Below are 122,531 nucleotides of genomic sequence, written 5' to 3'. Positions count from 1 at the left end.
TCGTTTTTGTATTTGAAGTTGAGTACGATCTACATATTTGTATTCCAAATGTTTGTTTCTGTGAAGACCTCAGCAGCAGGGTGTAGCTGCCCTGTTGTGAAAGGATGGCTTGTCAGGGAAATAGTTATGCTTGAGTAACAAATGGTCTTGATGGGTGCCAATCCACATCTGAGGATCTTGGCTGTAGATGTTCATATCAGCAAACAGGCAATGGCTGTTTGCCTAAAAGAGACGTGGACAGGTGACTTCCTTTGGCAACAGTGTCCTTTGTGAAGTATACTTGTACACACAGGCTATGTCTACATTAGAGCAATCTTTCAGAAGTTCTTCTGGAACATCTCTTCTGAAAAAAGATTCTTTCAAAAGAGTGTGCCCACACACAAAAATGCAGACCAAAAGATCCATCCACTATATCAATAGAGCACATCCACACAGCCCCCACTCTTTTCAAAACCTAGGCCAGGGATCGAAAAATCTGGCACCATGAGTCTTGCTCTTTTGAAAAAAGGGCCCATGGAGCGTCTACACACACTTTCTTTTGAAAGAGGCTTTCTAAAGGAAGCCCTGTTTCTGATCCGGGAGCGGAAGATGGCTTCCAGAAGAAGAACCGCGTTCTTTCAATTTCAGATCAGAAGAGCTTATTTTCTATGTGGACATGCCGCATGTGCTTTCAAAAAAGGGGCTGATTTTGCAAAAGAACTTGCTAGTGTAGACGTGGCCAAAGAGAACAAAGGAATTCCTTCCAGAGGGGAAGATATAAAGAGGGCCATGAGGGCACCTCCATCTTTGTTTTCATCCTGCCTTTGAAATTGTCTGTCACACCCTAAGAGGGAGAAGGAGCTCTACAGTGTACTGGAGATCCAGGTCAGGATAGGATCTTTTCTGACCTGAAGCTTTCACCTGATATAAAACAGTCATTTAGGGTAAGAACTCACATGTAACTAGATTCTTAATGAAGTAGAACTAGCCGTGCATTTTCCTTTATTTTAATTTGTATCTATCTCACTTTGATCTGCCTCTTTTTCTTATAGCCACTTCCCAACCCCCAAAGGGACCAGCCACATTTCCAGGTGTATACTTAGATCTTACCCAAAACAGCAAGCTGTGCGAATTCTTTAGAATCTAAAATCTAAAGATTTGTTGATAAAGAATGAAAGAATAGGTTGAGAGAGGAAATTGTTAAAGTGGTCAGATTACATACATCAGATATAAATCTTTTGATGCAGGCTGCAGCAGAGGGTAAAGGCTGCTATCTTAAAAGTCTCTGAAAATACATCCTTTGGTCGGATGGGTCCCCAGTGCACTCAGGCTTAATTCATAGCAGAGATGCTCTTGCAAACTGCTGATAAGATGGAGGCTGAGGACTGAGAACTAAGGACTAAATGGTGAGTGCCAGGGTTCCTTTTATAGACTCTTGCCCATGTGGGGAGAAGTTCCCTGCTTCTGGTCATGTACTCAATGGTGAACAACCTGACTAGGTCACCTGTCCTTCCCTTGTTGGGGCATTCTTCCACTGGCTGCATGGTTAGACAGCACATCCCAATAACATGCCTGGGATGTGGATTGGAATCCACTCTGCTTTACCTGGGTGGGCATTCTTTAACAGTAGATTGCCCCACCTCCTATTGTATTCTTCTGGAACTAACTGCTTTAACTACAAATGTGAGGCAACATTTATAACTTTATGTACAAACGTGATACAGACATGTCAGCCACATAAACAGATTCAGTGAATCACCAGCTTCCATTAGACACTTGGCACAAGATCTGGTGCAAACTTAGTACAGTGGTTACAGAAATGGTTCTCATCATATTTATTTTAAAAATCCAGTAATGTCATAATAGTCATATTGGTAAGCCAATTTTCCTAAAGCTTGGGAGGCCCTATGACACCACAGTTAAAAGGGACAAGTATAGTACTAATATAGAATTTTGCCCATAACTCTAAGAGATAAATAAAGGTTTTATAAAGCCTCATGGCTAGATGCATTTTCATTATCTAAAAAATATTTAATGGAAACAGATTTTCGTATTTGCAGAACAAATTAAAGCTAAGGGTTATTTTTAATACTTAATTTTTCTTGAAGGAGTGTTTATATGTAGAGTGTTTGCAGCTCAAGGGTGCATACTTTATCCAAAAATTTTGGATCCTATACTGTTATCATTACTAATACTAAGTTGAAATTGATGAATCTCTTGTTACTGCCTAGGAAGTACCATAGTCTAGCTGTAAAGTCATACCTGCTCAAAAGTGGGCTGTCCAACTGCCAAAATTCAATCCTAATCTAAAGGACAGAACTCTTATCTTGTCAATTGTCCAACTGAAATACTTCATGCCTTAAGAATGTTTTCCCTTAAACGGGACTTGGCCTGTGTTTTGAATTGAGGTTGTCTCCCCTTATGTTGAAGTGGAGTGACCATCCATCCCGTTTTGCTGGGACAGCCCTGTATTTGGGGTGACAGAAAGGTGTCCCAACTTATTTTAACAAATGGGCTAATTGCCCATATTCGGCACACTGCTGACGCGCAGGTGCAGCTGCTGGCCAGAGAGCACGTGGAGAGTGCATGCTCGTGAGTTCTCCAGCCACACCAGAGGGAGCCAGCCGGGGCCCTGCAGAGGGAGAGGTATGTCAGGGGGGTGGCTTCCTCCTCCTTCCTGGCTCCCTGAGACACAGGGAGCAGGGAGCCCACCTCCATAGCTGACACAGTCTACTTCGAAGTAGCTGGCTAGTGTAGACACACCCGTAGTGTGTGATGGAGGGAGGGAAAAATGATTGCTGTGTTGCTTGAAATACATGTTTCATGTTTAAAGTTTGTAATCGTGGTTTTGTGTATGGAGTTTTCGTATGCTGTAGGCTGTGGATACAACTGTTAGACTTAGTTTACCCTAGTCAGGGAAGTCAATTGCAGATATGCAATTCTAGCTATGGCAATTGCATAGCTAGAATTGACGTACCAGCAGTTGACTTACCTGGCCATCTTCACGGGGGCTACACCTACACTGCATTCTGCTTTCGGAAGCAGAATGCAAATAAGTGAGATTGAAAATGAAATCATGCAAATGAAGCATGAATTTACATGTCTCACACCTCATATGCGTATTCTCACACGATCACACTTCTAGAAGAGGCCTTTCTGGAAGCAAAAACAGCATTGCAGATGGGGTTTCTTCAAAACAAACCCGTTTTCAAAAAAAGTCTTCTTGAAACAAAATAGGAAGTAAGGTTCTTTCAAAAATGGAGTTAGTTTTCGAAGGAACCCTGTCTACATGTCTACTTTTGCTTCCAGAAAAGCCTCTTCTAGAAGTGCGAGCATGTGAGAATATGTAAATGATGTGTGAGATACATAAACCTGCACTTAATTTGCATTTTTGATCTTACTCATTTGCATTCTGCTTCTGAAAGTGGAATGCAGTGTAAATGTAGCTAGAGGGAGGTCAACAGAAGAGTTTCTCACATCGACCTCTCTTACTGCTCTTGATATTGAGGAGTACAGGGCTCGACTGCTGATCCCAGACAGTTTGATTTTGTGCATCTCCACCGTGTGCATGAAAGTGAACTCCGGAAGATTGACCCTGATCGGGTCAATCTTCTGTGTAGTCTAGATGTACCCTTAGACTGATGAGGCTTCCAGAAGTGAAAACCCAGGCTATCTGTCCTTGGTGGCAGAAAGATTGCACAAAGCGGGGTACTGAAGAGGTGGTAAACATAGACACAGAGGACATGAAACTTTTTTGACAAAGCATAAAATAAGCAACCAACTATGTGTTAGGAATAGGCCTAATATTGCCATTTCTGAAACTCCTCTGGTCAAATATTTTACTGCACATACTGTAAATACACCAGAGGGTATATTTATATGCAGCTATAATATGAGATCAGGCCTCAAAATAAAACCAAATAAAAGTTGCAGTTTGTGTAAGACCAATGTACAGGATCTATTCACCTGGGAACCAAAGATCTGAAATTAGAGGGTAATTAGAATTCTGTCACTACATTTGTTTGGAAGCAAATTGTTAGACTATGTGGTTCACAAAGGACTGGACAAAGTTTTGCTTGTATTTAGAAACAAAAAAACAAAAAAACAAAAACAAAAAAAAACCAGGGTTACTGCAGTTAAAGAGTTTGGAAGAAATAACCAAGCCAACTTTTAGAAAGATGGTCCATGTGCTGGGACACATTAAAGGTAAGGTTGTATAAAGCAGATAAAACCATGGTTATCCAAAGATACAGTAGTATTTGTTTCATATAGACAGAGTTTGAAATGTTATCCATTGCCATTCTTCTGTCTCAGAGCCAAATGTTTACCTTTTGAAGTCAATGTTAAAATTCCAACTGACTTCAATCAATGGGACCAGTATTTGACCATTAGGCCTTTGTAAAACAGCTGCTGTTGTGGTCTCTCCTTTTAAGCCAAGGGACATATCAAATATGCTCTATGCATGAAGAAAAAAGAAAACACAAGAAAAACAAAATCGAGAGCATTTCAGTTTATTGCCAACACTACTGACACCTTCAACTCAAGATATATTTAGTTAATAAAATAATTTGCTGATGATCACAGAAAGATTTTCTAATAAAAGGGATAAAATTCAAACAACACAAAAGATTCCTCTCCCCCACCCCCGCTCTCAAACAGTGTTCTATTGATTTTAAGTTTTAGCACACATTTTCAAAGAACAAAAGAGCAAACAGAAGGAGCAAAACATACTGGAGACATGATTATACCGCCACCCAATAGATGAGGCCAAAAGTTTGGGTGCCCAAAATTGGTCACTTAAATCCATATTTATGCAATTGCATAAGTCAGTGGGAACTGCTTGTAATCAACACTTCCATAAGACAGAACACTTATTTATGTGCCTATATTTAGGCTCCCAAGCTCACTAACTGAAGACAGAATTTAAATAGTTTCTCTGCCCAGCGTGTCACAAACCAAAGCAATGGGATTCATAATAAAAACAAGATATAATGCATCATTCAACAAAAGAACACACATTTCACGCAAGCAAATTCAGTACCTCCTGCAACCTTCTAGATTAGATCCTTCTGCCCCAGCTGTCATCTACTGCATGTTGGGAACAAGAGCAGCTGGTCTATTGAGTCAAACATTTCTGTTCCATTATCAGAAGAGACAAATACAGAATATGGAAAATTTGCATTTCATGCACTTGTCTTGGATTTTAAAATGGTGTGAATTTATTTAAAAATGAAGTGCACTGTTTCAGTTGCTGGCTAGATACCATTGTGGTGCTCAGAGAGCCAAAGTTTGCTCATCCATGAGTTAAACAGTAAGCACAAACTTTCACTCCGTTGTGCTGATGCTCAAGAGGGTGGGAGTTTTGGGAGGTAGGTCTGGGGAGGGGTTATGTTGGTTGAAAGGACAAGCCCGCTAACAGATCACAGCATGAGTGTCTAACAGCCTAAACTGCCAAGCACATTTTATTATTTTACATACTTCTAAGGTACCCTCCCCCAGGCATTGAAATGTACATCAGTTCCCGTAAGGAAGAGGAAGACTGTACCCTCCCTCTCTCATCTCTCAAATCAATTTGGTTTCCCCCCAGACAACACAGTTAATAGTAAGCTCTTGCTGGCAGCGATTAAAGAATTTCTTTCTCCTACTCGTAGGAATAACAAAGTAGTCCCTGACCCACCGAGGATTCCTGTTGTGGCCAGCAAAATTCTTCTTACAGACAATCCAAATCTTGTCATCCTCACACCTCTGAGTTCAGTGATGCCCAAACTTCTCCGTTCACACCCCCTTCCCCTTACCAGTAATGGAATCTGTCTGTACCCCCCACTACTGCACTGTTGGCCCAGCAGAGGAACCGGGGCTGAATGTGGGGCTTTTCTGAGGGTTAGAGAAGAAATGAAGACAGAGCTGGGAGTGCAGTGGAGCTGGGCTGGGGTCACTCCCTCCACACCTGCTGTGGAGCTGGCCTGAATCCCCTGGCATGCCCCACTGAATGTGCCTCTCCACCCCCAAGGGTGGAGGTGGTTTCCCACAATTTGGGAACCACTGTTTTGGTTTTTAATGGGTGTAGTGGGACTGGAAACGATCTATAGTTCAGATCCATCATGTCTCTCACAATATGGACTTACTCTACAACAGATCTAGTGACACCACCAAAGACAAATGAATATATGCAATAAAAATACAAGAAACCCATCAGAAGTAAGTGCAGAATCTTCATGATACTTGCCAAAATAGGATTAGTCCAATCTCACCATTTTTGAAATTAGCTTATTTAATGAAATTCTAGCACTTTCAAACATTTTAATACAAGCCAGATACAAAGTCTGAAATGAGGTGCTAAAAGTGCCCCAGTTCTTTGTAATATAAGGAAAAGTTGGTTAGAATGGGGGTGCAATATTATCTGGTAATCATATGCTCTAAAAGTCTGATAAAGAGTCTACTAAACTTAATGAAAAGAGCATGGCTTAAAAGGGCATGTGAAAGTAAAGCATCTCTCATTCACAGTTTGTGAGGCGAAATAAGGATAAAGGAAAATAAGAGGTACCTCTGTCTACCTTACAAAGCATTTACAGTTATATCAAAACTGCTGCCACTGTCAAGCTATTTAATAATGCAAAACCTCTTTTAGCAGCAGAGAACCCCAACAAAGTTCAGTGAAGACCCCAACTAAAGTAATATTGTAATTTCCTATTTAAGTATACCAATGTATCTTCAGCTGAAGCAATCAGAACCAGTGACAAGGCTCAGACACGTTGTCTTGGATAAAACATGAGCTAACCCAAATCTTTTTAACATTGGAAAAAATGGGGTTCTTCTACTCCATCCCCTCTCATTCACATTTACACTTGGTTCTGGTTGTGTCTGGAAGCAGGCATGCAAATATTTAATTAAAAAGACCACCCAGAAGCACAAAGTCCCAGAAATCTCACGAAGGTCTGTCTTTCTATGATGCGCAATTGAGTTTGCAGAGCTGCAAACATGTTCATGTTTTTGACCAGATAATTGCCTAGACTTTTGAGCCATTGTAAGTTCTGACCATCAAAGCAACAACATACATCACTACCTATATGCATGTGCAGAAGCCTGCCTTTTATACCAGTATCCTTAGACAGCTAGGGCCTGGAAATGCAAGCACGCTGTATCTATAGTGATAAGGTTAGTGTAAGAGCCTATAAAGAGTAGTATAAGAATTCATACAAGTATGGCACACAGAAAAATGTGTAACAAGCTAATGTGTAAATGTGGCCAAATCTTAAGACACATCCTTTGTTATAAATTTTAGAACTTTTCAAAATGAAGTTAGTGTTTTTGAAGAAATGGTGCACAAGGGAAATCAGACCACCAGAAAATATTTCTATAAAGAAAATTGATGGCCCAGAGAATATAAGCTTTCAGCCACTGCACTTCCATCGTGTTTTAACTCTTCAAATGGGCCCACCTCTAGTAATGAGCTAGTGTGTCCTTTCAGTCATCGGTCTCCTATAAATAAGAGTTTTCATGGTGATTTTTCTAATGTGAAGGAACTACCCTTTAACCACCCAACTCATTTCAAACTGGACATTGAACAATGATTATTAGTACTTTGTCACTAGAGACCTAAACTGGATTAAAATAACCTTGAGGTGAAAGGTTCTACTGCCAGTTGTCAGTCCCTGGAGCTAGACCATCTTCCTTCTGATAGAATTATTGAAAATTGCTGCTTCTTTCTCATGAGATTCTTTCACTTTATCAATAAAACATTGTGTACGGTAGACTTCAATCGAAATAACCAAGTCATTCCCTGCTTCTCAATTGACCTAGGCTCTTTCATTATCTAACAGAAGACAATTGCTCCTTTTATGCAAAATACAGAGTAGTAACAATCATATAATAGTTTAGAAAAAATGCCAGGTCATTTGGTTGAGGTCTCTTTGTCTGGGTGTTGTGCACAGGTGGTCATTCACACATATTCAGAAGTCAGAATTAATGAGCACATGTCAAAGACAGTACAGCATGTCCATAAAAATAACATTCCACACAAAAATCATTGCAGGAAAAAAACAAAAACCAAAACCAGACATGCAGCTGATAAAAAAGACAAAACAACAACATAACGACTTTTTAAAATCTGAAGTGGAGTGAAATTAGTAAGAATGCAAAACAATTCAGCTGGCAGTGTATACTTTAATTGAATGATCACCGCTGTCTAAGACAATCAGAGAATTGTTTGCTGTGTAAGTCAATGCCACAGGATAAGAAAGCCCTTGGGTAATTATGGGCCTTAAGACAGGAAATTCCTCAGGTTTTCCTAAGCACAATACAGCTTGGTTATAGGCATCTGCTACTGTTATGTGTCCCTCTCCACTGAAGGCCACAGCAGTGGCACATATTGTAGAGGGAAACACTAGGTTTAGACCAAAGCTATCCATCTGGCCAATGACTTTCATGTCAGCACTGAATATCTTCACTCTTGTGCTGCAGTATTTTGGCCCCTTAGCTATCAGGTGCTCTATCACAGCAATAATACCAGAAGTCTGAGAAACTGCCACCTCTCTTGGGTTGCATAAGTTAGACTGGATCTTCTGAGCCTTCTTCAGTTCTCCTTTTTTAAAATTGGCTGTCAAGCGATAAAGAGCACCTGCCTCTGAATCAGACAGGATAATTTCATTTTGAGGGCTAGTATCCAAACCCCATGGCAAACAAAAGGACTCTGTGATAACTAACTTGCCTCTACCATTAAAATCAAACACTTTGACAGAGCGATCTCCACTGTCTGTGACAACCACGTAGCCGTCCAATGTGACTGTCACGTCAAGTGAATATTTAATGTCATTGCCGGCATCTCCTCTTTCCCCAAACTGTTGTATGCAGCTTCCACTCAAGCCAAACATCTTAATTCTTTTCTTTCCATCATGTGCCACTACGACACACTCAGAGCGCCGACACATTGCAATCCCAGTCGGATTGACCAGAGTCCCCCAGCCTCCGAAAGAAAGGTTGAACTTTAAGCTTAGGGATGCTGATACAGCTGCTTCATCGCTTGTCCCAGTTGTTGTTCCTGAAGTTAAAGGAATATTAGCCACCGGGCTTAAGATCTCTATCAGGTGCAGCAATGGTAAGCAGTCACTTGACTCAGAGGATTTGCAGGTTCTTCTACAGAAAGGGCACTCCAACCTAAAATTCCTCGGGTGTGCTAGAGAGAATACGCACTCGAAGCATATAACATGTCCACAGGGCAAGTTCCTCGGCCGATGTTTCTTCTTCTGGCTATATTTTTCAAAGCACACTTTGCATTCAAGCAGACTGACCTCAGTTTCGTTCACCAGTTCTGTCATAATCTGCATTTTATCAGGGGCCGCGGCAGACATAGTTGCAGCTTTAAGAGGATTGTCGATCATACCGTGCTAGCAATGTGACGCTACCATCTGGTCACATTGGACAGTCACAAGACTGTGTTGCATCAGAGACCTTTCCATAAATGCTGATGGTGTCTTTTGTTTCAAAGCATTTGCTGTAGTTTCCTGCCATCTAAAGGAAATTTGTGAAAATGCGATGGGCTCACTAAAATGTATGTGAATGTTTTCTTGTTATCTTCACTTTTTCCTCAAACACTTTATTTCATTTGGCATGAAAATATATCTAAAATGTAAATATAAAGCCAGTCTCATATCAGTTAAACCACAGTAATTTGGCATAACAAGTGTGGTTTCATAGTACACATCAGTTATCAAGAATCAATATAAGATTCAAGTCCTATAAGCCACACAGAAGCAGGTGGCAAGGGGTAGTGAGCAATTTGTATGGTAATTATTCAGGATGCAGTAACGAACAGGGTTGTGTTTATCATTTTCAGGAATCCTGGCAAGAGCAGGAACTTAATCTGTTAGAGAAGTGGTTCACGGCACTGATTTCTTTCACCTCTTAATCCTGCTACTAGAGAGAGGCTGGGAACGTCAGACTAGGTCACAAAGGCTTCCTGTTCTGATCTCCTGCTGTTAACATTCCTACCAGACCAACATTGTCCACCCAGGGAGGCCCTACTCCACATGGTCAAAGTTAAAAGAGCCTTGGCGTTCTGTGGGAAGAGGACTAAGTCTACCTACCTGTTCCTTTGAACAGCAGTTTACTGAATAATGCTCTGACCAAAAGGACAATAGGATGTCTGATTGCATTTCTCACTGCTGTGATCTGGGACCTTGGACTAAAGGCCCAGTCAAGATTCATTCAGGAGCCACACAGCCACTGCTCTCTGCCTCAGGGATGTTTCTATCACATATGTACGTGAAGTAGCTACATCATGCTGCTGTAGAGCTTTATTAAAGTTTCATTGCTTGGATTCAGCCTCCAGGAAATGCTGTTTCACACTCAACATGTTCCAAACTTGTTTCCAAGGTAGATGGGATCAAAATGACCCTCCACACAAAGTGCTGATTTTTCTTTAGAGAGTCTCTCACATCAGACAGCCAATTGTTGCATTGATTTTTGTCTCTGATTACTGTCTTTTTTGGCAAACTTGAATGTTATGTCAAACCCTGGATTTTAGGGGAGTATCTTGCTTTGTTTTTGTATGAATATTTTTTACAATTTCCCTGTTTATACTGTTGGTCTTGGTCTTAATATGGCTGTGCACTTCAGCTTTATGTTTTTACTTTTGAATATTCCTTGAGCATCTTACAGCCCAGGAGTGAGGATTGCACAGATGGTGTCACTGGAGAAAAGAAAGAACTTTCAACTTCTCTGAAAATCTCACACTTGCCTGCTTCACTCAGGAGGGCATTTTCTGAGATTTGCTTTTCTTTTGATCTTTTTTTCCACCCCTCCAGGTACCTTGTTCATGCTCTGTAGCTGGCTTATCTTTCTGAAAAGATAGATTCCAGTGCAAGCAAAGGAACTGCCTGTGATTCTAGGAGAGCAGTACAGATTTTACATCCCTCAGCCAGCACCCTCTGGACCTGACTGATCCTGGATGAGGGAATTTGCTGGATGAAGGGAGGTCCACTGCTCTGGCCACCCAGTCTGCTGCTGGCTTCTTTTGTCCTCCCTCCACCCCAAATGTAACCCTAGGGCCCCCCTTACCTCCTGCCTGGACCTTGGCCCCTGCTGGACCGACACTGACCTGGCCACATCGAGCTACTGGTGTCAGAGATCACTGGCTCTGGCTGGCCTGCCAGACATGGCCCAGGCCCCTGAGGTGCCAGCTCCTGACGTGGCCATGGGGTGCCTGCTCAGCCCCAAATGGACTGCTGCCATGGCCCCCAAGGCTGGCAGCTGGCTGTGGCATGGGCCGGGCTGCCAGCATGGTCCCAGTGCTACAGAGACTGGTGCAGCCTAAGCCAGGCTGTCAGTGCAGCTCCAGCTCTGCAAGCACTGGGTGCAGCCCTGGCCCACGGAGGCTTGCTCTGGTTGGCTGTGCATCTACCAGGGACACACGCCTTCCTGGGCTCCCCTGCCCAACGCCACCAGGCTAAATTCCCACCCCGGCATCTCTGGTACAGTAACATCTGTGGTACTGATGGACGACCAATGTCACCAGAGAAAAATATGCCGGTTTTGGGAGCTAAAACCTGTATTTATATATTCAGTAAGGAGAGGTTCTGAATTTCTCTCTACCCCATCAATACCAACTTCAAGGGTTAAAAAAAACAACAAAACCCCTTAAAGTTTAACTGAAAAGGGGTCACTCCTGTTGGCTACAACTACAAATATCCCCAAAGCATCAGATTTGCCAACTCTCTGCATACAATGGTTGCAATGAACATCAAAAGCTTGCCAAAAGCCGACACAGCGGGAGCGAGCGACACACACGCTTGACACAAGACACTGCTTCTATTTCCAATTCTAATGTCTGTAACCCATGCATGAAGGGTCACACACCATCCCAGTTAGCAGAAGGCTAATAAGCAATGCTGGGTTCAGTCCCTACCAGGTGGACATAGCTGCAGATCCCAGTCTAGCCGGAGGAAGCCCAGATAAAAAGGAGAGCTGCTTGCATGAGCAAAACTGCTGTGTCTCATGAGTTGACTAATTCTATGGAGTAGGTGAGAGGAAACATCTGATGTGACTTCTGCACCTGAAGACTGACCAAAAGGCCCGGGAAAAGGGCTTTGAAGCTGCCCAGTTGGGACCCCTGAAGAAGACCTTCTCCTTCACATCCTTTGAATCATGTTGCAATACCATAAATCAGCCAACATTAGAATGAGTCATCATCAATGTTCCCTCTAATTTTTTCCATCCAGGTGCAGAATAATTTTATGTGCACCAAGGCATGTGAGAATGTGCACCACCTGGTGAAACAAACAAACAAAAAAACTCCCTAGGAAACTCACGTAGTCAGATGGCAGCATTTGAATCTCTCTTAAGTGGCTACACAAGCACATGGCTTACACATAACGCTTGTGAATTTCACGTTATTTTAAATGTGAATCTATTATTAGGGACTCAAAACAAAAAATCCATTTTGCAAAGTTGCAGTAGTGTCTCTGAACTAGTGATGACAGATCGACAAAGTTTTAAGTTCATCTCATATGCTTATCCAAACTGCAGAAGGGTTTCCATGAGGGCCCACAATCCACATTCCCCATACAGCTCTGCTTCCTATGACCAGACTCCTGTGCTCATAATTGCTGTATTGAGGGGAAACAATATCACAGTTATGGACAACTTCAGAGGTGTGTTCTGCTCCCCTCGTAGGGCTGAGGAATTAAATTACCCTTTTAATGAGTTATAGCGACCAATATAAGGGTGAAGCCAGAGGAAACTCTGGTGAAGGTCTGTAGCGGTCCTGATATGCAAATTGGTCATCCAACCTGGGTACAGGGGTGAAAGACTAATCAAACCCTCTCATAGCTGATTCCCTCCGAAGTTTGCCTTAGGATAGGTGGCGCTCGTCCGTCTCCACAATTTTATCTGGTAAGGCGAATGATTAGCGGTCTTGGAGCCGAAACGATCTCAATATAACATTACATAACCTCAGGAGTTGTGGACCAATTTTTTTTTTAATTAATGGGGTTTTATAAATGAATCAGTGTTAACTACTTTTGAATGAAAGTGTTAGCAAACTATTAAGAATTGCCTGTGAAAAATCTGTTAGTGTAACATTTTAATACATACATTGTAACTGAACTCCAATTTTAAACTGTTAATACATTGTAACTGAAACAACTCCCCTGTTGCAGTGGTTCTCCAACTTTTTGGCCCATGGACCACCCTGCTCAACCCAAACCTTTCCCTGAACCACCAGCCAACCACCCCGATGACAAAATTCTTTTGTTTATCTCTAAATACCTTAAATACTAAATTATTTATGTTAGGCTTCTGGAGCCATAACATAAAGCGGCATCTGGTACCAGTAAGAAAGGAAATATTAATAATCAAAATCACATTAATTAAGCAGATTAAGTGCTTTAACTTTATCATGTTGGTTTACAAAACTTTATTTTAAATAAAATAAAATATTAATTTATGTTTTAAAAAGTTTCAATGTTGTCTTTATAGCAAGGATAGGGAATCTTTCTTGGGTTAGGGGCCACTGATCTATAGAAAAATCAGTCAGGGGGCGCACAAGTGAGAGGTGACCACCACAAAATAAAAAACGCTCAACCTTGACTGATGTGGCCACCAACTGAGCTACCTCACTCCCCTATTACTCCAACCCAGGACGTCGGTGTGAGGTGAGAAGAAAGCAAAAAGAGGCAGGAGGAGCAAGTTTTAGGGCTTCCCACTTACTAGATTAATTCTTTTGGGGTCCTGGGGTTAGTAGATTTTGTGAGACCCCTCCCTGGGCTCTGGGGTGAAGCCAAAATGAAGGGTTTCCTGTGTGTGGTGGGGTGGTGCCAGAGAGTGGGAAGAGGGTGAAGGGTAGGAGGTAGGGGGCTGGAGGTAGGACCAGGAGGAGGGTGGAGGTAGGGGAAGCAGAGAAGATGCAGCAGTGGGCTGGTGGTGAGGAGTCCAGCCAGGTGGGAAGGTGCAGGCTGTCCATAGTCTGAGATGGGGCATCCCCCCGGTCCCCGCACTCAGGGAAGCAGGGAGGGGCTAATGCCTGCCATAGGGATTCCCTCCCCACCATCCCCGCAATTTATTTCTGCTCATATGCACCCCTGGGGCCTGAGCCACTCAGCAGCAGTTTGTTCTTCTGATAGGTCAGTGGGCTGAGCATTAGTCTGTTTAAACCCAGCGCTGTGAGCTCAGCCCTTGCAGGGGCCAGTTAGGGATCTGGGGCAAATAGATTAAAACATAAAACAAGTGGGGGTGCTTGGTCCTGGCAAGAGGGCAGGGGACTGGACTTGATGACCTCCTCTGGTCCCTTCCAGCTCTACAAGATGTGATGTGTATCTTCTGCTGCTGGCTGCCACTGGGTCCTAGTGCTCCTGGGCTTCAGGAGTGTTGTGCGACTGCAACAAGCAGGCTCAGTAGGGCAGTCTAAGCTGACTGGCTTCTACCCTTCCAGGCTTCTGCCCTGGAGGCACAGACCCTTCCCCTTTCCTGCAGTGGGACCCTCAACCAGTCCAGATGGCCCCACTCCTAACTCAGGGGAGTCCCAGCAGCCAGTCTGCATCAGGAGGGGCCTCTCTCCCACGGCCAAAGTTTGGTGTTCCCCAGCACCCCACACCTCCCCCTTCCACTGCCCTTTCTGTACTCTCCCAGCACCCTCCAGGCTCTGAGCCGGGAGAACAAACTTTATCATCCCCCAGCCTCAGGGTCCTCCACGCCCTTTCAGCTCTCCAGCAGCAGATTCCAGGTGCATCAGCTTCCCACTGCAGGCCGGAGGACAGCCCTGAAAGCAGAATCTGGTGTTCAGGGACTGTGTGGAGGGGTTTGTGGGAGAAGAACCATGGCTCCACATCCTCCCCTCCCGCCACCCAGGGCAACATGGTGCGAGAAACCACTTGTGGGAGGCTTTCCCCCTCTGCTCCCATTGGCCAGACTTCATCCAATGGGAGTAGTGGAGGGCAGTACCTGGGGAGTGATGGGGAGCACAGAGTCAGGTAAGCACCCTCGTCAAAGCCCTCATGGCCATCCCCTGGCACACCATCTCCTCATGTTGACACCATGTGGCCAGTGGACTAGCATAAACAACTGAGGCTGGTAATTATATCCCAGCTGTAGAACTATGTGTATTAGTGTGTACATGTGTGGTGCATTATTTTAGTAGCTAGGGACAGTAAATGAATTCTGCGTTCACAATAAATGTGGCATATTGCTTTATCCCCCAAGTAAGATTCTGCTAGTTCTATTTCTCTATGTCTAACAACATCTCAGCTGATCTGCTTTCCTTACCACTCTTGTACAAACATCTCTAGGTGACTGGGTCCCCCTCATACAGTCATGGCTACTGTTGAATATTCTGCTTTGCTCTCTTCCAGCCAGTTTTCAATCTGCATAGCACAGAGCAACATAGATAGGGAGAAAAAGACAGCATCCACCAAACAGCCTCTTGCCTCTTTTAGCCAGCAGTGGCCAGAGCCCAGAATTATAAAAACAAGCAAAAACATTCCAAGCTGCAGCTTGTAACTGCATATTTCTGTTTGGGACTGTGAGCGCCTGACATGGGATTGGAAAGCTCCAGACAGACAATATAAGTAGCTATGGGGAATGGCCATTTATATATACAACTTTTTAATTTTAATTATTTGAAATAATACAGAAGACAAAAGTACAAAGGTTAAATGATTGTTTATAAAAAGTTTCAATGTAGGTTAAGCACAACAAATCTTAAAATAGATACTGTATGTCAAATCAGATGCACAGTGTAATTGACTTTGAAAACATAAAGATTGCAAATGACAAAAGATGCTTCATAGCCCAGTTTTCATATGCTGAGGAGTTTCAGAATTCCCAAATATCCAGCTAATTGTAAAGAAAGTGAGATCAATATAATTCTTCCCATCTTTCTAATAAAATTGTGTGTTTCTTCTTTCCTCAGGGAACAGACTTTAATGTAAGCAGATATATTACTTCCAGGAAATAATCAAGTCCCCAGGCTTTGTGACTATCTGAAAAGACATCAACTTTTTCAAGATACTTAATTTCACAGAATTTTCCTGAAAAAGAAGAATAGAACGGTACAGGTGTGATGAAAGATGATCATAATTTTTTTGGCTTTTTTTCAAATATGAATCTTTACACAACTTGGAAAAATCTTGCTGACCCATCTCATTTGTAGGCTACTAAAGTGTATAGGATTTAGCCCTCTTTAACAATTTTTTTAAGAATAATGTATGATGTTGAGACACTGAAGAGGTTTTAGAAGGTTGTAAACTACAGGAATTGTGTACTAAAACTAAATTTAAGGCATTTAAGATGAAATGTCAACCTTTACTCAATTTTCCTACTTCAGTAGATCTTTAATTTCAATCTTTACTTCCTTTAATGTGATGTTTTATTACCATCATACTTTTTTTCTTGCAGGTTAACTTTGGTTTCAGAATTATATCAGAAAGCACACAGGTGGTGGGGAAGGTCCTTGCTTTAAATCTGAGTAAAATGAGCAAACAATAGGGGTTGGGGGTTGGGACAACCAACCGAAATGTTAGAAGAGAAAGGCCATGAGAAAGTTACTACAGGACCAGGAGAAAGGAGCTGTGAGAACAACAATGAACACTGGTATGTAAGTTGAATTATTGGAGCTTCAGCAGGGAAAGTAACCTTGGGCCAAAAGGACTGGACATATCTTACTGGAAGCACAGGTTCAAATTCCCTTTACAAAGTGTTTTTCAAACAGTGAGCCTGTATATATTCTAGAGAAGTAATGTTTTTTTCCTGATATCAATAACCCAGGAGAGAAAAGCATATTGCCTTTCAAATTGTATGTCTCTCCAGATTTTGTACAAGTAGTACATATCTTTACTGGCTTTCCTAATACTTGCCTCAGGATAAGTCAAAACACAGTAACATAAACACATTTATCAGACTCATAATATGAGGAAAAACATAACTGCAGAGGAGTTAACCTACCAAATAAACTTTTAATTTGAGAATCAGGAACATAAAATGGTGGACCTGTGGGGGAAAAAGGGGAAAACTGAATCAGCAAAAGTCACAAAGACCCTTCTAATATTATAATGAAGCAAACACTAGCTAAATATAACAGAAAATGTCAAATTATATTTAAAAAAGAATTATTATAGACTATTAGCGATAAGATTTTTTTTCCAACAATAATTACTTGGAGTAGTTCAAAAAGCAGTGGAAAACCTATCTGTATTAAGTTCATAATTACCAAGGAAAACTTAAGGCACTTCTGGGCTTAATAAAAAAAATTAATCAGCCTGGTGTAATGAAACTTAAAGCTTACATAGAGCTTTACATCTTAAAAGCATTTTACAAAGTTCATTACTGAATGATCATACCACCTGTGAGGTAGCCATGCTGCAGTAAGTTAGGCAATAATTCCTGTTTATAGGTCATGAGGTAGTAAAACTCCTGTCTTTGGAGTCCATCAGAAATAATAATAATAAAGGTGCAAATAAGTGATCATGGTTAGGGTAGGGGAAGTGTGCCAAGGAGGTAGACAAAGCAGAAGTGGATAAACAGGACATGCTTTATAAAAATAGTGAAGGCAACGTTGCTTTGTGTTTTGTTTCCCTCCTCCCTTTCTCACTACTCCCAATATTTTTTTGCATTGAAATCAAGCATGAAAACTTTCTGCCCTGTAGGAATTTTATTCCAAAACTGAGAAGCAAACGGAAACAGGATTATAAAGAAATTACATATAAACGCACAAATAAAAAGTCTGCTCAAAACCCCAAAGTTTTGCTACAATGAATGACAAAATATAAACAGAAAAACATACTGTATCTGAGAACCAAATGTGTTGATGCCAACAACTGACAAAAATTACACACACACATACGCACACATTGGTACAAAGGTAAAAATGGCTTTATTTGGCATCTATGCAAAATGATTCAAAGCTCTCACCTTTATGTTTATTTGCATCATACAAAACAGTAACCAAGAGATAACAACAGCTTCTCTCCATCACAGAAAACATCAAGTTGGCATAGCTATTATGAAAAAATAAATATTTGAAGTTGTGATTATTGTGTAACTATATGGTGCATAGAGTATTCAAAATGTTCAGCAAAAAGATACATACTATACACCTGTGCAGAACTGTTCAAATGTCCCCTTGAAATGCACAAAAACTAATTTAACTGAGGTGCCTCTAGTGTAAAATTTCATGTGGTATAGATAAAATATAAGAAACCTTAATTAAAATTTTTTAAATTCTGCTTTCAACACCTGCACACATGCACACACAAACACGCCATTTTTGCATGATGAACTAAAAAAAAGTAAAGCTGACACACTATGGCCATGTCTATACTAGCAAGTACATTGGAAATCAAGGTCAGATGACGGCTTTCTTTTGAAATAACCCGCGAAGCATCTACACACACCCTGCTATCTTTCAAAAGTAACATTGAAAGAACAGGGGAGTTCCATCCAAGTTGGTTCTCCGTTCCCGTGGTGGGAAGAGCAGCCCACTTGGAAAGATTATTTTGAAAGAGAGCAAGTGCAGATGCTCTGCAGGTGGCCATTTTGAAAGAGGGAATTTGCCATTGTGGCGATCAACTGGCAGGCGGCGGTGCCACTCTCAACATAAGTGGAGCTCTATGGCTCCAGCATCCAGCTACATTTAAAGACAGAGGCTACGTCTACACGTGCACCCAACTTCGAAATAGCTTATTTCGATGTTGCGACATCGAAATAGGCTATTTCGATGAATAACGTCTACACGTCCTCCAGGGCTGGCAACGTCGATGTTCAACTTCGACGTTGCTCAGCCCAACATCGAAATAGGCACAGCGAGGGAACGTCTACACGCCAAAGTAGCACACATCGAAATAAGGGAGCCATGCACAGCTGCAGACAGGGTCACGGGGCGGACTCAACAGCAAGTCGCTCCCTTAAAGGGCCCCTCCCAGACACACTTTCATTAAACAGTGCAAGATACACAGAGCCAACAACTAGTTGCAGACCCTGTATATGCAGCACGGACCCCCAGCTGCAGCAGCAGCAGCCAGAAGCCCTGGGCTAAGGGCTGCTGCCCACGGTGACCACAGAGCCCCGCAAGGGCTGGAGAGAGAGTATCTCTCAACCCCCCAGCTGACGGCCGCCATGGAGGACCCCTCTATTTCGATGTTGCGGGACGCGGATCGTCTACACGTCCCTACTTCGATGTTGAACGTCGAAGTAGGGCGCTATTCCCATCCCCTCATGGGGTTAGCGACTTCGACGTCTCGCCGCCTAACGTCGATTTCAACTTCGAAATAGCGCCCAACACGTGTAGACGTGACGGGCGCTATTTCGAAGTTACTGCCGCTACTTCGAAGTAGCGTGCACGTGTAGACGCAGCTAGAGGCTCCTACAAATGTCAGGCAGGAAGCTGAGAGCATGCAGGCAGCAGGAAGCCCAAGCTGCTCTCCAGCACACGAGCTCCTGCAATGCCCAGCCAACCTGTCGCCCTCTCTGCTCCATGGCCAGACCCCCAGACCCCCACCCACCCCAGGGCCCCCCCAATGACAGTGGAGAGCCCTCCCAGGAGGCAAGACACGCCCTGAAGTGCTGTCCCCCTCCTGGATGGAGGCTGAGCTTCAGGACCTCCTCTCCCTGTGGGAGGATGAGGAGGTCTTCCACCACACCGTGGTCCGGCACCGTAACACCATGGCGTCTGGGCAGCTGTTGAAGGGTCTGATCGGCTGCAGCCATTCCACCCACACCCTGGATCACGTCCAATCAAAGGTGAAGGAACTCCGGTAGGGACACTGCAAGGCCTGGGACGAAGCCGGGCGGTCAGGGGCAGTGGCCACAAGCTGTCCCTACTTTAAGGAGCTCCTCTGCTTCCTGTGGCCCAAGGAGGCCTGACCCTCCCCCCCGCCCCCGGTCATCTTGCTGGATACAACCGAGCCTGACACTGAGCCGGAGATGACCATGGAAGGTGAGGAGCACCTGGGACCAGCAGCTAGCACCAGGCACCGCAGACGACAGGGAGACTCAACCCCACCAGCGACGATGAGGGCTCAAGAGAGGGGGCCCTTGCCATCAACATCCTGTCTGGGCTGTCCAGCTAGGCCCTATCCATCTGAGCTCGCCTGACTTCCCAGGGGGGGCCACAGGTAGGTGGTGTGCACCCCAGCTGCTGCAGGGCTTGCAAGGGGGTGGTGTTTGTTGGGTCCTGCCTGGGGTGGCTGCAGGCCTCCCACATGGCTGCCAGCCCTGGTGCCTGTGGACCCCAGATGGCTACGCTCCCTGGGCCCTGGGGGCCGACGTACAGCACAGCATCGACTGGGGGGCAGCAGGGAGGAGCCTGTGCCCTTGGCACCCACACAGGGAACCCCAGGACGTGGGCATCACAGAGCCCCCAGGACGGTGGGGTGGGGGTGGGGGTGGGGACAGGGGTCCTGCACCAAGGACTAATGGCTCATTTCCCACTCCGGTTCTGCCCCCACAGCTCCTGCTGCCAGCCGACAGACCAGCCCGACAACCAAGGGTGAGGGGGAGCGGCCCGGACCCTGAGCAGAGACTGTGTGGGGCTGCTGCTGGGCCATCCGCCAGCACCACCAGGGCAGAGTGGAGGAGGAAGGGGACACTGCCCACACCCCACCACTGCAGGACCTTACCGGTGTGCTGCAGGAGTGGCTTGCCATGGAGTGGTGGTGACCCTGGATGCCCTGACCCAGGCCATGGTGGGCCGCCTGGCCCGGGCTGCTGCCCCCTCATGAGCCACTCCCACACCCACCCATCCTGCCCCCTCCCACCCCCCCCATCACTTGGCTGCCCTGCCACCTCCCTCCTCCAACTTCCTCCCCTGCCACAGACCCCTGGTCAACCTCCCCGCTTCCGACCTCCCACTCTTCCAACCTCCCCACCTCCCACTCCTGCAGCAGACCCCCATGAGCCTGACCTTGCCACCCTGGTCTTGAGCAGCTGCCCCCTGCTGGCCTTGTATAGCTGGCCCGTAAGTTGCCAGCCAGGAGGAGGCTGTGCAGCCCACAGGGTCCTAACCCCAGCTGTGCCCCTACCTCCCCATGCTGCCAGCCACAGCCCAGCCCTGATGGGGCCCCCAGACATGGGGCAGAAGGGGCAGGCATGGGGGATCCCGGCCCTTAATCCCCATTGATGGGTAGAGCCCCCTGCCATCCTGACCCTCAGTGGGTGCCTGCCTGGGGCTGCAAAGCCCCTGTATATAATTCCCCCTAATTCCTCATTCTCAGTCCACCCCCACAGATAGTTTTTCTCAGCCCCCATTCACAGGTTCCCTGCTGTATATAGTTCTTCCCAGTCCATCTATAGTTCCCTGCAGTTGGCACAGGCTGCTGTCAGGTGACATTAAAGGGTTTATTGTGTAGTTTTAACCCAGGTCCCCTGTGCATGTGTGCAGGTGCGTGTGCAGGGTGGGGGAGTTACTGCAGTCCCTGCTTGAAGGCCTGGTGCAGGGCCTCACATACCCGCACCCCATCCTGCTCGGGCTGGCAGCATGGGGTGGCAGGGGGCTGCTCATACCCACACCCTGCCTCAATGACCCACCCCTGCACGAATGGCTCATGCTTCACCTCCACAAAGTTGTGCAGGATGCAGCAGGCCCTGACCACCGCTGGGATGCTGTAGAGGCCCACCTCCAGCCTGGTGAGGAGGCATTGGAAGTGCCCCTTCAAGCAGCCGAATGCCCGCTCAACAGTATTGCGGGCCCAGTTCAGCCACTCATTGTAAACATCCTGGCTAGGCTGCATTTGTCCCACGTACGGCCACATCAGCCAGGCCTGCATGGGGTAGGGTGTGTCCACCACAATGCTGGGTGGCACTGTGGTGTCCCTGACTGGGAGTTCCCACCGGGGGATGAAGGTCCCCTCGGTCACGTCACTGCCCATCCCAGAGTTCCGGAAACCCCCTGGCATCATGGGTGCAGCCACACCAGCCCACGCAGATGTCTTGGAACTGACCGTTGGTGTCAACAAGCACCTGCAGGACCATGGAGGTACAGCCCTTGTGGTTTACATAGGCCCCACCCCTGTGCTCCCGGGCCCAGATGGTGATGTGTGTTGCCGCCCAAGTCCCCAAAACGGTTTGGGAAGCCCAACTCGCTGAACCCCCGGATGGCGTCATCCAGGTCCCTGACGCGGATCAGCTGCTGCAGGAGGACCTTGTTGATGGCCCAGACAACCTGCAGGGCGTGTAGGGATGTGCTTGTGACTGTGGGGCGGGGTGCAGCGTGCCCACCTGTCCCCATTCCTTGGGGGAGGCTGCCCCCCCCAGTCCTCCTTGCCCCTGCCATCTGCCCCCCACATGTGGGGGTGTGACACAGGCATGGCTTCCCTCACTGAGGACAGCCCTGACAGTGGCCCTGCCCACCCCGAACTGGTGGCTGACAGATCGGTGACTGTCCAGGGTGGCCAGTTTCCAGAGGGCACTGGCCACCCTTTTCTGGAGCAGGAGCGCTGGACTCATGCGGGTGTCCCGGTGCTGGAGGGCTGGGGCGAGCCAGTGGCACAGCTCCAGAAATGTCCCCTCCGTCATCCTGAAGTTCTGTAGCCACCGGTCATCACCCCAGTCCTCCAGCACCAGCTGGTCCCACCGGTCGCTGCTTGTGGGGAAGCTCCACAAGCGGTGGGTGACCCGGGGGACCAGGTGGGGATGTCGTGCCCTGAGGATGGCCACCACCAGGAGGGTGGCTAGTAGGGTGGCCACTTGGAATTGCTGGTGCATGGTGGCCAGAACCGTGGCCACTGCGCCTGCTACAGCTTCGATTGGGGGGGGGTGGGGGCTGCCTGTGGTCCATGCGAGCCTGGGATGCCTCTCTGGTCTCTGTTGGTCTGCGTGCCTGGGGACAGTTGCTGGCCCTCAGCATGTGCAGGCTGAGGCTTGATGTAGGGGGCCCTTTAAAGGGACAGCAGGTGGTGACCCCGGAAGGGCCCGTCTGCCGTGCGACCCTGCCTGCGGTGCTTCTTGCCCCTGTACTGTTGAAAAAGTGCCCTGGGAGGTGCGGAGGCTCTCTTTCGAAAGTGGGGTGGGGGCCGTTTGAAAAGGCGGGTGGAACATTCACTCCCCATTTGCATGTGTGGACGCTCCACTTCGAAAAGCCGTCTTTCAATGTTCAGTTTCGAAAGCCTTCCTTTCGAAAGGGACCTGTAGCGTAGACACACCCTATAAGTCTTTAGTAGTCTATGGTGACTTTTGAGTATCTATACAGTACTGATTTTGTTAACTCGGGCCATTTCTTTCTTTTTCTTTTTTTTTTTTTTTTTTATACAAAGTCAGGACCAAGTATTTAATGGGGATGGGGATAATGTAATGGGGAAGACAGATAATGTAAAGGTGAAGACAGAGATTCCTGGGTAAGATTGGAGAAAGGAAAAAAAGGGGGAAAGACAAGAATAAAGAGGATGAAGTGAGGCAGAAGATGGGAGGGAGAGAACAGTGGAGACCAAAACAAACATACACATGGGAAGCAAAGAGTAAAGATAAAATTCAGATGAGCATCCTGCATCTACCACTAAATGGGAACAGCAACTTTGTTACTCCTGGTATAGAACACAATAAGCAACACACATTAAAACCTTGAAGTTAGACACAAACACCTCAGGAACTGTAGTTGTTTGTAAATCTGAAATGTTTGTAATTTTCAACAAAATATTTATACCTGATCAGTGACTTCATACAGCTTTGAAATTTTATTGTGCAGAAGAGAAAAGCTGCTGTTAACCACCTTAACTTAAACAAGCACTGAAACAGTTTCCTTACTGGATTTTATTAAGCTTTCCATTTTTTCAGTAGTTGACATTTAAGACAGTACTGTACTTGCTTTGTGATTTTTTGCGCTGTCACTGTATAATTGCAAACATCTGTTCCATGTGAAGTGTATGGTTGACTGGTCAATTTGTAACTCTGATTCTGCTGTACTATCCTCATGCCCAAATAGTGTTGCTTGCTTGGCTACACCATTTCTTGAAGGAAACTCTCTGTTTCAAAACACAGTGTTCAATGACTCTAGTTGCCAAATGTGGCAAAGGATTGGCTTGGATTACTCAGGGTTTAAGCTTATTGAGGGATGGCTAATTAACCAGTTGCAAGAATACAGGCCAGACCTTTCACAATATACAGGAATACCCCAGTTATCCAACCCCCTGATCATCCAACAGTGCACTCTGTTTTATCTGACACCGCCTGAGGCAGTGTGGGATGAAATGGAATGTTGGATAACTGGGGGGATGGATAATCCCTCCCCAGCACTGCACAATTGGCTGCCTGGCCCAGGCCAGCTGGGGCTCCCCCTGGGTCCCATTGGTGCTCTGTGCGCTGGGCTGGTGGCGGGGATGGCGGCTTGCTTGGGGCATCAGGGGCTGTCTGCTCTGGGATCCAGCCCATGAACAGCCAGCAGTCTGCATGCCTGCCAGAGCTGCACGCCCCAGGACGGCGACAGCTCCATGCCCCAGCCACTGGGGCTCTGCCCATGGGGCCGGCGATGGCGTTGGCCCTGGGATAAGCTAGGGCTCTGCATCCCAGGGTCAGAGGGGGCTGCCTGCCTGAGTCAACTGCAGCTCCATACCCCAGCCACCAGGGCTTTCTGCCCTGGGGCCAGCTGGGGCTCTGACCTGGGACCAGACAGTTCTCAGTGCCTGAAGACCAGTGGGGGCTACCTGCCAGGGAGCCAGCCCTGGGGAGCTGCTCTGTGACAGCCAGCATCCTGCAGCCCACCCCAGGGAGCCTGCCACCAGCACTTCAGAAGGAGCCCAGGCAGCTCCAGCCTCCTCCTCCCCAACCCCCTACCCCACCTCTGAGTATTGGACATTTTTGGGTATCCGACCATTGGTCAGCCCTGATTATGTTGGATAACCAGGGTTTTACTGCACTGCAAAATACACCAAAAAGAAAACACTCATAAAATAAACACATTACTTACTGTTCTCTATCACATGGGTTAATGGCTACTAGAGATCCTCTGTCCCAAATCCCATCAAACTTGCCAACAATGGTACTACAAACAGCAGGTAAAAAAAAAATATTAAAAACTAAAATTACCTTATTTTTCATCATTTGACTGAGATACCTTTGCAAAAGAGGAGAAACACCTCTAACAGGCTGTACACGTACATAGAGGGCTGATGCACTACTATGGTCTGGCCCCTTTATGTTATAAAACATTTTGAAATGGGCCTCAAGGAATATTACTGTTCCAAAGGCCTTCACTGGGTGTCAAAGAAATAGCGGACTGATTCTGCTCCCCTTTGGCAAGGGTGTGCTGTGGTGGGCAAGAGGAGACCTAGTTTGAGCACAGCTGTTCTTACTTACGAGGCTGTTTCAGGCAATTTTAATTTATGGAAACCTCAGGGACACCACTCATTTATGCCAAGGACTGCAACAGTCCTTGGACACCTCCAGATCCAAGACCACCACAAAAATCAGCTCAGAGCAGCTCTCTCCATCTCCTCAATGTGCACTGAGCTCAGCTCACTTACGACTCAGAATCAAGAACCAAACAAACGCACAACAAACAGGCTCGTGTTATGAGATGCTCTTTCACTTGAGAAAAGCTGAGACTCCTTGCTGCTTGCTTTAGTCCAGCAAGTGAATCAGGACTATTTTTATTCAGAGCTACGTTGGCGATGTGGCACTGGCAGTCAAATTGAGTCTGATAAAGTCTACAGAAAAGAGAACTGTCCTCACTAGCTGCTGGTGAGAATTAGCAGAGTAACATTCAGTTTTCCTTCAGGTAAATGTGAAAACTGTGACTTAGGCTATGTCTACACTAGAAACGTCTGTCAACAGAGTTGTGTTGACAGAAACGCTGTGCACAGAGTGTATCTACACACAAAAGCAGATCGACAGAGCAATCTGCTCTGTTGACAGAGAGCAGCCAGACTGCCCTGCCCTCTGTCAACAGAACAGCTGACTGGAAGCTCTGCAAACAGGGCTGCCCGGTGAACCAGAAGCCCTCTCTGTTGACACAAGTGTCTCCACTGTGCTTCTGTTGACAGAATTCTGTCAACAGTAGTGTTAGTCCTCAAACTTTCAAGGGATAACACTGTTGAGACAAATGCAGAGTTCTGCTGAGATTCTGTCGACAGAACGCTTTGTGTGTGCAGAAGGTCCCGAGTTATGTCAACAGAAGGAGCCTTAGTGTGCTGTGTAACAATGGAGTAAGTGACATAATTCCAGAAATAAGAGTTTAAAATAAATTTGCCTTAGAACAAGAAATGTGTGATACCCTGAAACTAGAAAACAGCTTTCCACCTGATTCTGGTTTCATTTCAGAGTCCAACAACATCAAAAATCATGCTTTCTTCTGTTCTTTTCTTAATCACAATGTCATCCACAAGTTTTTGGTTCCTGAGCTGTCACCGTCCTGTACTCTTCTGTCCAATGCAATGAGACTTGTAACATTTTAAAAGAAAATTTTGTTTTCTTTCAAAGGTTGGCAAGGAGAGGCAATCACATCATTATTTGCTTTCTTTCTACGTGCACATACAACTTGGCTTTTAAATAGAACATCTCAGAAGCAAGCCACAATATTTCACAGCCAATTTAAGGGGATGAAGGGGAAGGATAGCACAGCCCAGTGAACAGTGCCTTCAGTTTGGATTCATGAAATTTAGTTTCCATTTCCACCCCTGCCACTGGCCTGTTGTGTAGCCTTGGGGAAGCCACCTCATTTCTTTGTGTTTCTGTTTTGCCTTCCACCTCTTATCTGTACTCTCTGCTCAAAGTAGACAGTAAATTCTCTGGGGCAGGATCGGGCACTGTGTTTGTACAGCATCTAGCTGTTCAAGAGCCCTGATCTTGGTTGAGAATTCTAGGCGCTAGTGTAACCTACATGATCACAATAAGTACAACAATTATAGCAGGGTTGGGCACCTTTCAGGCAGCAGCAGGCTACCCAAAAGACTAAAACCCTTTGGGCGGCAGGGTACGTGACACACATGTATGTGTCATGTTCTGCCCCATCCCTGGAAGCATGTGACAGATGGGTCTTGACAGGCAGGAGAGCAAGGCCCTGGCCCTGTGTGGTGAGATGCCCCAGGCAGATGGGTTGAAGAATGAGCCTGCCCTCCACTTACTCTGGCAGAGGTGGCTCCTGCCTTCCCATAGGCTCGGTGCAGCTCCACCCTCCAGCTTGTTGCTCTTGCCACTATGTTATGTTATGGATTCCTCCTCTGTGATGCCTTGCCTCCTTCCTGCCCTTGACACTGCTGAAGGTGGAGCTGTGCTGGGGTGGGTTAAATAAAATGATGTGGCAGGCCAGATATGACTCCAGGGCTAACAGCTGCCCATCCCTCATTTAAATAACGTCTCTAGGCCCAATCCTAAAGGTCAAACAGAAATTGCATTGATTTATGGCAATACTTGCCTGTATCAGGGCTCAGGAGTGGGCCCCATGGGTGCATCTAGTTAGTACACAGATTATAAAAGTTTTACAATCCAGCATTCAGAATTGCTATGAGCCACAACTGATTGCTTAATTTAACTGCATTCTACACAACACAGCAATTCTGCAAAGAGTAATAATTCTTGTTGCTCATTAACTAGCAGGGGAAATGCCCAAACTGTCTCTTTTGAGCACAGGTCCAAATCACGTTCTGAATTTTGAACAAAAGTGACTGATCACAAGCTAGCTGAGGCAAGAACCAAGTAAGCTTTTAACTCCCAGTATGACCAACACCCATGTTGCGTGTGGACAGAAGCGGCAATCGTATTGATGTATTTCTACACACAAAGGAGTCTTCCAGTTGTTGTATTGAAAGAAAGACGTTCACATTTTCCCCATTCTTTTAGAAAATTGCAATAGAGCATCTTATTTAACAGTACTAGAAAACAAAAAAGTAGAAAAGAATTTACAAACACGTGCGTGTTTGTTTATTTTGTTCTCTGTAGATAACAGACAATATTTTCACACAACTGGTCTAAGTGATTCACATTGCAAGTGTTGCTAACATGTTACATACTTGGTTTTACTTTGAAACATCATTACACATGGGAATGATTGAGGTTTTAAAGTTCGCCTTAATACTTGCAACTATGTTTTAAAATCAATCACTTTTTTAAAAAAGTTGCTGACACTAATCTTGAACATGTCCTGACTGTGTCTCAGATTAGAGTTAGGAAGGGCTGTGGTGGTTTAATGGGTTTTAAAGGTGCCTGTTGTTCAAGTAGCAACCTTATGGATACCACTAGAGTCGTCTTCTACAGTGCCAGTTTAGATGGAACACACAATTAAAAAAAAAAATCTATTAAAGCATCTATTTTTGCAAGGCCAGCTTAATTACACAAACAATAGAGAACCAGCTAAGTCAGCAAAAGGTTTAGTCACCATCTGTTAGGTTAATAACTTTATGTATTAGGAGTGAATACTTCCCCGTTCACCCAAAATATAAAATATCTTAGTGCCAGTACCACATTCCAATCTGCCAATTATGCCTTCTCTCTCACAGCTCTGACATGCTGATTGTTTACAAAGATAAATGATTTATTTCCTAAAAGTACTGCAATGTTATGGGTCAATACAGCCCATATTAACAGCCTCCTCCTTGGTTCATCTTGAGGCCAAACTAGTCAACACTACAGGGAGTTTTACCTAACTAAAAACTGCAAGACTGGGACTCTACTGCAGTTGCTGAGCACCCATAACTGCCTAGGGGATATATTTTCTGGTCTGGCTGAACTGTATTTGACAATGAAAGTGAATTTAAGATTATTTTGTATTCCTCCCTATGCTGGAGTGTGCAAAATAGCATAGGTGGCTTTGTAACACCCAGTGATTCGCTCTCATAAAGGACAGCCTCCCATGGCTGGACCTGGCAGCTTCGAGCCAGAAATCAGGTGCGAAACCCCCTTAATGGACTGGCACGTCTAGCCCATTGCTCTGCGTACTGAGAGAGAGTTCAGCATTATCAAGGACTGAGCCCACGCAGCAGTGGAGCAGGCAGAGCTTGATTGGAGAGATACTAAACAAGGGCATCACCCACACAGTATTGTGGTGGGGCAGATGAGAAGTCTCATGCCCAAAGACCAGCCAAAACTAAGGAACTCCTGGGGTCACAATCAGCCCCAGTCCCTCAGACCTGTGACTTTGTCCTCCCTACAAGCAGGCCCTTAAAAGGGAGGAAATAAGCGCAGAAATCGGAGGTGGCAAGCAGAGCCAAGATTCAGAGCTTTCAGAAAGGGAGTCCTACAACACTCTTGGATCTAAAACTTGCAGATGCAGCCTGCCTGAGCCCTCTGGGTAAGCCGATGGCCTGCGTGTTTTTTTTTTTTAAATCACAATTCCAGCATGATTATGCCCTAATTCTCACTCACCTTAAGGAACTGAGAATGCCTGTAAGGCCTGACAGACCTTCCTTCCTCCTTCAACAATGAAGGGTTAAAAAAAGAGGCAATAGGCAGGGAAGTATTTTCCTTTGGTATGGGCTGCTTTGGAGCCCCCGAAAGGGAGTATATTCTTACAAGGCAAAAATGCAGGGCTGTGCCCCGCACCCCAGAAACAGACTACTGGGTTGTTTGTGGCTGCTTGTAGAACGCAGGAGGTCAGCAAAGTGCCTGCTCTCACCCTCCATGGGGCAACCTGGAGATGGGAGCCTATGACAGGTATCAGGAAGAGTTGCAGAAGCCCCTGTGCTGCTTATGATTTGGTCCTCACTTCTCAATTGTTTTCGACTAGTTCAGACAAAACATAACCTAAAAGTATTTGTTAAAAATTTGAATGTGGAAAAGTGTGTTTCACTCCTACCTGGACAAATCATGGATACTGCAACAGTACAGAGAAATGCTCCCAGAGGCACTCTACAATGAAAAGCAGGGAAACAGATTTTAGCTAGCCATGCTTTTTTTAGTATGAAAATAAGAAACCTAAGAGGGGGAGAAATTAAGAGAACATTCTTTCATTTTTTTCCTTATTGATGTATCTCAAGGCCCTGTAACTGCTGCTTCATTCCTGTTATGTGGCATGGGCTTAAAGCAGGGCTGTGGGAACCTACAGCCTGGGTCCAGGCACAAGGCTCAGCATTTGGCTCCTTTCAGCAGCATGAGCGGGTGCTGGTGCTCCAGCCATGCAGGGGACATGGTGGCTAGAGTACCAACAGCAGCTGTGCCCTGCAGGGCGGGGTGGGGAGAGAAGACTGAGAGAGCGAGCAAGCAAGAGAGAGGAGGCTTGGAAACCTGATTAAGGCAAGCTTGGTATGGGGAGGAAGCAGCTTCGGTTCACCTCCTCTGGGGCACCTGGCATTGGCTACTGACGGCAGACAGGATACTGGGCTAGATGGACCTTTGGTCTGACCCAGTATGGCCGTTCTTATGGTCTTATGTTCACCCCCACTGGCTGAAAATTGCAGACAATGGGAACTATGTGGGGCAGTGCCTGCAGAGAGCCCTGCAGACACCTGGGGCTCCTCCCAATCTGTGCCTGGTAGGTGCCCCAATTCCCTGCCCCCTCCCTACTAACCCGCAAGCTCCCAGCCCACTCCTGCACCCCCACCCTGCTCCGGCACCCCCCTTCACCCAGAGCCTGCAACACCACCTTCACCTCGCTCCTGCACCTCCTCCCTGGCAGACTCCGCACTCCCACCCACACCTGCTCCTGCACCCTCCTCCTTCCCACCCTGCCACTCAGCAGCCCCCTGCCACACACTGAACCCCACACATCCGGCTCCATCTCAGCACCTTGGGGCCCACAACATCTGCTAGCCCCAGACACTCAGAGGAGTTCATGCGGCCAGAAGGGTAAACCCTGAGCCTCTGCACCCCTCCCCTGAGCCCACAGGGCTGGAGCTTGAGGCAAGTAAAGGAAGTGTCTTTTTTTCCTACTTTTCAACTGAGGGCCACAATGGTGACTTTTCGTTTCTCCTTCTCATTTGGGGGCCAGGTCAGTGGCATGGAATTTTCTGCTTTTTTGTGTGTAGACACCAACTGGCTCTTCTGTGGGTTGATGCTCCCCCTTCCACCCCCAAAAAAAGGTTCCCCACCCCTGGCTTAAAGGCTCTGATTCAATAAAACACATTACCTCATCCTCCTTTTCTGTTACACATCACACACCTCATAGATCTGGAAGGGACCTTGGACTCGATGACCTCCCAAGGTCCCTTCCAGCTCTATGAGATGTGTGAGGTGTAACAGAAAAAGAGGGTGTGGTAATGTGTTTTACTGGCCTGCCTACTCTTGTGGAAAAAGACAAGCTTTCCAGTTACTCAGACATCTTCAGGTCTGGGAAAGACACTCCCAGCACCACAGCTAAATACAAGGCCAAACACAGAGTTCAGCAGAAGTATTTAGCACATAAGGGACCCGCTAAGGTTAAGTGGCCTGTTAACAACCCTGTAGTCCTAGGAAAGAGAAGGGGTTGGGGTAGGAGTTACAGATTGTTAATAAGCCATAAATGCAGTGTCTTTATTAAGGGCAGTTCTGTACGTAAAACACTGCATCAGTGCAGCTATCCTGCTGTTGTGCATACATAAAAACAGTCCTCCAGTGATGGGAGAGCTTCTCCTGGTCAGTTGTACCAAATCCACCTCCACGAGGGGAGGCAGCTGTGCAGACTGGAGAAGCTTCCCCAGTGACATGGCACTATCTACACAGAGATTAGGTCACTATAATTACCTCACTCCAGGATGTGGATTTTTCACACCCCTCAGTGGCGTAGTTATACCCATATTGGTCCACAGTTGAGACATGGCCTTCGACCATGAATGACCGTGTATGTATACACCACCAAGCTTTGTCACCAAAGCTGCTGTTTGGCAGCAAAACAGTGAGAATGTTCACACTTCAGTACGACTTTGGTCAGGGTGGGGGAGGTGGGGAGACACCCATCTTTGGCAACAAAAAACTTCCACCCCTAGGAGAGACTTTTTCCTTTTCACCTCCCTCTACTGTCGACAAGAGCCAATGTAAACACTGTTGTTTGTGCCTTGATGGCTCTTCTCAGTGCTCTGATCTCTGTTGCCCTGCACCTACCTACCTCTCCCCTTTCCAAGCTCTGGGAGGTATCTGGGGAACAAACAAAGAAGGAATCATTGGAATGCTCCCAGGCCCAGGCAGAGTGGGAGCGGGACAGACTGCAATGCTGTTCTGATGTTCCTCAGCAGAGCACGCTCACAGAGCTACTCATGATGCTGTGCCCAGCAGCTGAGGAGGTTGTGGGAGAACTCGGAAGGAAACCCAAGATGCGCAGGGATTAGCTCTGCCTTCCCACAATGCTGCACTGTAGGATATATACACACAATGCATTGCTTACACTGGTGATGATGGTGCCCCCAACATGGACAGAATCTGTCAGAGGCAGCAAATCTGAACACCTCTAGTGATTTTTCTTTTGCTAACTTTTAAGCGTCGACGTAAGTTTTGTCAACAAAACCTGTTAATGTCGACATACCCTTAGTGTCTAGCAAAGTTACAAAGTTAAGTTCCCAGGCTTATTTTTTTGAAAGTGGGGTATAGGTTTCCTTTGAGGATGAGGTCTGCTGGGTCAGAGACAGAGTGGTGACTTGGTAAAAAGCGTTCACCTGCAGGTGATAGGTGTTTCTGTTTTATCATTTTTCTGAGTTAATTTCTTTCAAGCCTACTGTCTGATTTAAGTCACATAGCTGTTATTAGGCCATTCAGCCCATCGTATCACATGTTGTGAGAAGCATGTGTAAGGACCCGTTGATTTTATTCAAACAAACTCACACAGAAATAAAAAGACAAAAACACCACATCACTTGCAGGTGACCACTTTTTGCACTGTAATCACTCGTTATCTGACCTGTTAGTCCTCATAGTCAAAGGAAACCTGCAAACAGCTTTAAAAGATGACCCTGGGGAACTAAAATTCATAACTTTGCTAGACACTAAAAATCATGATCTTAATAAAGACACTGGATTTATGGCTTATTACAACGAACTGTAACACATTAAGCTCCCTTTATGTTCTATGACCTGGGAGACGTTAACGGGTCACTTCAACTTGCATGGCCCCTTAGACTAAATTTAACCTAAGTAGTCAACACAAGCTTTTCCACCTTGCATTTAGCTGTGACATTGGGAGTATTTTTCCTAAACCAACAGAAAGAGTTTTGAGTGGCTCTAAAGCTCGTCTGGCTCAGCTGGTTCAAGAAAAGATATTGCCTCAATCACCTCTCTCTAATCTCCAGGGACCAGCAGGGCTACACCACTACTACATATAACGTGAGGGTATTCAGGCATGTATCAAATTTTAAACAGTGCAAAGCTAGGCACTTAAATATTGCTGAATGAAGGACAAACTAAACAAGACCGGGAGGATAATTACCCAGTACAAAATTCATCTCTAATGCTTCTCTTCTATACAGCACAGTTATTTTGAAATAACTAGCCTAGCGTCTACACAACATGACTACTATTTCAAAATAGAAGATGCCCCCCCCGACCCTGCAAAAATATCCCGCTGTCACCACTGGAACTGCTGTCACTGGAGGAGCCACCGGAGCTCACTGAAGCAGCTGGGGGCTCCGCCGTGGTTGGAGACTCCACCACGGCTGAGGGCTCTGCCATTTATGGCAGCAAGGGCCCCACTGTGGCCCTTAAGAGGCGCTGCTGCCACTGGAGCCACCACGCGCTCCTCTCAGTGGAGGTGGGGCACATACATGACTGCAGTCTGCCCATGTACGTGCCCCACTCCTGGTGCTAGGAGCACATGGCAGCTCTGGCAGAGGCTCCTCCAGGCTGCAGGGGTAAGTCCCTGACATACATTTTTTGAGGGTGGGAGGGATTTAGGATTTTACGGGCTCCAGTTAAGCAGACTTCGGGAACAATAGGCCCATAAAATCAAAGGTTTACTGTATTCTGTGGCGGATTTGAAACATTAATTCATTTGATCATTGTTTAGCTTGCTGCATGCACAACTATGTTGCAAACCTCTCTCGTAAGATCATAGCCGTAATAAACATAAGTAAATGTGAGGTTTATGAGCAATCGATTCAGCTGAAAAAGAGTGGGCATAACATGGAACTGTTTGTCTCATTGAAGTGTGCCATGTAACTGAAAAAGTTGGGAACCACTCATGTAGATGCTCTGTTTTGAGATAGCTAAGTGCACCTTTAAAATGCATTTTTGTGTGTAGCAGCATTATTTGGAAATAAATTATTCTGGAATATCTATTTTGCAATAACTTATTTCAAAATAAGGTGGCTGTGTAGACATACTCTTACACTCCTATTTAGAATAGGTGAAAGATGAAAGACAAGACAGACATTCTAAATAGCTAAAGAATGGCTTGGCTTGCTCAGCTATCCCAGAACCGCGTCATTAAGTATGCAAAAAGATTTGATTATGCAAGCAGAAAACCAACCTTAAACACTTTGGCTCCAGAAATCCCTGGGATTGGCTCTTCAGAATAAGAAAGATTCTGTTCTGCGAAAAATTCCTTCAGGGCACATTCGCTGAATTCCACACCAATTACAGAGTGTCCCATATCAGCTAACCTATGCATAACAATAAAAACATTTTGTTTACGTGTGATTTATTGTTCTTATTGCATAATTTTAATACTCATGCATTCTATGCCTCAAGATGGGGCTTTGGGTACATGCGTATCTCCCACAGAAGAGTGGCTTCTTACAGCAATTTTTTCAGAATCCAGGCTCTGCGAGATAGGGTTTATTTGGGTATTTTTAATTTTGGAGCTTTCACATTTTATTGAAAAAAATATCTAATTTTAATGTAATTTTACATGGTTATAGGAGTATATCTTGATATGAACTAAGGAACGCACTCTGCATGAACCCGATAAGCTTTGCATGCAATTGATTATTCACGTTTACTATATTCCTGGAAAATAGGGGGGGGTGGGGACACAAAAATGACCAATAATATTTCCTTCCCATGGTGGATGACCAAACGATTTGTCACCTGGTGGATAAAGTGTTTGTTTTGATATTTTGGATTCTGTTAAATTTATTCCAACATCAATGTTTGTAAATGCTCCAATGCTGTTGAATAATAAGAAATTTTCTCTGGCAAGCATGAGGAGCGTGACCATCCCTTTTCCAAGCACAGAAGCTTCATTACATGGTTATGATGAAAAGTTTCCAAATTTATATTAAAGATGGATAAGATGGACCCATGCAAGTGATAGAAGCACATTATTTGATATATATTATTAGCCATCTTATACCGCATGCCTGAATGACTCAGCATTACTATACTTCACTTATTACTAATACTATACTGATTTCTTGTGTCTCAAGACATGCAGCTCAAGGCCTATGCTACTTCCTGGATTTGCCAAACAGCAGCAGCATGAAATTAACACCACCCTCGTCAGAGTCTCTGCACAGAACTCTGTGCAGCTGCTAATCTATCAAGAATCACATTTCTTTCTGGCTACAGCTGCTTGAAAAAAAGTGTGAGCTAACCAGGACGCTGCTTTGATACAGAGCGGTAGCAGAAAGCCCTTCCCTGCCTTTTTGGATTGGATAGGGGGTGGGTTGGAATGATGGAAGGAAACAGACAGAACTTCTCTTCCCTCCTAGTGTCCAGCAATTGAAAAGCTTAAACAGACATCTACCAGTCAGCAGACCATACACACCCTTGAAATATGCTCCCAGGAAAGCACCAGCACGCACCTACTTCCTTGCAGTCAGGAGGATGTAGGGTGATGGATTTCCTACCAGGTTATTTGCCTTGGAGCACCTTGTGCTCACTCTCCCTACTTGCAACTAAGGGTCCTGTGGCACCTTATAGACTAACAGAAAAGTTTTGAGCATGAGCTTTCGTGAGCACAGACTCACTTGTACATGGCAAAGTTTTCTAGCACTCAATCAAGTTACCACTCCGCTCCCAGATTTAGAACTTGTGTGTTTTTAGAAAAGGGGCAATCTTATACTGCATGCCAGAATGACCACTGAATGACTATATGCAACAGTGAGGTTCACTTTCAGAGTAACCACAATTGGCCTAGTCTACACTACAGGAAAGACTGTTAAGAAACAGATTTAAACAAAACAATGAATTTCACTTAATGTGGTTCTGTTGCCAAAGGAGGCAGAGCAAGCATGAGTTAAAATGTTGTGGAAGGGTGTTATTTCTTTTTCTCTTTTTTTAAGACTAGCTAAAGGCTGAGTCTTGAGAAAAGTTTTCAAAAAACACTATTAATAATGCCTCTTCCACAAAAGAGGCAAAATGTGTTATTAACTGAAATTGCATATCAAGTCTATTTTTAAAGACTGCCTCATATCATCAATTGTAACACAGATTTTTTGGAAGCACAGATATAGCATAATATCAGCTGATGCTGGATACTTCACAGGAAGGCACAAACTCCCCATAATAGGAACACAGCACTCACCAAACCAGAAACCTTAAACAGCTTACTCTTTCATAACCTAGATGCTTTTGTTGACATCACATTTTTAAACAGCTGAACTAGTCTTTTTGCTATATGAATGTTTGCAATCAGTATGTTACTAATGTCTAATGAGTAGAAGATATGGACCATGTCTACACTAGCCAAAAACTTCGAAATGGCCACGCAAATGGCCATTTCGAAGTTTACTAATGAAGTGCTGAAATACATATTCAGCGCCTCATTAGCATGCGGGCAGCCGCGGCACTTTGAAATTGACGCAGCTCTCCGCCGTGCAGCTTGTCCAGACGGGGCTCCTTTTCTAAAGGACCCTGGCTACTTCGAAGTCCCCTTATTCCCATCTGCTCATAGGAATAAGGGGACTTCGAAGTAGCTGGGGTCCTTTCAAAACGGAGCCTCGTCTGGACGAGCCACGTCAATTTTGAAGTGCCACAGCCGCCCACATGCTAATGAGGCACTGAATATGTATTTACATGGCCATTTCGAAGTTTTTGGCTAGTGTATACGTAGCCGTGGAAGAATTAAATGCTGCCTTCTTTTAAAATCTCTACGTTACATCTACATTAGAGCCCTCTTTCAAAAGGGTGCCATTCAAAAGAGAGTAGCCAAAAGACACACTTGGAGGGGGGGCCCTGGGGCTTCTCTCCTCACTGGTGCTAGCCATGTTGTGCCGCAGCCGCTGTGGGTCTGGCTGAGGCGTGCAGGGGCGCCATGTGTGGTGGCTGCTGCTTGCACACTTTCAGCTTCCTGCAGTGGGGTTTCCGGGGGCGTGAGGCTTTAAGGGCTGCTGCACGCACAGAACATAGAGCCCCGCAGGTGCTGGACAGCACGTCTCTGCCTAACAGCTCTGCCAGGGCGGACCCCACTCTTTTGAAAGAGCGGATTGCAGAATGTCTACACACGCTTGCTTTCGAAATAAGCTTTTGAAAGGGGCAACTTTTCCTACTGCACGTTTGGAAGAGCGATTTCTGATGCTGGGGTGCGTTCCTTTGATTTCATTTTCGAAAGAGTGTGTAGCATGCGTAGACGCGATGTGCACTCTTTCGAAAGAGGGCTGAGGGTTTCGGAAATAACGCCTAGTGTAGATGCAGCTTAGTGAGCATGCAAAGGCAAAGGAACAACATTTTATTGTGAGAATAGAGGAAAGACTATTATACTGACTTATTTGAAGATACCCAGAGTGGATAATATATTTTCGAAAAAAACAAGTTAGAAGATTTCTGCTCCTGAGGGCTTTGTTTTACCATTTCATCTCTACTGCTTTGCCACAAAGTGGAAAAAATATTCTGCATCCACTCTTCCCATTAAGAATGACATCCAGATACTTCTTAAAAATCCTGCAGAAGAGAAGTAAATAATCATTTAATATGGGAACTGTTTCATATTCATAGCTGAAAAGCCAACGTAGCCAAGGAAGGATAAAATGTATGAGGTGTATCTATAGGATATAACAGTAAAATATATACATTTATTAATGATGTAAACACAGAGCTTTCAGCTGCAAAATACTTAGTTTAGGCAAATTAGGATTTGGCATTTAGGATAAATTATTCTAATTTGTTTTAGTAATGTAGCTGAGTTAATAATAAAGTCACTGAGCTTGTCTCTGTGTTGTGATATGCAGATTTTTAAAACAAGTGTAGTTTGGACAAAAATATCTGTGAGGGCTCAGCAGACACTACAAGATGACCACTGGCAGCTGTGTGAAATTTTAAAGATCTTCTGTTACTATGGCAATAAGGTGACACACATCATAATGAATATTCAGGCAACTAACAAGTTAGCCTATGGAAAACAGGACAGCCCAGAATTAGTGAGGTGTCGAAAATAAAATAAGGAGAAGATGCTAAAGCCATCAGAAATATGTATGAACTCTAGTGGGCATTGGCACAACTGATTATAAAAGCTGTATTGTGGCCTATGAGCCTTGGTTGGAGGGGAGAAACCAGGATGATGACCACTGGTCGTGGTGATAATGGGGAGGATGACCAGCACTTCATGTTTTCCCATGAGGCATGGAGTTAGTACTGCAAATACCCTGCATTTTGTGTTGCCCATGCACTCTCCTGTTCCAGATTACAGTGGGTGGTTTGTTATTTGATTGCTAATAAAAATAATTAATATAGAAAGGCGGCAAGGCAGCCCCTATTATTCACCTTGGGGTTGACCTTCTATTAATGGCCTCTCTACTGTAGTCATTCTTGGAGACTGAGCTTTTAAAGTATAGATGTAAACACTTCCCCTGGGGTGCAACAGCCTGCATAAAAATAACCTCCTACCCAGGTCCATACTTCAGCGTTCAAACTGTCTGCATTAATTCACAACATACTATCCAGTTTTTAACAGAAACTTAATTAAAATAAAAATGTAAATTCCATTCCCATTATAAACGGGCTTAGGAGAAAGAATTCCCCACCTCCGACAGAGTGAATTTAAGTTATTAAAACCGAACACACCTAAAACACCCGATCTTTCATGTACACTACTTATGTCTTATATTTAATTCAGTCTGGGCAGCGAAACCAGAATACCGTAGTCAGTTTTGTTTGCTAAGGTCCCGCACCTGTAACATGCGGAGTGTTGGTAAACTGCTGTACATATGCATTACGTATTGCAGAACTGGCATCTGAAACAATTCATAAACACTGTAGAAGTGTTACACCTCAGAAAATCTGCACCATACATAGTAACAGAGAGTAAGCCGTGCTAGTCTATACACTAGCAAAACAAAAAGCAGTCAAGTAGCACTTTAAAGACTAGCAAAATAGTTTATTAGGTGAGCTTTCGTGGGACCCACAAAAGCTCACCTAATAAACTATTTTGCTAGTCTTTAAAGTGCTACTTGACTGCTTTTTGTTTTGATTTTGCACCATACATAGGTTTCACTGTCAGAAGATCTCACTCAAGATGAAGAAGTTTGATAAGATGATCTTTCCATTATCTTTTTGATGCAGCTTAAACAGCCGTAACTATAGACGCTTTGAAAAAGGCTAGTATGAGATACACTTTGATGTTTGCACCCAGACAGCATTTTTATGACAGGCCTTATGAAAGTCAAATTATTTCATTATTGTTTATTGTACGTTGTACCTTAAAACAGCTTAGACAAAAGGAAGAATTACATACGGATGTCCTTGTTCCTTATGAAATCCAATATTTCGTGTTGCCCATTTCTTCAGCCATTCCTCTTCAGTCACTACTGTGTCTTGTTGTTGCCCAATATCAGAGCCTTCTTTTATTCTTGGTACATCCGTAAAACTGTCCATGGTACCAAATACTTATGTTACCTGTGCAAAGGGTAAAAATATATATATGTCTCAACCAATATTATGTACCATGCACAGAATTCCTGATCCTTCAATAAGGGAGAACTTTCATTAATTGCTATTATTAGCTTCAACTGCAATTTTGTCTGAATAAAAACCTCTATTAAAAACAACTAATATTTGAAAAGACTGTGCCACAAAAATATTTTCTTCATATCAGGTTTTTTAAAAACCTTGAATTTATTAACAGAATATAAAGGTGGATCCTAACAGGGTAATGACATTACTCAATGCAAAGGTAAAAACAACAACCAAAAACGTGGTAATGTCAGAGCTGATTAATGAATTCTTTATTTCGGTTTCCACCTTGGCCCCTTCTGGGAGCAGCGTGGAGATGGGGTGGGCAAGGAGCCCTTCTTAGCCTCGCTATGCTGCCAATCAGGAGTCACCTGCAGTAACTGCCATCTGACAGGAGATATCCTCCGGTAGCCAGCACCCCAAAACCTCTTCCTGAATCCAAAGCCCTGGGCTCCCTTCCAGAGCCAGCATTCCAAACCCCCTCTTGCATCCCAACCTTCTGCTCCAGGCTCAGCCTGGAACAGCCTCCTAAAATACCACACCCAAGGTCTTAGCCTGGAGCCTGCATCCCATGCCCAAACCCCAACACCCTCCCCCAACCCACTCAAAGTGAGCGAAAGTAGGGGAGAACAAACAACTGAGGAGGGAAGTGAGGGAGAGATATGGAGTGGGGCAGGTGCCGGGTTGCCCTTAAATTGAAAAAGTGATCTTGGGCATCAAAAGATTGGAAGTCACTGGTTAGATGGTGCTTGGTCTGGTCATCAGAACAGGTGACTGGACTTAATGACCTCTCAAGGTCTCTTCCAGTCCTACAGTTCTACTGACAGTATTTCTGTCACCTCAAATCACTTTACTCTGAGCAGCTATCCTCTATGGGACAACTGAGAATTCCTGCATATTGAAGGAACTGTGTTCTATATTCTTAAATCTTTACATATGCTCTTATGAATTACTCTTAGGTTCCATTCAGGCACAGCAGAACAGTAGCAATGAGATTCCAAAGCAATACATAAGGTTGATTGTAACGTTTGAAGGTGAATTCTCACTGCTCATTTTTAAATTGGCTTTTCACAACTCATGAGCCGCGTCTCCACTACAGTGCTCTTTTGAAAGATGATCTGCCGGAAGATCTTGTCTGAAAGATGTTCTTTCAAAAGAGCATGTCCACACACAAAAAAGTGGATCAAACGAGCAATCTGTATCCACACAGCCCCCGCTCTTTTGAAAGAACGGGCCAGGGATCGAAAAATCCGGCACTATGAGGACCGCTCTTTTGAACAAAGGGACCCCTGGAGCATCTACACACACTTTTTTCCAAAAGAATCTTTCAGAAAAGGGAGGGCTTCCTCATTTGGGAGAGGAAGAGGGCCTCCGGAAGAAGTGCCACATTCTTTCTAAAGGAATCAGAAAGAGAGGATTTTGTGTGTGGACTCTCCTCTTGCTCTTTCAGAAGGGGGCCTGATTTTCCAAAAGGGCTTGCTAGTGTAGATGTGGCCATGGTGGGTCTGAAGGGTAGCACGAATAGCTTCCATCCTCAAGAAAGGAGATTCAGCTTTAAGAAACATGTAAACCACAAGGAATTAAGGGAATTCATTTTCAAGAATAGAAAGCATTGTCCCAGGACTGTGTTTGTCAAGTTTTTCTCCTTCTTTCCCAGGTGTGGGGCCAGAGATTTCTCAGACTGCACTTAATTCCAATTTGCAGAACAAGACTCTGGAAGAATGGAGTGTGTGTGGGGGGGTGGGTGCATGGACATTAATATTTCCCTCATTTTCCCCCATTGGGAAGGAGGAGGAGATATTTTCATACTGGTGGCCTTCCCTTCAAAGCTCAGATATGTGATGACCTTCTTCTGGAGCGACCATATTTCCATTTCCCAAATATGGGACAGCGAAATTTGGGTAGAGGGAGCAGCTTCTCCTGGCTCCACTAACCCCTGGGGAGCTGGGAAGGAAGCGGCAGTCCCCAGTGCTCTCTGGGAGCCCTTGGGAAGCAGCAGCCACTGGCTCTCCCCGGGAACCTTGGGGAAGTGGCAGGGACATGGCAGATGCCCACGCTCTCCCAAGGCTCGATGAAGTGACCTACATGCTCTCCAGCCAGCAGCTGGAGAAGGTCAGTGGGTGGGGGAGGGCCCAAATATGGGACAATTAGTTCCTTTTAAAAAAATAAGTAAGGACCAACTTGCCAACTATGGGACGGATGGTCACCCTACCTTCTTCCCCTCTGTTCCCTGTAACTGAGATCTGACATCTTGCTGGTATCAAATACCAAATAAATTAACAGGCAAAATTATTTTTAATGCAGTATTAATATTGGAAGCTTAAAATATACAAATGTTATGAAATTAATACCATGAAGTTTCAGAGAAAGATAACTTGTCGTTTTAAATTATTTTTAGTGAGAAGAAAACTCATTTTTTCCTTAAAAAAGATACTGAAAGCCAAATGATAAATCCAGATTGTATCAATTTCATAAACAAGAAATGAATTGCCCAAAGATTAAACTAAAATACCACATGTGAGCAAGTGACCATCTCACGAGAAGAAAGTTCCTAGTCATTTTTCTCGCCTTTTATCACAGTCAGCAATTTCATTAATGTACTCTTCCCCTCAGGAGGAGGGGGCAGCCGAGAAAATAAAGCACAAAAAGAACAAAACCAAACCAGCTGGAGACGCCGAAGAGACTCTGCCGTGTAACCGGGCATTGCACAACGACTCAACTCTGAGATTACCAAAGGATGAGGTTACCCCAGCAGCTAACTTCCTCCCCTGGGCCAGGCCCAGTCTCAGTAAAGAGCTGTGCCATGCAAGCACCGCCCCCTCGCCGCCTGGTAGGCCTTACACAACGCACAGGCTCCACATCCCTCCCGGGCCCTGCTGCTGCCCATGCTCGGGCTTAACTTGAGCCCAAGGAGTGCTGGGGTGCAGGCAGGGGGTTTACTCGCCTCGGCAATGAAGCATTAACCGGTCCTATCGGGGCAGGGGCAGGGGCAGGGACCCCGCCCATACACACCCTGGATTCTGTACCCCCCGCCCCCACAGCCAGCGGGGCAGTGGCTCGCCCCACAGACGCCCCCCACCTAACCCATCTGTCACGCTGCCCCGTGCCCCGGCGCCGCTCCCGGGTTGCAGCACGCGGCGGCTGCAGGGGCTCAGCCCTGTGCCAGCGCCGGGGGGGTGGAGGCCGCACAGCAGAGAGGGGGAGGGGGACCCCCCGCGCCTGACCTTGCTCAGGACCGCCGCTGCTGCCGCCGCCTGTGCGCTCCACGGGCCACTCCCGCCCCAGCCCGCCCGACAGGGGGCGGACCCCGCTGTCCCCTCCCCCTGCCCCGCACGCTACGCCGGGCCGAGCGGAAGCGGCAGCGACAGCGCTGGGAGGCGAGCGGCAGCCGCCCCGAGAGGAGGATGGTGGGAGTGGCGGCGCCCTGCGGTGAGCGGCCGCGGCCCCGGCCCCGGGGGAGGGCCCTGGCACTGAGCTGCCCCAGCTGCCGCGCCCGGGTCTGTCCTCGGGGGTGCGTGGGAGCCGCGGCTCGCCCGTGGAACGGGGGTCCCTGGGCTCGCTGCGCTCCCGGGGGCGGCGGCGGGGCGGGTCTCCGGGGGGTCGTGTGCGCCTGGGAGGTCAGTGCCTTGCGCCCCGGGAGGCGGGGAGTCCCCGGGGACGCCCCAGCGGAGGGGGGAGCAGGTGGCCGGGGTGCCGGGGTCGTTTCCAGGGAGGGGCTGTTGCTTGACCGCACCGCGGGTTCTCTTTATTGCAGCTCTGGGTGGAAGTGCTCTGGACACGGTGGTTTAATAGGCAGCTCCTGGGTGATCTGGATCCAAGGTGAGCAGATTTCTGGCCCGTCGCCCCTGCTTTGCGCTGTGGCTTAGGGATTGTTTTGAAGTGGGGGCGGGGGCTGTGTGTGAATAGTCTGTCAGACGGCTTTGCTGACGTGTTTTAATTAAAGCTTCGTTTGAATTTTTTCTGACTTGATTTTAAAAGTGATTTTTTTTTTCAGACGGGGTACCTGGAAGTGTTGGCATGTATCTCCGATTTTTATCATCCGAATCTTGTTTCTCATATTAATGTCGTGTCCCTAATGTCACTCAGATGAATTAGCCGTTAGTGTATGTTTAAATTCAGAAATATTCTCTCATAGTAGTATGTAACATTTTGTTATATCATGACGTTTTTATGTATCACAAATGTTTCCTTTTCAGAGCCACTGTAGCAGCCCATGGCTACTACTAATACTAATACTAATAAGATAAACGCAAAGCCTAGCATAGCACTGTAGAATAATTTGCTTCTGGAAAGGAAGGTTTTTGTGGGTGAGGAGTTATTCTCCCACAGGGATTCAGTAGTGTAGGTGACGATAAATAGGGCCAAACTGAGTTTATTCACGTCTTGCTTGTGGAATATGGAGCATGTGTTAGTTTACCCTGTTCACCACTGGCAGGAGCTGGTAAGCAGAACATACAATCAGATATGACAGTTCTTTGTACATCTAAACAGATATGCTTTTTCCCCCTCTTCCTCTCTAAGTTAACACAAACTTGTCTGTCAACATCTGTGGTCCAGCATAATTTTAGCTAGCCAGGTGACCACTTATCAAAAGTGTGGACAAGTTTTCCACGGTCCCATAAAGTTTGTTTACAGCCTTTGGTCCTGGCTGTTAGTGTTCTGTGCTGTTATTTAGGTCTAATTCACTCCTAAATGTCTTCTAAGAGCCCTGTATTCAGTAGACGTGGTGCTAATGTGGCTAGACAATATTGACCTCTCGTGGTTCGGTAAATTTTCTCGTTTGGCACAAGTCAAGGCCAAAGGGTGCTGAACTAGAGAGGTTCAACCTGTATAAATACACCAGCCACTTTGTAAGTGACCTTGTATTGTTCAGGTGTGAGGAGTTATCTGTGCCCTAAATGGTCTTCCCAAACGGTTTCGCAAAAGATGACTACAGCCTTATCTATGACCCTATATACAGAAAGAATTACCTTTTCTCCATCTCTTCTGTAAGTAGTCTTTCAAGCAGCAGTAGTCAGCTACCTAATTCAGGTCAGGTTCACCAAACTCAGTATATATTGGTAATTTTATTTCTGGATGGTATATTTTTTAAAAAGATAATGCATAACTGTGTGTATATATAGCAAAAGCTTCAGTGTTCTGGAATTACACTTTGTTGCCATATAAATCTGTACAATGGATATACAAGTTATACTCCACTCCTAAAAGCAGATTGCAGGCAAAAGCAACACCATATCACGGGGTGGGGGGTGCACCTAGGAAAAGTCTTGGAAAATGCAGTCTGGTTTTCTGTATGCGGGTAAGATGTAACCTATCTTGGTGCACCTATGGGGTGGTGACGTTCTTTATTCAATACACTGAAGCTCACCATGCTTTTAATTATTTTTTTTTGATTGATTAGGTTAGACTACGTTTCTGTGTACACAGAGGAGGGTAGTATGTTAAGTTGTCCAAATGCTCTTCCCTACATGCATATGTTTTATTCTCCCACTTGAGTCTAATCTTTTCACCGCTGTCTGAGGCTAGAGTGTTGGTTCAGTTGATCATATCAAGTTTGGTAATAAACAAATCTCATAGTATGAACCCATTATCTCTTCGTGTTGTCTAACTACACTTTAATGCCTTCTCAAAGGGAAATTGCTATGAGTATTTCAGTGGCAATTGGCTCCTCATAATAAGATACAACAATGATAGATGTAAACATGGCAGCGACTGATGGTTGGAAAGGCTCATAAGTATAGAAATTATGAACTGCATAGGGTAATAGTTGATTTATAGCTCAATAATGCAGAATGAATTCTCATTCTAATATAGATAGCTTTCTGTAGTATCACTTCTCTTTTGTGTCTTTTTCTTTTTCAGTTTGTTCTCTGTTCTCTCGGTTGTACTTCATTCATTGTAGAAAAGAACTTACGGGATAGTAGCATGTTTTAAAATCTTCTGCAGCATGTTTTTATGCACTAAGATCTTTGCACCTTATAGCTTGTGCAATCAATGGTGATTTTTTTTCTCCACTTCTGAACAAACATTTAATCATGGAGAATTATTATGCAGCCTTGAATTACTAGGACTTTATTTGTATGATGTATGTGACAGTGCATGTACTGGTGAACTAAGAAATATAACTGCATATAGTTACAACTACAATTGTCTAGAAACTCTAAATGAACAAGTAAGTTCATAGGAAGCTGGGCAAGTCTCAAAATACATTGCTTGTCCTTCACTTTGCATTAAATAACAGTTCAAATATATTGTGTTAAAAGGAGCTATGCAATTTAAATTCCTCAGTTCCCTCACCCCCAGTAATTCAGCAGGTAGGAGCAATGTCATGGAGAGTAACAGTATAAGGCTCACCTTGTGTGCTTATGCTTATTCACTTTCTGAACTATAATTATCAGTTAAGCCTTCAGGTGGGGCAAATCAGCTTAAGTGCAATGAAATCAATACAGCTATAGAAATGAGGGGCTGGAAGGGGCTCTAACAGGTCAATTGCCCTGTATAGATGTAGGATTAAGTATTGCCTAAGTAAGACCATCCTTGTGCTGATTTGCACTATATGAGAAATCTGCTCTTATGTTCACACTGACCTCAGTTTAAAATAAAATGAGTGTTTCTCTCTTCTGCCTATCTCCTTTATTTTTTTTTTTTCATTAATGGGTATGAAGAAGCTTAGCCTAACTGATCAGCTTAAGGTGGTGGTGAACATTCATGTAATATCTAACTAGCATATTTACTTGGTGTTGCTTAGGCCCTTAATTCAACTAATGCTTTTTTTTGAAAACTAAAAGTAAATTGTACATGCTTTATTTAAACAACGCTGTTTTCAAAAAATAGTGTTACTTTTATGAAGTTAATTTTTATTTGAGATGTCTTAAAAAAGGATTATTTTTTCTCTTTAGTTCTTTTAGTTAGCCTTTTTTAAAGGGAATTCCATCAAGTGTGTTTTTTTTTTCATCTGTAAAATTAACTTTCATTGTGCTTTAATGAAAAAGGATTCTAGTCAATTTGGTTTCCAATAAGCTGCGACAAAACAGAACACTTCTCCAAATTTCTGCATTTTATTTCCTTACTCTAGGGTTTTATTGAAAAGCAGTCCTATTCCAGGTTCATCCTATTTTTCCAATTCACTGTGGTTCAGTCTCTTCCAACATTTGCTGATTCGGTCAGTTATGTCAGTTTTAAGGACTGTACTTGCTTTTGTGATTCTGTCTTTTTTTCTATTTGGTTTAATGGGAAGCAACCCCAGTCCACACACATGCCATTTTCCAGGTTCAGCCAAACCCTTATGCTGCTTTAAGTTTTGGTAAGAGGAAGCTGTGTACCAAATGTGGTGGTCCTATCTCTTACTTAGGAGGAGTTCTTGATTAAACAGACACTCTCTCTAAAATGTGTTAGTCTGCTCTCTCAAACCAAACCATTTTTTAATACTATTTAACCATTTTCTGACTTGCAGTTCCTATAAGACAATGTCAAGTGGAAGGGTACGAACAAAAAAAAAGTCATCCTCTTTGGACCAGTCTCCAGATAACCTTCCTTTGCGGAGTTCTGGGAGACAGGTATTGAAGTGCTACGTATATATACATTTATATATATTCTACTGCCAAGTAGAAATAATTATTGGGGTACACATTCGTTTAACATTTATGACAAAAAGACTTCCCCTGTGTGTAAATGGACTTACTATGAACTTCCTCTATGTAATCCTTTTGGACAGTACCACAAACAGAGAAGTATTTGGAACTGTCCAAAGACAATATAAGAACAGTTTATAACTCGGTGGCGGGGGGAGAACAAGAAGAAGAAACTTATAAAGTATTGGACAAGCCAAAGGTGTACATTTAGGCAAAGGCCCTGACCTTGCAATAGGCTTCACCTTGGTGCAGTGGTTTGTGTGTGCTTGTCTGGGGTCGGGGAATGGAGGAGGCAGACAACGTGGTGTTCCTCCACTTTTACTAAAGCTGTTTTGAATAATTATTGCCTGTATTTTGAAAATAAAGCCAGTGGGGCACTGGGGATCCATCCTTAGAGAACAGTTGGCAGGACTGCGGCCTAGCGGGGCTGTAGAAAATGGGCACACAATGTCCAGTATGACCAGGAGGCTGGTTCTGGATTGGAGTTTGATTTATTTTAAAAAATATACATTTTAGGAGCAGACGACCATATCTTTGTTGATACAGGTTAACATTGTTTGGCTTGTGCGATTAAAAATTTTAATGGGAGTTTGGAATGAGGGTTCTAGAAACTCTGGGATCCAAAGGAGGGTAAGCAGTGCCTTTTGTTTTGTGCCAGTACTTGCTGGTACTGAGTACTGGCAGCCCCTGCACTGGGATTGGCTGAGGGGGAGTGGGGAGCCAGCTGAGTACCAAGAGTATTAGATCTTTAAAACTGACCTTTTTTGAGAGCTGTCAAGTTGTCCCTCACTACGGTTATTTTTTACTATGGGTTCCAAAGATCCGGTTGATATTAGTTTAACCAATCCTTGCTGTGCTCTGAATCATGAACTAAAGTAATCTTTGGGTGTTGCATTGAAGAAAATTTGGCACCATTGTTATGTCCAGTCGCAGAGCCTCTGTGAGATCAATTCTGACTATACTTTATCAGGTGAAGAAGAAGGCAGCTGAAGCAGCAGAGGATGATGATGAGGCATCGGAGAAGAAATACAGAAAATGTGAAAAAGCTGGGTGCACTGCAACATGTCCTGTTTGCTTTGCAAGTGCTGCTGAAAGGTTTGTCTTTACTTATGTATCTACCTTGTGACAAAATCTCTTAAATCCACAGGCAAAACTGAGAAGTATAAATGTAGTGTTGGTTGTAGACTTAACGTGCCAGAGAAACATCCCAAACAGCATCTCTTGCAGATGACTTTTTGCCCATCTTGAATTAACATTTCTCAAGGATAAGGGTTATCAGTGCAACATCTGCTGTTTTCTAGCACAAATCTTGTGTTTGTTTAATTAAGGGCCTGTTTATGAAACATACACAGAAGAATTTCCCTATCAAAACATACAACGAAACCATCATAGGCGATTCTGTACTACCTCCGAGATGTTACAGCGCTCTGTAATCTGTCCTTAATGTGCTGAGTCTGCAGATTGTGTTCTGAAACTACTTTCATTATAACATCCTGTTTTCGCTCAGGACTAAGTTCCTCTTCAACTTTTATCTCAATATCATTTTATTTTAATATTCTGAATTTAGAAGTATGTAGAAGTAAGGCATTATTATATGGGCCGGAGTTAGAATAAGCAGCTGTTATTCAAAATATATATGTCACTATCCCCTCCTAGTCTTATACCATGCTACTGATTTGGCTGTGATATACAATTGTTTTATACGGTGTCCAAGTTTTAAATTGTGTAGTATTGCATCTTTTTATTCTGAAAGGGAATAGCTGCATTATACAATTTGTCACAAGAAAGCTAAAAGTTTTGGCAACTAAGTACATGATACATAGAGCTTTTGGTACCCAGGAAGCCACCGGTAATGATTTGAAATGTTGGTATCCAGGAGGCAATTAGGACTTCTTAGTCATTTTAAAAACCTTATTTTGTTGGTGTTATTTTGTAAAAAAATAGTTCAGTATGCTTGCTTATTGGAAATTAAATCATTTCCTGGCTAGCCAGGCAGACACCATTGTGCTTTGCCACCATATAGTTTTAATTTTAGAGAAATATTAATTACCTTTACTGGATTTTTTTTTTTGCTTGAATAAGGAGTTCAGGATTAATTGCTTTTTCTAATTAATGTAATTCTCATATATACAGTACGCAACAGTAAAAGAGAACAAACACTTCCAATGTCTCACTACATAGATTTTTGCCTGAGGTTCAAATAGGAATCAAATCAGTAATTTTATTTAAGTAAAAATTATTGTACAATAGATGTTTCATATGGACAGAGTTAGGTGTAGAATCATAGAATACTAGGACTGGAAGGGACCTTGAGAGGTCATCGAGTCCAGCCCCCTGCCCTCATGGCAGGACCAAGTGCAGTCTAGACCATCCCTGGCAGACATGTATCTAACCTGTTCTTAAATATCTTCAGAGATGGAGACTCCACAACCTCCCTGAGCAATTTATTCCAGTGTTTGACCACCCTGACAGTTAGGAACTTTTTCCTAATGTCCAACTTAAATCTCCGTTGCTGCAGTTTAAGCCCATTGCTTCTTGTTCTTCTTGGCCTCTGAGGATAGCACAAGTTTTCTCCCTCTTCCTTATGACACCCTTTTAGATACCTGAAAACCGCTATCATGTTACCCCTCGGTCTTTTTTTTTCCAAACTAAACAAGCTCAGTTCTTTCAGCCTTTCTTCGTAGGTCGTGTTCTCTAGTCCTTTGATTGTTCTTGTTGCTCTTTTCTGGACCCTTTCCAATTTCTCCACATCTTTCTTGAAATGCGGTATCCAGAACTGGACACAATACTCCAACTAAGGCTTACCCAGCACAGAGTAGAGCTGAAGAATGACTTCTCGTGTCTTGTTCACAACACACCTGTTAGTGTATCCCAGAATCATGTTTGCTTTTTTTTTTTGCAACAGCTTCACACTGTTGACTCATATTTAGCTTGTGGTTCACTATAACCCCTAGATCCCTTTCTGCCATACTCCTTGCTAGCAATTAATTCTGTATTTATGGTTTAATGAAACTATGAATGTGAGCTTTGAGAAGAAAATGCCCCCCCGACTTTTTTAAAATAAATGAGAAGCTGCTTGATGCAGGGATTGTGTTTTCCTGTGTGTAGGTAAATGGGTGCTGACCCTGTGTAAATATGAGTAATTACCAATGTCCATTAACTTTCTCTGAGATCTGTCTCAGGGCATACCCAATTGACCATGCTAGAGAGAGGCTGCTGCAATCTCTAACCAGTTATGAAACAGTACAAAGAATACATTTTGCTATCTTTGAATCTTGTTTTGCTTGTGATGAAATATGAGAGCTCTGATACAGTTAAAATGATTTTTGATTATTATTTTTACTACTACTACATCTTTTGTAACAGTAGTGCTTAGAGGACAGGTCCCATTTTGTTAAGCACCGTGCAAACATAAAAAGAAACAGCAGAATATCAATTTTTTTCTGCCACGCCTGGGCCTTAACATTTCCTTAAATTTGAAAAAGGAGCAGGGTCCGAGGGATTTTTTTTTTTCAAGTGTCATCATTCAGTCTGTTTTTTTCTTGTGTTCTAGGTGTGCTAAAAATGGTTACACATCTAGATGGTATCATCTCTCCTGTGGAGAACATTTCTGCAATGAGTGTTTTGATCACTATTATCGAAGGTATACTTATTGAGACCATGTCTTGTTTATAGAAGCCCTGGAGAGGCTACTTGGGTGTTAAAAATGTGTACTCTCGTTGACTGAAACAAATATTTGAAAATGTCTCCTCTACTTAACTTTATTTTGAAGTGAGACTTAGAGACTGCTGAAGGTAAGTTGTGCACATTGCAGCTGGTGTGTGGGCTATCCATAAACCAAAAAGAGAGCTCAACGTTAGTTATGTGACTATTTAAAAAGTGCTCAGGTGTTTGGTTTTGGTTTTTAAATAGAGTAAATAAACCAAATAAAACCAACAAGTCATGAATTGTGAAGCTTGGAAGCAGGTCTATCAACAGAGTTGCTGGGCAAGGGGGAGAGGGTGAGTCCTGAGGCAGAAAGGGGTGGGCTGGGGGCTCGCCTCTCTTCAGTGCCACATGGCACCCATCGCACAGAGCCACAGCAGCACTTTAAAGTGGCTGGGGCTCTGGCTCCTGCCGCTGCTGTGGTAGCAACCAGGAGCCCTGAGCCCTTTCAGATCACAAGGCCCCAGGGCAGTTCCTCCCTGCAGCAGCACTCCTGTTTGGAAGAATTAGATTTTTATTAGTATGTGTTTGCAAGTGTCAGTTTCACCACACGCACAAATAAATGAAAACCGTTTCCATCAATGATAATCTAAATTACATACAGGTAGAATAAGGCATGTGCTGCTTGAGAATGGGTTAGAGTTTGATTTATTTTGTATATTTTGGTATGAGGCATTAAAGCTCAAATTCAACAGTTATAAAGTTTTACTGTTTTGAATCTCAGCATCCACTGGCATTGATTAATATGACCTTTACTGTAATTTTCCATAACTGTGAAAATGTAAACCAATAAGACTAAAACAAATAATAAACAATGATATTGTCAAAATTATCCACAAAAGGACTTCAATGCTGCCAACTCTTACTATAAGCAAGCACAGTTTTTACCTTAAGTAGCTACATTGTGAGTAAATTTGGAATTAGTGCGGTAGGAATTTGGTTTTACGAAGTGCTTTTCAAAGTCTAAGTATCCAAAGTCATTGAGTGAATTTCATGCTAGAAGTTTACTGACTAGTTTGAACCTCTCTAGTCCGACTCCTCAGCACCTGACCGGTGCCGAATGAGAGAATTTGCTGAACCAGGGGAGGTCATTATTGTTTAACAGCGTTACCAACACTTCCACTGCATACTTGGCTCTTAGAAGACATTTCAGGGGTAAATTACAGCTAATTAACATCATAGAACACTGAGAGCCAGGACTGGTGGCTGTAAAACTTTATGGGACCATGGGAAACTTGGACACACCCATAAGAAGTGGTAAATTCATGTCTGACCGTGGATGTTGCCAGACTAGGGCGGTTCAACCAGTAGAAGGACTAGTATGGTAGTTATGTATCTTGTATATTAGCCCCTGTGTTTATTATCAGAGGGAAATGTAGGCCTGGACTCTTCCAGCTTGCTGTCATGCATCCTTTGTTTTAAATATGGTTTTTTGGTTTTTTTTTTTTTGAATAACTGTTGTTGTTTAAAATAGACTGGACCAGCCCATTTGCTAACTCTTTGCCATTTACTTCTTAGTCATAAAGATGGTTATGAGAAATACACCGCTTGGAAAAGGATTTGGACCAGTAATGGTAAAAGTGAGCCCAGTCCTAAAGCTTTCATGGCTGATCAACAGCTTCCTTACTGGGTAAGGAATACCATGCTTTGTGTAATGAATGGTGTGTGTGTTAAGTAATTTCTGGTATACAAAGGTCAAGTAGCAGGCTCTGCTCTGGGACTCTAGGAAAATTCCTAGTATTATTGAGGTGATAATCCTGATCAGATTCTTCATGATCTAAAATCTTTCCCAGTCCTTGGCTGAGCTCTCTCTGTACAATTCTCTGTTCATCAGTCCAGTTACTGAGGCAGCAAGAAGCATTTAGGATATAGTTTGGATGGAAGCAGACATGAGGAGTGGGCAGGTGGTGATGGAGAAAAGGACGGCAGTGCCAAGGAAGATGGAGAGAGATGGAAAACCAGCCATAAGGGAGAGGAATGGGAACAGAGTATACCTTCCACTGGTTGGTGGTGAAATGGAAAGGATTGCTCAGGCGGTAGTGGACAATACATGTTTAATCCATTGCGACATATTGCATACTTTCAAATCCTAATGAAAGAAGTGAGAACTGTTGCTCAGTATCCTGTGGAATTAAGTCCTATGAGTGAAATTCACCCTCATGTAGAGGACCAGCACAAAATCTCTGTGCAGTTTTGTCTTATTTATACCCTGTGCGTTTAGGCAGCTCATGGGCCTTGTCCTCTGCATAAACCCAGAGGGAGTGAGTAGGCGTAACTCTAGCACTGGTCCTCTGCATGAGGATGAATTTCACTTTATGTGGATCATGTATTTATTAACCCCCTTGCATCTGCCTTCTTACCTACCCATTAGCTATGGTTCCAAAGTAGGTTGTCTGTCTGTCCCATTCCTTTGCTGGTGTTTGTTGCATTGTGAACTTGATCTATAATCAGAGTCAATTGCAAGTTAAAACTTGTTTGGTTTTTACTTCTAGGTGCAGTGCACAAAACCAGAGTGTGGAAAATGGCGTCAGCTGACAAAGGAAATCCAGCTTACCTCGCAAATAGCAAAAACATACCGATGTGGTATGAAACTGAGTAATTCTACTAAGGTACTAGCAACATTGCTTGTCCCTACTTAACTGCAGTTAAGGTGATTCCGTTGTTATAGTCATTCACTTTCTTATTTTTTCTTTTATCATTTATGTTTGTTAAAATGATGAGTTAATTATGGTAGGTGCTGTCTAGTTTGTATTCTACAGCGATTAAAATGTTTCCTTCGGGAAAGTGATGAAACTGCAGTACCTAAAACATTTTTAGAAATGCTCATGCCATTAATTATGAAATCCATGTGTAAAGACAAACCAGAGAGATCAGTCTCAATAAAACTTGCTGCTTCTAAAATGAGGGAGAGTATTTTCAGGGTGTGTGTTTTGCTACTAGTCAAAATATCTGAATTGTTCAGTGGCTTTTGTTAGCTTCTAATGTGCACCTGCCTTCTCATTCAAAAATGAAAAGATTCAGATTTAGTAGGAATATAGTAAGGTACAACTTTTAGAAGTTAATTTGCAATGCTAAAGAGAGATATTTGAGGAAGTACTTTTGTCTTAGCTTTGCTTTCAGTCATTTTTGGTGAAATTTTATGCTACTGATGTGAGTTCGCACTTTAATTCTCTGATAAAGAAAATTTTCTTGCTTTTTTTTTTTTTTTTTCTTCTTCAGTCTAAAGTGGAATCTCCTTGGAATATTTGATAAAATAACGTCTGGCTGTGCTTTGTTTTTTTGTTCTTTTTGCTTATGGAGTGCATGCACTTATGTTTGTGTAATTTTAACATGAAACACTTATTTCATCTGCTCAGGTATTTTTAGATGTTTATGAAATTGTTATTAAATAAACTCGCTTTTGCTGTAGTTCTCATTGAGGACAAATGGCTTTAGTGTGTGTTTGAAAGTAGAATACTGTGTGTGCACAGGAAGTGATTTTATTGATGTGTTCACAATGCTGCAGGTGCATGCATATGTCTGGTGCTGAAATACAGTGTAAGCTGAAATACCTCTTAGTTTGAACCTCTCAGCTATGAATTTGTTAGGGTGGAATTATTAGATTGCCAAGTCCATTCAGTTCAATCAGCCAGTAACTTTTATCTGTGGTGTTTCTCTCGTTAGTATTTTTAACATCATGTAGTCTTTTTTTAAAAAAAAACAACCAAAAACTCTAAAATACTACCGTATAATGATTACCTGTGCTATGAAACATTAACATAGCATACTGTTTTTTAAATATATTTTTAAGTTGAAAGGAGCTATACCAGAGTCTGATTGCTTTTTTTTATTTAATATTCTTACGCAGCTTTAGGTTCTGATGTAGCTACATTTCTCTTTCAGATTGAAGGCTCGGACCAGTGTTCCATGCCTGAAGATCTGGTGAGTTGCCTATACATGGCTGTTTATTTGCTCTGTAGTGTAAAAGTGGGATTAAAACATGGGAAATCGTGTGGGCGTCTTTTTCCTTTTCATGGGCAGAGATTGCAACTACAATATTGTCTTTTTAACTTTGCTAGTATTGGTGTGTTTCAGGAATTGAGATCGCTTATGCGTCATGCAGAGAAGGATCTGTTTTAATAATGGGGGGGGCTGATTCTTTAAGTTTCTAATCTTTCTTTCCTTTAGTATAAGTGTTCATGTGGTTCTCATAGCCTCTGATATAAAGCCCTGATTCTAGGCCCACTCCTGATTACAGGATCTGATTTGGACAAAAATGGCATGCACTGATCACCCAGATGTGGGCAGAAAATAACCTATGTTTTTGGGGATCTCTGTTTTCATTGGGCTACTCTCCTGTTCCGTAAACTGTTTCATAAGTGTGCTAAAAACTAAATTGCAGTGTTTCACAATAAATACAAAGGTTTGACTGTGTTGGGAGGCCATTGTGAATGGCAGGACACTGCTGCATTGTTGCCGTTTCTCTGCACAGTATTTTGTGCAATAAACCAAAGTTGGCAAGGATAACATGCCACACAGTTGGATCAAGTAAGTTCTTGTTAACACTTGTGGACGCTTGCCTATATAAAATTTTGCTGTGTATTTGTTTTGTGTTGTAACTATAAATCTGCAGGTCAAGGTTCATTATCATAAGAGGGAAGAATGTAAATTAAAAACTGATGTTGCCTATTGCCATAAACCTCTTAACGTTCCTAAATTCTGCTCTCTTGAAGCAGAAACAATTAAAAATGCCTAACTGGGATGAGTTGAGAAGTATATCTCACTTGTTTAGTTGACAGAATGGATGGTGAGTTTGTGGCTTTTGCCAGTTTCAGTTCTGTAGCACATGGCAACAGTTCAGGCTTTCTAAGGTTTTGTCTGCGCTGGCAAGCTTTGTCCAAGAGAAGCACCTTGTATTGACAAAACTGCATGAGTAGAGTGATCCCGTGTCCCAGATTTGGCGGGACATTCCCATATTTGGGACGTCAGGATGGTGTCCTGATTTATTTTGTCTAAGGAGCTAAGTGCCCCATATTTTCAGGTGGCTGCCACCTGCTTCCCTTGTCTGGAGGAGCCAGGAGGCAGACCGTCTGGGTGTGGGAGCTGGATTTGGCCATGGCTGCCCCACTCCTCAGCTTCCCCCAGCTGTGGGAGTCAGGAGCTGGAGCAGCAGCATGGTGGCCCCCCAGATGGTGGAAGCTGGGAGCTTCACTGGGAGGGTGACAGCCCCCACAGGGCAGCCACCTCCTGATTTCCAAATAAGGTGACCATCTGTCCCGTTTTGGCTGGGATGGCATCATTCCCCTTGTTCCGTATTTGGGCGGGGGTGATATGGTCACCCTGTGCATGAGCGTTCATACTGCAGCATGACCTTTATCACACAAAGCAGCCATTTTTTTTGACAAAAAACTTCCAGGTCCATGAGGGACTCCTCCCCTGCCGCCCTTTGTTGTCAACAGACATGCAGCGTAGACACCTCAAGGTGTTTTGTCGCCTCTAGGAAGTGGCCCACAATTTCCAATCATCCGCTCTTGTTAGCAGTTGGAATTCTGCTGCCCTGCAACCAGGTGACTAGCTACCTTCCTGCCCCTTCCAAGCCCCACAACTTTTAAATGCCATCACTTGCTGCCTAGGCACCTGGACGCTTTCCCCTCTCGCCCTCACGCTCTGGCTCAGCCTGCAGTGTTCTCATGGTGTTTTCTCAGGTGCCCATGCCTGGCCATGGCCCCAAATGGGCCCCAGCTTGCACTGCTGCAGGGGTGTTGGATTTGGTCAGTGTATGGGTGAGGAGTCTGTTCCATGTCCGCAGAGAGAGACATAAAGGAATCGGGACACACAGACGTGTTTCTTGATCCTTGCGTGAAAACAGGTATGAAGGGGACCTGCTACAGCACATCTCAGAGAGTAAAGAAGTGAGACAAACCTATCATAAAGCCAGTGAAGCAAACTGACCCTCCAGTGCTTCACCGAAGACCTGCCATTTCTATGGAGAGCTGGATGCTGTCCTTGGTGGTGACCCCGCCTCCACCACCAAGAGCCCTGTGGATACTTCAGAGGGCACAGAGACAGGGCACAGACAATCTAATGTAGAGGATGAAGTTGTAGATAAAGAGGTTGGGGGAGACACGGATCCGGGGCTGGCCCCATTGTTGTTGAATTTGTCTGGCAGCCAGGAGCTGTTCTCCACTGCTGATGAGCATAGCCAGTGTGAGCTTGTAAAGGGTTAAACCCAGACCGCGTGTCCTCTGTTGGCAAGAAGACAGGTAAGCCAATGGGAAGAGAGTGATCTCTCTTAAACTGAAGCAGTGGTGCTCCAAGCAGGGGAGCATTGGAAGCCCCTGAACAAAATGGTGCCCGTAAGACATTTTGCATGATTTCAGGATGCCCTGTGATCTCTTCCAAGGTCCCACACTACCTAGTGATAGATGGTGTTTCCAGGCACTATGGGATACATATCCACAGTGCATTGCTTCTGCTGTCGATTGGGGGAGCTAAAGATGTGGACAGAGGGAGCAAATGTAAATCTGCTTTGGTGACTTCTGCATGTTGACGATAGTCTCCTCAGCAAAATCTGGTGGTGTAAATATACTCTGTCTGTCCGCAGGAGGGAAGGAGAGGGAAGAAAACGTGTTTGAACTGTGTTGTCTGTGAGGCTGGTACTTGTAGTGTTGTCAGGTATGAGTTCTGAGGGCTAAAATGGAGAAATGAAACCAAATATATTCGGCCTGCTGATGCTCGTTTTCTCTTGCCATCCCTCCTCCATCCAGAGAGTTGCTGAAGTTTCAGACACTTGGTGGTACTCCATGCTCATCCTCCCTCCTTTGCTAAAAGACAGTGTGGCAGCTCCTTTGCTGTCTGCCTACTATCCAGACTGTGTTGGGATGAGTCCCTCCTGCACCAGCACTAGTCGGTTACTTGGCGAGTCCAGTGGTGTGAAGTTAGAGCACGTGAAGAGCGCACCTGCTGTGGCTGGTAAGTCCTGTTAAGGAATTTCTCTTCACATGACAGAACTCTGCAGAGATTTGTCCCTTTCTGCTGAACACTTCATGTCCTGTTACTTCAACTAAATCGTTGTACTACGTGTTGGGTTGACAGATTGCTTGAAGTTAGCAGTGTGATGCTGAGATAGGAAATTTGGATTCTGCTTCCACCTGACACAGGTTTTTTTTCCATGTGACCTTTGTAAGTCACTTTATCCCTCTGTGGCTAAATCTACACTAGCCCAAAACTTCGAAATGGCCGTGCAAATGGCCATTTCGAGGTTTACTAATAAAGTGCTGAAATATAAATTCAGTGCCTCATTAGCATGCGGGCAGCCGTGGCACTTCGAAATTGCCAGGGCTCATGGCCACGTGGCTCATTCAGGCGGGGCTCCTTTTCGGAAGGACCCTGGCAACTTGGAAATCCCCTTATTCCTATCAGCAGAGGAAAAGGAGCCCCATCTGGATGAGCTGCACGGTGGCAAGCCCCGGCAATTTCGAAGTGCCATGGCTGCCCGCATGCTAATCAGATGCTGAATATGTATTTCAGTGCTTCATTAGTAAACTTTGAAATGGCCATTTGGAAGTTTTGGGCTAGTGTAGACACGGCCTATAAGGTTAGAGATTTCTGTGAGGCTTACATCATTAATGTATATAAAGTTGTTTAAAGCTTTTTCATGAGCTAGTGCCTTAGAAGTGTAGAGAGAATCATTATTAGCAACAATTCAGAAAAGACAAAGGTTTCAATCATTTATGAACAGAGTGTTTGTTTTAATATTAGTGATCATGATAATTATCAAATTCACATACTCAATATTTCGGGGGCTGTCCAGCAGCATAACTCCCTTCATTGTATTCTGCATTTCAAGGTGGTGTTTTGCTTCAGAGATAAGAAAGAATTACATGAGTGTCAGACTAGAATATGTATTGGCCTGGATTCCTTTTACTGCATCCATTTGTCCCACCCGGGTGTGTTATCCAGACAGTCAGAAAAGATCTCTGACCTGGATAGGTCCAGACTTTAGCTGGGAGGATGATGCTGGCATTGCAGAGCTTGCAGGATGGAGAAGGGAATAAAGCAGTGAAAACTTGGGACAGTCTTGACAGTTGTCTGCGGTTTGAGGATTTCCTCACTATCGCCCTGAGGATGGTCACTGGGCACATTCAGTGTGTAATCCAAGAGTGACTAGGGCAGGATCGGTTGATACAGCAGAGTACAACTGCTGTCTTTATTCCATTTCAGGGACGAACAGATACTTTCAGCCCTTCTACCAGCCCAATGAATGTGGTAAAGCACTCTGTGTGAGACCAGATGTCATGGAATTAGATGAGCTCTATGAGTTCCCAGAATATTCACGAGATCCAACCATGTACCTAGCTTTGAGAAACCTCATCTTGTCTTTGTGGTACACAAATTGCAAGGTAAGCAAGGTTGAAAGTTAATGGTATACTTCTACAGTTACAAATAATGTGCTCTCAGGCTCTGCCTCCAGGCAGCATGAGCAGAAGAGCCCTTCTTGGATTTGTGGAATGGAGTCTGTGGTCTATGAAGAATTTTCATTGGACACAGTAATTGCACTTTAAAACTGTAACAGAAAAACACCCTAGTCCCAAACAAAATAATTGTTTATGCTTAATGCCAAGAAGCTTCCTTTACAGTGATCTGCAAATATTTTTTATACATTTCAATTTTAAAATGAACACCCTATACAAGCTTGGTAAAGGGAAATGTCAGAATATTTATAAATGTCTTTTTAGGGTACATCATTACCTTTTTGTTATGTGAATATTAGGTAAACACTGACACCTGGGTAAGTGTGACATGGTCTGAATGGCAAAACTATAGCTGAGGATGACTAAGAAGGAAAAGTAGAGCATCAAAGCTTCTAAGAGTTGGGAAGAAACTCAGTCCATATTGAGCATGTTATTTGCAACACACAAATACCACGTAGTGACTGGAAGCCTCACAGACACCTTCTAGTATAGCTGCAGGGCCACAGGTAACCTCCGACATGGTTGTGGGCTTGATTCTTTTTTTGTTTATGCTGATTTAACTATACTAGAGTTACTTGTGATTTATAACAGTGTAAATAAGATCAGAAGCCCTATTGGTTTTCTCAAAAGTAAGCGTCTGGACTTGGGAGTCCTACTGCCATACACTCAGTAACAGATTTAAAAGTAGCCATCCTGCAACAAAAAGACAGACTCCAAAGAGAAACTGCAGAGCTGCAATTCATATGCAAATTTGACACTATCAACCAAGGATTGAACAGAAATTGGGAGTGGCTGACCAATTACAAAAGTAGTTTCTCCTCTCTTAATGTTCACACCTCCACATTAGCTGCTGATAATGGGCTACATCCTCCATTACTGAACTGACATCGTCAACTCTGGCCCTCTGCTTGACTGAGACTCCCTCCTTTTCATGAGCCTATAAATTTAGACCCTCTGCTGGAAACCCCAGTCATGCATCTGATGAAGCGGGTCTTCACCCGCGAAAGCTTATGCTCCAAATATCTGTTAGTTTATAAGGTGCCCAGGACTTCTTGTTTACAAAGATACAGACTAACTCGTCTACCCCTTTGATGCTACTGCCAGGTTGTCTCTTAGTACAAAATTTTTTAATATGATCCTCTTCTTATTGGAGTAGTATAGAACTTGCACAAACTTCAAGTGTGTGGTTCCAGAGGGCATTCAGTGGAAAAAGCTTGAATACCTAGAATTGCTGCAATATCCAAATCTACTTGGCCAGCAACATGGATGTCTTATTTCATTTGTTCTGTGTTCATTCACTTTGGTTATAAGAGAACTGGAAGTCTCAAACAGTCTAGTGATTCTCTCCCTGTATTTGGCTGGGACACAAAATTTACTTTTACTCTTTTATTAATTACTCTTAGAAATATATTTGATTAGAGGTTAACCTCCACCCTCTGAATTACATTTGAAATGTGTTTTAAGCATGGGAAAGCCAGGAGAATTTTGTGTTAACATGCCTCTGTTTTGTTCTTGTTTCCCAAAATTCAGGAAGTTCTTACCCCTCACAAATGTACGCATCGTATCATTGTGCGGGGGCTTGTGCGTATTCGCTGTGTACAAGAGATGGAGAGGATACTTTATTTTATGGCAAGAAAAGGGCTTATTAATACAGGGATTTTGTCAGTTAATCCTGATCAGCATCTTCTTCCTAAAGAATATCACAATGTAGGTAACTGTAATAGTCTCATTTAGTTTGTGGCTAAAATACGTTGCTGCTTAATTTCTGTTTTCATGTTGTTTCAATCTGTAATTCCAACTGTATTAGCCAGGATCATATTTAAAGCTATCTTAACACTCTGCTCATGCTGGCAGAGTGTTGACTCCCCATGGGTGTATCAGACCTATAGTTTCTGTTGCCAGTGTGGATGAGGTACATGTTGTATAAATTCCTGGCTAGAAAACTGGGCTTTTGAGAACTGTCTTCTTAGAGTATGTGCAGTGTGTCTCAGGTGGCACATGAGCAAGATTCATCACCAAATGTGGTCTGTTTCTTCCCGCCCACCCCCACCAACCCAGAGCAGGTACTGATAGGGGCTTTGAATGCTGATCCATCAAAACTCTGATCGATAGGTACTTGTATATGACCATCAATTTACGTGACACAACACTGAAACTTATATCAGGAATGAATATGTGCTGTAGGCTACGTCTATGCTAGCCAAAAACTTTGAAATGGCCATGCAAATGGCCACTGTGAAGTTTACCAATGAAGCGCGGAAATACATATTCAGCGCCTCATTAGAATGTGGGCGGCCACAGCACTTCAAAATTGACGCGACTCGCTGCCGCGCGGCTCGTCCAGACGGGGCTCCTTTTCGAAAGGACCCCAGCTACTTCGAAGTCCCCTTATTCCCATCTGCTCATAGGAATAAGAGGACGTCGAAGTAGCCGGGGTCCTTTCGAAAAGGAGCCCCATCTGGACAAGCCATGCAGCGGCGAGCTGCATCAATTTTGAAGTGCTGCAGCCGCCCGCATGCTAATGAGGCACTGAATATGTATTTCCGCGCTTCATTAGTAAACTTTGAAATGGCCATTTGCATGGCCATTTCGAAGTTTTTGGCTTGTGTAGACACGGCTGTAATGTAGTATCTCCTAGAGACAGACGTATATAGTGTTATGCTACATGTAAATGAAAAGTGTGTGTGTGTGTGTATTTTAAACTGGTCGTCTTTATTTAATGCCTTTTGAGATTAAATATTCTTACAAGACACATGATGCTTTTGATTTAGTAATTTTACTTGTATGACTTTTTGTCAGCAATGGTTTAGTCAAAGTAAGTTAGGACATCTGCTTTTAAAGGCCTCAGATAAAACAGCTAGTATCTCCACTCAGTAACTGACCTACCTTGGCCCCTAAATGAAACTCAAGAAACCATGCCTTTATCATTGATTGTTTTAGGGAACACTGGCCTGATTTCACACTATGGAAATCAGTGGGAGCACAGATATCAGCTGTAGTGTGTAAGAATTGATTTTGGTTTTGCGCTGACTGTTTTCTTGTAGAAGAACATATGCTACTTTCCTTCTTTCTCTCTCCTTTTTAAAACAAAAAAAGAAATCAGTCATCATTGTTGGAGCTGGGCCAGCAGGGTTAGCAGCTGCAAGGCAATTGCACAACTTTGGAATTAAGGTAAGAAGCTTTGGGATAAACAACTATATTCAGCACTTACTAACAGCAGGCCTCCTACTACATGTGATTTAGAAACCTGTTCTTCAGTAGTGGGGAAAAATTATAATCTAAGTACAGATGTGTCCATATAAGAGCCCAATGAATGTACAAAAAAGTGTCCAGAACAAAGACTCTAATCATTGACTGCATTTCTTAGGTGCTATCATAAGGCATTGTAAGGAAAAATTAATTCTTGTTCATTAAATTAATTTTACCAGAATTGAAGATAATTGGCATGTGATCTATTTATAATAAACAAGTGTACTTAAATTGCAAATATTTGATTATATTCATCTTCCACTCTTTTTGATGACTCTAATCATTTTGATCCTGTAATAATTTACACTGAACTAATTTTGCACACATGAAGTCCCATTAAAGTCAGTGGAACTACTTCCACGTGTAAATATTTGTAGGATTGGAGATTCAGTGGAATTTGAGCACCTGGTTCCTTTATTTCTTTTGAAAATCCTTGTGATATGGTGCCTGGATGTGCCACATGAGAAGGCCACACTCAGGGCAGATAGATTAAATCACTCGTTTCTGGGGACTATCATTTAGATTTCTGAAGCCAGTAATAAAAAAGCATCTGCAGTGCCGTGCAAGTTTAACCAGAAGCCAAACAGAGTTCCCTTTAGGCATTCTCTTCCTTGGCTCCCATCCAGATAACCAAGTCTAATTATAGTGAGAGGTTACTGAAAACCTCTTTCACCATTTGTGAGGTTCTTACTGATCCGAAATGATCAGTTACTCCAGATCAGTATGTATCTGAGATCTTATCAAAATATGCTATCAAGCAATTCTTAGTAAATAAACTTAGGATTTATTAAGAAGAGAGCTGTAGATGATGTACATTGAAAGGATTGCTAAGTCCTTATGTCAGGTTTTGTAGCCGTGAAGGAATAGACTTCTGGCTTGCAAAAGTCTCATGGGTAACTTCCAGAAGATTGGAAGGTCCTCATCTTGTAGTTCAAGATAATCCTTTTAGTTGTAAATCCACAATGCAGAAAATTAGAGTAGCAGAGATGCAAATTGGAGATGTCTTTTATAGCCTTTGCCATGTGCATGGAAATCTACTTCCTGAGATGAAGTCCAGGATCACACGTTCTCATATGCTTTGCTGACATTGCTTTTTGCTGTATTCTTTCTGAGGTGTCCGCTGGAAAGGCTTAGTAGGTAGGATGAATTTCTTCAAGGACGCATTGTGAGCTGGGTGTCCATAGCAGGTCATTGACACACAGCAGTCTAGTCCCGTGTAAATTTGTTTGGAAGGTATCACTCAGGAACAAAACATATTGCAGATATAAATACATAACCAATGTTTATAACTTTAGGTACAAAGACAAGATATAGATTTAATCAAGATAATTGCTTATGTTAAACTTTTCCATTAACACCTTGCATCATGCAGATTGTGAAAGACTTATGGAAACTGTGTCAGACTCATGATGTGGATGGTCACCCTTCCTATGTACAGCATCACCATCCCAAGGGCTGGAGTTCTACAGCCCCATTTTTCAGCCCGCTCCGTGATTGTTGCATCACACAATGCACATGGTCCTCCCTGTATGTTCTCAGTCATACAGGAATGTATCTTACAATGAATTCTTTTAATATCAAACAGAAATAACACTTTTAATTGAAAATATTGTTTACCCCTTTAGAAAATATTTATTTTCAGTGTGTAAAATGTACATTAAATGTATTTTTCAAGAAACAGTAAAAGGTCAACATATATTGAACAACTGGACAACCTTTCTCTAAACCTGAAAAATGGGAAGATTTTTCACCTTATGGATGTACAAAAAGGGAAATAATTATATGCTCAAGCTTAGTTTTATTAAGGCAGTAGTTTTGGTTAAAGTTTAACTAAGTTTGTTTCATAATTGTGTGAGTGTGTATGTATCCCTTGAAGATAAACTTTAAATGACAATTTGAATAATGTGAATGGAAGGTCTGTTAGTGTTCATTTTCAGTAAACTAAAGCATTAAGCTCAATAACATAACGAAGCACTTAATTTTGTCTTTATCATGGAGCCTAGATAAGTGTTTTTAAAATAGCTTCTCTGACAATAGCCTAAGCTGTGTTTGTGTTACAGGTCATTGTGCTAGAAGCAAAAGACCGGATTGGTGGGCGCGTGTGGGACGATAAGACTTTCAAAGGAGTCACTGTAGGAAAAGGAGCACAGATAGTCAATGGCTGCATCAACAACCCAATAGCACTAATGTGTGAGCAAGTGGGTTCCTTCCCTGCAATGGTTATGTGTGATTGTCAGTGGTAGGCATGTGTAGCTGTGTGAGTGCCATGGTTTAGTCCACGTGAGTTAACGTTTCTAAATATAAAAGTATTTTCCTTCCAGGAATTAGGTGGGTCAGCCTCTTACCATCAGAACAATGACTCAACTAACCTTAAAACAATACATTTCTTTAAAATATTTCATTTTTAACATCCATCCTCTTAAAAAAAAACAAACCGCTAGTCAACTAAATGTTCTTCCATAATAGAGTTCCTTATGGTCAGATTGCTCTTATTGTGGTTTGTAATTGTTTCCCTGTTAGCCTTTTATGAATTCTAAGGAACTTGGTTTCAAATACTGCCTTTTATTATATTATTATACATGTCAGGTACAATACATCAGAGTATTATACGTGTCAGGGGTCTGCAACCTTGACAAGGCAGAATGCTCAGCTTTGACCTTTTGACCTCTCTGTACGTCTCAAGTGCCAGTGAAACTTTTTAAATTCACTAATAGTCCTACTTACAACTGGCAGTGTATCCTTCTTGTGAATAGTGCTCTGGCGGGTAGGGTGGGGCGCTACGACAGGGTAAGGATGCCTGGCTCCGACCCTGCACTCCATTGCGGTAGGTGGGCTCAATTCTGGCCCCATGCTCTGGCTGGAGGGGGGAGCTAGGGGGCCGACCTGGGGCCCCGTGCCACAGGCCTGGCCCTGCGGTGGGGTCTTCAGAGCCAGCCCTGCGCTCTCACCTCCTCCCTGCTGCACGGGGGGAGGAGGGGCGGGGCTGAGCTCCCACTGTGTGCCACTTCAAATCTGCTTGCATGCCATGAGTGGCACATGTGCCAGAGGTTGCCAACCCCCCATGTATGTATGTATTCTCTTGGGTGGTTCTTTCAATACAGTGAAATTTGGACCATGGCAGCTTTTAACAATTAAAAAAGCAAAAGACAAAGTATTTTCAGAGTGCAAAATTTTAACTGAAGATCTTGCAGTGTCTAATTCAGATGAAATTATTGTCCACTTTAATTCAGGAAAGCAGGTGAAGACATAACTAGCTCATTGATATTCTGTCCACAGTATCTTTAGTCCATCTCTTAAGTTAACCAAGGTAATAGAGAAAATTCTCAACTTAATGAGTGAGGACATCAGATTCTCCTTAAATGCTATTCAGAACTCTTAGGCATCAAATTGAACACCATAGAAAAACAGCACTTTCATAACCTCCTTTGGTAGTACTAATCCATAGATGTAGAAATGGTCACTTTGTAAAGCATAACATTTTATCAAGTTTGAGAACTTTAGGGCCCATGTGTATTTTATTCTTACTCATTTTTAACTGTCTTGAAGCTTGGCATTAAAATGCACAAACTGGGAGAGAGATGTGATTTGATCCAAGAAGGTGGAAGGATAACTGACCCCACTATAGACAAGCGCATGGATTTTCATTTCAATGCCATCCTGGATGTTGTCTCTGAATGGAGAAAAGATAAGACCCAACATCAAGATGTCCCTCTTGGAGGTAAGAGTGGAATTGTCCTGGATGCCAGAGATGTTGACAGGGTTCAAAACTATCAGAATAAGATTTTTTTTTTATGCCAATTTGCCTTTTATACTCAATTTGACGATTCTGGATATTTGTACGGTTGGCCTTAAATTTCTAAGCTTCATTGAAATCAGGTTGGAGTTTTGCCACTGAATTCAGGGAGTCAGGATTAAAACCCTAGATTTGCATACCTTGCAATATCTCATTTAAAGGGTAATTTTTTCCATATGCTGATTATAACATAGCAGCTTGGATCGGTTGTTTTCATATGGTTGTTTTTAATATACCTGTTCTTGGCTTTGGGACTACCACTAGTTTATCTCCAAGGGTGTGTCTACACTGTAGTTACACACCCCTGACTAATCTGTGCCAGCTGACTTGTGCTGATAGGACTCAGGGTAGGGGGCTTTTTTAAATGTGGTGTAGACATTCAGCCAATCCCACGGACCTTCCTACACCCTGTGGTCTTTGAATACAGGTTCTGTCCCAAGCCTGAACATCTGCACTGAAAACAAGCAGTCCTGTAGCACTTCAAAAACTAACAAAATTATTTCTTAGGTAATGAGCTTTCATGGATAAGATCCACTTCTTGTGTCTTTCCCACAAAATCTCATTGCCTAATAAATTAAGGTGTCGTTCTTTAAGGTGCTACAGGACTGCTTGTTTTTTGTGAGGCTAAAGACTAACAGTTACCTCTCTGAGACTATTGACACTGAAGTTAAACAGCCATTAGTGTGAGTCCAAAACAGTTGGCGCTGGCAAACCATGGCTGTTTTGTTGCAAATGGCGGAAGCAGGTTTCATTGGATAGGGAAGGTCAGGACACCTGTAATTTTTTTTTAATTACATTTTCAGAAAACAGTTCTGCTCTTTTTCCATGACTAGCATACACAGAGTATGGGCCTGACCCAAAGCCCACTGGAAAACAATTAAGAGAATCCTTTGGCTTCAGTGAGCTTTGAATGGGGCCCAAGTCTCTTACATCTTTTTGATTTTCTGAAAATTACACAGGATTCTACAAAAGGTGGCAGTTGGAGTAGCATTCGTAAGTTGTTGTGTGGAGATATATATTTGGATGAATTAGCCATGGAGAGAGTGTAATTTAGAGTGCACGACCACAGCATGGTCTACTGAGGGTAGCTCAACAATGAATTTCTCCACAGTATACTTTGGTTGTCCCATATGGCTCCTTTTTCACCATATTCTCTTCCTGAGGTTGACAGTAATATCTACTCTCTTTTTGAAGACAGTTCTTTCTAGGGAAACATATCTTTATCTTTATTGGAAATCAAATTATTTTAATCCTACAAATTTAATCAAATTAGGATTTCATCTGATCATATGTGAGATGCTTATTTGCATATATTTTATACAGCTTTTTCACTGCATTAGAAATAAATTTGGATGAGTATTCATTGTTAACTTGCAATCTAGTGAGATTCAGAGAATAAAGTACTCCAATCACCTATTTCTACATTTTTATTTTAAATCTGTTCCTGTACAGAGAAGATCCAGGAGATCTATAAAGCTTTTATTCAGGAGTCAGGTATCCAGTTCAGTGATCTGGAGGAAAAGGTTCTGCAGTTCCACCTCAGTAATTTAGAGTATGCCTGTGGCAGTGACCTCCATCAGGTAGGTGCATGGCTCATAAATGTGTGATGAAATTTAGAAAGGGACAGAGGGAAAGGCTAATCCTAATGTATAGAGCACTAACCTGGAATGTAGGAAACTGATTCCATTCCCTACTCCACCTCAGACCTCTAGGGTTACTTGACTGTGCATTGGTTCCCATCACTAAAACCAAGATATCACTTCCCCCTCAAAGAAATTCACCTCCAGTTGTAACCTTGCACGCCTGTGCTCACTAAAAAATGTGAGATAAACCCTCTGTTCTAGTGAAAACTGGGTTTTGAAAAGTAGCTTTTGAGCCACATATTCAAAAGATGAGTGCAAGCGGTGATAAAGGAATGTGAATTTCACAGTGGTGTACTGGCAATGTCGTGTGAGTTCACTAATGTATTTATATGTATCATTTTGCCTGCAGTAGCCAATTTTCTAGTTCTGTACTAGTTGGTGTGAAATATTATTGGACAAGTTAGCTGTAGCACTTGAGAGTACAGTAGAATCTTGGGAATTACAAACACCTCGGGAATGGAGGTTGTTCGTAACTCCTGAAATGTTCCATAACTGAACAGAATGTTAATGGTTTTTCAAAAGTTTACAGCTGCACATTGAGTTAATACAGCTTTGAAATTTACTGTGAAAAAAATGCTGCTTTCCTTCGTTTTTAGTAGTTTAACACAGTCACAGGTGCTGACTCCCCTGCAGACCCCTCCCTGCTCTTTCCCTCCCCTCTCTTCCCTAAGCAGGCTTCATCCATGCTCCTCCCCCAACCTGGAGCCCAGTGCATGCTGCCAAACAGCCGTTCTGCAGCTGGCAGGAGGCACTGGGAGGGAGTGGCAGGAGTTGATCAGCTGGGCTGCTGGCACCTGTTAATTTAATTTTCCCTGTGTGCTCCACCCCAAGCACACCCATGGAATGATGTCTTTGAACACAGTGCTGTACTGTGTTTGGGTTTTGTTTTGTTTTGTTCTGTTTTGTCTCTGCTGCTGCCTGATTGTGTGTTGCTGGTTCCAAATGAAGTGTGTGTTTGACTGATCAGTTGTTAACTCTGGTGTTTGTAACTCAAGGTTCTTCTGTATTGTGATAGTAAAAAATGATGATCATTAACACAGCTGCTACATTGTGTTTTTATTATTTCAGTACTAGAATACTTTCATTTCCAGTAGAAACCCTACGGAGGACATACCTTTACTCTTTCTTCCTGAGCAGTTTGCTGAGAACAATTTCATACCAATCTCTTCTCCCTTATCCCTAGCATTTTTCAGGCATATGTGGGAGTTCTGCTTTTGACTTCAAAGAAGTCAGGTTTTCACCCTGTTTTAAATTTCGTGAAATCGTGCATGTTAATTTTGTGGTGACCCCAATCTGCCAGCTTTAGAAGCAGAACCCATTGGACAAAGGTTTCCATTTCACACATCTTTCATACCGATCTGAGTGGCTATTTGAATCAAGCACTCACATTCTATTTAGCCTGTCACGCTGGAGGCAGGCCGGCTGACTGGTGCAAAGCCACAAACGTAGCAGAACTTTGGACAGGTCCGATATTTTCTATCAAAAGTAGAACATTTCCCAGTAGTTGGTGGTGTGGGGTTGAGGTTGGGGGAGTCTGATGCTAATGCTTAAAAACCCTTGTTTGCATAATAGTAGTGTAGTGTCTAATCATTTTAGAGATTAAGTAGCTATAAGCTCTAGTTTCAGTCATAAACCCCATTTTACTAGTAACTAAAATGTTTTAGGCCTGTAACCAAGTCTTTTATTCACAATGCTCTTCTTGCACTTGGCCAAATGATGCTCTCAGTAGAGTGTCTCCAGATCGCACCATTTTAATTAATTAGACAATTTGCATAGTATAACCTTATTTAGATAAAGGATCTGCCTGTCTGTTGATTGACATGCAGCATCAGGTAACATCCAATCCCCTGGTATGGAGGGAACCAATTTGGCTTCCTCTACACATGTGGCTTTTATAAAGCTTACATGTTGTCTCAGGAGTGGTTAATACAACCTTCTATGTTCTGTCCACAGGTATCGGCACGCTCATGGGACCACAATGAATTTTTTGCCCAATTTGCTGGAGATCACACCCTTTTAACACCAGGGTATTCTACCATAATAGAGAAACTGGCTGACGGGGTTGACATTCGCCTTAAACTTCCTGTGAGTTACAGAACTGTGGTTTCAGGGGATTGATCAGACACACAGCTTCTAAGTTACAGCCAAAGAAATTGGGCAGGGTGAGGAGGAAGGGGAGAGAGAGAGGCTTTTGATATGCCTGGACTATCTTAAATGGGGAAAAAGAGGCTCTCAGCAACCAATCAGCTGGCCTGGTTCTCTCTTGCCAAGCCAGTGGCTAAGCAGAGGACCGAATTGGGTGTGTGTGGGAGGTACCTCACAGCCTACTATATACTTACGCCTGGGTTTCTCTCATTCCTTGACAGCCTGTCAAACGTATCCCTCAGTAGTGAGAGTATAGTAGCTTTGAGTCAAACAAGCATCTTTTCATAGTCCGCAGGCAAATCTGGGTTTGAGATAACTGTAACCTGATGTGAGGGAAGAAGAGGAAGCTTGTTTTTTAATTATTTGTGAATCATTTCAGTTTAGATTTCATCTCACTTGTCAGCCAGTTTGCTATTTATAGCAACCCTGGTATACAGGAAATATAACTGGATATCTGCATGGTAGAGGTATAGTTTAAAATTTATGCCTAACTTAATGACCATATTTACAAATATGTAGCATTGCGTTTTGTGAGGTTATGAAAATGTCACTTCCGTAACTAACAACTTTAAAAACGTATATTTTGCCTTTTTTCATTTTGTCTGGCTCCTTAGCTTCCCTATTTTTACTTGATAAACTGCTTGACTTCTATCTTTACCATTTCTGGAAGTCTGGGATGACAGAGAGAAGACTGTCTATAACAGCAATGTCCAAAAGAAATTTAAGGCTCGCCACAGCCCCCTGCTCAAAATAAATACCCTCCCTCTTCCTCTCAGAGCCAGGCCCCTCCACCCTTTCCCCCGCACAAACTGTCAGTGACTCACCAGAGCCGCCTGGCTGTGTGAGCCACACCATTGCTGGGATTGCCAAGGCTGTGTCACTGGTGCTGCACCAGGCATGTTGGGCCGGTGCTGCAGGAGCCGCATGGCTCTGGGCCAGAGTTGCAGAAGGAGCTGCCATGGCTGTGGCCATGCACTTGTCTGACCAAGTGGTGGGTCACATGAGTGGAGTGTGGCAAAGGGCACTCCACATGTGCAGCTCTAAGGAGCTGCATTTTGCCACACTGTGGTGTCCAGTTCGCCACATCTGGTGAGCGGTAAGCATATTGGACACCACGAGTCGATAACGTCGTTATCCTCCTCATATGATGAGTTGCTTCATTTGTATGGTGAACTTTTTGTTTCAGGTTCCCATTTTCCACTGTGGTTAATTTTTCTGATGCAACATGCCCTTCTGCATCAAATATGGGAGTCAACATAGGAAGTAGTTTGTAGACTTGTGTTGTAATTTGACCTCCCCATATGTAGGTGATTGTATTGTTTCAGAGAATTTGGAGCATGACTATTACTTTCACTTTGTAAACCAGGTACACAGTATAGACTATTCTGGGGAAGAAGTCCAGGTCACTACAGCAGATGGAACGGTGTGGACAGCACAAAAGGTAACTAGTATGCTTCAAGTTTTGTCTGTATTTATATCAAATTTTATAGAGCTTAAAAATGTACATTTTTACCCTTAATTGTTCAGTGGCCTATGTTTGGTGTAGTGTCCACTTATTGCAGGGTATGTTTGAGTTTGGAATGCTAAATTAATCGCTGGGCTCACAGCAGTTGCTCTCTTTGGCCTTCCTCCTACTCCCCCTGCCCAGCAGGCCTGACTATCAAGGAACATTACTCTTACTAGCATAATTCAGCACTGTGTTGTAAGTCACTCTACTGACCACATCTTGAGAACCACTCACTGAGGAGTCTGTTCTCTGCTGAATGTGCGTGCACATGGCTGCCAGTAATGTGGAGTCACAGTAGACACTAATATCATGCTGGCCTGTGAGAATTGTACAAGAACAGTGGCTACCTACAATACATGATTAGTTTGAATTGCTTTTGTAAACCTTTTGCAATTGTTGTGATTGTGACTCCTTATTTATTTTTTCCTGAAGGTTTTGGTTACCGTGCCATTAGCCCTTCTTCAGAAAAATGCCATTCAGTTTAATCCACCACTGCCAGAGAGAAAAATCAAAGCCATTAATAGTTTGGGAGCAGGCGTCATTGAGAAGGTATGAATTAAAATTACTTGTCAGTTATATGAAAGGTGCATTGATGCTAGTACATGCCATTTATCATGATTTTGACTTGCATCCTGTAGCAGGATTCACTTTCATGCTATAAGCCCAGAACTGCTGTGAGATGTCTGGGTCTGGTATATTGCAGAATTGGCTTTCTTAATTTTATTTTAACCTGCACAATGCACATTTAAAAAGCAAAGAAGAGCAAAATGATACCTGAATGCTGTACATTCATTTTTTCTTTTTTGTATTCTGATTTAATCAGAGCTTTTCAAACAAATTGTGTCAGAAATCACTGCTGGTCTTTAAACTTTGTGCCTACATTTGAACAATGCGTATAATAGAGCATTACATCTAGCAGACATGAGGGGTGAAATCTACCCTCTCCAGTTCCTCTATGGTTGTGTCTACACATGCCCTTCCCTTTCAGGAATAAGGGAATTTTGAAGTGTGGCACTTAATTCAAGTGCCCATGTCTATACAGCCAGTCTGCGTTTTGAAAGCAGTACTTTCAAAGGGCAACTGGCCATCATTATACTAATGAGGCACTGAATATGCATTGTCAGTGCCTCATTAACATGCCCCTTACAAAGGAGGTCTGTAAGGAAGGAGGGCCAGAGTCACCTAAAGGGACAGTGAAAGCCATATATTTGTCCCAGGGAGGGTTCTCTGCTCCCCCCCACTACTACGTAAGGTATTTGGGCGCCTAAGATTGACGGGAGAGGGAAAGATACATTTTAAATACAGAGGTGCAAGCAGAGTTCGTAATATGAAATTCTCTCCAGCTGAATCTTCTCTTTCTCTAGGTTGCCCTGCAGTTTCCTTACCGATTTTGGGACAGCAAAATTCAAGGGGCTGATTTTTTTGGCCATGTTCCACCTAGTTCCAGCAAACGTGGGCTCTTCAGTGTGTTCTATGACATGGATCCCCAGGTATCCATATGCCATATATGGTGGAATGTCAGTATTTTTGATTGACTTAACAAATTTGAGTTTGAAACTGTAGTAATTAGGAGATAGTTGTCAAGATTGGTTGCAGAGTGGTCCTTGTTTTTCGGCACAAAGATTTGGGCTGCTGGGACCAGATAAAGGCCCTGGAGTGAGATATGCTGGTTGAAGTGTTGTTCCACAACCAAGACTGTTGAATTTGAATGTAGATTGCTGTAATGAATGGTGAGGTATTCAGTTATCGTCTTAGAAACATAACTCTTGGTTCTCTGTTGTTCCTGCACTGAGTGTAATCATTGTAAACTGGTAAGGGAATAGAGAATCAAGCTCTTAGACTGGATCCGTAAGCTGGCGCCGTCAGTCAAATTGATTTCAGCCACAGCACTAATAAGGCTGTAAAGTCAGTTATGAAGTTAGGCTTTTTATACCAACTCCAGCCTGCTGATTATCAGCATGTTCACTCTCTACAATCTGAGTGCACCTTTCCTTTTTATCCACCATTAGCAGATGTAGCTGGTGTTGCTCAGGTCCTTGTGAGGGCTCAGAGCATGGGTTGGTGGGATTGTGGGAATTAGGTGCTTCCCACCTGGCAGCTCCCTAGTACAGGTCAAGACACCAGGTACTGCATTTCCCAGCTGCTGGCTCCCTGGGTGATAAGGACCATCTTGTTGGCTCTCTGGGGATAACTGGGGTGCTGGGGAAGGGGGACTGCCCTGCTGTTAGCTCTCCCTGCACTTCCCATTGTCATTATAGAGTATAACTATCACTGCTGTCAGAGCCCTCCCTCTCCCTTTTTGAGAAACAGTTGCATTTCAGGCACATCCCATTGTCCTGGCACAACTAAATCCTGACCTTGCTTTAAGTTGTGATACAACCAAGCTGCATACCAAATTGGTGGTCCTACCTCTTACATTTAAGGAGGCTTTTCTTTTGGCTAAACAAGCCTGCTCTCCAAGGCTGGCTGAGGCTGCAGTGGTCAGCTGGTGGCTGTTCTCTGGGGGACCACCAGAGGAGGAGGTTGGGATGCCTGACCAACAGCTGTTCCCCAGGACAGGAGCTGCAGCTGCCCAGGGCTTCCCCGCCCCGGAGTTCACTGCTGGATCTGAGGATTTGGGCTCCAGCTGCGGGCAAGTGGACACTTATCCATGGCTGGCACTGTGCAGAGCCCTGACCCCAGCCGCCTCTATGGTTGCTCTGCAGTACAACTGTTCCTTCATGCTTGCTGCCCACCCCCCGGCCGGGGTTATTCTGGGGCAGAACTGTCCCTGCTAGCAGACCTCCCCCTTTCTATTGTAATGGAAAACAATCACATTCCATGAACGTTCCGTTGTCCTGGCACAACCAAATCCTGAACTTGCTTTAGGTTATGAGAAGAAAAAAACAAATTTGGTGCTCCTAGCTCTTCCTGTTTAGGAGGCATTCTTGAATTAATTGACTCATGGATGTACAGGTAGACAAGAGTTTCTAAAATATATAGTAGACTACTTCTGAATGAATAAAAGTCTTTCTCTAACTTACTGGCTTTTTCAAGAAGGAGACCCTATGAAGACAATGATCCATAACTAGCATCTTCATCTGTTTCTGGCTGACCTTTAGAGGAGGTACCTGCCAGTATTTGAGAGGTTACTCCTTCAGAAAGATTCATTGTGCTGATGGCAGGGACTCTTGAGAATAAATGGAATCATCTGATGTGATTCTTAAGTACCAAACTTTTTTCTCACACTTAGTAATGATAGATTAATTATCCCATAAAAAGGGAGTGGGAGAAATGATATATTACAAGCAAGATGAAGTCTTCTGTGATATTCCGTAGCCATCACTAAATAATGGCTGAGTTTTGTGGTAACAGAGATATGCAGAACCACATATTATTTACAGAAGAACACTTGATGCATGAGCCAAAATCCAGTGAAATCAATATAATCATTTGTTCCAGTGAGCTGCCATGTGCGGCCTCTTCTTGTTTCCTTCTCCAAAGTTAGGAGTGGAGCTTTAGTGTTGAAGGTATCAGCTCTGGTATTAAAAATGTGACTTGTAAGCATTCTTCAGAGTGACAAATATATGGGTTCCTGTTTATTCTGCACAGTTGAAAAAAAGGGACTTACTCTACCTAATGATGTTCTGTATTGTCCTCTGACTTTCTCATCATTTTCGTATCTGAGAATGAAAACTGCAGAAAATGAAACTTTTTAGGGATCACAACTGACTTGGTACAACAACAAACCAACCCAAAACAAACAAAACAAAAACCACCTCATATCACACACAGTCTGAGGGACAATAGTAATTTAAGTAACTTCTAGACATTCCCAGTATTTCTGAAATAGCAATGTTAATGTGTTGATTTTAGGGTAAACACAGTGTTCTAATGTCAGTAGTTACTGGAGATGCTGTGACAACCATAAAGAATTTGGATGACAAACAAGTACTACAACTGTGCATGACTGTACTTCGAGCGCTGTTTAAGGAGCAGGTAAGAGAAATGTGTTTCTGTCAAGAATTAATTTGCCACAGATTGAAAGGGGAAACCTACAAAGAAACAAAGTGTGTGCCCATTCACTACTTATCTGTGATAAAATGCCTGAAACATTCTTCCTCTGTTTTTTTTGTTTGTTTGAAGTGTGAATGAGTTTTCTGTCTTTTGTCTGAGAAATACCAGAAATAGGAATTGGGAGCTATTTTGGGCTGAATTGAAGAAACAGGGGTGTTAAACTGCTGTTTGGTTTACAGTTTTTTTCATTTGTTTAATTAGAGATACAAACAAAAACTAAAGTTTAAGTAGTCTGAGTAAATCCAGTTATCTGTTAATCCAGTGTAACTTCCTTGATATTTGAGATGTCATCCCACTAGTTCACCTTCTTTACATAAATAGACTAGACGAAACTTGGCTTTCTAATGTGAAAATCGAACAGGATAAAAACCTTGTTTCTTTCTATGCCCCCCAGAAACAGACAAACTTTCTTTTTATGCTTTTTGTATACAAGTCCTCTTCCCCCTCTTTTTTGCTTGTCAAGTGACCTATAAGATAATAACTAAGGTCAAAGTTTATGATAAGCATTGCCAATTCTGGGCAAGCCTGAGATAGTTACTGGGCAATATTCTTTGCACCCAACCCTGGAGGCTGAGCGCTTCTCTCACAATATTCTAGAGCAGTTCTGATTTTTAGCAGCTGGATGCTAAGGCAGACTTAGTGGCTATTCTGGCCTCTAGATTTACTGACTTGATGAATGAAATAAATGTCTTTGTTCTGTCCTATTTGCATCTTGTTTGGAACTGTCTGTCCTTATTTAGCCATAAGTAATTCAAGGTATTTGATGCATGATGTATGTTGGTGGCTCTACTGCTTTTGTGTGAGTCCCTGCTAACAGCTGGTGTGCACAAAATGCATGATCACTTCCAGTCTCCACACATTATATGGGAGACATTTTAGGGAAGCTGGCAGACACCAGCAAGGATGAGACTAGTCCCCGCCCCAACACACAAGTAGTGTCTTAGCTGTGAGGACCAGACAGTGGTGCATGAGACAGTGGGTTGTCACGTCCTGCATGGGGTGATGGTCTTCTTCCCTCCATAGAATATAGTAGGAGTGGCCAAGATACTTTTTCAGAGCTTTGTTTCTACAGGGAGGCCCCACTGAACACAAAGTTCAGTTTTATAGATTATTGTACCCTGAGCACCTTTACCAATCCATTTATCTCCTGTGCAGATTTTGGAGGAGGCTCACACTCAAGGTGTTTTTTCCCCAGGGGACCACTGAGGTTCCTGTTAGCATGGCACAAACACCTAGGGAACAGATACTTAATAGGTGGGACTGACATTTCCCTGACCTGCTACCCTGCCCTGTGAAAGGTGTTTTTTCCTCAGGGGCCCACTGATTTTCAACAGGGGAAGAAAGCCTAACCCCTTGAAAGTGAGCCACTTTCTTTCCTTCTTTTCTTTTGAGTGATGCTAACCACTGGACACCAACATCCTCTGGGATTGCCCACTTTTCTTAATTTTCTTCTGAAAATTAGCTATTTGGCCTCAACGGGAGGAAAATGAGGGCAATGGAGTCTGGGAAGATGACAGTGGGAGCTATCAGAGCACATTTGGTTAAAAGAACTGTGATGCAGACAACTCATCTCATTGGGGAAAGACTTCTGAAAAATGGCTATTTGTTTGGAGGGCAAAACAATGTGGAAAGATGACAAACACTCCCACATCCACTTGCAGAGAATTCTTTTTCCAGAATGCACAAGTAAAAAGACCCAGCATGCAGTGGGGGTCAGGGAACTTTGTGGTAGGTTCCCCCAATTCACTGCACTTTGATTAGCTAGAACACACCAAGTAGACTTTGGGGGCAAGTGCAAAGACTCAACTTTCTTTATAAAATCCAGCATTACAAATTTGACTTCACACTCATCCCTCATTTAACAAGTGCTTTACTTATGAGTACTTGCTAAGATGAGGGACACACATACTTACCTTTGTTCACTAATACAAGCCTAACCCCCTCCCTGTGCCTCCAATCCACTGCAGCCTGAACTCGCCACAGACCCAACCTGCCCCAGCATTAACCCCCCCGGTGGCCCCATACACCCCAAAATGCTGCAGCTTTAACCCCACTGATGGCACCACACACCTAAACTGCCACAGCCTTAACCCCCCACCCCCAGTCCCATGGACCCAGCCTGCCACTAGGTTTTAACCCCCTCTGCTCAGGGCCCCAAACTGCCCCCAGCCTTTAGCCCTCCCCAACCCCAGGATTCACTTACCTTTCAAAAGCAGCGGCACCTGCTGCAACTCCTTCACTGAGTTTGCTTCCTAGTGCTCCTATCAGACTTGTGTATTTTAATGGTAATTTAGTGTGCCTCTTACAAGTTTTCACCTATGAGCAGAAAGTTGGGAACCAGTTGTGCTCATATAGCTAGGGATGAGTATTTTGTAGCACAGACATACCCTAATATCTAAGTTTACCTCATTATTGTAGAAATCTCAGCATTTCAAACTGATTTTTAGTCTTGGTTGCAGAAAAACTTGTGCATAATCATGTTGATTCTGAGGTTATCACTGGTAACCCCTGCTTGTAACCAGTTCAGAAGACCACACACAGCATGTAGTCTGCTTGAGAGACTTTCACCAGATAGAACTGTATGCAGCACTACAACCTTCATACTGTGCAAACTTTCAAATCTGCTAAACTTCAAAGATACGTAAGTGTATCTGGAATATTTCAAACATTAGGTTAATCATTTTAACAAAAAGTTCCCTGGATGTTCTTATAAACTCCGGATAGTAAAGCTTCACACAAGAAGAAAAAATACTAAGAATTTAGGCAACTATGCACATTTCCTGCAAGTGTAGTAATAAGAGGTTAGTGTAAACTAAACAGGAAACATTTACTGTTGTACAGAAAAACTAGGAGGCTGTGTTAATGGAGGAAAATTATTAAAAACATGGTCTCCATTACATTGCATAACTTATTTCCTTCCAATTCAGGAAGTTCCAGACCCAGTAAAGTACTTTGTTACACGATGGAACAAAGATCCCTGGATCCAGATGGCATATAGTTTTGTAAAGACGGGTGGCAGTGGGGAGGCATATGATGTTATAGCTGAAGACATACAAGGAACAATTTTCTTTGCTGGTGAGGTAAATGTCTCAATGGTGATTCTAGAATTGATCCAAGAATTTAGTTTTTGTGTGTGTTAAAAAAAAATTCTGGTTGGAGAAAGTGAACAGAAATTTTGTAAATGCATTCTTGTACCAATGCACCTTGATTACAACCTACTGCACTTTCTGGCTTCTTTTGAGCTAGCACTGCTAGTTGTGCTACACTGAGGAGTGGCTGTGTGGAGGGATAAATGCAAACTAGCCTGAGGTCACAAAAATCTTACACTTTTGACCTATTTGTGATTTGAACATCTCTGCAGAAGTGCACGTAATTTAAGTTTGCCTCGCCACATGAACCAGAGCTTCCAAGTTTGAAAATCAGCACCATAAAATTTGTACCTTGAAACAAGATTCCACATGGAAAACTTATGCTGGTGTGGATATAATCTATATAATTGACTGTAGAACCTATGTGCAGAGCTGGAATATGCAAGGGGCTTTAGGGACCTCAGTCTAGGGTTTGGGCTAAGGGGTGGTCACTGGAATGCAGCTACTAAAGCCCCTGTGTGCTGTGGCTCTTCCTGGCAGGGAATGGAGGGAAACCAGCTTTGCTTCCTACCATTCTCACCCCCAGCTTGAGCCATGTGCATCACTGCTTACCTACAGGCTGCTTCCACTGTCTGGGAATTGCAGCCTATGAGAGTGGTAGAAGGAAGCATGGAACCACCTGTTCCCTTTCAGGAGTTGCACCAGGCAGACACCTCCAAACTGATGCTGAATCCTTGCCCTGGAGCCTGCACAAAAACCTGCTAGCTCTGAGCCCTGCCCCCTGAATTAATCCTGTCTTTCCTGTGGGCATATTTTCCTGTTGGGGATATACAATAATCTGTGGAATACACAGGAACAATAGTTCCAAAAAAGAGTGTGCAGAGAGGCACGTCCAAGTAGGAAATACGGAATTCTAGTTTTTAAGTATCAGAGGTAGCCATGTTAGTCTGTAGCTTTGAGAACAGCAAGAAGTCTTGTGGCACCTTATAGACTAACATATTTTGGAGCATAAGCTTTTGTGGGCAAGGACCTGCTTAATGCATGTGATGCAGCGGGTCTTTGCCCACAAAAGCTTATGCTCCAAAATATCTGTTAATCTATAAGGTGCCACAAGTCTTGCTGTTTTAGTTTTTAGTCACTATTTAGGTATGAACAACAGGAAGTCCTATGGCACTTTATAGACTAACATTTTTGAATATAAGCTTTTCTGGGTAAAGACCCACTTCATCAGATGCATTCTTTGTCTTTGCCCACGAAAGCTTATGCTCAAAAATGTTAGTCCATAAGGTGCCACAGAACTTCTTGTTTTTGCAGATACAGACTAACATGACTACCCCTCTGCTACTATTCAGGTATGCTTTCTCTCACAGTTGTGTATTGCTGGTTTTACACAATTATATTTGGATGTGTATGATCATGGGCTAACTTTATAAATCAGAAAAAATGCATGAGCGTACTGTAAATTGAAAGACATAGCTGCCCACTTCCATTCAGATGCATAATACTCATTTCTTCCTTGTTACAACTGTATTATTGAACAGACTTAAGCCACTGATACTATTGTGTGTTTTATATAGGAAAGTATGAACAATCTGATCTTCAAACTAGCAAAAGTGACTTATTGGGGGGCAATAGTCAATTTTTTTTTTTAGCATTAATAGATGTGACAACTTCCAAAGTTTACCTTTTTGCTAAATTACTGCTGTTTTTGTAAAGGTTTTTCTTTAGTTCATCCTCAAGTTATTCTGAAAATTTGTACCTTCTTTAGAAAAGGTTTAAAAACATATCAAATGCTTGTGCACAACCCAGAACTTTGTTTTTGGAGCAGAATTTTATTGGTGTTCTTTTATAGCAGTTTCAGAAATTGTGCAATTTTTATTTTGTTATAGGCCACAAACAGGCACTTCCCACAGACCGTTACAGGAGCCTACTTGAGTGGTGTTCGAGAAGCAAGCAAAATGGCAGCATTTTGAATACTGACATGTCTAGATATTTTTAAATTTTCTGTGGGTAAGACTTTCTTCCATTTCCCCTTTGCTATTCTTTCTGCAAGTAGTACAGTATGTGGTATCTGAAGACAGAAAAAAATTAAGTGACTGTTCTGTCAAAGCCTAGTGATACATGAAGTTAGTTTTTCCGTAATGTCATTTTCCCAACAAAAATACTAGTAATGCAACAGTGCTGATTTTGGACTCCTTTGCTACTGTGACACACAGAGGTCTAGTTACAGAACATACTGTATTGAACCCTATGGTTCAGCTCATCCTAGTGTAGTAAGTCACCTGCCTTCATTAATTTCAGAATGAGAGCCATTAATTACTACACAGTATTAATGTGGTGGGGCTCCTAAATTCATTTTTAGGTTGATCACATTCAGAGTAGCACTTGAACAAACAAGCCAAAAACCATGGACAATAGAAGGTTAAGAGGATAAAATCAGTTACATGCCCCCTCAACCCAACCAACCTCGACACTTTCAAACATACTTACTTTTCCACTGGTCAGGCTTCTGCATCTCATGCATGTTCTCTGTAAATAAAACTGCTGGAACAGTTCATAGTGCAGTCAAAGGGTTACTTACTGAAGCTAAAAGGATTTTTTAAAAGGAAAAAGTGCTCTTGAACATTGTGCTGCAGATTCAGAATTGTACATAGAGAAATGATTATAGTAAGTTTAGCTTTGCTCATTGTGGAAGTAGCAAAAAACCTTTTTCCTTTGAAAAGTGAACTTCCAAATTCATTTGAGCTCAGTAAGTGAATCATGTATAATTGAGAGCATAACTAGGTTAAAGAGGGAGTAAGTTATTAGTGGCTCATTCAGCTTTTGCATTTAAAATAGGTGAAAGTGAATGAGTTAAAATATCCAGGCTTTTTCTTAAAGGCTGAAATAAGGTAGCTTGCACTTTTTTTTTTTTAATTTGAAGGTATTAAAAATTACTTGAGTCATTCAGGAAGGGACAAGCAGATACGTTTTAACCTCAGGGGACGGTAGCAAGAAATAAGACACCTGACTTAATACTATCCCCTAGAACAGGAAAAGTGGAAATTGTTTTAGATTTTTTTTGAAAACACTTTTCCTACCTGGGACTTTACTGTAGAGCTCAGATTCTGGAAGGAAAACGAGCACTTATTTTTTAGTCTCAAGCATGCACTGTGTAGAATGCTGTGAGAGACACAAAGCAAGCCTTCTTGAGTTTGTGCTTAATTCCGGAAGGGTTTCCTTTCAAAAAGAAGCCTGCTGAAGAAAAGCAATTTTTTTTACTCTTCACTATCTAATTTGTTTTCTAGGGTAGATAATATTCAGATGTGTGAAATTTTATTGAATCCTTAAGTTACGAGGTATATATAATTAGATTTGTTTCTCACCTACATATTCTGCTTCTTTAAATTGAATTGAGGATGTGACTGAAATGTTTAAGTGCTCCTAAACTTTTTTTGCTCTAAAGAATGCTAATTACAGTTAAATATTTCAAGCACTAAATTGTAAGCAAAGGTTAGAGAGAGCAAGGCTTGAAATCTTGTGCTTCACATAAGAAATAGTAATCAAGGTTTAGATTCTGCTTATGATAAATCATTGCTGTTTTGATCATTTCATCTCTGAAGTGAGAGATGAATGGGAAATGAGGTGTCCATGACTGGCAAAAGGAAGAGCTCCCTCCCTCTCTCCACATACATCTAACAAAGGTTTAAAGATAAACCATCTAAGAAACGGTTAAAGAATCATTGGTACAAGCTCATAATGTAAGTTCTATAGGTCTTGGTCAAAGGTCCAGCCAAGCTTCATTACAACATGAAAACAGTTAAGAGCCCAACCTTTCAGTTAATCCTTAGTCTTAGATCCCAATTCAGCACTCTGTCCCTCTTTAGCACTTCTCTGTGTGCTGAACTTTAAGTATGGCCCCCTATCCAGTTGTGTTCTCCTGGGAATTTATATTTGTTAACAGCAGGCACATACTTAGGTTCTCTGCTGAATTAAGTCCTATTAAAAAGCAGAACGTGACAGTAAATTTTAAAATTTATTCTGTAATGAATATCTAAGTTATTATTTTAGTAATCAGGTATTTAAGTTGTACTATGCTGCACTTCAGTTGTGGAGAAAGGCATAAAATGAGCATTCCGGTTTGTTTACTACTTTTAAATTAAAGACTATTGGTCCTCAAGAACTTCTGTACTTAAGCATGTCAATTTTTCTAACTTGTGTACAGTTTATTTTCTGTAAATAAACTGGAGAATGGCTTTAAGTAAATTTGTTTAAAATGTGTAAAGGTAAAGCATGATCTGTTACACTTCAACTCTTGTGTGACATACAGCAGCAGAATAAAACTGGAAAGTGTCCACTGGCTGTTGCTTATTGTGTTTGAAACTGATGCTAAGTATGTACTGAGTAACTTGACAAAGGCACACTATGCTCTAATGCTTACAGGTGAAATGTTACAGTTGTCTCTGAAGTGCAAGTCCTGATTCTATTATCTTTACAGGAATTGGATCCAGCATCTTTCAATGGATCATACAACATTTCACACAGATTTTCTCACCAAGTAGTGACTCTGGTGGGAGAAGGGATTATAATCTACAAAAAGTGCACAGCTAGCTGAGAACAAGGGGAGTTGAGTTAAATCACAGGGGTTAACACTTATGAACAGTCAGCACCACAGCCTTCATTACAGTTTTCTTATGTGGGGATGAGGACAAGCATTTAAAAATTCAGTAGCTTCTGTCTTATTTAAGTAAGATGGTGACTTGCCCATGATTGTTATTTACATAAGCTTTAAAAGTACAACCTACTGTAGTACTACCCTAGGTCAAAACAAGGGTCAGTGACAAGTGACTTACTGTTCAGCCAGGATTTTGGAATGGTTTGGATACCTTTGTTAAAATGTGGTGATTGTTCAAAGCAATTAGACAAGGATCTTTTTTTTTCCTTGCCATAATCTGATAGACTGTAATGGCACGGATCACATCTCCAAAGCACAGTAGCTTCTCAGTTTTGAATAGCTTCCTCCAGGCAACTACAGATGCATTTGACTATAGTTTTACTGTATAGTAAGCGAATATTAAAATTGATTTAAGTTTTAGTGAAAGACCTTTATTGAGTACAAAAAAACCCCAAACATTCAGCCTTTTAAAAAAGGTATTCCATGCAAAGAAATTATAAAAAAAGTAAAGATCAGTTAACATCCTGACTGGATGAACATTTTTGGAATTTAAATTCTGACTCCTACTTTTGCAAATATACTACTAAAATTTTAAAAAAGCTTTGCGCTTGAATACAGGAGTAATTACAGGATTTGTTTTTCATAGCATTGATAGCACACATTTTGTTTGGCCTCTTACTTTACATAAATGTATATTTCTATAATAGCTCAAATATATTGTGGGTGCAAAACCATGAACATTTCTACTTTGAAACAAAGCAGTGGGACAAAGTTTGGAATAAGATTTTAGAGTATCAGACCACATTTAGGCTCAGATTTAGAAAAGCATTCCTATTCAGAATAGCACTTAAGCAAGTGATTAAGTATTATCCTGTTTGGGCTTCTAAATAAGGGGTGTGCTTTTCAGTTAAGTCTGCCAGGCATTCATGTGAGGCACCCATTTCTGAAAATTTTGTCTATGGAGTCCAATGCCAAAATAAGCATGATCAAGTCAGTTATATTCTCTGTAGCCTTAACTTTGACCTTTATTCACATATTAGATCAAGCCCTTTGAATAAATGCAGCTGTAGCCTTTTATATAAAAATTAAACACTGAAAAGCTTAAGTATAAAATTACAGGGGAATCTTCCTTACAAGGCATTGAATGAACAATAAAATTTCAACTTTTGTAGAAGCTTTATGGAGCTTCCCACTTTGCTGAACACTGACATGTCAAGTCTTAAGATAACTAGATTTAAAAAAAAACTGATTTGCCCAATGGAAATCTGCAATAATTGTATAGAGTCTTTAAAAGTACAAAAATAATACCTGCCAATTAGTCACCATGCTTTCATGGTTGTGTATAAACATGCAAGACATCAGAACAAGCATCAGAATAGAACACTAGCATGACTGATTTTCAGAATATGTATTCAAAATATTTATATAACCCAATACTGCAATATTCCAGGCAATCCCTGCATGTACATGTGCAAACACTTGGACAACTTATCTTACTTGATTCTTTAAAAAGTTATGCAAGGTATTAAAGCACATTAAAAGCTATGATGGTCTTAATCTGCTACTACAAAGCAATTCAAAATATACAAAACTATAAAAAGGGAACAGTAATTGCCATGCAAAAAGAAATTAAGCAAGTCAACTAAAACCTGCATCAAATGCTATTATTAAAAAAGGTACACAAAGCAATTTACATCGATACTCCGGTCAGCAGAATCAGCTCTGACTAAACATATATCGCACATTCTTTTTGCTGGTGTCAATCAGATCTTCAAATCCATAGGAACATAAGTCAGCAGTTTATTTCCTCCACACAAATTAGATCATGAAATCAACTGAAATGAGACAGTGTATCCTTTTAGTCCATTCTGTACCAGTCTAAAATAAAGGTGGTTCAACAACAGGCACAAAAATGCTAGTTAAATCATTATACTCTACTCAGTCACCACAGGTACATGGAAGTGCCACCACAAATAAAATTGTTCGTTGCCTTCCGTTAGGATACTCCACTGTGTTTTACCTGGCATAAATGACACTTAATTCATGCATTATTTTAATTCATCTGTAACTTTGGACAATAAAATTCTTACAAATTTTTCTGTGTTCTTACTAGCAGAAGTATTGATTCTCTTACTCCATTCCATTTTTATTTTAAGGAGAAACAAAATGAACTCATTCTGAAGTGTTACTAGTGGACTAGATTGTGAGCTTTGCATTATGGGTGGCATACTGCTGTAGCAATTGGGGTGGGTGGGAATAGCAAGCTCACTGTTTCTTTTCTGCTTCCCCATATGCTGTGGGGGAGGAAGCAGGTATCTACAGCAGTTGCAGGGTACTCCCTTCAAAACACAGCATTGTAACTCTCCCAGCCAGGTATGTGGGTGGGCTATGCTCTGAGCCTAGGTTCCCTCTGTTTCCATACAGCTGCATGGAGAAGACACATGGCAGCTCAGTGAAGCTTGTGACATTAAAGTTAATAAATTATTGAACCGGACTGTACTAGCTTCTGATGAAGAGCACATAAAGAGAAGTTACTCACCGTAGTAATGGTGGTTCTTCCAGATGTGTCCCCGTGGGTGCTCCACAATAGGTGACGGCTTGGCCGGCGCCGCAGATCGGATCTTCCAAGCAGTTTCTGCCGGACCGCGCATGCGCCGGCGCGTGCCGCTCCCTAGCGCGCTCCTGGCCATGTGCGCGATCCGGTCCCCGCCAGTTCCTCGACCAACCGCCTCGGGTGCCCCTGCAAAACACTAACAGAGATCCGAAGCGGGGAGGATGGGCGGGTAGTGGAGCACCCACGGGGACACATCTCGAAGAATCACCGTTACTACGGTGAGTAACTTCTCTTTCTTCTTCGAGTGTCCCCGTGGGTGCTCCACAATAGGTGACTACCCAGCAGTAACCCAAGATAGGAGGTGGGTAATCGGATTATGTGCAGCTTGTCCCCAAGAGGACAGCTGCAGAGAGATGGGTATCCTCTTGGAATGCCCTGTGAAGGGCGGAATGTTTGGCGAAGGTGTCGTAGGATGACCAGGTCGCCGCTCTGCAAATGTCTTTCAATGCAACGCCCTTGAAAAAGGCTGTTGATGCTGCCACCACCCTGGTGGAATGAGCCCTGGGAGTGGCCGACAAAGGAGTCTTTTTGAGCTCGTAGCACATTTTTATGCAGGATACAATGTGCTTAGAGATTCTCTGCGATGAGAGACCTTCTCCTTTCGATTTGGGAGCGAGGGAGACTAGGAGTCTATCCGTTTTCCGGAAGGACTTGGTCCTGTCTACGTAGAAGGCTAGCGCCCTCCTCACATCCAGGAGGTGTAGGCGCGCCTCTTCGCTGGAGTTATGAGGCTTTGGATAAAACGAGGGTAGAACAATAGGTTCATTGATGTGAAACTCGGAAGAAACTTTGGGAACAAAGGCTGGATGCAGCCGTATGGTTACCGCCTCCTTGGAAAAGACAGTGCAGGGTGGCGTTGCCATGACTGCCGCAAGCTCGCTCACCCGACGAGCTGACGTAATTGCAAGAAGAAAGGTCGTCTTTATTGTAAGGAGGCGAAGGGGAACCGTGGCCAAGGGCTCGAACGGTGGTCCCATGAGTGTGGTAAGCACCAGGTCCAAGCTCCACGAGGGTGGAATCGGTTTCCGAGGGGGGTAGAGGTTTACCAACCCTTTGAGGAACCTGGTAACCATAGGGTGGGCGAACACCGTGTGCCCTCCATCCTCATGTCTGAACGCCGAGATGGCGGCAAGGTGGACCTTTAACGAGGATAGCGAGAGTCCTGCTCTCTTGAGGTCCAGTAAATACTCTAGAATTGTAGGTATAGGCACCGAAAGGGGGGCCAGCTGCTTGGTAGAACACCAAGCCATGAAGCGAGTCCATTTTTGTTTATAGGTTTTCCTAGTGGAAGTCCTCCTGCTACTTTCTAGGATTTGCTGTACTTCCACTGTGCATGTGCTCTCTAGGGAGCTGAGCCATGGATTAGCCACGCTTGCAGTCGCAGGCTTTGGGGGTGCGGATGCACTATGGACCCCTGGGCTTGCGTGAGCAGATCCGGCGCCACCGGAAGAGGCATCGGTGGGCGGTCCGACATGCGCAGGAGTAGGGGGAACCATTATTGGCGATCCCACGTTGGGACTATCAGGATCATCCGAGCCTTCTCTCTCCTGGCTTTTTGCAGAACCTTGTGGATCAGCACTGCAGGGGGAAACGCGTAAAGCAGGGGGCCCCCCCACGGGATCGTGAACGCGTCCCCCAGGGACCCCCGGCCCAGCCCTGCTCTGGAGGAGAATCGTGGGCACTGTTTGTTGTGCTGAGTGGCAAACAGATCTATTTGGGGAAACCCCCATGCGTGGAAAAACGGCCGTAGTAGATCGGGACGGATCTGCCACTCGTGGGTGAGCGCAAAACGCCTGCTCAACTGGTCTGCCTTCACGTTGTGCACGCCCGGCAAGTATGAGGCTCTCAGGATTATATCGTGGGCGATGCACCAGTTCCACAGGCGGATTGCTTCCGCGCATAAGGTACGGGATCGAGCTCCTCCTTACCTGTTTATGTAAAACATGGTGGAGGTATTGTCTGTACTGATCCCGACGACTTTGCCTTGTATACGGTCTCGAAAGTGTTTGCAGGCGTTGAACACTGCTCTGAGCTCTAGAACATTGATATGTAGAGACTGTTCCGTGGGTGACCACAGTCCTTGAGCCACCTCTTCGCCCATGTGCGCTCCCCACCCTATGAGGGAGGCATCCGTAGTGAGGAAAACCGATATTTGCGGCTGATGGAAGGGTACCCCTGTTAGCAAGTTCCCGGGGTTTACCCACCATTGCAGGGATTCGCGCACCCCAGGTGAGGGCGACACCACCCTGTGAACGGTGTGTACTGCCGGCTTGTATACACTTGCCAGCCAGTGTTGCATGCTGCGCATGTGCAACCTGGCGTTCTGTACCACAAACGTCGCCGCTGCCATGTGGCCCAGCAGCTGCAAGCACGTCAAGACCGGCACTGTAGGGCTGAAGGTGATGACCTGCACGAGGGAACCGATGGCTCGAAAGCGAGCCTCTGGTAGGTATACTCTCGCCAAGACCGAGTTTATGCGAGCCCCTATGAACTCTATGTCCTGTGAGGGGTCTATCTTTGATTTTGCCAGATTGATAACCAGGCCAAGTGAGGAGAACGTGTTTGCTGTGACGCGTGTCATGCGGAGAACCTCCCTTTTCGAGGTCCCTTTGAGCAGGCAGTCGTCCAGATACGGGAAAATAAACACCCCCTGTCTGTGCAGGTAGGCTGACACCACTGCCAAGGTCTTGGTGAAGACTCTGGGGGCCGAGGAAAGGCCAAACGGTAGGACCTTGTATTGGAAGTGTTCGTTGCCCCCCATGAACCGGAGAAAACGCCGGTGAGCCGGATGGATGGTTATGTGGAAGTACGCGTCCTGTAGATCGAGGGCTGCGAACCATTCTCCATCGTCCAGTGCTGTAAGGATGGAGGCAATCGTGATCATCCGAAAACGTTGCTTGCGTAGATACCTGTTGAGGCCACGAAGGTCTAAGATGGGCCTCCAGCCTCCTGTCTTTTTCTCCGTCAGGAAATACCGAGAGTAGAACCCTTTCCCTTGCAGTTGCTCCGGCACCTTTTCCACCGCCCCTATGAACTCGAGGTGGGCCACCTCCTGCCTGAGCCTGGCTACATGGCAGGCCTCCTGGGGGTGGGGCTTGGGCGGGGGTCGCGGCGGCGGGAGCGACTGGAAGGGGATGGCGTACCCTGTGGCTATGATCTCCAGCACCCATTTGTCTGTGGTGATCCTTTGCCACTGGTCGTAGAATGGTCGGAGGCAATGGTGAAAAAGTCGTTTCGGATGATCTTGTGCAATGGTGGTGATGGCGCAGCCCTGGATCTGTATGTCAAACTTGTGGCCTTTGGCCCCGCCCTGAGGACGGACGGCCCTGTTGTGAGCGTCGCCTGGGGGTTCTGTACTGCTGGTGCTGCTGATGCCGCCCTTGCTCGTAACCCCTGTGATACTGGGGGCGCTGTTGCTGGTACTGGTACCGCCTTTGCTGTGGGTAGTATCTTTTCTTTGAGTATGGAGGGGTGTAAATCCCCAGGGTCCTGAGTGTGGCTCTTGAATCTTTACTGGAATGAAGGACCGAGTCAGTTGATTCAGCAAACAGCTTCTGCAAGTTGAAGGGAAGGTCGACTATCTTCGCCTGCAGATCTCTCGGTATACCCGAGGTCTGGAGCCAGGACTCCCGTCGCATCACCACTGCAGTTGCTGTTGAACGTGCTGCCGTGTCCGCAACGTCCAAAGCAATCTAAACTTCCATCCTCGCAGCCGCGTAGCCCTCTTGCACTATGGCCTTGAGGACCGGCTTTTTGTCCTCTGGAAGCGAGTCCATGAGGGACGTTAATCTGGCATAGTTGTCGAAATTATGGTTCGCCAAGTGCGCTGCGTAATCTGCCATTCGCAATGTTAAGGTGGAGGAGGAGTAGACCTTTCTGCCGAACAGCTCTAGCTTCTTGGCATCTCTGTCCGTTCCCCCTGTTTTAAATTGAGATGTTTTTAATCTTTGTTGTGAGGACTCCACCACCAAGGAGTTTGGCTGGGGGTGGCTAAACAAGAACTCCATGCCCTTCGCCGGCACGAAGTATTTCTTATCCGCTCTCTTTTGGACAGGCGGAATAGTTGCAGGGGTCTGCCATATGGTAGTGGCGGACTCCAAGATCGCTTCATCAAGCGGTATTGCTACTCTGGAGGAGGCCGGGGAGCTCAAATTTTTAATGAGCTTATGATGTTTCTCTTGCACTTGTGCTGTCTGGATGCCTTGCGTGAAAGCTACCCTCTTAAACAGCTCCTGAAACTGTTTGAGATCGTCCTTAGGATGGACGTCCCCTAAGGCCGTGGCCTCATCCGGGGAGGAAAACGAGGAACCGCTGGGGTACATTTCTTTGGACCCTTCTGGTTCTTGATGGTGATGGTGCGCCCTCTCGCTGGAGGTTTGCGAGGGAAAATCTCGTGGGTCCACGGCCAGTCCCCCCTGGGATGCTTGAGTCTCTGTCCCCGATCGCGATTGCCCTCGGGGGTACGAGGTAGTGTGTGGGGATCTTTCCCTGGTAGATTGCCGATGGTGTCCATGCCCCGCGTGGTAGGGACGACCATGGCAGTATAGGCACTGTTCCTGGGAAGGTGACCTTGACCATTCCCTTTGCACGTACCCTCTGTGTCTGGGAGAGGGGGATCGTCGAGACACTGGAGAAAGCGATTTTGCATAATAGTCCAGCGTTTCAAATCCCAGGAAGGGTGAGGGTGGTGCCAGCCATGGGGAGGCTGATTGCAGGAAAGGAGAAGGGGGCTCCGGGTAGGCTAGGGGGGACCCCTGCCTTCTGGTTGGAGTCTGCAACATGAGCGGAGGGCTGTGAGAAAAGAGCTCCACAGCCCTGTCTGGAGAGGGGCTGCAGTGCCTCCTCTTGTGTGCAGCCTTTCCCCTCCCTAAGGGAGGTAACTCTGCCCCCTGATGGGCGGGGGATCCCAGCCCCGTCGGCACCGTGCTAGGCACGCTTGAAGGCGGTGCCGCACGTGCGGAGTCCTTCTGCGCCTGCAGGCTACGTGCCTGCGCGCTCTGCACCGCCGGTTCCCCGGGGGTCGGTGCCGCTGCCTGCAGTGCCGCCGGTACCAGCGCTTGCTTAGCCGCCGCCCTGTCTGCGGTGCGGGGCGGCTGGCTGATTATCGGAGGCTGAGCCGCTTCCACGTGGCTCTCCGTGCCGCCGCCGATCAGCTGTTGCTGCGGCTAGGGGCTGCTTGCTCCTCCCGTCCCACTCACTGTTGCTGCCGGCAGGGATCGGGTTGGAGAAACTTTCCTCCGTTTTTGCGCTGATGGAGTGAGGGAGGCAGCTTTTCTTCTAAGGGCCCCGGAGGGTCCCTCCTGCTGCGGCCGCTCCGGCACGTCTGGCTGGAGGGCCTTGTCAAGAAGCAGCAGTTTAATCCTCATCTCCCTGTCTCTCCGTGCTCTGGTTGTTAATTTTGCACAGAAGGCGCATTTTTGTGCCACATGGGACTCCCCCAGGCACCTTATGCATAGACTGTGCCCATCGGACACTGGCATCGCCTCTCGGCAGGACTCACATTTTTTAAAGCCTGAGGAGGACATTGTTGGTGAGTCTTTGAGTTTGTTTATGGGTACTTAGCACCTTCTTTGTGCTGTTTCCCCATCCGATGGCCTGCCTCAGCAGGAGGGCTGATGGCCCTAGCTCCCGGCCTCCGGCGCTTGTTACTGGGACTGGCTTGAGCTGTCCCTCCGTAGCTTGTTTGTTTGTTTTTTTTTACAAAATAACAACCGGCTACTTATGGTAGCCTAAATAACTGAAAACTTTAAAGAGAAAACAAATAGTCGTTGAATACGCTATGTGGCTTTAGCCTAGTCGGATTCCGTCTGCAGCCGACGGCGGTTGAGAGGAACTGGCGGGGACCGGATCGCGCACATGGCCAGGAGCGCGCCAGGGAGCGGCACGCGCCGGCGCATGTGCGGTCCGGCAGAAACTGCTTGGAAGATCCGATCTGCGGCGCCGGCCAAGCTGTCACCTATTGTGGAGCACCCACGGGGACACTCGAAGAAGAAGGCTAAGATCCAGTTCTTGAATCAAGGTTGGCCTGAAAAATGTTTTTGGTCACTTTCCATACTAAACCCCTGGTTTTTGAAACTAATACTATACAGTGTCCCAACCTGACAGATGCTTAAAAATACCATTAACTTTTTTCAGATAAGATTTTACCTCTTTAACTGTCTTTTTGATGAAATCTTTTCTTTCAGACAAGTCGTAACTGGGATAACTTTCGTATACCTAAGGCAAGCAATACAAAAAGAGCTAGTGAGTGAGGAGTCTTAACATGTTCTAAAAATACACTTCATGATTTCAGTCTAGAAGAGATGAGTTGTGAAATTCAAATGTAAGTGGTATATCATTTGAAGTGTCAAACCTTAAATTTCCCTCCCTTTTTTGCCTAAACTCAGTTTTTGAAAATGTGATTAAAAATTGCCACACAAATGGGTTAGTTTTCATATTAAATGAAGCACAATGTGTGGGTCAAGGGACTCACTCTTCTCCAGTGGGTGCAGTGTATTCTCTAGCCCACTGGTTTTTGAACTTTCTTCCATTAACAGATCCCTAAGGAACAGTGGGAAAGACCACTACTGTCTGTATATATAGCCGAAATCTATTCTGTCAGTTTTCAGTGTAGCTCTTTCATGGATCATGTGTTGAGAACCACTGGTCTCGAATGTCAGCGGCACTCCTCATCAGTACGAAAGAGACTAAAGAACAAAGACCAGGATCACTATAAATGCAGTTTTGTCTCCTTTAAATCAATGACAGAGCTATTATTAATACATGAATGTTTTACCACCATCATTAGTCAAACTGTGGTGGTGGGAGAAGACTGAACTGGCAATTTTGAAAAAAATTTAAAATATTTTTAGTTTCTGATTCAGAAAAAAAAATTAGGCACATCAAAAATACTTGACAATTTTATATCAGGCTTTTGACAAAAAAGCAAATGAAGACTAAATTCTCAAAATGGCCATTGTGGGTATGGGGCAGGGGAAGCTGAGGGGGAAAGAGGCACCTCTTAAAATTTAGCAACCTGAATTTTTTTCTAGAGGATTTTATAGCAAGTGCTGACACGATTCAGCATGGCCTTGTTCAAGAGCAAAGCCAGAAGTAGTACAGATTTAGATGTTCAAATTTCACTGAGTGTAATTAGACTATAAAATAGTTGTTTTGACACAATAAGAGCTTCAGACAATTTACACGTATCTAAGTCAGTTTATAAATAGCCTTACCTGCTTTAAACAAAAACTGTAGACTCTTTATACATACCTCTTTGCAAATCTGTTTCATTGTGACTTCTTCCAAATTTGCATTGGCCAATAACTTCTTGACAGTCTCCTTAAGATCTTCATCTGTAGGTGGTTTCTTCAACTTTTTAATCAAGGGTTCATCATCTGAACTATCTTCAGACTCACTTTCTAAATCCAGAAGATTTACTTTATTAGACAAATATTTGTCCTCCCCCTTCTGTTTCCTTCTGCCAGAAAATACTGAACAGTTACCTCTCCCAGAATATTGTACGCTGCCACTCTGTTCCACGAGTCGGATCATGTTTTGCTGATTTTGTTTATAAGATACCAAGTGGTTAAAACTATCTAGTGTTCATTCATAAATTAACCTAGCAATTCAGCTCCCTTCAGTCAGGCTGAAGTATGGCTGCAGAGCAGGTTTTAAGGTTATTAAATCAGACCCTGTTAAAAATCTTGCTAAGGTCCCCCTACACAGAAGGGCTCTTGTCCTGAAATTTCAAATCAAAGTTAGCAAAACACACTTGTGATTTCTACATCAGAGAAGCAATAAACAGTGTACAATCTTTGCTGCACAGTTAACTTTAGGTTCACCTATAAAGCAACACAGTGAAAACAAGATCTTTACCTTTTTTGGAACTGTTCTGATTCTTCTTTGTAGTGCTGCTATCTGCTTTCTTGACATTAGCACTCTTCACAGCTTTCTTGTTTTTGGAAGGTGTTTTTTGTTTAGGTTTTTCTTTTTTAGCTGCTTTCTTAGGTTGCTGCAGTGGAAAAGAATGGATTGAATTGCGACATTTAGCGTAACAGCTCTCACTCCCCACCACACTACATGACTGTTAGAAACACATCATTGTGAACAAATATTACATTCAGGGTGCGAAAATTCTTTCAGTAACGTGTGTATAGAAGAATAAAGAATTTTTGCACGGTTCTTCAAAGAGAAGCAGTTGAGTTGGCTTTTATATTCAAATTCGGCACATCAACACATGGTTTAAACCAGGATGGGAACTTTGAGTCACTATAGGGGCTCATCTGCATACTTGGCTTAATCTAATTCTTGACCCCCCCCCACTCTCTGATTTGCTCACCAGGATTATCTTTTTCTGATTTGTCCTCCTTGCTTACTGTTTTTGGTTCTCTGTGCCTTAAATATTGAGTCTGGTCTGGTCTGAAGGAGTGGGTCTGTCCCACGAAAGCTCACCCAATAAACTATTTTGCTAGTCTTTAAAGTGCTACTTGACTGCTTTTGTTTTGATAGTGTATAGAGCAGCATGGCTTCCTCTCTGTTACTATGAATTTATATATGAGTCATAATCTAATCTGCCCCAGATCCTTGACAGGCCCCCTGAAGGACTGAACTCACAACCCTGGGTTTACAAGGCTTATGATCTAAGCACTGAGCTATCCCTCCCCACAAGATGCATTTTCTAACTGCCATACCCAGGACTCCACCTATTTTTGAATTCATGATACCTATTAGTTTCCCATTCCCAGGAAAGTTTCAAACCCCCCCATCTCCATATCCCCATTAAAGATTGTACAGGTGTAACAAAGTCTAATTTAAAAACAAGTAGTCATCCTGGGGCACCTTATAGACGAACAGGCATTTTGGAGCATAAGCTTTTGTGGGCAAAGACCCACTTCAAGCTTATGCTCCAAAATATCTGTTAGTCTATAAGGTGCCATAGGACTTCTTGTTTTTGAAGATACAGACTAACGTGGCTACCCCTCTGATAAAGTCTAATTTGGCACTGGTGATGAATATCAAGGCAAGAATTCTGGTTAAATTTGTAGGTCAGACAGAAGAGTGTCAGACACTAGAATCGAAGGTGCCATTACACACACTACAATCACATCAATGACTATTCCAAACCAGATTCTAATTTCTGTAATTAACTATCCTTTAAAAAAAAAAAAAAAAAAGACAGAATTACGTATAGTTATTCCAGTCTGCCAAAATAAGCAGAGGTGCCGCACCTACAAAGCAATCTCTTCCACAAGGTTTACTTACCTTCCTTTTCCTTTGGCATGGTCTGTAAGCCCTGAGGTGCACAGTAAGTTTCTTTTAGAGATGCATCAATAAAAACAGTTACTCACCTTCTTGTAACTGAGATGTGTTGTTCGTGCCCATTCCACTCAGGTATGTGTGCACCCATGTGCGCGGTGGCTGGAAGGTTCTCTCATAGCAACATCTATAGGGTTGAACCCCAAGAGGTCATCTCTAGGGGGTACCCAATATAGAGCCCCACCAATCTGTCACCCTCTATGTGACAGCTACTCTACAGCAGGAAAGGAGGGTGGGTAACTGGAATGGACACAAACAGCACATCTCAAAGAACAAGCTATGAGAAAGTGAGTAATTTTTTTCTTCTAGTGCCAGTTCAAGTCAATTCCAACCAAGTGACTCACAAGCCCAAGGTTAGGAGATAGGGCTGGAGCCTACTAATGACTGGAGCACTTCTTGTCCAAAAGCCACATCTCCTTTGGCCTGCTATGTAATGGTGTATGTAATGTGTTGTAAACATGTGGACTGAGGAATCTGTTACCATTCTTCAGGTCGTGAGTGGGGACCTGAAAGGGACACTATGGATGAAACCTGCACCATGGTGGAGAGCACCACAATTGGAAATATGGCTTAGCTTCTTGTAGTGCTCTCAAACGTGGGATGAAATCCATGAAGAGATGCATTTGGATGACCCATGCTGGCACTTCATTCTGTTTGCAATTGCCACAAATAGCTGGACTGATTTACGGAACAGCTTCACTCTCTGGAAATAGAAGGCCAGTGCTCTACTGATGTCCAGAGAGTGAAAACCTGGTCATTCACACTGACTAGCTGTATCCACAACAAGGGAATGGGGGCAGATAGGAATACACGTTCATAACTGTTGAGGATTAACAAAACCAACAGAAGCTGGTGTTTGCCACAGTCTCATTGTTGGCAACTATAGTTTTAATAAGTGGTAAAAGGACACAGAAGGGGCGAGCCAGGGCCAGAATATCCACCATCAAGTCACCCTCTTCAAAATAAATGCCCAAGCCCTGGGCCACCCTCAGCCACAATTGATGCAAGACCATATTGTTCTGGAGTGCAAGTGCCACAGCCATGCTTGATATAATGCCTTGTCAGGAGATAAGGAAAAACCATCCTACTCCCTTCCTTGGTACTTTCCCTGCTATTTGCTCCTGATGTGTCCACTGGTCTTAAGCATCTCAGACCTGCTCTGGTGGTGAAGATACATCTGTTGGTGCTGAGGGTGTGGACACTCAGGCTGACATTGACCTATCATGTCTTTAAACTGTGTAGTTGTGCAGCTTCCCATTAAGCCCTGTGCAGAGGGGCCTCCTCCTTACCCTCCCAGCAGGGAGTTGGCCAAGGAAGCCTGAGCCCCAACCCTCTGCCCTATCTTGAGGCTCCCTCAGTCCTGAGCACTTTCCTGCACCCCAAATCCCCTCATCCTTGGCACCACCCGAAAACCCAGAGACTGTACCCCAACCCTCTGCCCCTGAGCCCCCTCCCACATTCAGAACCCATGGACCCATTCCCACCATATGAATTTTGTTATGTGCACCAATATGAAGGTGATGTGTCATTACACTATGGGATGTGAAAAATTAGAGGGAGCACTGATGCTAACATAATTGATGTAACTGAGGGGCATCTCATCAGTTCTGACCCTGGTGCTGGAGGCAAAAGCTGATGTCTCTGTCAACATTGGTGCTGGAGAGGAGCTAGTTCTGCAGGAACTGGTGATGCCGTCGATGCCAAGAGGATTCTTGAATTTGCATAGTACAGTTGGCCACAAAATAGATGTGGCTGAAGTGACTCAAAATGGCATTGAGTGGTGTTCCTGGATCATTCCCTCAGTTTAGTGGAATGCCTCATGGGTCCAGAAGGGCCACCGTAGGGACCATGGTGTCAGAGGTGGTCGTCAGTCCTATCTCGACCTCAATCCACAACTTGAACTCCCTCTAAAATAGTAGGGATCAGACTTCAACTTAAAGGTCAGAGACTGAAGACCATGGAGGCACTGAGCAATGGGAGTTTGGGGAATGGCTTGTCTCTGTGTGTGTGTGTACGTGGAGAATGAGAAATGCCTAGACATCATTGCCAGCTCTCCTTCTGACTGACCTATGGCCTGGTAGAATCTGACATCAGCAATTCCTTCTTCCTTGAGAGGGGGAGAACAGATGGGTAAATTGTGCCATGAAGTGCATCAGGTCCCTAGCAGCTTTGAAGGCTTCTGTTATAGAAGAAGCAGCAACTGCTAGTCTGATGGAAATGCTGGGGCCACAGACTCAGCTGCCTTCCTTAGGCAAGAGTCAATGCCAAATGGTGAGGATCTTCAGGAATGGCCACCTGGGCACCCACTTCCTTTGACTTGGCCAATATCTGCCCCTCTTCTGATGCACTGGCAAGTGATATCAATGCCTCTCCGACAGGCCTCAAGCAATCCCATGATGGTGGCACCAGTCTTTGGTGCCAAACCACAGGACTGTGCTGGAGCGTCCTGCACTGATGAGATACTTGATACTGGGTCCCTCAGGTCTGAATGGGAATGCAGAGTTGCCTCCATCAGGAGTACTTTTAGCCACTCTTTCCTGTCTTAGAGAGTTACAGACAGAACTTGTGGCAGATCTGACAACAATCCCTTTGACTACCCTCCCCGAGGCATCTTAAGAAAGAAAAGCCAGGGTTACTCTTTGGCATGCATTTCATAGACACCACAGCTCCTAAACCCTGGAGACTATAGCTCAGAGGCATCAGAAAGAAATTTGAGGGGAGTACCCCCTCTGGAAATATACTAACTATAAAACTGAACTACACTGGGGGAAACTATCTCCAGGTACAGATGCTTTGACAAGCACATACACACACCACTGTAAGAGCCACAGGATGTTCCAGTCTACAATCACTGGTGGCAAGAAGAAATTGAGAAAGCTGACAGGGCTCTATACTGGGTACCATAAAGGCACCCAGGCTGACCCTACAGATAACTATGGGAAAATCTTCTGGCTACCCGTGCATGTGTATGCACACAGCTGATTGGAGTTGACAGAAAAGTTTGCAAGTTTGAGACATTTAATTTTGGCCTTAAGAGATCTCAGTTATTTTATGCAATACAATTTTCACACCTTTGATATTCACAGGAATGGCAGCCTGCTCACTTAATGTACTTCTTCCAGTGGTCCTATGAATGACAGGTGATTTCCTCCTCCCCATCTTCCATCCTCTGCTTCCTGTTATATAAACCCTGTGTTCTTATTATCTACTCCAGCCTGAAGTGGGTCTTAACGACAAAGCTCATTACTGAATATATCTGTTCATCTGTAAGGTGCCACAGGAGTGCTTTTTTTGGTCATGCTACATCTGAATGCTACATCTGATTTCTAAAAAACCTGTAGGCACTGCCAGTCCTACATCAAACATCTTTACAGTCTGATTAGAACTGTTTTCCTGCTACATGCTTTTTAAAATATGTCTATATACATTAGCAGTTCTTTCCTATCTTTTACCCCTTGCCACAACTTAGCTTAAAGAGCAATGCAGTGTTAGGTTGTCCATAAGCTGCTGCTGCAAACAGGTGCATCATTTCAATTTAAGTAAGTCCATACATATAGCTTATATTCAGCTACAAACTGAAAAAGTTTGACCTTCAGTTGATTGTAAATCACTGACCTCTCTCTCCTTGGGACAACATTGGTCTGAATCTTCGTGAAATGTGGGGTAACTTGATTAAGTTTACTTGGGTGTGGTATACACCAGAAATAGTATCATCATAATGCTACTGAGGGATATGAAGAACAGCACTGGGGAGGCGAATTTCCTATGGAAACAGGAGAACCTTGCTGTCTGCATAGGTAGTGCAACTAACTGGCACAGCTGCAGCTTATTAAGTATAGACAAGCTCTTGATTCATTGGAACTGCTCCTCTAAGTGCCTCAAACAGAAGATTTGCCCATATAGGGCAAAAGCAGTAGAATACTTAAAGAGTAGAGCAGTGTTCTTTGTAAGCTGGAGTGCTTGGGCAGCCACGGAAGAAAGATTCGCTTGCCCACAGCCAGCAGCATGTATTTCTATGGTAGTACATATCTGCATGTGCCTTTTGGCCCTCAACAAAATTTATTCTGTCCATGGATGGAAAAAATTAGAGGTAAGACTAGGGCACAGTAGTTTCTCCATGATCTGATCAAGTTTCCTTGGAAGTTCTCGAACACTACAGTCCGTCTAAAATGGGTCCATACACACTCCTAAGGAGCACCTGCCATCTAAAAGTCTTCAGATTTTGTTCGATAGCTCTATAGGAACAGAGGGTTTAACTCCTACCCTCTTGAAGAAAGGCAAAAACTGAGGTGAGTGGGGCTTACCTATCTTTTATAGGCAGCTGAGCTCTTGGAAAAAGGATTTCTAAAGAAGACTCCTGCCACAGAGAGCCAGATTCCTCTCCTCACAGCAGAAAGACTGTACTGGTGAATAGATGAACAAAATATAAAATCAGCTTTTCATATACTAGCCCTCTTTCAACGGACCAGCTGCGAGTGCCACCAAAAATGGCAAGTTAAAAACTAACATGTGGTTCCAATCTTGTTTTATGGAGAATGGTGGGAAGTATCATTTGCTATTTTATGACATTTTCCCTTTCAAGTTGTATAAGTCTGCCTTCCAAAAAAAGGTTTTATGATTAGCCACCTTCCATAGCTCAGACCATTCAAACCTATGGCCTGCAACACTTAGTTATAAGTTTGAGTGCAACCCAGATCAGTAGTAGCTAAAGTTATCACCTGCAGTTCAGTGGCTTACATGAAATGCCATTCTCAGTCCTGTAATAGTGAACTGGTGTCTGTATCAAAGCCCAGTCATAATTACCAGTAATAAACAGCCTCATCTGAGAAATCAGGATTCAAAAGATATGAAGGCTGAAATCTCTTCAGTGGTATATTGTAGGGTTGTGTCAATGTGAAGATGCTAGTATTGCCACTTCTACCTTTTCTAAGAAGAGGTGGAAGAAAGGGATGAGCTGTGAATGTGTGAGGTGAAAAATGCTAAGTGTTTGAAGGAAAAAATTAAGTTTATGGAAAAATAAGGTTCTGAAAAGAACAAGAGTAGAAAACCGAGCATGGTGGCAAAAAAAAAAAATCACCTTTTCTAAATTTGAAGAAAGCCATTTAAGTTTGCTTAGTTTTGTATGAGTAAATATTGGAGTACTACTACAGGACTACACAAGAATTTGGCAACTGATGCCCCCACACCAAAGCTAGATTGGCAGGTAGGTAGGTGTGACTCGACTTGCTGAATTCTGCAATTCTTACTTCAACTGTAGCTCACTCAACACTAGTCATCAGCTAAAAAGTAATGGATGTTTCACAAAGGAGATACAAGAAAGGCAACACTTAAATTTTTGCCCTTGGCTGTACTAGCTATTAAATAGGTTTTAAAAATAAAGTCCATCACATGCAGAAAGTGATTTTACAACATCCACATAAGCATCTGAGACCAGAACTCGGTCCTCTAGTTTCTGTTTCTTCACCCTGAAAGTCTGAGTTCTCCGAGCATGCCATTTCTGGGCTTCTTGACATTATACCTTACAAACTTGTCTCAAGCTGTCCAGCTGTGAAGCAATCCTTTCAATTAACTATAGCTTACTTTCCACCTTTTAAAAACCACCACCAAAACACAAACTATTTTGAAATCCCCACCCAGTAACATAACCAGTTAGTTACAAACTAAGCAAGATAAACACATTCATCTTTATGCTGAAAAGGAAGCTGTTGTATTTACCTCCTCTTCACTCTCTTTATCATCTTCGGAAGATTCATCTTTCCCTTTCTTTTCATCCTCCTCGCTACTAGATTCATCTGACAAAATCTCAGGATATTTGGTGCGTTTTACTTTTCGTGCAGTTCCTGTACTACTGCGTTCTTTTTTGCTACCTTTGCTGGGTGTTTTTTTGGACTTTGGCAATGGCTGTTTAAAGACAGAGGTATGGGTTAAAAAATAAAATCAGAATTTCAAATTTCAGTCAAGTCATTTGTATAAAAAAAGCATGGTGGGAGCCACTGACACTTAAAGTATGTGCTATGGACAACAACCAAATGTCTGCTACTAGGAACCGGAATTTTAAATAAAAACGGTTTACACTTTTAAAAAAATTCAGATGACTAAGTTGATGAGAAGCCCATAATTTAGGACTTAATGGAACATGATTACTTTAAAATTGTACCCATATAGACTTGCCAGTGCCTGTGGTTTGGGTGGCAGAAAAAAGGCGGACACCGAATTTATGGTTTGTTATGTCTATTTGCTCTGTCTCTGCCCAAAAGACGACGTCAGACTGTGGATTAACATCTTGCCCTCCATTCTCTTCAACTCATCTCAAAAACAGATTCAGAGGCTTATCTTTTCAGATCTAAATAGCTGAGAATCTTAACCTTAAGTACAGCTCCACTATTTAGAAATACGAACTTTTTTGATATGGGTACCCTGGATTCCTTCAGACCCACTTCTGTATTGCTCGTAGGTTAAAAGAAAAAATAAGGTAGAATAGCAGGTGCTAATTCATGTAATTAAGTATGTTGTGCAGCTGATTTTAGTGCATTGTTACACCCTTCAGTTCCAACAAAACAGTGGCTCTCGACTTTTCTGTAGTAACCTCCGCCACAACCCTGTGCTTTGTGATGAATGGCTGGAAGGGTGTTTCCACAAGCCCTCACACCATTCCCTGATACAGTTGCCACCCTTTTTCTGTCCATTCTTTCCACACATTGTTTCAATTTCTTTTTTTTGCGGGGGAGGAGGGGTGCAAGGAAGGGGAGAGAGAAAGTGGCTCACATTTCCCAGCTTCCTTTTGTTCCCCAGAGTTAAAACGCTACATGGTGCTTGGGAGGGATGTCCATTGCCTGGATACATATGTTTTTGCAGCCTACTGCAGCAGGATGGGAAACAGAAAACAGCAAGCTTGTGGGTTCTGCCAAAGCCTGCAGCCCTAAACATGTGAGCTGCTATTCACTCTGGGAGCAGATTTAGAAAGATGCACAGTTTTGGGATGCCAAATCACTCCTTTAGCTAGGGTAGTTTTCTGTATTCACTTCCCACTGCAAGGTGAAATCAGACCAATGAATAACCATAATAAAATTATGGCTCACCTTGCCTGAAGGCTTTGGATGCATTAAGAAGTTTAAGATTCTGGTAACCAGTTCATTATTTACTCCAGATCTTTCCAAATCCAGGACCTCACAGATACTTTTCAACATGGCATTCCTGAATCTGAACAGAAACAAGTCAATTATTTTAATACATTACTGAAAAAGTTAACATTTCAGTATTGAGAGTTTGAGATGCGTTTGGTTTAGGCATTGATCCTACAAACCCATGGTGGTGCAGGGAACTTAAGTACTATCCAGCATATTTGAATATCCAGTGAAGAGCACTGGGGCCAGCTAGCCCAAAGAATGGGAGCGGCATTGTGCAGACCCAGAATTTATGAGTGGTACAGAGAAAGGAAAATTAGAGCTATAGAAAACTAAGGCACTTCTGCATCTTTTATAGACAAGTGCTAACACACAAATCACAAGAGGAACTTATTTCAAGCCACTTTGGTGTTTGATAATTAAATGTTTTCTTCAATGCTAGAAAAAAATTAAAATATGTAACAGCAACTGCTTTCCAGTATAATCCTGAACCATTAAGATTACACCTGCATCTGAAATTAGCAAGTGCCCAGCTAATGAAACTTATTTGTTGAAAATATTTACACACCTGAAGCGAAATACTTGGAACATATTAGGAAGTCAAATTGTAAGTTGAGTTCAAGAAAAAAAAAAAAGTCCCTCATCTTAAAAATGGAGATTGCTTGAAGTAAACCTTAGAGAAATACGTGTAACCAGCATGATTCTAACTACATTAAGAAGTTCTAGAAATCATTACTTTTTTAACATTTCCTCCTTTTTTTTGTATTGGTCACTTCCTTTTTCAAATGGAAACCCGCTGAACTGACCCACATTCTTCTTTAGCGAGGCAACCTAAAAACAGAACACACTGATTATTTATTATTGCAAATAGTTTAATACGTTATATACAGCAATGTGTATTCAGATAATTTTATACAGGTGGAAATGCTCTAGTCCAGCACCTTTGACATGACTAGTGTTGAATGTGAAAATTTGACAAGTCATGGGAGATCACTATTTTCTAGCAGCATTACCAACACTTCCACTACTTACTTATTATCTTCCAATAGCCAATGGGTAAATTACCGCTACGTAACAGCACAGAACACTGAGAGCCAGAACTGCTGGCTGTAAACAAACTTTATGGGACCATGGGAAACTTGGGCACACCCATTATAAATGGTTGTCCAGTTAAGTAAAATCATATTGGATTACGGATGTTGCTGGATGAGAGTTCTAGATTAGAGAGGGTCAGCCTGTACTTATGTTAAAGGAGGTCAGACAAAATGACCTAATGGTCCATTCTAGCCTTCAGCTCTATGAGGCACCACTGCAGTGATTCCAACCCCAACATCTGCAGCCTTTTGCCAGTGCCTAAGAGCAGAAATTGGACAGTCTGACTTACTGCATAATTTGAAGCAGCAGCACAAAAGAGCAAAAGACAGACTGGTTTCAGGAGTGTCTAGATCCTGGTGTATCTACACTCACACACTTAGACAATTCCCCAAGAAAGAACATCACACATGAACAAGAATTATTTTACAAACTGGATGGTGTGATTCTACTTGAACTAGCATGCTCTAGGTATCAGTAAAGCAAGGATGGCACACAGGATGGTTGTGGTCGCAACCTGAGTACAAACCCATCCAGATGTGTACCCTTGGGCTGCTATCTCTATCAGCCACCTGTGCTATTACAGTTATGCTGACATTTTTAGCTTACTAGTCTGAGTAGATCTACACGAGCTGGGAATCAGATCTCTCACCTCAAAGACAAACATATCATTACTCATAGGATACCATCTCAACCAACACTTCCACTTAATCATGACTTAACTGCCATCACAGAGACCTGAGGGATCAATCTCATAGTACAGTAAACTCTTTCATATTCTATTATCTAGAACTTTCAAATAACCGGCATTTTAACCATTAGTAAATATTAGTTATGTTTTCCATAAGTACAGTCTAGAGAGAGTAAATACAAGTAAGTTTACAGTGTACAATAATACTGTTGTTGGTAAATAGAGTACTCTGCATACATATGTTTCTTCATATCTAATTTTGTTTTTCTTTATGTTATACACTGCTACATATACCTTTCTATTATCTAGAATATATGAATATCCAGCAACCTCCCAGCCCCGGGGCTGCCTGATATGAAAGAGTTTACTTTAGATCATTTGTATAGAGTACATATTGTTCAGGAAGGACAGGCAGGTAAAGAGACATGCTTTTGCATTATACGTATACTTGTTCTGATGTTCAGAAGGTGAGAGGCAGACCAGTTGAAAGTGTCCGTGTGAAGATAAATAGAACCCTGCACAGATACAAAATTAGGATCCTGCAAAAATGATCTGCCGATACCTGCATCATGTGAATGTCTGAAATTTTTCAGGGTCCTAAATACAAAGTTTGTATCCACATCTGTAAAAATCTATGGATGTGGATACCTAGGGATTTGCAGGGCTCTAAAGATAAATGGGGAAAAAATATGGGTGAACCAACAGCAGAGGTCAAGCGCAGAATCTCAAAACAGGAAAAGGAAGTCTACAAGGCATTTCTATAGCAAAACAACAAAAATATCCAAAAAACCCCATAAGATCAGACAATAGGAAATGCAAAACTACCCAGAATCAGAATAAGGAAAAAAAATCCACCCACCCAATAGTCAGTAAATTCTTGTAAAGTACTAGTGACAACTTCTGGTTTCAGAAGATAGACAAAGTAACCAAAGAAACTGCAATTTCAGACTTGAATCAGCAAATGGATGGAAAGACTAAAGGGTACATTGGTGCAGACACCCAGAATCTTTCACCTTGCAAGCTAGCTGACAGTATGTTTGACTCATGAAGGACCTGCTATAAAACACTAGGGTTTTGAGATGAGCACTGCTTTAAGACACACAAGTATCTAGTCACACAAAAAAAGTCTAAGTTCTAAGATGTGTTACAATTTTATAGTTAACCCTTTGAGTCCAATATTTATTCATGCCATCACTCTAATTTCTATATTTTGTTAAGTAAACTTTACTAGGCTTCACTATATAATTATCCACATGCTGTACGTCTTAAAAGAGAGTGATATAAGATGTAACTTAAGGTGGGTTGTGGTGTTCTTTGCAAGCATCAATGCTGTATTAGTGTCCAGTGGATTAGGATTGGAGACTGCCAACTGCTAACATGTAAAAGGGCAGCAAGGCTTCTGTAAGCCTATATAGATGTACCTTTGTTGCCTGCAGATAATACAGTTGGGGAGCTGATCCCCAGAAGGCAGACAAGGCTTCCTCACACCAAGTGCAGATGCCTTATAAGCCAGGGTCTCCTCCACCTCCCCAGGAAACATCATAAAAAAGGAACACAAGTCAAAATAGGGAAATAGCAAGTTTTAAAACTATATTTTTGTATAAATTAGATGTATTCAATTCGGCAGGACTGGATAAACATCATAGGGTACTTTAGGAACTACCTGAATCAATCTTAGAACCATTAAGAGTTATCTTCAAGAGGTCATGAAGTATAACCCAGGCAACTAGAGAAAAATCAAAACTTATATTGACATATCTTTAAAAAGGGGAACAAGGAGGACCCTGGGAATTACTGAGCAGTCAGCCTAACTGATTACTTAGATGATCACACTATTAAGATCTGTCCAGAAAAACAATCATGTCAAACCCAACCTAATTACCTATTTTAACAAGTTACCAGCCTAATGGACAGGAGAGCAGGGAGAAGCTGGAAACAAAAAAAAAAAATCAATTTTATTAAGTCTTTTGACACAGTCCAATGATAACTGGGCTCTAAGGGGAGAGGAAAAGGTGGTGCAGGTAGCTGGGCATGGGTTTGGTCCTGTGGCCAGACTCCTGCAGAGGGAAAGGGGTTTGGGTATGTTGGCTATAAGGGTCCCTTATAGGTGGGTCCTGGGGGAAGCAGCCATGGGATATCTGCCTCATTGGCTTCAGGGGCAGGGGCACAGGCAGGCAGAGAAGAACCAGGTTTCACAGGGCAGGGTTTGGCAACCTGCGGCTCTGAAGCTGCATGCAGCTCTTTAAGGAGCCACTTGTGGCTCCGAGCTCTGCCACTGCTGACTCCTCTTGTGGATCTGGAGGATGCCACCTCTTAAACAATCAAACAAAAAACAACATAAATTGAGTTGTCCACCTTTAGACCAATGAAATTTAGTTTTTGTTTAAGTGGTGGCAGCCTCCAAACCTGCTGAGTAGTCAGACATGGCAGGAAGCTCTGGAGAAGAAAGCCACAGCATGGCAGGGAGCTCCAGAGGACAAAGCTGGCAGGACAGGGCACCACCTGTGCTGCACATGGGAGAAGTCTAAGCCTGCAGGAGAGCTAGGGGTAGGGGCAGCCAAGCCTGCCCCCGCCAGAGATGTGCAACCACACTGAGAAAGAGGAGGCAGGGTGGAGCAGCAGGGGATGGGCCAATCGTGGAGGAGCAGGAACAGTGCATGGAGCTCATTGTCAGGCAAATTAATCCTGGGGACGGAGGAGAGGCATGGATTTAGAGTTGAGAGGGGTTAAGCCTGGGGATGGGAGAGTTTTGAGGGATGGGGGTAAAGCCTGGGGATAGGGAGGTGGATTTGGAGGCTGAGGTGGGTAAAAGCGTGGAGATGGGGATTAACTTTCTAACAGGTATAAATCATTGTGTCTGCACTGTTCTTAAAACAGGCGTGACAAAAAGTACAGTTTGATATTTATTAATGGAGTGTCTCACATTCACGTGCATTGCAGCGTTAAGTATTGATTTTGTAACTGAATTTGAAAAAAACGGCTCTTCTCGCTATTTGGGTTGCAGACCCATCATAGGGGTTTCACAACTCTGCTCCCGGGAGAATCTGTGTGTATCTGTTACAGACATCCTTGTTGATGGGTATTTTGAAATAAATTAAGAAAATAATTGAAACTGGCATGATTATAGTGTTACTTTGACTAATAAAAACTGCAGAATTTTAAGATACTGTATGTAAATGTTTTGGTGTAGAATGTCCCCTGGAGTAATTAACAAGAATGTTGTACATAAGAGAGGAGAAACAGGTCCTCCTCTGCTTGGCACAGATAAGACCTCAACTAGACTAATTTATCCAATTCTGGGCTCCACACCTCACAGGAGATAATTGTTTCCAGAGGAGAGTAACAAAAATGATAAGTTTACAAAACATGATTTATGAAGAAAGATAAAAACAGGCATGTTTAATCTTGAGAAGAAACTGAGGGGACCTGATAAACAGTCTTCAAATATATAGAGCTATCATAAAGAGGCCTGATCAGTCATTTTCTATACCCACTGAAAGGTAAAACAAGTAGTAACAGGTTGAAACCCAAGCAATATAAATTTGGGTTAGTTATTTGGAAAAACCTAATTTTAAGCACAGGTAACTTCTGGAATAGGCTTCAAAGGAGGTGCTGGAATCCCCATCATTGGAGAATTTTTAAAGAAAAGGTTGGACAAACCCCTATCAGGGACAGTCGAGGGTCTAGTTAGTCCTACCTCTGCACAAGGCCTTTCAAAGCCCACTTCAACCCTCCATCCCGTGATCATTAAAGCATTATGATCTTTTCATAACCGACCAAATGGCTGAAAATATCCTTTGTAATAAGAAATATGCACCCTACTACTGACAACACAATTCTTCACTGAAATGATGCATATTGGAGCCTAAAGGTGTACATACAATTCTTTTCTTTGCTCACACAGACAGGGAAAAATTCAGAGTGCCTCATATAATCACAGCTTTGCCACGAACCATAAAGTATTGCACAAACACCTCCATATTACAGTTTTTTACCAAGCAGACCCAACTAATGCCTCCATCATTCAGTATAGGTATTCCTAACACACTGACCCCTTTTCCAGATTATACAAATAAATCTCATTGAGTTCTACCAGTTCCAGAGAACCAAATGGAAGAGGAAATGGGCAACCTCTCCCAAACCCACTTTTTATGCTTTAAAAGTGTTAGATGGAAATCCATGGTGGAAAGTGAATAGGATGTAAAAAATGGTGAAGAACTTATATATTTCAACAGCTATGGAGTTGGCAAATTCAAGCAAAGTTAGTAGGGCAGAGACCGTGACACTTCTGAGAGAAGGTAGAGTTAAGGTGGCTTCGGCAACCATAAACTTTGCATTTCCTGGTTTTCTGTAGCTGGAATTTGCTCAACTCCATGTTCTACAAGGGATGACAAACCAAGCAACCTTAACTCTTAGTTTTATGTTATGTTAATGAATGTACTGTTTAGACATTATGTTTAGATTCCTGGCTTCATGTATTGTGTCACGGTAAGGCAGGGGGTGAGTGTAAGAGGGAAAAGCAGGGCTGGCAAACAAGCAGAGTGGGAGCACAGCTGAGGAGGAAGCTGCCCTGGGTCAATTGGGGCCAACTGGTCCCATTTAAGACTGCCTTTAAAAACCCATTTGCCCAGTGGGAGAGGAGAGTATAGGAGGCAAGTGGAGAGAAGCAAGGAGAGTTTTCTAGAAACAGCAGAGGAGGGAAGGAGTACTTGGCAGCAAAGGGCTAAGGCTCCTATCCAGGTGGCTCTGCTGCTACCACCTGGAGGAGGTACTGGGGGGGGGGGGGGGGGAGGGGCAGGGGGAGAGAGAGGAGAGAAGTCATCTGGGGAAGTGGCCCAGGGAGAAGAGCTGCAGTGCCCATGGCGAGGGGAGCCCTTTCCCAACAGTAGCTGCCAGAAGGTCCCTGGAATGGAACCCGGAATGAGTGGGTGGGGCCCAGATTCCCCACAGACCACCACCCCCACCCCCACCTCAAGGACAGTGGCATCCTGGCCATGGGGCTAGTAGACTGAACAGAGGCCCAGAGCCCAGGAAGGAGACTAGCCTTACCACAGTATATTTTCATATACATTTTTGCCTTTTAGAACAGCACTGAGTTTGACTTTAAAACTTCCATCAGTATCTTTGTCTTCACTAAGGAATTTCTGCAATATCTCCCATTATTGCTAATACCAGTCCTGTTCCACCATTGGTTACAACCTTGAGAGCTCTACTTTCTCCCAGAAGCTAGTATTTTAAACAGTTGGTCATCAACATGCATTTGAAGCAGCACCAGCAAACAGCATACTTAAAACTACAGCATCTTGTCCTCAGTAGAGCTTCCTCAACATTGTTAACATCAATGAAGCTGATCCAGTATTAGCTATAACAGGAAATCTACAAAAATTCTCCTAAAGTACAAGGCTTGAGAACATGTCTCTTCAATATTTCACAACATCTGTATTTAATTATTTCTAAAATATTAGCTTAAACTGCCTTCTTAGGTTATTTGGATGCTCCTCACAACACGAGCCATGACCTAAGTTCCTCCACCGCCACCTTAAAACAACGTATGATCATTGACAAATAAATGGTTGAGAAAGATTTACTATTAATAAAGTTCAGATCATTTGGACCATTTCCTGCACTAGCAAATATTTTTTCAAATTAAATTTTAGTTTTGTATTTTATCCTTCAAATAGATTAGTATTGTAAATGACATTTTAAAAAGAGTCATCAGCTTGAATTGTTATCAGCCTCAAAAGGCAAGTTAACATCATTTCAGGTACTACATTTACCCAAGGTCTGCCAGCTTTTTATGGCTTTTCAAACATATTTGCGGGGGGAGATGAGGTTTTTGTTTTGAATAGTGTCCTCCCTTTAGCTGTTGTATGAAAGTGTCACATAATAGAGACAACTGTGCTAACATTCTTTATGCAGGCATAATAACTATATAAAACTTTTAAAAAGATACACATCCCTTGGAAAAGCAAGGATATACTATACATGTCTAGTGTACCAAGTAAGTGTTAAATATGATACAAAATATGGATTTAAAGGGCTTACTGTGCCTGGCCTGTTGTAAAGGAGTTTGTGTAGATTTCTGAGTTCATCTGTTTTCTTCTTACTCAAAAAAAACTGTATCCTTTCAATTTCACAAAGTTTTTTTCCCTTGCCTGAAAGAGTTAAAACAAGTTTTGTTGCCTCTCATTCATATTCTTCAAAATGATAAATCTGTTTATAACTTGTAGTGTCTATTTTAAATTTGGCAAAGTTTTCAAAACTGAAGTATTAGGAGGTAGATGGGTAAACTTTTACTAACAGTCCAAAAATTCAAAATGACAGATTACTCTATCATAATTAAATAAATGGCTAGCCACCTTTATAATTATTCTTCTATTACCTGAAGCTCTGTACCCAGATAGGGGTTACACAGGCTTGCATAGTTATTTTATTCCAGCAGCTCTGCTTTCACAAATGATGGGTAAATAAATCATGTGCCTGACTGAGATGAGATAAAAAGATGCGCTTTAAGTTTTTCAACATTGTTCATGGATAGTTACAGAAAAACATTTCCACTATTATAATTTTAATAGCCAGCCTTTTAGTAAAAGGAAATCAACGCCCTACTTTTAAGATTTATGGTGACTTAGTTATCTAAAAACAATTCAACTTAGTCAATTTAAGAAGTTTCACTATTCACTACTAGTTAAAGCAGTTATAATTCCAAAATAAGTGGACTAACTTGCCTGGTGCAATTGTAAAAGGTTCCCTTTGTAACGAGGACACCTGCATGGTCAATCTTTCTACTTTTTTCTTCTCTCTTTTCCCTTCAACAATGAGACTCTTTTCTGCAAAAAGAATAACATTTCCCAAATAGTAAGACAACTCAAATTGCACTGCTATCATGTGGAGAAAAGGAAAAGTTCCATACATCTAATGCATGTTATAGCAGATACCTTGAGAAGAACCTAAAGGACACTGTACGAAATTTTAGTGTAACATGCTACTCTGATCTAGCAACATCTTACAATTTACCTAATAGAACTGATTTGCAACTAACTGAAATCACAATGGCTGAAGATTGACCTGAACTATACATACACTGATATAGTAAAAATAGATCTAGATGCAGGTCTCCAAACAAGCCTATTGATGAGATCCTATTTTAATTAGGTTGTGGCATCCCAGCCACACCACAGACTGTACACTCTGTCCAGTACATTCTCTTAATATAGAGCTCCACAGAATTAGTGCTGACCCTCAAAGGCTCTCCTGTACATTAAGCATGCCCTCCTCAGAGATTCACCCACATGGGCACTAGTTTAACAGTTCAGACATCAGTAACAGTCAGAAGAAAAAAAAAAGAGTACAAGAGTGATCGATTTATGGATAAATATCTGAAAACAAATCACTCCAATGTCCATATCACTCAAGTTTTTTGGTCAGTGTCTTCCGGGGTGTCCTAGCACAATTTTCTTTGTTGTCTCCCCTGCTCAGAAATCCTCTCTCAAACCCAACCTAGATCATCATCTACTTTCTAACACAGAGATTTTTCATTATCCAGCCCCTGAGTAGAACTTACACATTCAACCTACATGGGCTTCTAGTCTGTTAGTCTCTCTGCTGGTAGCTACCACTGTCCTGTCAGGGTAATGCCACTTAATAATTAGTGGTCAGCACACTCATTTAGGGTCAAACTCAGAGGCACCATGTTATCCTCCACATTTAAGAACTGATACAGTCCCACAGGACAGTTACATTGATCATGAAGCACTTAAGACACTCAACATGAGCATCATGGTATTTGGGGGAGGACAATCAGGATGGGGACATGCAAAAGCTCCAAACTGTCAGATTTCAGATGCCACCACAGTCACACTCTAAATGAAATTGTTGGTTTTTTTTAAAAAAAAAAAAAAAAAAAAAAAAAGTCTGGTCATTTCACTTACTGCTCCTCCTGCAGAATCCACTTGCTAATTTGTCATTTTGCTACATAGTAAAGAAACATTCCACTTGCATTAGTCCTTGTAGAAGGACTATAAAACGCAATGAAGATACAAGCTAACTCCCTCAAGATCTCATGCCTACAGAGCTCTACCGGGTCAAGAAACAAACAGTGAGGAAAAATGTTTTTTTGTGTTGGAATGAGGGGCCCTGGTTCTGAAAGGTATCCGAGATCTGATTTTTCAGTCTGACTATATTAATACAGGAAACCCTTGCTTTAACGGACTAATGGGAGTGGTGGGGGGGAGAAGGGTGTCCATTAAAGCACAAAGTCCATTAAATTGGAGGGTTCACTGCCCCCTCACTCCAAAAAATACCCACAACTCAACGTTGCTGGAACCACTGCCACACGAGGAGCCACCAGAGCCTGAGACTATGGTTGGGGGCCCTCCTGTAAATGCTATCCAAAGGTGTGCCGTGCACAACAGTGAGGACCCCACCATGCACAGCAGCAAAATCCACGCTGTGGCTGGGGGCGCCCCTTGCACACAGTAGCAAGAACCCCGCTGCGGCCTGAAGGAGCCGCCACCACAAGCTCCTCCCACCAGCGGTGGGGTGCATATACAAATGCCATCTGCCCACGTATGTGCCCACCCCAGTGGGAGAAGTGCATAGCAGCTCCTGCAGGCTGTGGTGATAAGTCCCCTCTCTTTTTTTTTTTTGGGGGGGGGGGGGGGAGGAGGGGGGATGGGAAGAGGCTAGGATTTTATGGATCTTGGTTAAATGGACGTCAGGAATAGTTACAGGGGCGGCTGGCAGGCGTCAGTTGTTCCCTACGTCCACTAAATTGGGGTCGGTTAAATCAAGAGTTTACTGTCCTGGCCATCTACAACTGAGTTGAGGACAACATTGCTTGGAACTAGTATGCAACTATTAGGTGTTGACTAAGGCTCAGTAGTATCATACCACAGAAATGGCAAGTGGAAACACAGGAACATTCCTTCTCTGCATCCCTTAATGCGGTCTTCTCGTGTTTGTTTGTTTTTTAGGTTTCCAACCCGCCCCCTCCAAGCGGAGTCCCATCTGATAGTTTCTCTTCTGGGAATCCAGTGGAAACTAATGTAATACTCCATTCATGGAGCAACTCAGTCTGCCTAACTGTATACTCCTCTGCCAAGTCCATAGCAACTGGAAATCTCTTACCTCTGGACTGCCCGCCACAATAACATTCGTTATATGGATAAAGTGTAAGAATCTATTTGATCCTTGCTTCCATTGCAAGAACAGGATCCACTGAGACTGTCTTACATGTAGATGTTCTCCCAGCTATTGTCAATATAGTCACATATAAAAAGGAAATTTCCTAAAATTAAGTTATGAAGCTTAATAAAATAAACAATTTTATAAGTTAGACATCAGAAAATATCTGCCTGTACACCCCCATGCCCTCCTTCATCCTCAAAAATATTCTAATTAGTTACGTATCAGTCATCTATGAACACTGATTACTCCAAAGAATTATTGCAGAATAGCAGCCTGATACTTTGACGTGTAATTCACTTTCTTTTGTAAATCATCCCCTTTCTTTGGATATTGCTTACCTTTTTCTTCCTCCTCTTCCTCCTCCTCCTCCTCCTCTTCCTCCTCACTTTCCTCAACTTTGTTTTCAGTTTCAGGTGCCCTCTCACTTGTCTGTTCAGCAGACATTGTATCTTCCTTTGACAAAGACATGGCGGGTGGTTCTGTGGAACATGAGAATTGCCAATGCTATTAATTAAAACTTCTTCAATCTACAGAAGTATGGCAGAAACAGAGCTGTCCCGTCCATAGGATGAACTAGGGCAGCCACCCCGGGGCCTGTGCTTTTAGGGACCCATTGGTGGCTGCCTTAGACATTCTATGTTGAGGAGGTTGGATGATTACCTGGAGCCAGGGGCTGAGTGTGGTGGCAGCAGCAGGGGGTAACCCACTCTCACACTCACCATGGGGTGGTGGAAGGGTCAGCCGCTCTACCCTGATGTACCACCTGCCTCGCCCACTGCCAGTCTCTCAGTCCATATGGTGTGTGCGCACGCGTGTGGTGGGAGGGCGGCAACAGAGAGGGCTGGGAAGGCAACCCCCCCACTGCTGTTGCAACCACAATGGGGAAATCCCTGACCTGGTTGGTTGGGGAGAAGGTAAAAGTGTGGGACGGAACAAGGGAGGGGACTTGGACACTGATAGGGGGTTGGCCCAGACTCTGCCTCCCTTTTATTTAAAAAAAAAATAAAAAATCATTTTTAAACTTTATTTTAAACATTTTGGGTTGTGGGAAATTATCAATGGGGAGAATCATTGACAGACATTCAAAAAGTTAAAGCTTTGAAACCAATACAAACTGTCTATGTCAAAATACATACAGTAAATCAAACTATCAAGTTCATAAGCAGTATTTTTCTTACTTTGCCTACCTTTAAATTTCAATTATTACTGATGGACTTTTTTTAACCTCTTTGCAAGTGTACAGTGATAAATGCTAGTTAATATCAGTTGCAATCAAAATTCAAATTTATCTAAGTCTAAACATATGACACCATTATTGGATAAAAGTCCTGTCACAATATTGTTTGGATTCCGAGTGCTTTTATAGCATCAAATAGTCTAAAATCAGGGCTGTCAATCAATTAAATTAATTGTGATTAACTGTGCTGTTCAAGACTAAAACAAGGGGGGCAATAATTTTCGATGGGGGGCATATCAAGATTTTGGTAAATGATCCAAGGATCATATTTGTCTAATGGAGGGGTAGCGGGGTATGGGACAGAGGTTGGGTACCGAAGGGGTCTACGGGTAGGGGACTGGGATGCAGGAGAGGGTGTGGGGTCTGAGGGAATTGGGTTGAAGGAAGGGATTGAGATCTGAGGCAGGGGATTGGGGTGAAGGAGAGAAGTCTGACCTGTGGATGAGTCATAGATGAGGGTGTAGGGTCTGGGAGGGAGGTGTGACCTGGGGTGGGGAGGTGGGTGCAGAGGATCTGGACGGTAATGTGGGGCAAGGAGTTGGTGTGTAAGGGAAGATGGGGTGCCAGTTGCTGGCTCCAGCCAGGAGGTGAATACTTTGGTGGCTGGATGTCAGTTAGGGCTGTGATTGGGCTGGGGGGCAGTAACTGAAGTCCACCTGACCCATCCACCAGTCCAAAGAGGCACCTGGAACAGCCAGCTGCTTTGAGCAGCTTGTGACTATGGCAGGTAGCTAGTCTGTCTGAGAGTCCCAGCAGAGCAACCTGGAACTGGCCCATGTGCTGTAGCTAGCCCACCCCTGTACTAATAAAATGCCACTTCAATATTTGTGGGTTTTCTGCATTTTCAAATATATTGACTTCAATTACAATACAAAATGCAGCTCATTCTATGTTTTTATAAATATTTGCACTGTAAAAATAATGGTTTTTTTTTAATTCACTCAATACAAACACTGTTGTACATCATCTATCAGGAAAGTTGAACTTAAATGTAAAATTATACACAAAAATTACTGCATTCAGAACTGTAACACTACAAAAATTTCAGAGACTAGAAGTGCACTGAGTGTTTGTTTGCTTGTTTCCATTTGCATGAAAGCTTCTTGTTTACATGTGAACCAAAAGTGAGAGCAACAGTGTTGTAGCTGGTTCTCAACATGTTTACATGCCAGAGGCACTAGAGATTCACATGCCCGTATGCTTCAGCTACTATTCAAGAGAATGGGTCCATCCTAACAACGGGTTCTGCTTGATAACACAAAACAGTGCAGACCAATGTGTATTCACATTCATCGTTTGAGTCATCTGCCACCAACAGGCTGATTTTCTCTTTTGGTGGTCTTGGTTCAGTAGGTTCCGTACCAGAGGGCTATTCTTAAAATATCAAAGTATGCTCTCCAGACCTCATCCCTCTCAGATTTTAAAAGGCATGTCTGATTCTTAAACCTTGCGTTAAGTGCTATAGATATATTTAGAAGTCTCACGCTGAAAATATAAACAAGGTACTGAATCTGTAGTGAAAGTAATCTGAAAATGTAGATACGCTGGGTCATCATCCAAGACTATTCTAATATGAAATATATTGCAGAATGAGGGTAAAAGAGCGGTGCACACATTTCTCCCCCAACAAATTCAGTCACAATGTACACTTTTTTTTTTAAATGTAACAAATATCAGCAGCATAAAAACACATCCTCTGAACCTGTGGCTGAAGCACGAAGGGCTAGATGGACATTGAGTATACCCAGCACATAAATACCTTGCAGTGGCAGCTACAGAAGTGCTATGCAAACACTTGTACTCACTTTCTGATGACACTGTAAATAAGGGGGCAGCATTATTTTCCTGTAAATGTAAACAAACTTGTTTGTCTTAGCAGTTGCCTAACAAGAAGTAGGATTGAATGAATTTGTAGGTTTTAAAGTATTAGACTGTTTTGTTTGTGTAGTTATGTAACAAAATCTACACTGTAACTTGCACTTTCATAAAACAGACTGCAGTGAATTGAAAAATAGTATTTTATTACAGTGCAAATATTTGGAATAAAAATAGGAAGTAAGCACTGCACATTTGTATTGTAATTGAAATCAATAATTTGAAAATGTAGGAAAACAGCCAAAAATTAACAACTGCCTTTTTAATCACTATTAAACAATATAATCTCAATTGAAATTTTTAAATCACAATTTCACAAATTGAGTTTAATCAACAGCCCTACTGTAAAAACAAACTGAACATGAACAATTTCCTGCATGCTCCTAATGCAAGTCTGATTATTTTGTGTGTGCATGCAAACACGCCACTAAAGAACAGTTCAGTTTAAAGTTTTAGTTATCAAATCCTTCCAGACATGAAGGTGCCACTCTGCACCATGAGCTATACACCCATATCTACTAAAAGCAATATTAACACAACACAGCTTAATAGTTCTGATAAAATATCAAAAGTTAGAGAATACAAGGGTTTAAAATCTCACAAACTATATTATGCCACACTTTAAATAGGGCATTTTCTACTTCCGCATTTGATCAAACATACACGTTGATATAAGTTTATTATACACAAATACACATTTATACAGTATGGCCATTTCTAAATATGTCATTGAAAATTTTCAGGAAGATGGAGCTTCTGGAAGGAGAATTTCCTTCCGGGAGATCCCCAAGGGCCACTCTGCCACACAGCTATTTTGGAGTCAGGAAGAGCTTCTTCTGAACTCCAAATCATGTGACCATATGCTAATGAAGTGCCAAAATTTACATAAATGCCACATTAGAATTTTCCAGGCTCTTCATTAGCATGCTGCTTCCGGAACAAGAGGCTTGTATAGAAATGGCCTATATGATCAAAAAAAACTTAAGAGGAGTACATACTCCTTTTGGAAAAAGGGAACCCTACACAGCACCTGTTGTATACAAAAGGCCATAAGTATATGATACAGGCTGATCCTTCTAGCCATAAAAATCCATAGAAGATTATGTATTTTTAGAAGATTATTAGAATATTAATAAATTAGAAGATTAATAGAAGATTATTATTATTTTTTTAATTTAAGAAGTCTTGCTTAATAGCAATAGTTAAAATGGCTCAAATTTGTCTCTGAAGTTAAAAATCTAGTTTTGGTGAATGAAGTGATAGACAAGAGATTTCTTCAAAGACAGTATAGTAAACCCTTGATTTTATGGACCTCAATTTAGTGGGCTTTGGGAACAATGGACTCCCATCCTGTTGTTCCCAAAGTCCAATGGTGTAGGTAAAATCGTCTCCCTGCTCCCCAAAAAGTTGAGACTTACCACTGCCACAGCATGGAAGAATCCCCATCTCCTCTGTCAGAGCTGCCATGCACTCCTCCCACCAGGTGTGGGGAGCGCATATGGGCACACTGGCACTTGCACAGGCATCCCACCTCTGGTGGGAGAAGTGTGCGGCAGCTTCAGTGGTGGATCCTCCAGATCATGCAGTAGTCCCTCCAGCCATGGGCAACAGGGTCCAGTGGTTCCTCCAGTGGCAGCAGCTCTGGTGAGTGGTAGGCCCCCCACCCCCCCATTTTTTTTTTTTTTTAATTTGAGAGGCATGGGACTGAAGATGGGGGAGCCTAGCAGGAGTGGATAGGAAGAAAACCCTTGCATTTAATGGGCATTCAGGAATAGTGGACACCCATCTCCCCATTAGTCCATTAAATTGAGGTTTTACTGTAATGCAATGATTATTTATCAGAGGGACAGAAGAACACCTGACTTCAGTGATTATATCTTAGAAAAAGTGCTCACAATTAAAAAAGAAAAAAAAACAAAATCCTATGGCATGTAAAACTAACATTAGTTCTTATTTCTAATTTTAAGCAAATAGATTACAGAAAACTTCAGCTGTTTCATTAAGAAATTTATAATCAACCTCAACTAATGTATCCAGACAAATTCTCTAAAACATTGGTTCTCAGAAGGTACACAGGGATCACAAGGAATATATTAACTCATACAGGTATTTGCTTACATTTGCAAACTACATAAAAAAAGCCATTGGTGACCTCAGTATAAACTAAAATTCTGTCAATGATTTGTCTATCATGTTCTGTACGCTATATTGGTGGCCTCCAATACAGTGGGCGAGTTCGTTTTATTGGGGAGTCATTAAGGCTAGTATTAGACTCACCCAGGCCAAGAGCAGAAGGCTGAAGCCACATTGCAGGGGGCTGAAACTGAAGCCTGAACTTTTAAAGTGAAACAAGCCAGCAGTCACTTAATACTTTAAAGACTAACAAAATAATCAGGTGATGAGCTTTCAACAGGCAGACCCCACTTAATGGATCTGAAGAAGTGGGTCTGTTTCATCAAAGCTCATCACCTAATACGTTATCTTCTTCGTCTTCAAAGTGCTACCTAACTGCTGGTTTGTTTTGCTAGAATACAGACTAACCCGGCTACCCCTCTGTTACTGCTAGAGTGAGATGAAAACTGGGGCAGGGAAGATAAAAATCAGACCCCTGAAAGCGGTACAGTAGCCTGAAAAGGTTGAGAACCATTCCCTCACAATAGCAGTTCCCCAACTCCTGGTTTATGTGACCTGAGAGTTGCCAAACGAGACGGCTAATGGGCACATTCGGGGGAAACTTTTTCCAACTACTTGTGCTGTTACTACGACGCTAAAAAGAAGAAGGAAACGACCTGGGCTCTAAGGCGCTCCTCGGGGCCACCGCCAAGTGTTCGGTTTGTTTCCCCCACTCAAAGATGCGCCCAGCTCTGCCCCCTCGCGCCACCCGAGCCGCTGAAGGTTGTTTTCCTGATCCTCCGGGGCTCGGCTCTAGCCTGCTACCAAGGTCCGGGGATGGGCGAATCAGCCACGCGTCCCGCCAACGAGCGGTGGCGGCTGCAGCTTGTGTGCAGCCGGACTGAGTCCCCGCCCCGCCTCAAGGCGGGATGGCGGCGCGGCGACCCGGGCGCTGCGGAGGAGCGCAGGGGCCGGGCCGCGGGAAGCCCGCCAGGCGGGGAACACAAGGGACCCGGAGCGCGGGGGGGGCAGGGGGCTCAGGCGGGGCCCGGCTCCGTTCGCCGCCCGGCCCCGCCAGGCTCCCGCGTAGGGAGCAGGCCTGGCTGCGCTCGGTCCCCGCAGGGCCGGACAGTAGGACTGGCTCCGCCCACGCCAAGCACCCGGGGCTCCTACAGGCCTCCCGCCCCGGAAACCTTTCGCCCGGGGCTCATGGTGGCCGCCGTGCCCCCACCGGAGTCGCGAGCCACCCACCTCGGCTCGGCGCTGCCCGGCGGGGTCCCGCTGCTCCTGCTCCTGCTCCTGCTCCTCCTCCTCGGCCGCGTGAGCGGCGGCTGGAGGCGACAGTTACCGGGATGGGGGCGGGGACAGGCACGCGCTCCGCGTCTCACTCTCGCACTCACACTCTCCCCCGCCCCCAGCCGGAATCAACACGGTTTTCAAAATGGCGGGTTCTCGGAGTGGGGGGAGGGAGCGGGAAGGCGGCGGCCAATCACAGCCCAGAACCCACGTCGCGGCTGGGGGGCGTGTGGCGAGCGAAAGGCGGGCGCGCGCACGAAAGGGGAGGGGGTAACAATGGGCGGGAGGCAGCGGCGCGCGGCGCTTGCCGGGGAGGATGCGGAGGGGGGTGGCGTGGCGTGGCGTGTCTGGGGCTCCTCTTCCCCACCTGTCACGCGTTCGCAGGGGCGCGAGGGAAGTGCAGCTGTGTATGTCGAGCCCCCGGTGAGTCCCGGGTGGAGGAATGTTGGGTCCCACCGCGCAGGAGGGGTGTGTCTACACAAGCCCCCTCCTTTCGCTAGGAGCATGTTAACGAGAGACATCGGAAGATGCTAATGAGGCGCTGTTATGAATATGCAGTGCCTCATTAGCATAATAGCAGCCAGGGCGATTGGAAAGTGCCTTTCCGAGGGCATGGCGCCCGTGTAGCCGGGGGCCTTTCGAAGCGACCCTCAGGACATCGAAAGCTCCCTCTTCCTGTTTGTTTTGGGAAGAAGGGGCTTTCACATCCTGGGAGTGGTTTCAAAAGGCTCCCGGCTACACAGGCAACGCGTTATTCCAAAGGGGCGCTTTCGAATTGCCCTGGCTGCCATTATGGTAATAAGGTGTTGCATATTCATGAAGCGCCTCATTAGCATCTTCTGAATTCCCTCATTAACATGCCCCTTCCAAAAGTAAGGGGCTTGTGTAGACACACCCAAAGTGCATCTACACTTGCATTCCTCTTTTGAAACCGGTGCGCAAATGAGGCAAATTGAAAATGCAAAGTGGCATAAATTTGCATAGTTGACACCTTATTTGCATATTCTAATTTCGAAAGATTTTTCAAAAGAAGAAAGCCAGTGTAGATGCTGCTCTTTTGAAAGTAAACCCATCTTCGAAAGAATCCTTACCTTATTTAATGGGAAGAAAGATTCTTTCGAAGATGGGGTTTACTTTCGAAAGAGTAGCAGTTACATTGGTTTTCTCCTTTCGAAAGAAGCTCTTTTGAAATTAGAATATGCAAATGAGGTTCCAAACATACAAATTTATGCTGTATTTGCATTTTTGAATTACCTAATTGGCATACCTCTTTCGAAAGAGGAATGCAAGTGTATACACACCCCCAATGTGTCTCTTGCACATCTCCATCCAATAGTAATGCACTGGTGCTCTTACCCCAGGAGCTGTGAGGTGGAGTGATATTTTCAGCCCCATCTCAAGCCTGACTAAGTACAGTAATAGGGTAGGTCTACACTAGGGCTGTAGCCACACAGCCAAACCTTCAAAATGGTCATGCTAATGGCCAAATCGAAGAATATTAATGAGGTGCTGAATTTAATATTCAGTGCCTCATTAGCATTTGCATGCTTCCGGCTGCAGAGCTTCAAAAGTGCATGGCTCAGCATGGCTAAAAGGACCCTGCACATTTCAAAATCCCCTTATTCCTCTTGGCTGAGGGGAATGAGGGGATTTTGAAACGTGCAGGGTCCTTTTGAAAAGGACTGCCGTGTAGCCGTGCTGAGCCATGCGTGTTTGAAAGCGGTGTGGCCAGAAGCGTACAAATGTGGTACTGAATATTCAATTCATTGCTTCATTAGCATTCTTTGATTTGGCTATTAGCGTGGCCATTTGAAGTTTTGGCCAAGTGTAGCTACAACCTAGGAGATGAGGTTAAATTTGTTAGTCAGTTTTGTAGCACCCTCTTGTGGAAAGTTGAAGGTGCATGTCCCCACTGGCACATAAAGGGGATGGAATGTGTCCCCATGGGAGTGAGTGGGTAGTTTCAACTTGGTCAGCAATGCACTGGGGGTAGCTATCCCACAGTTCCTGCTGCCCTCTTATACTGTGGATAAAGCTCCCAGAGACTGATGGGACAAAAAAGGGCTGTGGGTGGTTCTGGGTGTGTGTCGTCAGCTTCCCATGGTGCACTTCTCTTCTCCCCCTCCTTTTGGAAGGCAAGGGCAAAAAGTGTTTTCACACTCTTTTTGACTCGGTATCCAAGCAGACACCATTGCAAGGCTAGCATGGAATGAGTCCAGATTCAAACCAGTGCTGTAACTAGCTAATTTTGCACCAGAGGCAAGAATATAAAATTGCACCCCCTCATATGCCACAGGAGTCATTTTATAGAAAAAGAGAAAATACATAAGTAACAATAATAACAACACAGTTTGCGCTGGCTGGGGGGTGGGGGCTGTGCCTGATTCCCCCTGGGCTCACTGGTGGGGCTGTGTGTGGCAGATCCACCATGCCTCTGTCTCTCCTGCTTCAGTGGCTCTCATAGCCC

The 122,531-nt window shown here is 43.5% G+C and overlaps 4 protein-coding genes across 10 annotated transcripts; 1 reads left to right on the top strand and 3 right to left on the bottom strand.

Annotated features, from left to right (window-relative positions):
* Positions 1–4,483: 4,483 nt before the first annotated feature.
* On the bottom strand, positions 4,484–9,356 carry NHLRC1 (NHL repeat containing E3 ubiquitin protein ligase 1). Its single transcript, XM_074985900.1, has one exon. The coding sequence runs from the start codon at positions 9,354–9,356 to the stop codon at positions 8,124–8,126; it is 1,233 nt and encodes a 410-aa protein (XP_074842001.1). The 3' UTR covers positions 4,484–8,123.
* A 6,185-nt stretch (positions 9,357–15,541) lies between these two features.
* TPMT (thiopurine S-methyltransferase) lies at positions 15,542–42,921 on the bottom strand. 2 transcript variants are annotated; one of them, XM_074987600.1, is made up of 9 exons: positions 42,837–42,921; positions 39,395–39,555; positions 37,513–37,605; positions 34,253–34,385; positions 29,681–29,733; positions 24,860–24,934; positions 17,878–17,963; positions 16,912–16,956; positions 15,542–15,998 (listed from the first exon to the last, which is right to left on the bottom strand). In XM_074987600.1, exons 2-9 carry the CDS (start codon positions 39,532–39,534, stop codon positions 15,877–15,879), a joined length of 747 nt encoding a protein of 248 aa, XP_074843701.1. In that variant the 5' UTR covers positions 39,535–39,555; positions 42,837–42,921; the 3' UTR covers positions 15,542–15,876. The 2 variants fall into 2 exon arrangements, with proteins under 2 accessions (XP_074843701.1, XP_074843702.1); XM_074987601.1 differs by lacking the exons at positions 39,395–39,555; positions 42,837–42,921 and having other exon boundaries at positions 37,430–37,558.
* Positions 42,914–83,217, top strand: KDM1B (lysine demethylase 1B). 5 transcript variants are annotated; one of them, XM_074987594.1, is made up of 23 exons: positions 42,914–43,041; positions 43,367–43,431; positions 43,607–43,627; positions 47,066–47,168; positions 48,214–48,338; positions 50,797–50,886; positions 52,467–52,578; positions 53,441–53,557; positions 54,831–54,869; positions 57,695–57,899; positions 59,151–59,329; positions 60,932–61,108; positions 62,498–62,572; positions 64,711–64,848; positions 66,197–66,368; positions 67,896–68,023; positions 70,040–70,171; positions 71,598–71,672; positions 72,171–72,287; positions 73,103–73,228; positions 75,594–75,716; positions 78,722–78,874; positions 80,773–83,217. In XM_074987594.1, the coding sequence occupies exons 4-23, from the start codon at positions 47,079–47,081 to the stop codon at positions 80,854–80,856; spliced, it is 2,457 nt and encodes an 818-aa protein (XP_074843695.1). In that variant the 5' UTR covers positions 42,914–43,041; positions 43,367–43,431; positions 43,607–43,627; positions 47,066–47,078; the 3' UTR covers positions 80,857–83,217. The 5 variants fall into 5 exon arrangements, with proteins under 5 accessions (XP_074843695.1, XP_074843694.1, XP_074843698.1 ...); XM_074987593.1 differs by lacking the exon at positions 43,607–43,627; XM_074987596.1 differs by lacking the exons at positions 42,914–43,041; positions 43,367–43,431; positions 43,607–43,627 and adding an exon at positions 43,697–43,715.
* A 729-nt stretch (positions 83,218–83,946) lies between these two features.
* Positions 83,947–120,198, bottom strand: DEK (DEK proto-oncogene). 2 transcript variants are annotated; one of them, XM_074987598.1, is made up of 11 exons: positions 120,020–120,198; positions 113,883–114,023; positions 111,084–111,185; positions 110,401–110,510; positions 103,309–103,403; positions 102,528–102,648; positions 101,164–101,349; positions 94,009–94,144; positions 93,403–93,551; positions 92,299–92,367; positions 83,947–85,372 (listed from the first exon to the last, which is right to left on the bottom strand). In XM_074987598.1, exons 2-11 carry the CDS (start codon positions 114,010–114,012, stop codon positions 85,361–85,363), a joined length of 1,110 nt encoding a protein of 369 aa, XP_074843699.1. In that variant the 5' UTR covers positions 114,013–114,023; positions 120,020–120,198; the 3' UTR covers positions 83,947–85,360. The 2 variants fall into 2 exon arrangements, with proteins under 2 accessions (XP_074843699.1, XP_074843700.1); XM_074987599.1 differs by lacking the exon at positions 120,020–120,198 and adding an exon at positions 119,446–119,686.
* Positions 120,199–122,531: the final 2,333 nt, after the last annotated feature.

Source organism: Carettochelys insculpta, chromosome 2, assembly GCF_033958435.1.
Source record: "Carettochelys insculpta isolate YL-2023 chromosome 2, ASM3395843v1, whole genome shotgun sequence".
In the NCBI taxonomy this organism is placed as follows: domain Eukaryota; kingdom Metazoa; phylum Chordata; order Testudines; family Carettochelyidae; genus Carettochelys; species Carettochelys insculpta.
The sequence above is the reverse complement of the archived record's forward strand: the minus strand, read 5'-3'. Positions and strand labels throughout refer to the sequence as shown.

Bases quoted from the DNA above. Each gene is read 5' to 3' on its own strand.
- NHLRC1 (XM_074985900.1), bottom strand. From the start codon at position 9,356: ATGATCGACAATCCTCTTAAAGCTGCAACTATGTCTGCCGCGGCCCCT.
- TPMT (XM_074987600.1), bottom strand. From the start codon at position 39,534: ATGGACAGTTTTACGGATGTACCAAGAATAAAAGAAGGCTCTGATATT. The intron at 37,606-39,394 runs GTATGTAATTCT...TCTCTTCTGCAG, and splicing joins CATAAGGAACAAGGACATCC to GATTTTTAAGAAGTATCTGG. The intron at 16,957-17,877 runs GTGAGAGCTTTG...TTTCCCCCACAG, and splicing joins TGATGCAAATAAACATAAAG to GTCCACCATTTTATGTTCCT.
- KDM1B (XM_074987593.1), top strand. From the start codon at position 47,079: ATGTCAAGTGGAAGGGTACGAACAAAAAAAAAGTCATCCTCTTTGGAC. The intron at 50,887-52,466 runs GTATACTTATTG...TTTACTTCTTAG, and splicing joins TTTGATCACTATTATCGAAG to TCATAAAGATGGTTATGAGA. The intron at 59,330-60,931 runs GTAAGCAAGGTT...CCCAAAATTCAG, and splicing joins TGTGGTACACAAATTGCAAG to GAAGTTCTTACCCCTCACAA.
- DEK (XM_074987598.1), bottom strand. From the start codon at position 114,012: ATGTCTTTGTCAAAGGAAGATACAATGTCTGCTGAACAGACAAGTGAG. The intron at 103,404-110,400 runs GTAAGCCCTTTA...TTCTGTTTTTAG, and splicing joins TTTACAACAGGCCAGGCACA to GTTGCCTCGCTAAAGAAGAA. The intron at 92,368-93,402 runs GTATGTATAAAG...TGCTTGCCTTAG, and splicing joins TGAAACAGATTTGCAAAGAG to GTATACGAAAGTTATCCCAG.